This window comes from Callithrix jacchus, chromosome 7, assembly GCF_049354715.1.
Source record: "Callithrix jacchus isolate 240 chromosome 7, calJac240_pri, whole genome shotgun sequence".
NCBI classification, from domain to species: Eukaryota; Metazoa; Chordata; class Mammalia; order Primates; family Cebidae; genus Callithrix; species Callithrix jacchus.
The window spans coordinates 56,887,463-57,007,523 of record NC_133508.1 but is presented as its reverse complement, the minus strand read 5'-3'; the positions used below and the strand labels follow the sequence as shown (position 1 = coordinate 57,007,523).

At 45.3% G+C, this 120,061-nt stretch overlaps 2 protein-coding genes across 19 annotated transcripts; one reads left to right on the top strand and one right to left on the bottom strand.

The window, feature by feature from the left end:
- The first annotated feature begins 15,646 nt into the window (after window positions 1-15,646).
- Window positions 15,647-23,263, top strand: PLA2G2D (phospholipase A2 group IID). Its single transcript, XM_009000549.5, has 4 exons — window positions 15,647-15,726; window positions 19,445-19,589; window positions 20,279-20,385; window positions 21,644-23,263. Exons 1-4 carry the CDS (start codon window positions 15,687-15,689, stop codon window positions 21,787-21,789), a joined length of 438 nt encoding a protein of 145 aa, XP_008998797.2. The 5' UTR covers window positions 15,647-15,686; the 3' UTR covers window positions 21,790-23,263.
- A 24,558-nt stretch (window positions 23,264-47,821) lies between these two features.
- Window positions 47,822-111,168, bottom strand: PLA2G5 (phospholipase A2 group V). 18 transcript variants are annotated; one of them, XM_078332984.1, is made up of 10 exons: window positions 110,250-111,168; window positions 78,181-78,241; window positions 72,084-72,417; window positions 70,302-71,247; window positions 54,430-54,535; window positions 54,107-54,156; window positions 52,754-52,898; window positions 49,437-49,603; window positions 49,228-49,334; window positions 47,822-48,416 (listed from the first exon to the last, which is right to left on the bottom strand). In XM_078332984.1, exons 5-10 carry the CDS (start codon window positions 54,495-54,497, stop codon window positions 48,210-48,212), a joined length of 744 nt encoding a protein of 247 aa, XP_078189110.1. In that variant the 5' UTR covers window positions 54,498-54,535; window positions 70,302-71,247; window positions 72,084-72,417; window positions 78,181-78,241; window positions 110,250-111,168; the 3' UTR covers window positions 47,822-48,209. The 18 variants fall into 18 exon arrangements, with proteins under 18 accessions (XP_078189110.1, XP_078189121.1, XP_078189117.1 ...); XM_078332995.1 differs by lacking the exon at window positions 49,437-49,603; XM_078332991.1 differs by lacking the exon at window positions 54,430-54,535.
- Between the last annotated feature and the right edge of the window lie 8,893 nt (window positions 111,169-120,061).

The window sequence follows — 120,061 nt, the reverse complement described above, 5'->3', positions numbered from 1 at the left end:
ACACTCCAAAGAAGGAAGTATCGAGAAGTAAGGCCCAGTACGTTCAAATTCTGAAGATACAGCCTCCAACCTGCAGATAACTAGAGCCGCTTCGACAGAGGTTGAGGAGGCCAAGGCTAGGGCCGGGGACCCCTGAGAGCCTTTGAACAGTGTCATTGCTATTTTCTCAACTGGAAGTGCCACTGGACACGCTGGTCGGGCTGGTCCTCAGAGAGGCTCCGATCCTTGAGGGGGAGGACGAGCTCTTCCCTCTCCCTCCCCCTTCCCCCTACCAAGCTCAGGGTGCTCAATAGCAAGTCAATATAAACTGGTTGGCCCAGTCATTCCACTTCTGGGACTGCAAACCAAGACGCCAACTTGAGTTGCTCGTAGAGACAGAAGAGCAACACCGAAGGGATGTTTTCTTGATGCTCCCCCCACCTCATTGGAAGCAACTTAAATTAGGGGATTAGTTAAGCAAATTATTAGCCATCCATCCATAATCATGTTTTCAAATAATATTTGCTGATACAAAAATAAACACCCTGTACTGCAAGGTACGAGCATTTTAAAAAGGAGTTGGTATATGCATGCATCCAATTATCTAGAAGGATACATTGTAAAAGCATTAGCAGCGGACGGATGTCTTCAGACAGTGGAATAACTGGTGGCTTTTATTTTTTTATTTGTAATTTTTGGTATTAAAATGAATGTAAGAATACATAATGAAATGGTCAATTTCCTTGAAAGACACAAAGTCACTCAACTGGAAATAGCGGTGTATCTCTGCAAGCCACTGAATGTGTGGTTTAAAACCTTCCCATAAACAAACTCCTGCTCCAGATGGCTTCACTGGTGAATTTGACCAAATACTTAAGGAAGAAGTAACACCAAGTGTATGTGTTTGCTAGGGCTGCCATAACAAAATACCACAAATTGAGGCGCTTCGTACAGAAATTGGGAGTCTGGAAGTCCAAGATTAAGATGCTGGCAGGGCTGATTTCATTCTGAGGCCCCTCTCTGTGGCTTGAAGATGCCACCTTCGTGCCATGTGTTCACGTGGCCTTTCCTCTGCGCTTGTGCATCCTCATGTCTCTTTCTGTGTCTAAATTTACTCATCCTATAAGGCACCAGTCATATTGCGTTAGGGTCCGCCCTTGATCCCACTTAATCACCTCTTTAAAGGCGCCGTCTCCCAATACAGTCATGTTCTGAGGTACCAGAGTTAGAGCGTCAACTTACAAATCTGGGTGAGGGGAAAACAATGGACCCCATAACACCAATTACACACAGATTCTTCCAGAAAATTTAGGCAAAGGAAATGCTTCCCAATTCATTCTACTAAGCCAACATTGTTCTAATACCAAAACCAGATAAAGACATTACAAGAAATAAAAACTACGAGCTATGATTCTTCATCAACATAGATTTTAAAAAATTCTTAACAAAATATTGGCAAACAGGCAAATGCTGTCAAACAGGCAAATATATCATGACCTAGTGGGGTTTATCCTAGGAATAAAAGATTGGTTTTTGCATGAAAAATCAGTCAATGTAATATTCCATACTAACAGACTAAAGAAGAAAAGCCATAGGATCATCTCAACAAATCCAAGAAAACAAAACAAACGCCATTGGACAAAATCCAACATCCATTCCTGATTTTAAAAACTGTCTGCAGACTGAGACAGAATAGAGCTTCCTCAACTTGAAAAGGGGTATCTATGGCTGAGTGCTGTGGCTCACACCTGTAATCCCAGCACTTTGGAAGGCCAAGGCAGGTGGATCACCTGTGGTCAGGAGTTCAAGACCAGCCTGGCCAACATGGTGAAACCCCGTCTCTACTAAAAATACAAAAATTAGCCAGGTGTGGTGACACATGCCTGTAATCCCAGCTACTCAGGAGGCTGAAGCAGGAGAATCACTTGAACCCAGGAGGCAGAGGTTGCAGTGAGCCAAGATCACGCCACTGCACTCCAGCCTGGGTGACAGAGCCAGACTCCGTCTCAAAAATAAATGACATTTACAAGAAATATATGGCTAAATCAGGCTTAATGATGCCAGACTGAATGCCTTTCTCCTGAAGATTAGGAAGACTGCCCATTCTCACCACTTCTACTTTTTACATTGTACTGGTGATTTCAGACAATGCAACAGGCAAGAAAATAAATGAAAGGCCTTCAGACTGGAAAGGAAGAAGAGAGCTGATCTCCATTGGCATCAACATAATAGTCTATATAAAATATCCTACAGAGGTTACCAAAAAGCTACTGAAACTGACAACTGAATTTTGCAAGGTTGCAGGATATAAGATGAAGACACAAAGTGGTCATAATAATTGTACTTCCACATACTAGCAATGAATAACTGGATATTGAAATTTTTAAAAATACACCTACAATAATATCCAAAAATATTGGATAAAATTGACCAAAAAATGGATACCTGTACATTAAATCTGTAAAATGATGCCCAGAGAAATCAAGGAAGACCAAAGCAAACCAGGGATACGTCATGCTTGTGAGTCAGAAGGCCGAGTATTGCCACAACGTCAATTCTCATTTGCTTTATAGTCAACGCGCTCTCAGTCAAAATCCTAACAGACTGTCCTTGTAAACATTGACAAGCTCACTCTGAAATTCATATGGAAATTCAAGGGATCTAGAATAGCCAAATCAACTATAAAAAGATGAATAATATTGCGGGACTTACATTACCTGATTTTAAGATTTATAAAGTGGGCCAGGCACAGCAGCTCACACCCATAATCCTAGCACTTTGGGAGGGTGAGGTGGGAGAATTGCTTGAGCCTGGGAGTTCGAGACCAACCTAGACAACATAGCAAGACCCTGTCTCCACAAACAAACAAACAAAAAATGAGCATGGCTTTGTGGCACACACCTGTAGTCCCAGCTACCTGGGGGGCTGAGGTAGGAGGACTGCTTGAGCCTGGGAGGTCAAGGCTGCAGTGAGCTGTGATTGTGTCCTGCATTCCAACCTGGATGACAGAGTGAGACTCTGTCTTAAAAAAAAAAAAAAGTCGCTGTAATCAAGATAGTATGGTATTGATATAAAGATAAACAAATAGGTCAGTGGAACAGAATAGATGATTGAGAATCAGACCTACATGTGTGGAAAATTTATTTCTGATAAGGATGCAAAGGGATGTTCATGGAGAAAGAACAGCATTTTCAACCATGTTGCTAGGTCAACTAACAACAGAAAAAGAAAGAAAGGGAGAGAGAAAAAGAGGGGGGTGAGAGAGAAAAGAGAGAAAGAGGGAGAGAGAAAAAGAAGCAGAGGGAGAGAAAGAAGAGAGAGAGGATGAGAAAGAGAGAGGGAAACAGAACAGGGAATGGGGAGGAAGGAAGGGAGAGAAATGGCAAAGAAGTAAGAATTTCAGTTCATACCTCTAACCATATTCAAAAATCAATCAAAACTCAGCTCATCATAGTTCAAGGGTGCTAAGACAATTTAATAAGGAAAAAATGGTCTTTTCAACAAACATTATTTAGATAACTGGATACCCATATGCAAAAGCATGAAGTTGAACCCCTTCCTTACACCATCCACAAAAGTTAACTCAAAATGGATCAGAGACCTAAATGTAAGCTATAAATCTTTTACCAGCCTGAGCTACATAGTGAGATCTCATCTCTGCCACACACAAAAAATAAAGAATGAAAGAATGAGCTGGGCGTGGTGGCACATGCCTGTAGTCCCAGCTATTCAGGAGGCTGAGGTGAAAGGATTGTTTGAACCCAGGAAGTCAAAGCTGCTGTGAGCTGTGATGGCGCCACTGCACTCCAGCCTGGGTGGAAGACAGAGATTCTGTTTCAAAGAAAAACAATAAACTTAGGCTGGGTGTAGTGGCTCACACCTGTAATTCCAGCTCTTTGGGAGGCCCAGGCCGGCCAATCACTAGAGGTCAGGAGTGTGAGATCAGCCTGGTCAACATGGAGAAACTCCATCTCTACTAAAAATACAAAAAATTAGCTGGGCATGGTGGCAGGCACCTGTAATCCCAGCTACTTGGGAGGCGGAGGCAGGAGGATCACTTGAACCTGGGAGGCAGAGGTTGCAGTGAGCTGAGATCATGCCACTGCACTCCAGCCTGAGAGACAGAGCAAGACCCTGTCAAACAACAACAACAAAACACACACACACACACCCAAAAAATTAACTTTACATATGAGTAGGTCTTTGTGACGCTGAGTTAGCAATGGTTTCTTAGATAGTAAGATGTGCTTAGAAAGCACAAGTGACACAAAAAAGATAATTTGAACTTTATCAAAATTAAAAATATATGTGCTACAAACTGTATCATCAAGAAAATAAAAAGACAGAATGAGAGAAAATATTTGCAAACCATATGTCTGATAAGGAACTTGTATCCAAAATATCTAAAGAGCTCTTATAATTCAGCAGTAAAAAGATGACAATGTAATCTTTAAAATAGGCAAAAAATTTAAAGACATTTCTCCAAAGAAGATAAACTTATGACCAACAAGTGTGGGAAATGATGCTCAGTATCATTAGTCATTAGGGAAATCCAAACAAAAATCATAATGTGATCCCACTTCACACACAGCTAGGATGGCTGTGATCAAAAGGACAGATGATACAAAGAGTTAGTGAGGAGGTGGAGAAACTGGAACCCTTGTACATTGCTGATGGGAATGTAAAATGGTGAAACCACTGTGGAAAACAGCTTAGCAGTTCTTTAAAGTACTAAACACAGAGTTACCCCAAAACCCAGCAATTCCACTCCTAGGTATATAACTGATATGGTTTGGCTCTGTGTCCCCACCCAAATATCATCTTGTGGCTCCCATAATTCCCATGCGTTGTGGGAGACACTAAGTGGGAGATGATGAATCAGTGAGGCAGCTCTTTCCCGTGTTGTTCTCGTGATAGTGAATAAGTCTCACGAGATCTGATGGCTGTAAATAAATGGGAGTCTGCCTGCACCAGCTCTTTCTTTGCCCACTGTCATCCACGTAGGAGGTGACTTGGTCCTCTTTGCCTTCCACCATATTGTGAGGCCTCCCCAGCCAGGTGGAACTCTTAAGTCCAATAAACCTTCTTCCTGTAAAAATTACCCAGGCTTGGGAATGCTTTTATCACCAGTGTGAAAACAGACTAATGCAATATAACAAAGAGAAAGGTCTCCATTTTAGCACTTTGCACTTTTAACATTTTTGCATCCACACACAAAAACTGCAGCAATGTCCATAACAGCATTATTTATTATAACCAAAAAGTAGAAAAAACCAAATGTCCATTAGTTGATGAATAGGGTATATTTATACAAGAAAATGTTCTTCACTCATTAAAAGGAATAGAGTAGTGACACATTATAACATGGCCAAACCTTGAAAACACTGCTAAAGAAAAGATACCAGTCACAAAAGGCCACATATCACATGATTTTTTCTGTGAAATGTCCAGAGTAGGCAACGCTGCAGAAACAGGAAGTAGCTGATGGTTTCCAGGGGTTGAGGAAAGGGAGTGTGTGGTGACAAGGGTTGGGTAGAGTTTCTTTTTGTGGTGTCAGAAGTATTCTAAAAGTAGATTGTGCTGATGGTGGCAAAACTATGGATACATTCACACAAAAAACTCATTGAATTATACACTTGAATGAATGGTATGGTATGTGAATATATGTTGCCTAGACTGGTCTCTAACTTCTGGCTCAAGCAATCCTCCTGCTCAGCTCCCAAAGTGCTGGGATTACAGGTGTGAGCCACCATGCCCAGCCAGTAAAGCTGTTTTAAAAAGTGGAATATATTATTCAACCTTAAAAAGGAAGGAAACTCTGACATACAGATGAATTTTGAGGACATTGTGCTAAGTGAAATAAACTGGTTGGGAAGGACAAATACTCTATGATTTTATTTATATGAGGTACTTAGTCAAATTCACAGAGACATGACGTAGAATGGTGATCGCCAGGGGCTGAGGGAAGGGGAGAATGGGGGTCAGAGTTTAAAGGGTATGGAGTTTCAGTTTTGCCAGATTACAAGAGTGCTATGGATAGATGGTGGGGATGGTTGCACAACAGTGTGGATGTACTTTACACCACTAAACCGTACACTAAAAAATGGGCAAGATGGTAAATTTTATGTTGTGTGTATTTACCACCATTTAAAAAATAAATATTTTAAAAATGGATCATTAAACTAGATATAAAACCTAAGCTTATAAAATTTCTAGAAGAAAATGAGGGAGAAAATTGTTGTGACCTTGGATTAGGCAGATTTCTTAATACAATGCCAAAAGCACAGTACGTAAGAGAAAAAAAATCAATAAAAAGGACTTCATGAAAATTTAACTTCTGCTCTTTCAAATATCCTGTTAAGATAATGGAGGCTGGGCGCAGTGGCTCATGCCTGTTTGGGATACCAAAGCAGGTGGATCACTTGAGACCAGCCTGGTCAACAAGGTGAAAACCTGTCTCAACTGAAAATACAAAAAATTTCGGGAGTCTGAGGCAGGAGAATCACTTGAACCCGGGAGGTGGAGGTTGCAGTGAGCCGAGATTGTGCCACTGCACTCCAGCCTGGTTGACAGAGTGAGACTCTGTCTCAAAAAAAAAAAAAAAAAATTATCCAGGCACAGTGGCATGCACCTATAGTTCCAGCTTCTTAGGAGGATGAGGCACTACAGAATTACTTGAACCCGGGAGGTGGAGGTTGCAGTGAGCCGAGATCACACCAGTGAACTCCAGCCTGGATGACAGAGTGAGACTCTGTTTCCAATAATAATAATAATAAATAATAATAATATAATAATAATGGAAAGACAAATCACAGAGTGGAAAAAAATTTGCAAAGCACATATCCAATAAAGATTTTGTATCCAAGATATAGAAAGGACTCTCAATATTCATTAATAAGAAAATAAACAACTAAATAAAAAAATGAAAAAAATATTTGAACTGACATGTTACCAAAGAAGGTATACATATTGGCAAATTAGCACATAGAACAGCTACTCAGCATCATTAGTCACCAAATAAATAAAAATTAAAAACATAAGATTCTACTGACTACCTCTTAGAATGGCTGCAATTTAAACAGACTGACCATATTAAATTTTAGTGAGGGCATAAAGCAACTGAAACTCACCTACACTGTGGTGGGAATGCAAAATGGTGCAACCACTTTGGAAAACAGTTGGGCAATTTCTTATTAAGTTAAACATGCACTTATCATATAACACCCAATCATTTTACTTGTTGGTATTTATCCAAAAGGGAAAAAAAAAGTATGCATTCATACAAAGACTTATTCACAAGTGTTTATGACAGCCTCATATTCACAGTAGCCCAGAACTACAAACAACCAGAGTCCATCACCCGAAGAAAGGATAAACAGACTGTTACATCCCTCCAACAAAATACCACTCAACCATAAAATTCCTGCACTGCTGATGCATGCAGCAACACGGATGAACGTCAAAAGCATCAGGCTGAGTCTAAGAAGCCAGATACAAAATCCTTCAAATTGTGTCATTCCATCTATCTGAGGTTCTGGAGAGGGCAAAACTCACCTACAGTGACTGAAATGGACCAGTAGTTGTCACTGGTCCACTTCTGTTACTATCATACAAATGCTTGACAAATGTCGTACACTTGTAAAAATTCACGAAACTTCAAGTGGATATATTTTATTTTACATAAATTGTAGCTCAATAAAGAGTGAGACCCTGTCTCAAAAAAAAAAAAAAATTCCAAAATTAGATTGTGGTGATGGTTGCCAAACTGTGAATCTACAAAATAATCATAATTTTTATAAGAAATAATTTCTACCTTTATAACAAAAATATTTAGATAATGACCATTTCACCAAATATTTCCTAATCATTGAGCTGTTAACTCTGGAGAGGGAAGCATCAAATGTCATTATTCCCATTTTATGGAGGTGGAAACTGAGGCAGCAAGCTGGGAAGCCATGTGTCTCAGCCCCATGAACCAGGGGAGACCCGACTACAGGTGGCTCCCCGAGGACCGGGCCAGTCCCTCTGTCCCGCAGGGATTGAGCAGGTCTCTGTCTCCCAGAGATCCTATGTGTATACCTGGGGGACAGTGGAAAGGGAACAGGCAGAAAAAAGAAAGCAATGACCTACCAACTGCTCACCTCCTCCAAGAAGCCTACCATGTATTCATTATTTTCTCTGACCTCTCTTAACACCTGTATTAGTTTTCCAGTGCCACCATAACAAAGTCCCACACACTGGGTAGCTTACACAACAGAAATTGATTTTCTCACAGTTCTGGAGGCTGGACTTCCGAGAGGAAGGTGCCGGCAGGGCGGGTTCCTACTGAGGCCTCTCTCCAAGCTTGTTGATGGCCACCTTCTCCCTGTGTCTTCACGTGATCTTTTCTGTGTTCCTGTCTGTGTCCCGATCTCTTCTTCTCATAAGTACACCAGTCATTTTGGATTAGGGCCCGTGCTAGTAACTTCATTTTAACTCAGTCACCTCTTCAAAGGCCCTGTCTTCAAACACAGTTTCTTTCTGAAGTATTGGGGGTTAGGACCTGAACATATCAATTTGGGGTGGGGTACACATGGGCTGCGGTGCTGCCCATAACATCACCATATGGCTCCTGACTGTGGGCCTCTGGGGGGATAAATTAGACTTAAGGTGAGAATAATGGGTTCTGGTCAGTCCTTGGCTGGAGACCCTTCTTTTTGGGATATCAGAAATGTTCTAGGCCTGGTGTTGTGACTCACACCTGTAATCCCAACGTTTCAGGAGGTGAAGATGGGTGGGTTGCTTAAGCCCAGGAGTTCAAGACTGGCCTGAACAATATGGCAAAACCCCATCTCTACAAAAAATACAAAAATTAGCTGGGTATGGTGGTGCATCCCTGTAGTCCCAGCTACTTGGGAAGCTGAGATGGGAGGATTTCTTGAGCCTGGGAGGATGAGCCTGCAGTGACCCGAGATTGTACCACTGCACTGCAGACTGGGTGACAGAGTGAGACCCTGTAGCAAAAAAGAAAAAGAAAAAGAAAAAAAAGTTATAAAATTAGATTGTGGTGATGGTTGCAAAACTGTGAATCTACAAAAAAAAACTGAATTATACACTTGAGTGAATGGTATGGTATGTGAATATCTCGATAAAGCTATTTTTAAAAATAGATTACATGATTCAGCCTGAAAAAAAAGGAAATTCTGACATATGCTACAACACAGATGAACTTTGGGAATATAGTGCTAAATGAAAGAAGTCAGGTAGAAAAGGAAAAACGCTCTATGATTTCACTTATGTGAGGTACTTAATCAAATTCATAGAGACAGGAAGTAGGCCTTTTGGAGCCCCTCCAGCTTCATCTGCACGTGGAAAAAATCCTGCCCCAAATATAAAATGTGCTTCAAGGAGCAAGCGAGTTGGAAGACTCTGTGTGTGCCCACATGCTATTACCTCCTGTGGAGTGGATGGTGAACCCTCCAGGCCAACCCTTCTGCCAGGTCTCTGGAGGTTGTGAGTGCTTATGGAATCATATTAACAGGAGGAAATGCCTCCATCCCACCCTCATAAGTCAGTTCCCACCCCTTCCAAAATAAAGCCTTCCCTTCTGAGCATCTTCAGAAGCATCTTGGGAGCCCCAGCCACTCATATCCCTCTGCTCTGCTCCCCTGCCCCGAGGTTGACATCCACTCATAGCCCCTCATGGAAGTCTTGGCACCCACAGAGATTGGGCCTACCCCAGGGTGCTGCCCTTAGATTCCCCCAAAGCTACAGACTCTCCGGGTGCCAGGAAAGTCTCCTTGCCTCCCAGCCTCAGAGCCATACATACCACGCTCTGCAGGGAAGAGGTGTGTGCCCCCAGTCCCATCTCACGCCACAGTGACACCCTTTATCACCTGTGCCTTGCAGAGTTCCTCTCGGTGACCAGAGGGGTGCCAGAAGATTCTACAGGGTTCTCTCTGCAGGGCTCAAGTCAAGCCCACCAGATAATTATCTTTGTGTCCACAGTCGGCCCCCATTCCAATTCCTCAGGCAGGGCAACCCACCTCTATGCAAATCAGTGTGAGCCTCTCACCAGCACCCACCAGACAGGCAACCAACTGTCTGCACTGCCCAGGTCCCAACCAGCTGGAAAAGTGTCTGGTCTCTCTGAGGACACTGGAAGTTCCGGTGGACAGGGCCTTGTCTTGCTCCGTTGTCTCTGCACCCTGCAGACTCAGTGTGCTGAGTACGGTGTAGGTGCTTGGGAATGTCCTTGGAATGGAATCATGTGCTGAGCTCCTGTGGGACTTCCTGGAAGTGTGCTCTTTTCCTCCCATGAGCTAATACTAGTAACAGCACCACCAACTATCATTACTGAGTGTTTATTTTGCACAAAGCCCATTGTCAAGCGCCATGCATGCCACACATCCAGGAATCCTCATAACAATCCCACTAGCTGGGTATTATCAGTTTCCTCCGCCCCATGTAACAGATGAGAAAACAGAGGGGGAGTCAGGATCCACAGAAGGTCTGTCTGAACCCCAGGCCTCCTTCTGAACGCCCAGGCTCTGTGACCTCCCACCAGATGTGGCCTTTATGAAACAACAGAGGGCTGGGCTGGATCTAAACACAGGAAAGAACCTTCCAGCAATGACCATCTGGAAGCTGCTGAGCATGGGGATTTCGAGTGATTTTGAAAGTGCCTTCTTGTGACCACTGGCCCAAGAATCCCTCCACTGCATGTGACAAGCTCTGTGTCATGTCGAAACAAGACTCTCTGGGCTTGGGGTACAGAAAGAGGGCAGTCTGCCCAGCCCCTTGCCTGAGTTAGAACCCTAGACTTTTCCTCCTATGACTGACCACTTACCATGTGCCAGTCGTGCTACCTGTAATCATGACAACAAGCCTAAAGAAGTTGCATCACTGGCGCCATTTTCCAGATGGGAAACTGACGCTCAGAGAGATGAAGCAACCCGATCAAGGTAATACAGTTATTAAGCTAGAAGCCAAAGACCGAAGCTTCTGATATCAAAGCTGGGGCTTTCCTTCTACTACACGACCTCGGTTATTCATAATTTGGAAGGATACCTAATAATCTGGAAGGATATCCGAAGGACTTCCTGCTGAAGTTTGAACTCATGGCAATGGAGTCTTGTTCCTACTCTATGCTCTTTGGTGTCTGGCCTCATATTTCATTCTACGCTTGTGGGATTCATCCATGTCCTTGTGTGTCATTGTGGTTCGTTGACATGGTGTTCTTGTCGGGTGACTATATTGCCACAGGTCTGTCCATTCTCCTGTTGACAGGCGTTTGGAGGGTTCCAGTTGTTTAACCATTTCCTTTGGTTCAGATGGAGAAAAGTGGGTCACTCTCCCACACAAGCTGATCTCTCGCGCCTCCCTCTTCCTCGCCCTGGGGAAAGCCTTCTCCTTTGGATTCCCTCCGATCCTGCGAACCTGTGGGAATTCGGAGCTTCATTTCAGATACTCCCTGGCAGGCTTTCATGGTGGATGGAATCCAGGCAATGGGACTATTCTGGTCAATAGGGCTTTTCAGGGGAGGTCTCATGCCATGGGCTGAAAGGATATGTTGTCACCTCATGGGGGTATTCTCAGGAGGTGAAAAAGAGGGTCCACTCTCTTCTGGTCTGTATTGAGGGTGGGGGCAGCCAATTTCCAGGTTCTGCCAACTCTTCTGACTTCCACGTCTGTCTATGCTGGGCAGGTAAGAGAATTTGTATGGCAGAGCTCCAAGACACAGTGACTCATCCGTGGAATGGAGATTATGACAGTACCTACTTATATATTTATTATGTGTGGAGTTCTTAGGGCAGTAACTCCCACACAGTAAGGCAGGCTCCAGCAGAGCCGTGGTCTAACCCAAACTCTGCCTGTACCTGCTGTGTGACCCTGGTTAAGTTTCTAACCTCTCTGAGCTCCAGCTTCCTCACCTGTAATATGGGAATCATAGTGTCTTCTTCGTGGTGTGGCTGTGAAAATCAAATGAGATAAGAACTCAGGGCCCGACAGGAGGTAGAAACTCAGTCAGCAGTAGCTCTTTTTAACAGATTTTCCCCTCTCAGCATCTGATAGCCTTCCTGCTCCCTTCCACCATCCACCTGGAGAGCTGGCCGGGTTGTGGCCTGACAGTATCGTCAATGTTCTTCTGACTGTTGCCAGGGAAGTGAAAACACACAGACTTGCTGATACATCCCAAGAAACAACCAGGCCCAACAGATACTAAAACCTGCTGATGGGCAGAAGCAGAGGGATTTCAAATTCATACAGACTTTCAGAGACAGGAAAAGGCATGAAAATCTTCATATCTTCATCCTCATTGTTAATTATTCAAATGTAAATTATATAATGTTTTTTTTTTCTTGAGATAGGATATCACTCTGTCTCCCAGGCTGAATGAAGTGCAGTGGCTGGATCATGGCTCACTACAGCCTCAAACTCCTGGGATCAAGCAATCCATCCACCTCAGCTTTCTGAGTAGCCGAGACTACAAGCCCACAGCCCACATCACCATGTGCAGTGAAATTTACTTCTGTACGTCATGTATAAAAGGTCAAGCCCTGTCTTTGGTGCTCAGTTTTCAGATGTGAATCCACTAAGCTGGTGCACCTAAATAAAGTCCTCCTGTTTCACCCATTGGTCTCTCCGGTCTCCTGAACTTCCACAACAATAATAAAAGTTATGGGTCTCTTTTTGTCTTTCTCAAAGTATCTCAGTGTCTTGTATAGTACAGGTTACTGAAACCGTGGAAAGCGAAACTGCCAGGAAACTGATAAGGGGGAACTACTGTAGCTTCTATATGTCTAAGAAGATAAAAGAAGCCAGGCGCGGTGGCTCATACCTGTAATCCCAGCACTTTGGGAGGCTGAGGTGGGTTTTACCTGAGGTCAGGGGTTCAAGACAAGCCTGGCCAATGTAGTAAAACCCCATCTCGACTAAAAATACAAAAATTAGCCAGGCATGGTGGCACACGCCTATAGTCCTAGCTACTCAGGAGGCTGAGGCAGAATTGCTTGAACCTGGGAGGTGGAGGTTGCAGTGAGCTGAGATCACACCATTGCACTCCAGCCTGGTGACAGAGTGAGACTCCATCTCAAAATAAATAAATAAATAAAAATATAAAGATTGAACATGTTAAATAGGAGCATGGAAGATACTTAAAAGACCCAGATCAGATTTATAGAGAGGACCAAATGCACTGAGATGAAAAAAAAAAAAAAAAAAAAAAAAAAACCAATGGATAGGATTGACAGCAGATCAGAGCATGCAAAAGGAAAGGTTATTTAGTTTACTTATTATAAGCAGTGATGATGATAAGGAGAAGGATGAGAGTCACTGCAACTGACACTTACTGGTCTCTAGCTGTGGACCAAGCCCTGTTCACGTATCATCTTTTCACCCTCACAGTAACCCTATGAAGCAGGTACTGTCCTCACCCCTGTCTTACACAGGAGCAAGAAGAAGACATGGAGCTAATAATCAGCTTGCTCCAAGGTAAGCAGCCAGAATGTCAGGGAGGCCAGGCTGTTTACCCAGGCAATCTGGGTTTGAATCCCATCTCCCCAGTCCTCTTTTTTTTTCACATTTTTTTTAAGAGAGAAAGAAAGAAAAAGGAATGAAGAAGAGGAAAAAAGAGGAAGAGGAGGAGGGAGAGAGAACAGGAGTGTTGCTTAATTGCCCAGGCTAGAATGCAGTCTAAAAATGGGTATTGAAAATCCCCAGTCCTCTTAACCTCCAGGCGTGTTGTGGCCACTGTAATGGCATTCCCTGAATGGGTGAGGCTTGGTGCTATGTGTTTTATGATGTTGTCCCTAAATCTCACAGCCATCAGGAAAGGGAGGGTCTGCTGACCCTATTTTGCAGATGAAGAAACTAAGGCTCCTGGAGGTGAAATAATTATTCCAGGGTTCCACCGTTGGTAAGAGAAGGAGCCAGGATTTGAACCAGATCTGTCTGATCCCACACTTTGCCTCCTGGATGTGCCCTGGAGTTTCTGGAGGTGTCTGAGATAACACTGAAGATGAGGCTTATGAGGATGCTTTGCAGCATCAAAGCTGTTCTCTTCCATTAGGTAAAAGCCTTCTAGAATCAACAAAGGGCTTGTAGCTACTTTTACTCCCATCTCTCCATACCAGATGGAGGGTGGCATGGGTTCTGAGAAGTAGCCACGTGGCCCACCAAGAGCACCGGTCTAGGATTGTCTACAGGGTAAGACATCACACTGGTAAGTGCACAAGGGAATGAATATTGAGCCTATGTGGACAGGGGTGCATCAAAAAATGTGCCAGAGGCATCTCTTTTGCTTGTTGTTGAGTTACTTTGCATGTAGATTGTTGGCACAAATGTGAGGTGGTCAGTTGGTTGACTGAATCAAGGAACAAAGGCAATAATCAGATTTAAAAGGGAGAGAAGAGAAAAGAGAAAGGAGAGAGAGATGCTCCTAGCAGTGACTGTTGCTGGCATACTCTTTTGGATAAGCTGGTTTGCTGGCAGCAGAGGTCAGCCTGGGCATTCTGTCCTTAGACAGCTTTCTAACAGCTATTAAAGAAGCAGTTTCTGCTGTGGGGGGACAAGGTTCTTGGGGGAGCCCCAGTGGCTACCATCTCTGTGCTGTGGCCATGTGTGTCCTCCCGTCAGCTCCTCCACCCAAGTTGGGCTGGCTCCACCCCATTAGCCTCATTAGGATTCTCACATGTAAACTGGGGCAGACCTCTGCAGGGGAAGCTGTCAACACACATCAATTGCCTTCAAATTGTGTGTGTGCTTTGGCTCAGCAAGTCCATGTTAGGAGTAGATACTATGGAAGCAATTCTGGACATGAACTGAAATTTGGCCTTCTTTCACTGTACAGTCTAGATTAATTAAAAAAAATCAGAAGCAACCCCATATATCCATCAATGGAGCTTCATTAGATAAATGATGTAGCAGTACAATAATGTAAATAGCAGTACAATGAAATAGGACCCTGCCTCGTTACGTCAGCAGATGAAAAACTAGGCTATGAAGCACTGCATAGATAACATTTTCCTACTTTGGTTAGGGCAAAGTATGGAGAGAGGGAGAGACAGAAAGAGAGGCAGGCAGGAAGAGGGCCACAGAAAGACGTACATCAAAATGCCAATGGTGCTTAATAGATTTACAGGTGATTTTAAGTTTACTGTTTAGGTTTTCCAAATATTCTACACAGAATGTGTGTTTCTTTTATCAAAAAGGGCGTGGCAGGGAAGCCAAGGCCTGGTGCTCACACCTGTAATCCCACACTTGGAAGGATTGTCTGAGGCCAGGAGTTTGGAAGCAGCCTGGACAACATAGTGCTGTTTAAAAAAACAGAAAAATTAGCCAGGCGTAGTGGCACCTGCCTGTGGTCTCAGCTACTTGGAAAGCTGAGGAAGGAGGATTGCCTGAGTCCAGGAGGTCAAGGCTGCCGTGAGCTAGTGAGCTATGACTATGCCACTGCACTTCAGCCTAAGTGACAGAGTGAAAACCTATCTCAAAATATACATATATATGAATATAAATAAATAAGTGGGAAACAAAACCCATATGTTGAAAAAAAAACCTCCCCAGTGCCAGAAAAGTGGAAGCGAAAGAAGCATGTGTTGCCTCCATGAGAGTGGGGATGGCAAGGAGGGCTGGGCAAGGCTGAGTGTGGTGCATCTGATATAAGGAGGGCCGCCCTCGTGGAAAGGGACTTCCAGCAGCTGCCTCCACTGCCCTGAGCTGCGATCATGGAACTTGCCCTGCTGTGTGGGCTGATGGTGATGGCTGGTGAGTTGGGGACCGGATCCAGACTGGGAAGCGAAGGAGGGAGGCCAGTGCTAGATTGGGGGCTGTTGCTCTGATCCCTAGGACCCTGGTCCCCACTTCCCAATCCTTCTGTCCCTCTGCAAAGAGCCTTCAGTGGCCACTAGTCTCCTAGCACGGTAGCTTCAGCCAGAGAGCGCTGGGTGGCCAAGTTGTGACAGTAAGAAACTAGAAGTCCAGAACCGGGGCCTGCTGATCCATGATGATGATGCTTTGGACACAGATCACTTCACCCCTGCCTCTCCCACTGAATAATAACAACATCGTCAGCTGGGTGTGCTGGCTCACACCTGCAATCCCAGCATTTTGGGAGTCCGAGGCAGGCGGATCATGAGGTCAAGAGATGGAGACCATCCTGGCCAACATGGTGAAAGCCCACCTCCACTAAAAATACAAAAATTAGCCAGGCACAGTGGCTCACACCTAGTCCCAGCTACTTGGGAGCTGAGGCAGGAGAATTGCTTGAACCCAGGAGGCGGAGGTTGCAATGAGCCAAGATTGCGCCACTGCACTCCAGCCTGGCAACAGAGCAAGACTCCATCTCAAAAAAAGAAAGAAAGAAAGAAAGAAAGAAAGAAAGAAAGAAAGAAAGAAAGAAAGAAAGAAAGAAAGAAAGAAAGAAAGAAAGAAAGAAACAACCATTATGAATGCATAGCACTCCATATTTTTAGAGTTGTTTCATGTTTGTGATCTTCCTATAAGCTGGGAAGAGGGTTCCCTTGACCTTCGATGAGGGGTGGAGCAGTTTCCATTTGATCTTAAGCAGACCAAATGCAAAATGCACTTGCTAGGAAATTGGCCTTTTTTTTCCTCAATCCATCTCAAAATTGTGATTGAGAAAGGACTTGCATGTTTAAATATAGTTTTATGGTATCTTGGGACTCTGAAATTCTCTAGAGGAACATGTCTCCAGGATGACGGCAAAAACCGTTAGGAAATTTGCAATCAAGCTGCAAAAATGTATCTCTCAGATGTAAAGAGGGAAGAGACTGCAGAGATCAAATACACAGATGAACCTTCAGTCAAATGCAGGTCCTGCCATCTCCTGACAGTGTGACTTTAGCCAGATTGCCCAACCTTTCGATATCCTCATCTGTAAAATGGGCACAACCCCCTTCATAGGACTCTATGAGAGAAGGAAGGACTCTAATGAGAAAACAGTTACTAAGTGTTGAGTATGCATAAATAATAGCTTTTACACATGGCACATGCATGAAAGATGGCAGTGGCACCTCCTCCCACCCACTGTGCTCATCCCTTGGGAGAAGGAGCTTCATCCCCATCAGTGGCAGCCAAGGGTGGGGAAAGCTACCCAGCAAGAACTGCTGACAAGCTGAGTTAGTTGACCATCATCTCCCCAGCCACAGCTACAGCTCCACTTCTCAGGCTGGGTCCTCCTCATCTTAAAATTATGACAAATAAGCTGAGCACGGTGGCTCAGGCCCGTAATTCCAGCACTTTGGTAGGCTAAGGCGGATGGATCAAGAGGTCAGTAGTTCGAGACCAGCCTGGCCAACATGGTGAAACCCTGTCTCTACTAAAGATACAAAAAATAGTCAGGCGTGGTGGTGAGCACCTATAATCCCAGATACTGGGGAGGCTGAGGCAGGAGAATCACTTGAACCTGGGAGGTGGAGGATTGCAGTGAGATGATATCACACCATTGCACTCCAGCCTGAATGACAGGGTGAGCCTCCATCTCAAAAAAATATATATATGATCAATAAGACCACCCAAAAGCATTCTGAATCAAAGCTGAATATATTTCTCGCATGGCAAGGGAGAGCTGCATCATTCAGGTGTGAGTTCAGTTTCTGTATTTCTGAGCCCAGATTGAAAGAGCTAGATTTAGAAAAAAGAGGACAGAGGTACCCTAAGAAAGGCAAGATTCTGAACGCGGGGCTCTGGTCGGTCTGCAAGGTGGACTCTCCATTTGCAGTTGGGTTCCTTATGGAATCCAGGAATCTCTGATGGATTGTGTATGATTCCAGAGGCCCCAGGCTCCTTCACCAGGGCAGCCAAAGGTTAGGAAGGCTTCTCTTTTACATGTCTTAACAGCTAGGGTCACCATGTCAAACAGGCATGGCAACATGGACTCCCACACATCAAGGGAACACACTGGGGACATGAAGGCCCAGTCACTTTTGGTTGCAACCCAAGGCCACCCACCTGTGGTCTCACTCTTTGTCCACTGCATGAGTTCCTCCTAACCTTCCTTCCCACCCCAACGGGCCCCAATGTGGGGCCCTAAGAAGACAGAGGTTAGGGTACTCCACATTGGAGCCCGTTGGGGTGGGAAGGGAGGTTGTACTATTGACTTCATTTGCCTGAGGTTGGGTGCGGGTTCCATAACTAGGCTTACTTGAAGCAGGGCTGCCCAGCCCGTCTCTCTGAGACTCTGGGCTCCATCTGGATGTGTGCTGCCTGCATTCTCGAATCATCTCCTGGGGTCGCACACATGTGCACTTCTGTTCCCTTTTGTCTCATCTGTTTCTCCCAACCTCCCACCTGAATTCATGGACTTACTATATTTTATTTCTTCTAACTCAACATAATGCATTTCTCTCTTCCAGTAAAATAAATTCCCCTTGCCATCAATTCTAACCTGCAGTTATTATGAATGGAATAAAATTAGCTGTGAAAAGCATCAATTTCTAAATCACTCTGTCTCCCAGGAGACCCACACACTGTCTTTATTAGAGACTCAGATTTCTCTAGGGGCTGGGGAAAGAAGGGCAAGTTGGGATTATTCTTCCCACTGTGGAGTGGGAAATCAATGCCCAGAGACAGAGAATGAAACCAGACCATCTTAAGTGATGAATTCTGGCTCCATTTACCAGAGACAGAGAATGAAACCAGACCATCTTAAGTGATGAATTCTGGCTCCATTTACCAGCCACCAAGACTCCGAGCAAGTTACTGACCCTCAAACTGCTCATCTGTAAGATGGGGATTAAAAATAATATTCATTGTACCAATGTTGGTTTTAACAAATGAATCACAAGACAGAGGATAACACTGGAGGAAACTGGCTGAGGAACCTTCTATCTTCGCAACTGTTCTTTACATCTAGAATTACTCCAAAATAAACAGTTTATTTATTTAATGTAACAGTAATTATCTAGCCAAATGGAGTCAAGAAATCAATACACAAGAAGACCTATAGTAAGCACTCAATAACTTGTCATTTTTTTCCTGTTGCCCAGGCTGGAGTGCAGTGGCACGATCTGTGCTCACTGCAGCCTCCATCTCCCAGGGTGAAGGTGATCCTCCCACCTCAGCCTCCCAAGTAGCTGGGAGGACTGGAGTGCACCACCACACCCAGTTAAATTTTGTATTGTTTGTAGAGACAGGGTGTCGCCATGTTTCCCAAGCTAGTCTCGAACTCCTGGGTTCAAGCAATCTGCCCACTCTGGCCTCCCAAAGCCAAGATCATGCCGCTGCACTCCAGCCTGGGCAACAGAGTGAGACTTTGTCTCCCAAAGTGCTGGGATTACAGGTGTGAGCCACTGTGCCTAGCCTGTCATTTTTTTTTAATAGCAGCAATAGATATCATTTTATTTTTATCATCATTTGAGGTCACCCATTTGGTCTAGGCAGAGCAGAGGTGCCATCCTGTGCCCACTGGTGCTGCCCTGAAATTTACCTTCTCTCTTCTCCTGGTTGCTGGGCTGCTTGGCAGGTGTGATTCCAATCCAGGGCGGGATCCTGAACCTGAACAAGATGGTCAAGCAAGTGACTGGGAAAACACCCTTCCTCTCCTACTGGCCCTACGGCTGTCACTGCGGACTAGGTGGCAGAGGCCAGCCCAAAGATGCCTCCGACTGGTAACTCCTTTCCCAGGGATGGCAATCCTATTCTGCCCCTGACTCCAGGACTTGTTTTTCCTCTCCACTGACCTATTCATTTAGTTGAGTTGAATCAATTTTGTCACACATCTACCGACACCATCCCAGCCCTCCTGGAGCTTCCCTTACAGAAGGTTCCCCAGAGTCCCTGAGGGCCAGACACTCCCTTGCACTCCCATCCCCTAGTCTAGTTACGATGACCACATTCACTCCCCACTGCAATGGACATTGTTTTTTTAAAGCCCCCACCCTCCTTTTGTCATTATTTCATTTGATCTTCCTAACAACCCTGGGAGTCAGCTGGAGGAGCGGTGAGAGGCAGCCAGGCCTGGAGGCACTGCCCCATCTGCCACTTACAGGCTGTGTGATCTTGGGCAAGTGGCTTGACCTCCCCAAGTCTCAGTTTCTTCATCTCTGAAAAGGGGATAATATGAGCACCTCCCATCCCATTGTGGTCTAAAGGATTAAGACAGAATACGTAGGTAAGCAGGCATCTGGCACATAGGAATCGCTCAGAAAATGTTAGTTACCATGATCCTAAGGAAGACTGGAGCCCTGCAGGCCTTGACTCTTTCCAGGTGGGGACATGGGTTCTTCTCTGGGGCGAGAGCAGCCAGAGACCCCAGTAGGCCGGGGACCCGTGCAGCTATGCACCCTGTCTGCTCCAGGTGCTGCCGGACCCATGACTGCTGTTACGCCCACCTGAAGACCCACGGGTGCCACTTCCACACGGACCATTACAGATACAACTTTTCCCAGGGGGAAATCTACTGCTGTGAGTACCCAGACCTCAGGGTTGGAGCTGGAGACCCAGGAAGGGCGTTCTGGCTCCACTGCCTTCACAGCACAGCTACTAGACCTCTCTTTTTTTGCACGGGCCCACTGGCTGCAGTTGGACTGTGAAGAGGCAAGAATGGGTATGGGGGTATGGAGAAGGCCCATGGGAGGACTGACCCCTTTAACATCCGGAATTCAGGCCCACGACTGACCAGCTTGGTGACCACATTGCTTAACCTCTCCGAACCTCAGTACCCTCATCTGTAATCTACCCCATTCAGTTATAGTAAGAACTAAAATGAAACAGACAGAATGGGCCTCACAGGATGCCTGCCACAATAAATTACACAGGGCTACCGATAGGCTGTAATTCTCGTCATCACTGATGCTCATGGCAGCCTGTCGAGGATCAGCAAAACCCTGATTATCTCCGTTGTACAGACCAGGAAACCAAAACTGGAGTGGGGAAGTGTTTGCCTCCAATTGACAGAGCCTGGGCTAGAACCCAGGGCACCTGGCCCCTGCATCCTTTCCAGCATCACAAGTATAGAAATGTTAGCAGGTCTCCAAGGCTCATCGAGAGGGCTCATCAAGGCAGCTGCTGTTAATTGAGGACCTCATAGTAACAGTAACAATAACATCCAACATTTATTGAGCACGTACCGTCGGCTAAGTGCCTTGTCTTCTTTACCAACTCTCATAACAGCCCCCTAGGCAGCTCTTACCATTATCCCCACTTCATAGATAATGAAACCATGGTCCCTCCTGCCCAGAGTCTTTGCACTGCATAGTCTGTTGCCATCCCCGACTCCCCAACCCCAGCTTTCTCCAGGAAGAGCAGACCCTTCAGCTCTCACCTTAAAAGGCTCTTCCACTCTGTTTCCTTCTCTCCTAGCCCTGCGTGGTTTCTTACTTCCACTTTGCATGGCTGTTTATTCCTCCCTGCGGTGCTCTAATACTTGCCTCTCTCCCATGCCTCTATCGTTCAGTCCTCTCCGGCCTTGACACGGTAGGTGCTCGATAATTGTTTAATGAATGGGTGAATAAATAAGTGAAGATGCAGTGGCACACAGGGAGGTTACGGTATGTGGCCAAGGTCATGCAGCTAGACTCGAGGTCGCTGGGATGGATACCCCCAGATTCTTACCCTGGGTTCGATTGAGCAGGAACTGCACTGCCTTCAGAGGCTGCTAGACCCATACCTGGCTCTGTCTCGGGAAAGGACAGACACAGAGCTCCCTATCCTCCACCCACAGCTGACAAGGGAAGCTGGTGTGAGCAGCAACTGTGTGCCTGTGACAAGGACGTGGCCTTCTGCTTGAAGCGCAACCTGGACACCTACCAGAAGAAACTGCGTTTCTACTGGCGGCCCCACTGCCAGGGGCAGACCCCTGGGTGCTAGGAGAAGCCCACACCCTCTACCCTGTTCCTCAGCGTGAAGCTCCAGCGTCCCCACCCCAGTATCTAACATGAACCAGCCTGGCTTTTCAAACACTCCTGGGGGAGGTAGTCCCAGCCTCCCCCGGAACTCCCTACCAGTGCCTGCTGACCTTCTGAAGCTTTCCAGATCCTCCCAGTCGAGGCCGCAGCTGTGTCCTCTGAGGGTGGATGGGAATCTTGGGAGAAGCCCAAGCCAAGGAGCCCTTAGGGATGGTGTTTGGACCAAAGCATCGGGGTGGGGGGAGGGGCCTGTGGCTGTCCCCCACCTGCTGGCCCCTCACCCGTCCTTTCTCACCCCTCCAATATAATCTGAGATCTGCAAGTGGAACAGCCCCTCTAAAGGGCAATATTGATCTTTCTGTCCATGTGGCTGTCTCTCTTAAAACCTCAAGGCCTTCCACTGTCCTAAGACAAAGCCTCTCATAGGTGTTGGGGACCCCGCACAGTTGACCGTGTGACCCTCTCCCCAGGCAGGCTCTGAAGTCCCTGCAGGTGGAGACCATACCTGTCTTAAACTCAGTTGCTTCCCTGGTGCCAAAAGCAACACTCAGAACCAAGAGGAGCTCTGGAAATCCCTCTTGGGTGAAGCACTAGACAAGCTCTGTGGCTCCAGGCACCAGAGCCTTGAGTACTTTGTCTGGCCTACAGGCACTGGCTCAGGGTGAATTACCAGGGGCTACTGAATGGCTATTACTTTCATCACGACTGATCCCCACCTCCTTGGGGTCAAAGGGCTACTTTCCGGAAGTCTCCCTGGGCTGACTCCTCCTCCCTGGCTGCAAGGGTTCACTCCCTCCTCCAAGCTCCCACAGCTTGGCTTCATGGCTCTGCCATTACCAAGCTTGGCCTAGGGTGGCAAATGGAACTTCTCTGATCTCCCCAACTAGACTGGAGCCTCTGGAGGATGGAGACCTGGTCTGTGCCATCTCTGTTTCCCCTGTTTTCCCACAAACAAGGTGCTCAATTCATGCCTGTGGTTGGGGTGAGCCCACAGTGGATACACAGAGGTCACAGCAGATGGTGTAGATAACCCACCCAGATCCCCTCCAGGCCCAAGGCCCATCTCCCAGAGTGAGGCCAGGTGTTGGCAGCCAAGTGTTCCAATCTGCTTCCTTCTCCTGAGCATTGCCCTGGTCTAGTGAGAGCTGCCGAGCCCCTGCCCCACCTCTCCCATCAAGAGGCCACCTGTCACCCATGGCCAGGAGAGACTGACACCGTGGAGGGTACAATTGCCACCCCCCCCCCCCCCCGCCGCCTCTGTGTAGGATCCTCTGGATGGAACAACACCCTCGAGTTCCTCCTGGGATCAGGCTGAGGCCAGGCCTCTCCTGGAACCAGCTCTCTGCTTGGTCTCACCCCATAGCCTATCCAGTTTTCCTGGTTCCCACTCAGGTTTCTCCAGAAAGTACTTTCTCAGTAAAGTGTTTGCACGAGCATCCTTGTCTCAGTCTCTGCTTCTAAGGAAAGACACCTTTTTCCTATGAGGACTCCCAGTCTTCCATTTGTGTGTAGTTAGCTGTTTCCAGGCACCTGCAGTCACCCATGCTCTGGGCCTGTGGCACCAACCGTGGCTTGGCTGCCTGAGCAGTTCTGAGATGCAGTGGCTCATGTGAGGCAGTGTCACAGGAATGAAGGCCCGTGGGCGCTGGGTTCAAATTCCAGTCCTATGCACCACTCTGGATGGGATACTCATGGGGGTGCGTCTGTGCCTGTGTGGGGGCACAGAGTAGGGAAATCTCTGCACCTTCTCAATTTTGCTGTGAACCTAAAACTGCCATATAAAAATAAAGTCTAGGCCAGGGGTAGTGGCTCACGCGTGTAATGTCAACACTTAGGGAGGCCAAGGCAGGCGGATCATCCAAAGTCAGGAGTTCAAGACTAGCTTGGCCAACATAGCAAAACCCCGACTCTACTAAAAATATAAAAATTAGCCAGGCATCGTGGTGGGTGTCTGTAATCCCAGCTACTCAGGAGACTGAGGTAGGAGAATCTCTTGAACCCAGGAGGCGGAGGTTGCAGTGAGCTGAGATCGTGACACTGTACTCGAGCCTGAGCCACAGAGCAAGACTCTGTCTCAAAAAATAAAATAAAATAAAAAATAAACTCTAGTTTTTAAAAATATCCATTTATATCACTGACTAGGAGGAAATAGTCTCTATGTTTAAAGTATAAATGAAAATAAGAAGAGACCAGTCTGGGCAACATAGATCTCATTTCTACAAAAAATAAGAATTTATTTTTTGAGATAGGGTCTTGCTCTGTTGCCCAGGCTAGAATGCAGCAGCGTGATCATGGCTCACTGCAGCCTCCACCTCCACGGCTCGAGTGATCCTCCTGCCCCAGGCTCCTGAGTGGTCAGGCACCAGAATGCCTGGGGAATTTCCGTATTTTTTTGGAGAGATGCCTTCTCACTATGTGGTCTAGGCTGGTCTCAAATTCCTGGGCTCGAGTGATCCTCCTGCCTTGGCCTCCCAGTGTGTTGGGATTGCAGTCATGAGCCATTGCACCGGACTGAAAATTTTTCACAAAGAAGAAAACAGGAAGGTGCTGATGTTTGCATTAAGTAAGATTCGCGTAGGTGAAGTTCTCAGCGCGGCAGGCACCTGGCGCGGCGTGATAACGTTAACTGTTAACTGCATGGTCACTGTTGTTATGTAGCGACCAGATCCTAAAGTCACCCCCAAGAGAAACCAGGAGGAGAAAGTGTCCTCCTCCTTCCCCTCCATACATAATATCCATTTATTCAAGAGACACCGTTCACCAAATTCATCCCAACAGCTCCCTGCGGCTTTGCGGGAACATCTCTCTTAATATCAGCATGGCCGACTTACGCATCACAATCCCCATTTTAGAATTGAGGACCCTCCTGAGATCCCACAACCCAAGGAAGGCAGAACCAGAGCTCTGCCCCAGCCTCTTCTGGCTCTGCTCCCTTGCCGTATCCTGTTTGTATTAGTTAAGAAGCTTCCAGCTAAAAACTGTGACTCAGTGGGCTGAAGCAATGCGGGCATTTATGATCCCACATGATGAAACGTCCAGAGAGGAGGTGGTTCCAAGTCTGGCTCTTCGGTGCTTGATGTCACCAGGGCCTGGTTTCCTTCCTGCTCCTGGCAAGCCACCTTCTGTGTGTTGGCGTTGCCCTCTGGATGACTCCCCTCACAGCTCCAAGCTGGCAATCATGATGCCAGCCGGTAGGCCAGGACCTGACAGCATCCAGCCAGGAAGACACTGTGTCTTCCTCTCTTCCTGTGTCTTTTTAATAAGTCCCCAAGCACCAGCCAGCAGACTTCCCCACAGGACAGGCCACCCTAACCCAGAGGTTGCCCAAGACAATGGGTTGAGCCTGGTTGGTTTAAATTCCTTAGGATTTATTTACCCACAAGAGGGAACAGGATCAATGTCCCTGAGGGGTGGGTAGCTGATGGAATTTGTGTCAGGTGAGCAAGCCCAGAGCCAAGGACTGCAACCCGCTCTCACTTTTGGGTGGCCGGGAGCAGGGCTGTGCCTGGGGTGCTCCCATCTGTGACCACCTTATCACGAGGGCAGGCTTGATATGTCGTAGGGGATTGATAGGGATGTGTTAAACAAATAAATGAAAGATGGATGAATGAATAAATCTCAGATCGGTAAAGACATGTGACTTTAGGAGGCTAGACACACAGATGGAGCCTCAGGCAGCCAGGACTTGGAACCTCCCACCCTGCAAGTTTTTATCCGGGACTAGTGTCCAGTGATTGAAACCGGACAAGAGGCAGCAAGGAAGGAGAGATTCCCAGGGGAGCTTCAGTTTTCCACCCACCCCTCCCAGTGCCTCTCGTTGGCAAAGGCAGCCACTGTGCTCCCTGTTCCCACTGGGGTTAGGCTCTGCCCAGCGTGGGACGTGGAGTGGACATTGAACACCTGTGGCGCTCACTCACCCCTCCTCTCAATCACCTTGAGGCGCTGGTACTGTTACTGTATTTTACAGCTGTAGCAACTGAAACTCCAAGCGTGAGTCACTGGCTGATAAGTGGCAGGGTTGGGATTCGAACCCAGGTTTTTCTGGCTCCAGGGCTGTAACCCACCCTACCTCCCACACTCTTGACTGAGACAGTCCCTGACTCAGCCCTGGGTGCTCCTAGGGGGGACTAGCCACGCCCAGGGACTACCAGGTGCAGCTGAGGTGTGTCAAAGGCAGAAACCTACCCATTGGCAGATACAAGCCTCAGGCCATCTGGGATGCAGGATTCCACCTCCAGGGGGCCCAACCCAGGGGCAAAGGGACAGGGACGACTTTTCCAAGGCCCTGCCTGTCTTTCCAGCTGAATCCTGCTTCCAAATGCCCCTGCTCTTTCCCCACATCCTCGACTTGCTGTGATGTACAGGAGGGGCTGGGATCCTGCCACTGCGTCACCCTCTCTCGGTTTCCCCTTGAGAAGGACTGGGAACATTCACACTTGCGGTTCCTGACTGAGGTCAGCCAGAGGGCCATCCTGACCTCAGGGCACCAGCCTGCATAGCCCGTCTCTCCCACTGGGTGACCTGGGTTGTTCTCTAGAGCTCAGAGTCCTCTATTTTATTGTTTTAATTTAAAATAAGGAAGAGATTTTAAAGCAGTTTGCAAAAGCTCAAGGCAAGGTCAGTGAAGTCAGGCTGAGGATTCATTCCTCTCTTGTCTCTTTCAGGTTTTACTTCCTGGCCGAGCCCTGTCCACTTTGGGGCCTCTGCTGGGGGAAGCCTCCCCTGGCTCTTGGCAAGACAGGCTCCTTCTCCAGCCAGAGCTCAGCTGAACTGCTTCTCCCTCCAAGAAACTATCCCTGCCCTCCCGACCGAAAGCAACCACCTCCCACCCATAGTTACTCCCAATCTTCCTGCCCTGTTTTAATTCTCCGCTTTACACTTTCTGATGGTTTTTTAATCAGCATTCAGCAACTCACTTCTCTCACCCCAGCAATCAACTAGAATACGAATGCCTTGGACAGAGGAAGAATCACAACATTCCCAGCATCCAGAACAAGGCTGGGGGCATAGGACATTTCTGTTGAATGAATGAATGAATGAATGAATGAATGAATGAATGAACGAACGAATGGATGGATAGATGGATGAATGAATGAATGAGTAGGGATTGATAAGAAAGCTCCTCCTTTTTCTTTCAAATGGGCTACTTCCCAGCTGTGTGAGCTTGGGCTTGTGGTTTTCTTACAAGAAAGGAGTCCAGATCCAGACCCCAAAAGAGGGTTCTTGGGTCTCACGCAAGAAGGAATTCAGGGTGAGTCCAGAGAGTAAAGTGGACGCAAGTTTATTAAAAATATAAATAAATAAAAGAATTGTTACTCCATAGGCAGAGAAGCCCCCTGAGGGCTGCTGGTTGCCCATTTCTATGGTTATTTCTTAATGATATGCTAAACAAGTGTGGATTATTCATGTCTCCCCTTTTTAGACCCTATAGGGTAACTTTCTGACATTGCCATCACTTTCGTAAACTGTCATGGCGCTAATGGAAGTGCAGCACTAAGGACAACCTGATGCTGCTCTTGTGGCCGTTTTAGTTGTCATGGGTTTTAGTCAGCCTCTTTACTGCATCCTGTTTTATCAGCAAGGCCCTTATATGACTTGTATCTTGTGCTGACCTTCTGTCTCATCCTGTGATTCAGAGTGCCTTAACTTCTGGGAATGCAGCCCAGTAGGTTTCAGCCTTATTTTCCCCAATTTCTATTCAAGATGGCGTTGCTCTGGTTCACACGCCTCTGACAGTTGTACTTCTCTGATTCTCAATTTATGATTAATAAAATTAACCAATAATGCCCACCTTTGAAAGGGAATTTTTGACCAAATGCTCATCTGTTTCCTACTGAGAACTTCCCACCAGTGAGAAGGCTGGGACAGAGTAGAAGGGGTTGGGGGGCAGGTTGGAAAGGTGGGGACGTCCTACCACCTTTCTCGAAGGACAATCAGAAATTAGCCCTTTACCCTCTGCCAGGAAGATGCCTCCTACGTTTAGGAGGCCACTGAAGGGGGGTCACAGTGCATTCTGCTGGTGGGCTGCCTCTGCTGGAGTCCCTTCCAGGGGCCAGGGCTAGGCTGGGGTGAGAGGAAGCTGAGGCTGTCCCTGTTCCCTCCTCAAGGATTCAGCCCTGACATGAAGCAGCAGCTGGCCCTGGCTCTGTGGTCTGCATCCTTCCTGCCCCAAACCCAGTCCAGGAATTGCAGAGCAGATGGAAAAGAGGAAAATTCAGCCATAGCGGCTTCTGGCTTCCTGAGAGGGAATGAGAAAATGCCAATTTCTGGGATCTCCTTTGCTAAGAATCTTATATACATTTTCTCATTTACACTCACACTTCATTCTGCATGATCAGCAAAGTGGATATGATTTTTTAAAAAAACTAAGGTGGGTATGAATGGCCCCACAGTACAGATGAGGACACAGGTTCTGATGAGTTAAACTTCTCACCTGAGGTAACTCACTCATGGAGAAGTGGTGGAGGCCACTTTGGGAGGCCAAGGTGGGTGGATCACTTGAGGACAGGAGTTCGAGACCAGCCTGGCCAATTTGGTGAAACCTCATCTCTACTAAAAATACAAAAATTAGCCAGGTGGGTGGGGCGTGCCTGTAATCCCAGCTACTTGGGAGGCTGAGGCAGGAGAATTGCTTGAACCAGGGAGGCAGAGGTTGCAGTGAGCCAAGATTGTGCCACTGCACTCCAGCCTGGGTGACAGAACAAGACTTGGTGCCTCCCTGAACCCCTACCCCCCAAAAGAAGCAGTGGAGACTGGGCAAAAGTGAGCAAAAGCCATGTTAAACCCTGGATCCTGGTGCGACCCTCACCATCCCAGGTAGTGATTCTGTGGTTTTGTTACAAGAGAGAGGTCCAGATCCAGACCCCGAAAAATGATTCTTGGATCTCATGCAAGAAGGAATTCAGGGTGAGTCCACAGATTAAAGTGAAAGCAAGCTTATTAAGAAAGCGAAGGAATAAAGAATAGCGACTCCACAGGCAGAGCAGCCCCGACGGCTGCTGGTTGCCCATTTTTATGGTTACTTCTTGATGATATGCTAAACAAGGGGTGGATTATTCATGCCTCCCCTTTTTAGACCCTATAGGGTAACTTCCTGAGGTTGCCATGGCATTGGTAAACTGTCAGTTTGCAGCAACATGGAGATTGGCCTATGCTGGAACTGTAATAGGTCTGTTGCCCGGTGCACACAGCAAGTCAATCCGCTGAGACACCAGGTTGCGGAAGAGGAGGTTCAAACATAGAGTCACCAAACAAGGAGAGCAGAGAGAACCTCAGATCCCTCTCCCTGAAGAGTTTGGGGCTAGGGTTTTTAAGGATTTTGGAGTGGGACAACATGTGGAGATCATTGAATGGTGGAAGAGTGCAGGGTGGAAGAGACCTCACGGGACAGGGAGAGGGAGAACATGCATTCTCATGCTGATCCTGTTCCTCTGTGAGAGGCTTCAAACTAGTGGCTGGAAATGGGGGTTTGAAAAACACCCTAAGCAATCCTTAAACAAATCGGTCTTGTGATTCTGATGCCAGCGATCCTATCTGTAGGAACAGTGGAGGTAAAAATCAATTTTAGTATCAGGAATCTTATCCATAGTAAAATGGGACGCAAATGGGTCAGTATCTACTGCTGTGACTTTCAGTAACATGGAAGTGGGCTAACGTGCAGCCTGATTAATGCTTCTTTATAACCATATTTCTGTCCAGAATTATTGAGGATGGCTTCAAAAGCAGCAGGTCTGAAACTTCATGGTGGAAAAAAATCACCCAGGGGAGCAAGCTTAAAATGCAGGTTCTCAGGCCCCCAAGCCTGAAGAGTATGATTCTGTAGGTCTAGGGTGGAGCCCAGGAGCCTGCATTTTGTAAACCGACAATAAAATTCTAAGGTCCCCCAACCAACTGAATGGACCCCCCTCCTCTCAGCCAAGTGCATTCCAAAGTTAGTTTCAGGCTATGATGGGGAGGAGACGCCAGACATGCCTCCTTAAACCCTCCTCCTCCCTTTTGGAATTACTCATAGAACAGACTCCTTTAAGTTTGATAAGAAACATTTACAATCTATTAACTCTGATGCCTGCTATCTGGAGACTTCATCTGCATGAGGAAAGCTTGGTCTCTACAACCCCTTATCATAACCCAGACTTTCCTTTTTATCGACAATAACTCTTTCAACCCATTGTTAATCAGAAAATCTTTGAATCTGCCTATGACTTGGAAGCCTCCATTACAGGAAAGAGGTCCGGATCCAGACCCCAAGAGAGGGTTCTTGGATCTTACACAAGAAAGAATTCAGGGTGAGTCCATGGACTATAGTAAAAGCAAGTTTATTAAGGAAGTAAAGAAATAAAAGAATGGCTACTCCATAGACAGAGCAGGTCCGAGGGCTGCTGGTTGCCCATTTTTATGGTTATTTCTTGATGATATGCTAAACAAGGGGTGGATTATTCATGCCTCCCCTTTTTAGACCATATAGGGTAACTTCTGGACATTGCCATGGCATTTGCACACTGTCATGGTGCTGAAAAGAGTGTAGCACTGAGGACAACCAGAGGTCACTTTTGTAGCCATCTTGGTTCTGGTGGGTTTTAGCCGGCTTCTTTACTGCAAACTGTTTTATCAGCAAGGTCTCTGTGACTTGTATCTTGTGCCAATCTCCTACCTCATCCTGTGACTTAGAATGCCTTAACTGTTTAGGAATTCAGCCCAGTATGTCTCAGCCTCATTTTACTCAGCCCTTGTTCAAGATGGAGATGCTCTTGTTCTAAGGCTTCTGAAACCTCTACTTCCAGTTGTCCCACCTTTCCAGAACGAACCAATATACTCTTACATGTATTGACTGATGTCTCAAGTCTCCCTAAAATGTATAAAACCAAGCTGTGTCCCAATCACCTTGGGCACATGTTCTCAGGATCTCCTGGGAAACTGTGTCATGGGCCATCAGTCATTCATGTTGGGCTCAGGATACAACCTTCAAAGATTTTGCAGAGTTTGACTCTTTTGGTTGACGGTTTTTAACAAGTGCTTCCCAAGATTCTGATGCACCTGGCCAGGGGTTACATGCTGAAAAGCATATAGGCCCCCTCTCCTCTATCACCCCCACTACCCCCACTTCCCCTGCTCGCAGCACCTGGAGCAGACAGAGACCTGTCTCCATGGCTAACCCAGAGACGGAGTAGCTGTTCACAGCAAGGTTTGTTCATCCTGTGCAGGCGTGGCTCCCTCCCTGGGCTGCCAAACTGGAGACCACATTCCAGTTCATCTGCACCCAAGGCTTCATCTGTCAAGTAGAAGATGGGGGAGGAATACGCTCAGACCTCAGCTTGTCACAGGTCACCTTCCTGAGGTCTGGTGGAATATTTGCTTTTTTTTTTTAACTCAATCTAAATTTATTTATTTATTTATTTTTATTTTATTTTGAGACAGAGTCTGGCTCTATAGCCCAGCCTGGAGTGCAATGGTGCCACCTTGGCTTACTGCAATTTCTACCTCCTGGGTGATTCTCCTGCCTCAGCCTCCCGAGTAGCTGGGATTACAGGCACCTGTCATTGGGCCTAGATTTTAGTAGAGACAAGGTTTCACCATGTTGGCCAGGCTAGTCTCAAACTTCTGACCTTAGGTGATCCACCTGCCTCGGCTTCCCAAAGTGCTGGGATTACAGGCGTGTGCCACCGGGGGCCCAGCCTTAATTTATTTAAGAAGGAAATTTCTGTCCCTCTGGCATAGGGAAAACAAGTATCACTTGTCATAAACAGAAGGTAGCCATAAAAATAAGTACAATTTTCATCTGAGAAAGGTGCCCCCGCTCTGCTTGCACCAAGGAGAGAAGAGTGATTTGCATAAAGTGACCTTGCAATATTAGCCCTTATCTCCCATTGGTTTCCCATATCTTTCCTAGTCACTTCCCCACCATTTATTGTACCTTGAAGCCCAAACCCACTTTCCTTTGTTAAAAGGGTATATAAGCCCTGTGACTAACCATTTTGAGTTTTAGTTATTTTATGTGAACTCTCATGTGTATAAATGTCAATAGAAATTGAGTGTCTTTTCTTTTGCTACTATGTCTTTCATTAGTTTCATTCACAATGCCCCAGTGAAGTACAATAAGAGAATAGAGGCCAATTGTGGTGGTCCACACCTGTAGTCCCTGCTACTCGGGAGGCTGAGGCAGGAGGATTGCTTGAATCAGGGAGGTTGAGGCTGCAGTGAGCCATGATTGTTCCACTGCACTCCAGCCTGGGCAACTGAGTGAGACCTCATCACTTAAAAAAAAAAAACAAAAAAAAAACGGCCGGGCGCAGTGGCTCACGCCTGTAATCCCAACACTTTGGGAGGCCGAGGCGGGTGAATCACGAGGTCAACAGATCGAGATCATCCTGGTCAACATGGTGAAACCCCGTCTCTACTAAAAATACAAAAAATTAGCTGGGCACGTGGCGCGTGCCTGTAATCCCAGCTACTCGGGAGGCTGAGGCAGGAGAATTGCCTGAACCCAGAAGGCGGAGGTTGCAGTGAGCCGAGATCGCGCCATTGCACTCCAGCCTCGGTAACAAGAGCGAAACTCCGTCTCAAAAAAAAAAAAAAAGTAGCGGAAATCTTTCTGCCTGACACTGGCCTGCAATTCCCCCATCAACACCAAAGTGACCAAAGTGAAAAGCTCAGGTTAAATGGAAAAATACGCAAATACAACCTGAGGCACAGCAGTCTGTCCATCTTGACTCTCCAGGGAAAATGTACAATGGGAAAGTGGCAGGAGAAATACTCCAGTGTAGCAGTCAAGAGGATGGGTTCAGGGTCCCACACACCAGGGTTGCCAGCTCTGCAGTCTCCCCACTCCCAGCTGTGAGATCTTAGGTACAAGTCACTGAAACTCGCTGAGCCTCAGTTTCTCTACCTATAAAATGGGGATTCTAGCACTGTCTTCCCAAGGTATTGTGAGGGACGAATGACAGGACGAGAGCATTGGGCACGGGGCCCGGCTGTCGCCATTGTCATGGTGGTTGTGAACGGTACCATTGGCAGGAGCAGTAGCATTCACTGACATTTCCTTCTTTCCCCACAGGGCTTGTCCTCACCCAGGGCAGCTTTTTAGAGCTCTGTGGTGACCTGATAAGCCACGGGCAAGTGGCCTCTCCTCAGCTACCTTACCTGTGGCTGTCACTGCGGCTTGGGGGACCGGGGCAGCCCATGGTGTCACCAAATGGTAACTCTCCCCTCCTGAGACTGCAGCCAGTCTGGCTGAGCTTTGAACAGAAGCCTTGACTGGGCAGCTTTTTGAGCAGGGGGAACCATGCTGGTTCAACACACATTGCCTTGGACAAAGGATCTGGGGTCCAACGCTTTGTGTACAGCGTCCCAGCAATGGCTCTGGGGCAAGCTCCTTAACCTCTCTGTGCCCAGGCCTCTTCATGCCTAGGATGGGGTGTTTGCAGGACCTCCCTCATCGAGTAAATGTCACAATTCAAGGGTCACAGGAATAGGTCACTGCCAGGGTATCGTGAAGGGCCCTTGGGACACTGTCCACATGGAGATCTGCTCAATGGTGTCCAGCACCAGGAAAGCCCCGGGGTGCACAGGGGAGTCACAGTCCTCGTCCCACGAGGAGCTCTGTACCACGGCCATGGGGCACCAGCTCAGGCTGGAAGGACCGCCCCAAATGCCAGAATCTGAGAACCTGGTTCATGTCCTGGCTTCATTATTAACTTGGGGGCAGCCTTCAGTGAGACACTTTTCTCTTTATCTCTTGGTTTTCCACTCTGTAAAATGAGATGGTGTGAGGTACAAATTGGGTTATGGATTCTAAAGCACTCTGAAAAGCACACAATGTGAAGAGGTCTGTGTAGAAGGGAAGTGTGTAAACCGACTCTAGAGCTTCCACTAGATGTTCAATAAGACAGTATAGCTGTCTCTAGATAGAGTTTCTTAGAGAAGATAATAACAGACGTAACCATGGTGTCTAGGTCTGTACAAAAGGTGTAACAATAACTTGCTTGCAACCCACAAATTTATTTGAAACCTGAGTAATCTCAGCGTCCAGCACCTGGTTCACTTTGATTTATAGGAAACCAGTTTTGCAACATTCTAAATTTGCTGGATCAACAGTTTAGAACTGATGACTCAAAGAGACGTGGTAACTAGAGAACTGTCAGGTTCTCTGAATCAGGCTTGCCCCGGTTTGATGAATGAGTTGTTCACTGATTCTCAGAATCGACCATTTTGGAATTGATGCATAGGTTACCTTGAGTCGCAACTTGTCTTTCTGTAAGGCTTCTCTCACTATCCCTCCAGCTCGTTGCTGGACCAGGAATCGGTCACTGCCAAGGCATGCACACAATGTCCCCAAATTATTTAGAAAAGGGTAACCAAGTGATAGGAGTTATATTCAGTTGAAAAAGTCAAAGAGGTGGCTAACACATTTAAAGAAAATGTTCTATCAAAAGATGAAAAACGTTTTAAATAGATTTTATTATTTTATTTTATATGTGTCAAGATCTTGATCTGTTTCCCAGACTGGAGAGCAATGGTGCAATCATGGCTCACTGTGACCTTGATCTCCTGGGCTCAAGCAATCATCCCACCTCAGCCTCTGAATTAGCTGGGACTACCGGTGCACACCACTGTACCTGGCTAATTTTTATTTTTGTAGAGAGGAGGTCTCACTGTGTTGGCCAGGCTGGTCTTGAACTCCTGAACTTAAGTGATTCTTCTCACTTGGCCTCTCAAAGTGTTGGGGTTGTAGGTGTGAGCCACTGTGCCCAGCTTAAATACATTTTTAAAGGAGAAAGCTATAAAATGTCCACATTAGGGGGATGATGCTGGTGACGTATTGTTCTGTATTCATTAGGAAGATGCAGCTCCTACCCATCTACCCCTGAGTGGTGCACAGCCCCAAATTTAGAAACCTGGAAAAGGAGTACCAGGACCAAAGTTTGCCTCAGCCTCTGGGGATGTCTTCAGGGTATACCTGTGGGATGTGTGAATAGATCAAGTAAGCTTTGCTCATCTTTTGGCACAGAGTAACAAAATAGCATGTGTGAGTGACCCATACGGCCCCCGCAGGCCTTGTCCCTCTTCCCAGTGTACCACACCTGACCACCGGAGAGCTGATTGACAGATACAGATGTCCAGCCCCTAGACTAGCCATTCTGATTCCTCTTGGAGCTCTGATCATTCTGAAGCAACTCTTTACTCGTCTATCCCTGGGGCACATCAGAATCCACCAGGTCCCAGCCGTACAGAGCTTTCTCCTCTCCCCTACACCTAGATTCCCTCTGTCCCAGTGGAGGCTGTGCCATGCCACTGGGAAGAGGTGCTCAGTGAACAGGAGTCACGAGGTCCCCTGTGTGGGAGAAGGGGGCAGAGTGACTGTAAATCAGACCCTTTATACACAGAGCGTGCTAATCTCTGCTGGCTTTAGTGGAGATGGAGCCGAGGGATTCGTGGCAAACTGCCACCTTCCCGCTTAGACACAGCCTCTTTTGTTTTTGTTTTTGAGACAGGGTCTCGCTCTGTCACCCAGGCTGGAGTGCAGTGGCGTGATTACGGCTCACTGCAGGCTCACCCTCCCAGGTTCAAGCTATCCTCCTACCTCCCAGCTTCCTGAATAGCTGGGATTACAGGTGTCCACCACCATGCCCAGCTATTTTTTAAATATTTCATAGAGGGCAAATCTCACTGTGTTGCCCAGGCTGGTCTCAAACTCCTGGGCTCAAGCGATCTGCCCGCTTTGGCCTCCCAAAGTGGTGGAATTACAGGTGTGAGCCACCATGCCCGGCAGGCACAGCCTCTTGGTTCAACTCAAAATGCGTTCAGCGGTCTCCTGTTCTCATCACAGCGTGGAGTTCTTGCTTGTTGTATGTCAGTCCCTGAGAGACTAACAGGTGGTGGGGGTGGGGGCGGATGGGGTGGCCTCGTGCCTAGCCCAGGCCTGGCACAATAAATGTTTGCTGAAGCACTAACCGCAGGTGTTTGAGCGGATGAGTAACAGAACGGTGTGGGAGCCAGAAGAGGAAGGAGGACCTCTGCTGGGAAAGCTGGGGAAGTGCACCAGGCAGCCTCCACGGAGGGAGGGATTTTGCCGGTGGGGTACGGGGACAGTCGTTTTAGGCAGAGGGCACCACCCAGGCAAAGGCTGACTGTGTGGTGATGCAGTGCTTTGGGACCAGCTGCAGGGCTGTGTGCCCCGGACCCAGCTTGGGTCTCCCCACAGGTGCCGTCTCACCCATGATTGCTGCTACTCCCTCTTGACAGCTCACCAGTGCTCCCCTAAGTGGGACCAAGGCAATTCCAGCAACACCAGCGGCCACATCCAATGTAGTGAATGCTTCATGGGGCAGCCTGGGAAGACGAGAAGAGGGGCCACCTTCTTCCCCAGACACATGCCTTGGCCCCTGGGACTTGGGTTTTGGGCTGATGGTTGGAGTCAAAACTCTTGGGCTTGGGTTTGGTGGTTCTCCTCCATGACAGGTGCCATTGATTGAGCACCTACTGTATATAGGGCCCTGCAGTGGACGCTTCAGGTGCATCATCTCGTCGAATATTCCCAACAACCTGGTGAGGAAAGGTTCATTAGCCCACTTACAGCAGAGACAATGGAGACTTAGAGGATCAGAATCACTGTCTGAGGTCACAGTGAGGAAACACACAGGGCCAGGAGATGAGCCCTGATCTGATGTTAAGGCCCTTACAGCACAAGCTCTGCAGGATTTAAACTCAGTGGCTTGGATGTTTGTCCCACAGAGGAGCCAAATACCCGTGCTTGTGTGTCTAGTTCCTGCGCTGGGTGGTTAGTGAACGCCTCGGGACTGATACCGTCAGAGGCTTGAAGATCCCAGGCCAGAAGCCCAGTTCCTTTTGTTTGTTTGGGGTTTTTTTGTTGTTTGTTTGTTTGTTTTTGACAGAGTCTTGCTCTGTTGCCCAGGCTGTAGTGCAGAGGCATGATCTTGGCTCACTGCAACCTCCGCCTCCTGGGTTCAAGCAATTCTCCTGCCTCAGCCTTCTGAGTAGCTGGGACTACAGGCACCCATCACCACGCCCAGCTAATTTTTGTATTTTTGATAGAGACCAGGTTTCACCATATTGGCCACTCTGGTCTCGAACTCTTGACCTCAGGTGATCCACCTGCCTCAGCCTCCCAAAGTACTGGGATTTTAGACATGAGCAGCCATGCTCAGCCTCAGAAGCCAGTTCTGATGTAATGTTTGAAGAGAAAAGAGATGTCCAGAGACATTGAGCCCCAGGAGAGCCTTTGGGGGTTTGTTTAATTAAGGCTAAGACACTAAAGCCACTCAGACACCTGCAACTTCAGAGCCAGAAGGGCCCTGAGAGGTCACGGGAATGAGTGCTTCTCAAATCCTTTTGAAGGCAACCCACAGAATGTAATAAAATTGACACCTGGACCCAGTCAACCCACACACACACAACCAGCATAGACACGCAATGTGCTGAATCAGCACTTTACTACGCGTGATGTATTAACACACACACGTGCACACATACTGGACGCAACCCTCTAAACCGAGTTCATGACCCACTAACGGACGGGGACTGCAGTTTTTAAAACAGTATCTATCAATTCTTCTGTAAAGATGAAAAGCCGAGGCCCATGAAGGGTAGGGAGACTGCCCAAGGTCAGTACTTGTGCAAAGTCATGACTACATCCTGGCGTTTAGTTTCTAATACTTCTAGTTACCCAAAACTGTGGTTAAGAGAATGTTGGCCCACCTGAGTGTATATGAAGTACTTGGAAGATTTGGGTACAAGACACTGGACTGGACCTCACAGCTAGAGAGGGTCTAATTCTGTCCTTCTGAGGGAGTTCAGAAATGCTTGAAATGCCTATGGCTAGTAGGAGCCCCAGTGGGAGTCCTAGGGGCCAGGCTTCCCCCAAACCAGATTTTTTGCATTAAGTTATTATTCTGACTTCTGCCTCTCACGTTCTAAAATATGACTTCTGAGTGTGGTTCCCCAGAAGACACAGCTGTGACCCCTACCCTCTGGGCACCACTGATGGCAATCATGATGTTGTAAATACATGCTCAGTGCCCCAAAGAAAAACTAGCACTGAAACAAAGGATCTTTGAGCAATGCAATTTTTACTTCCTGGATTATAGGAAGGGTGCTCTCACTAGCCATGTTGCAACGAGAGTACAATGAACAAAGGAAAACACATACATTTATCCCTTACGCATTTGGGGTCGTCCTTACTGCTGTATCTTATCTCTATTGGTTGGAACCGGACCTCACAATCTAGACCAAAACCTGATTGTCTGATAACGTAAAACTTTTCTAAACAGGTAAAAGCAATGGAGAGCTGGGACATGGCTGTGAGCACATCCAGCACAGATATCTTGGTTAAAGAGCAAGGACCTAGAAGGTACTATGTGCCTGTAAGCATGGCACGTCTAACAGCTACATAGGATAGGGCTTAACAAAGTTACTAGCACACTTATTCTTTAACAAGAAAGGAACTTTAAAAAGGAACTTTTCTACTTCCCACACATGATGTAGAGGCATGCATGGGGTTTAACTTGTGGACATTTGCTGGGCGCTCCCTCTGTGCCAGGCCCTGTGCCAAGCACAGCGGGGAGTGGTGAGAGCAGTAATGCCTTGGCCCTGTGCCAGCAGGCCCAGCCTTGGGCCCAGGTTCCACATTTCATCCCAGTGCTTGGCCAGGCCCAAGAACCCCCTGCTGGGAGTGGAGGCTCTATCTCTGACCTGCCCCTCTTTACTGAGACAGCCCCAACCTCTGCTCCTTGAGACCCTCTCCTAGGGCCACTACCTGTTCTGCCCCACTCCCCACATTCCCACCTCTAATAATCAAAGTTGTTTTTTTTTCTATTTTTTTTTAGGTTAACAACAGAAGTTTATTTTCTTACAGTTCTGGAGGCTAAAAGACCAAAATCAAAGCATCAGTTGGATTGGTTCGTTCTGAAGGCCATGGGGGTGGATCTCTTTTTCCAAGTCTCTCACCTTGGCCTCTAGATGGCCATATTCTCCCTCTGTCTTCACATCATCTTCCTTTTGTTCAGGTCTGTGTCTAAACTTCTCTTCCCAAAAGGGACCCAGGCTTAAATCCCCACTCTGCCCTTCTCTGGTTGCATGGCCTAGGGCACACGTTCAGCCTCAAGGTGAAAGTTACCCCCCCATTAAGTGGGATGATTACATATAGTTGTTGGCTGTTGGAAAAATTCAATGAGATAACCTGTAGGAAAAACCCTGGCACCAGGTAGACAATCAGTCAAGCTGTAGCTCTTATTATTGTTGTTGATTTTTAAAATGCAATTAGTAGCCAGAGATAGGGGATGAACATTCTGGAAGGGGAAGAAACAGCAAGAGAAAGGGCAGAGGGGTGGGAGAGCCAGGGCAAGAGCAGAGGAGTGGAGGTTTAGGAGGTGGGGAATAACTGGGAATTCAAACTGGAAAGGCAATGCAGCCACAGCGAAGAACCTTAAATGTCAGGCCGAGGAACTTGGCAATGGGGAGCCATTGAAGGCCTTAGAGGAAGGGGGTGATGCAACGGGAGTTTATGAAAGAGAAGGTGACTAGCAGATCCTTGACTGGTAATAACAAATCTCTGTCAGGGAAGATACTGTATAGTTGTGGCTTTCTAAGTTCAGCAGGAAACAGGACCCTGGCGCCATTCTGGGAAGGTCTTGACACCTGGGTCTAGGTAGATGTAGGATGGTCTGTGTGTCTGGCCGGAAGTGAGAACTGCAGATTTCTCCTCTGGCTGGTCCAGGTCCTGGGAGCAAGTGCCAGCAGCAGGCCTGCAAGTGTACCCTGAAGTTGGCCTCGTGTCCGCAGCAGCACCTGGATAATACATACAACAGTTGGAACCTCATTTTCAGCAGCATGTGGGAAAGCCACTCTTCCCTATGGGCCACTGGGGGGCTGAGTTATTGACTCCCAGCCCCCTGAGGACACCATCTAGCATGCCAGTCCTAATGCAATGCCCATCCTCTTGAAGCAGAAGTGGCAGGGAACAAACCTCTTGAACACCAAACTGAGGAAGGAAGCGGCTTTTTATTTGGCTGGGAGCTGTGGGTGGGGGCGGGGGCGGCTACAGGCTCATTCACCGAGCTCCCCGAGCTGCAGTTTCTCTCCCCTTTTATAGGCTTACAACACTAACGGGGAAACTGAGGCGGAACTATGTCATTGTCCATTTGCTGGACGTCCAACCTTACAATCTGTTGACTTTATTGATCTGCTAATTCATATGCAGCATGAGTGGTGACTAACAGGGGAGGGGCTTCCAGAGACAAGACAAAAGCAACAAGCTGTTTGTTGGCAGAGGTGTTTCCAGGAGGGAGCCTGGTCGTGGAGACGTGGGGGCATGAACCAGTGCCGGGCACCAGCCTGCAAGGTAACACTCATTTGCAGCTCTTTCAAGGTTAACAGATAGCAGAGATGCTGGGAACCGAAAAGGGAGTCATTTTCCCCACTCTTTGGTATTTTATTTCATTTTTTTTTCTTCTTCACCCTCCTTCCCATCTGGAAGAGGGGGAGGGAGGAGGTGAAATTGAAGGAAGTGAGGGGGTCTCCCCTCTCACCCTAACCCAGCCAACCCCAGCCCAGGGAGACCTCAGTGACAGGGAGGTCACCAGTGAGCCCAGCTCTCATCCAGACCGCCCACTGCAGATGTCAAAATCCCACAATCACTGTATTATTTGCAACTCATCAGTTCTCTCTGTTCCCACACTGGTATGTGAGTTCCCTGAGAATAGGAGCTGCATCTCAGTCATTTACTTATTCATTCAATCATTCATTCATTTATTCATTCAACAAACATTTTCCAAGCACCTGCTCTGTGCCAAGCATGCTGGCATGTTGATAAAGGCACTGGGAAGCCTGTACCAACCAGAATTTGATATAAGCAACAGAACTGCTAGGAGATACTTATATATAAAATAAGGGATGCATTACAGGGATTTCGCTTACTGTGATGGTGGGAGCCAATAAAACAGTGTGGGTGGGGCTGTTTCTGTTTGTGCTGGTGCTGCAGCCTGCAGTCCCATGCCCCAAGCGGCAAGGCAGAGTGGACTACAAAGATGAGTAGAGCCCCGTGAGGACAGACAAGGACACCCTTCAGCCTCTCGCCACCCCAAGTCTTCCATGTTGACAATGCAGTGTCTTCCAAGGGAGCCCAGAGCCCTTCATCATGGAACCAGGTATGCTCCTGGCTCCGAAGTAGGAGGAGCTGAAGATGCACTGCCAGGACCTAGAGCTGCTGCAGCTCTGAGTGCTTCCCCGCACCAACACAGTGAGCCAGCACGTAAGGACCAGTCTGCACTGGCAGCAACAGCATTTCATGTCCTGCTCCGACTAGGAGACTGTAAAAACTCAGCGACTCCATGGCAGCTTCCAAATCTTATTCAAGACATCTCTTGAGACCCATGCTAACCTGGAACTCTGCAGGGAAGGGAATTCTAGAAAATGAATTCCCTTCAGCTTAGTTAAGTGAAATAATGCAAACCGCCGAGAGTCCACCCCTTGTTGACTTGGCACCCATACCCACCTCTTCCAAATAAAGGCAAGGTCATCTTTCTGCTTAGCATGATGCAATTGTCCCTGTCTGTAATCTAAATCAGCTAGCCTCTCCCCAAAGCGGACAGAGAATACAAATGCTTTCATCCGTCTTTAGACAATGTTCATTTCTATTCTAGTTGAGTGACAATTCCTTTTGCTATTCTCTGACTTGAATATTGCGATATAAGGTTTACAACACGAGTATGCCTTATGTGAACAGCAGCACCCCGGGTGGGGCCGCAATGCTGCCGCTGCCATCCACTGTTAGGGAATGGTACCTTATGTGGAGAACCATCTGTAAAACAGGCCTGGGTCTTTTGCTTCTCCCGCAACTGGTCATAGGGAACGCACCATGAACTCATAGATGAAGGTGAAGGAGGAGGCAGTGGCAGGCACTGGGGCCATGGGCATGCTTACGCAACTTACTTGGGCCTTCAGAAGCTATTGAAGCCCAGTTTCATGCAGACCATTTCCATTTGTCTATGCAGTTGTTGCTATGCATGTCAAACATTGTCTTGGTGGGCCTGTTAACACCCAGCTCTGCAGGGTCCAGCCCCGCAGGGTCTAGTGGGTGTTCTTTTGTGAGCGGAGAGATAGATCGCAGGAAAGAAAGACACAAGGCACAGAGATAAGAGAAGAATTCAGCTGGGCCCGGGGCACCACTGCTACCAAGGCACAGAGTCCATTAGTGGCCCAGAATGCCTGGATGCACTGATATTTATTGTGTACAAGGCAGGGAGGTAGGGTAAGGAGAGTGAATCATCTGACATGATTGATAGGGTCAAGCAAATCACGTGCTTACAGAACAGGGGGCCCTTCGCTTTCAGGTAGCTGCTGCAAGGGAGAGAGGCAAATATGTCAGCATTTTTCTACACACTTCTCAGAAAGATCAAAGGATTTTGGGATTCCCCTACTGCTACTTCTCACAACTTCTAAGAACCTAAAAGGAGAGCCAGGTGGAAAAGAGGAATGAAAGTGGACAAGGATGGTGACCATCGGAGCACAGCACCACAGAGAGGCATTTAAGCCCCTGGATGTCTGCGGGCCCGCCTGGCTAATGTCAGGCCTTCCTCAAGAGCTGGGCAGAGCAGAGTGTTCTCTGAACTCCCCCAGTGAAAGGGAAACTCCCCTTCACGGCCTGCTAAGTAGCAGGAGTCTTCCCAGGCACTGATGCTACCACAAGGCCTGGCCGCTGAGTAACCAGGTGTCTTCCCAGGTGCTGGCGCTACCACAAGGCTCTCACTCTTGTCTCCTGATCCCTTCCCACAATGTCCCTTCAGTTCCGGATTATATTTCACCTGGTTGTTTCTATACTATAAGACTAAAATGTTTTTATGCTATAATACTAAAGCAAAGATTAATAATAAAGAATAATGATTTACTAAGACTGATTATATAATTGATTATGTGATTGTTTCCAACTATATTTGGTATCATTGCTAAAAGTAAGTAATCAGTTATTTATTGTATCAGGAAAGATTGTGCCTTCAGACTCTTGCCTTGGCACCTGGGCAATTTTCTTCCCACAAGTTCATGATCGGCAACCTGGGTCTCATGATAACTTGGTAACCCAAGGTCAAGCATTCAGTGTCTACCAAGACCTGTTAGCAAGCCAGATGCTGTTTCTCCAAAGGAGAATAGTCCTCTGCAGCATGGCTTCACTCCAAAACCCTTAAAGTCTGCCCCATACTTTACCCACAGAGGCCCCTCTGAGCTTCCATGAAGCATCTCTGTGTGCATATACACATCAAGCACTGTTGGGTCTGCTGGGTCACACCACCCAAGTGGCAGAGCCACTGGCATGGCGGCCTGGACCGGTTGCATAACCTTTTCTTCTGGACCCCACTCAAAATAGGCAACTGTTCAGGTCGATTGCTAAGTGGGTTTAAGTGGTACTTCATTGATACCACTGGTAAATGGTACTTCCGTGGTACCTTGACCTGAAACGTGAGCTACGTCGCTAAAATTTCAAGTGCCCACGAGGCACTGTGCTTCCTTCTCAATAGACAGGAGGGCCAGATGCTGTTACTTGTCCTACCTTCTGTAAGGGATATCTCAACATGCCCCAGACTAAAGGACCCCTGAAAAATGCTGCTGGAGTGGCAGGCCCCTAAGGTGTGTACAGGTCTTCCATGTCATCACCCATGCTGATGTCCTGTGGGGTGCAAAGATAATCCAGGTCCCTCTGGACTAGATAATGGCATAGAGCTGGAGAGCTGATGGAGCCCTGCAGTTGGAAATTGTAAGTGTATTGCTGTCCCTGCAAGCTGAGAGCAAATGCTTCTCACAGTTTTACTAGTAGGTATAAGGAAAAAGTCATTCTGCAGTGGAATAATTATAAAACAGGTGCCAGGGATGTGCTGATTTGCTCGAGCAACAATATCCACAGCAGCTGTGATTGGAGGTGTTGCTTGATTAAGTTCACATCACTCTACTGTCTTTCTCTAACAGGCATCTGTCTTCCATACCGGCAGGCAAAGAAGCATTCATGTCCTGTATGCAGATCTTTTTAAATTTTTATTTTGTAGAGACAGGGTCTCACTATGTTGTACAGGCTAGTCTCAAACTCCTGAGCTCAATCAATCCTCCCACCATGGCCTCCCAAAGCACCTGGATTATAAATGTGATCCCTCCTGCCTGGCCCTGTCTGTGAATCTTGAGTGAGATTTTAAAGCCCTGAGCCCATCACTATCTCTTTCCAAGTTCTCCAACCCCTAATAATTTTGTTTCCATTAAAATGCTCTGTGCCATCAACTACTGGTCACTCTTGAACAGGTGTGTACACAGGTGATCATTTAAGTAGCTGTTTTTTTTTTTTTTTTTTTTTTTGAGACAGAGTTTCGCTCTTGTTACCCAGGCTGGAGTGCAATGGCGAGATCTCGGCTCACCGCAAGCTCCGCCTCCTGGGTTCAGGCAATTCTCCTGCCTCAGCCTCCTGAGTAGCTGGGATTACAGGCATTCACCACCATGCCCAGCTAATTTTTTGTATTTTTAGTAGAGACGGGGTTTCACCATGTTGACCAGGATGGTCTTGATCGCTTGACCTCGTGATCCACCCGCCTCGGCCTCCCAAAGTGCTGGGATTACAGGCTTGAGCCACCGTGCCCGGCCTTAAGTAGCTGTTTTAGCTTTTCAGGCTGTGGTCAATCAATGCCCCCCTTGCCAATAAAAGCCAGCCATGTGTGCCTTTAAATATAGTCAAATAAGAAAACCAATTCCAGATGAGCCAGACGCAATTCAAAGAGCCCATCCTTTAGGCTCTGTTCCTCAGAACCTGCGTCTAGTACCAAATTCTACAGAGGTCAGGGAGTTCAGGCAGAAAGGCAGAAGTACTCTTATATAACAATCCTTTTTATTTTTTTTTGAGATGGAGTCTCACTCTATTGCCCAGGCTAGAGTGCAGTGGTGTGATCTCAGCTCACTGCAACCTCCACCTCCTAGGTTCAAACAATTCTGCCTTAGCCTCCCAAGCAGCTGGAACTACAGGCACATGCCACCACACCTGACTATTTTTTTTTGTATTTTTAGTAGAGATGGGGGTTTCACCATATTGGCCAGGTTGGTTTCAATCTCCTGACCTTGTGATCCATCCGCCTGCCTCGGCCTCCCTAAGTGCTGAGATTACAGGCATGAGCCACTGCATCCAGCCTAACAATACTTTTTTGGTAGAGATTTGACCTGGTACGGATGGGATTGTTGGCTTAGTCCTTCATAGGAGGCTGCTTTTCCTGTGTCTGATGCTATAGCCTGAAGTTAGCAGGGCAGACAGTCTGAAACGGAAGATGACTGTGAAGGGGCGGGGGAGAGCAAGGACAAATTGGAACCTGGGAGAATGCATGGAACCCAAAAGAACGAACAAGAGCCTCACCTCTACAAAAAATTAAATTAGCAAGGCGTGGTGGTGCATGTCTGTAGTCTTAGCAGCTCTGGAGGCTGAGGTGGGAGGATCCCTTCAGCCCAGGGGTCTGAGGCTATAGCGAGTTACATTCATGTCACTGCATGCCAGCTTAAGTGACAGAGTGAGACTGTCTCTGAAAACAAAAGAGACCACAGAACATAGCTTTGGGATCAGACAGCCTGCTTCCTTCCCACCTCTCTTCCTTATTACTTGTGTGGCCTTAAGCAAAACACTTTACTTACCAGGTCCCACCCCTCACATAGGGATGAAAACAGCAGCCTCACTGGGCAGTTAATAATGTCTATATGGAGACTAGGCACGTGACTCACGCCTGTAATCCCAGCACTTTGGGAAGCAGAGGCGGTGGATCACCTGAGGTCGGGAGTTCGAGACCAGCCTGACCAACATGGAGAAACCCTGTCTCTACTAAAAAAACACAAAATTAGTCGAGTGTGGTGGCACATACCTGTAATCCCAGCTACTCAGGAGGCTGAGGCAGAAGAATCACTTGAACCTGAGGCTGAGGTTGCAATAAGCCGAGACTGTGCCATTGCACTCAGCTTGCCTTAGTGACAAGAGCAAAACTCCATCTCAAAAAGAAAGAAAGAAAGAAAAAACCCCATATACCTCCAACTTCATCAGCCCACCTTAGCCCTGTCCTCCTCCCTTCCATCCTGACCAGTGGGCTTTACCTTTGATGCCTTTTCAGTTTGGTAACAACTACAAGGGAGCTCCCCGCTGCCCAAGCCCTCTGTGCATATGCTTATAGACAACATTTTACTTACATTTGGAGGCTTGCATTTGTATCTGAAACCCAATTCAGGTGACAGGAAAGGATCTGTATGTGTAGGGCAATCTATCCATTAAGTTTGTATGAAGATCTAGCTAGGAAGGCATTTGCAATCTGGTCTGTATGTTTCACTAGCTCTCTTAAAATAGGATGACCGCCCTCGTGGTTCTCCTGCCAACCAAGGGATCTGGAAATGCAACAGTCGAGAAGAAACCTCTCCACAAGTTTTGGGGCTCCCTTAGCTCTCCTCATTCCCCCAGAGCTGTTCACAGCCACCAAGGTGGAAGACAGCAATGGGATCTGCTCCACTGAGGATGAAGCCCAGAGTCCCAGACAGACTGACCCCCGCAGGGACAGCCTCCAGAATCCAAAGATGCAGTTAGAGCAGAGGTGACATGGAGCTGGCCCTCAGCTGGAATCCAGGGGCTCCCCCCACAAATCCCAAATGTGGGTGAGTCCCCTAACTGCTCCTTTTGTGGACCAGGGTTGAAGGGAATGTAGAATAGTGGCCAGAGCCCAGGGTTTAAAGCTAGGATCTGAGGTCAAATCCTTCTTCTGCTGTTGATGTGCTGTGTGACTTTGGGACAGTCTCCTAACCTTTCTGGGCCTCAATTTCCTGGTAGAAAAATGAAGGTTCTCCATGGTTCCTTACAGCTCAAACACACGCCAGCCAGTGGTGTTGCCTTCATAACCTCATAGCATCCCTCTCCTGGGTGGATGCTGGGACTCTGAGCTGGAATGTGCCAATGAGAAGGGCCTGCCCACAGCCCCCCCTCCTGCAGAACTTACCAGCAAAGCACTGCCCTGCCTGCCACCTGACCCTCATGGGCAAAGGGAGAAGCGTGGACTGGGTTCTCTATTCTAGCATCACAATATCACGATCGAAGGAAAATGGCATTAGAGTGAAGCCTTCAGTTTCCCCCACATACCCATTCAAAATTGGATCAGGGAAATGGCTTTGATTTTAAATATTTCATGAGCAAATTCGGCATTGAAGCCCCTCCCTGTGCGGCATTGTCAAATAGAGACACGGAGTCTAAATCAAACTTTTCGAAAACAGTGGTGCATTCAGGGTAATCTCACAAAATTAAATTTTATTTTGAAAACATTCAACGCTAGAGCTTTTTAAACATAGACCCTGTTTATCATGTGGTTATTCTGGGGTACGTCGGAATAAAGAAGCCATAGGTCCTTTCCTGGAAGGATGCTCCTTTCTTCCTGCAGGCTTGGTAGCAAAACACCCTTTCTTTTATGAATTGATAGATGAGTTTTTTTTTAATGTCCTTACTTTGTCAAAAAAATAAATAAATAGACCCTATAACCGACAGCTATTTTTTAAAAATTCCTGCTGTGTGAAATCCCAGAACCTCAGCATCCCCCATAACAGCATCAAGGTGAGCTTTAGAAGCCTCCTTTTACATTGCAAGGAAGAAGACAGTTTCTTTCTCAAAGAGACTGAATGTCAGAGAGGTTCAGTAATGGGCCCAAGACCACACAAGCTGGAGAAGCCAGCGCTGGGACTTGAATGCCACCCTCTCTGACCTGAAAGCTGAAGATATCATAGTTACCAGTTATCTTTCCCCCACCCCATCAAGGAAGAGTGAGACCCAATACTGGGCTGGAGAGGCCCCCAAGGTTTAAGGAAATGAGCCCAAGAAAAAGCCTGAAACTCAACCCAGAAAACCCTGCATTTACTAATCTTCCCTTCTGTCTCTAAGACAATGTGGATAACTTTAGGTTTATTGCCCCAGTGGCAGAGAAAGAGGCACCAGTCATCCCCCACAGCAGAGGAAAATGCCAATGTGGTTTTTATTAGCCTTAAAAAGGAATTTTATTTAATATCCATGCACCAGATTTAGAGAGTCAATTTGGCTCTTCTTGTGTAGAAATTCTCTGGAGGGTGGTGGTGATAATCTGCTCACAGAAGCTGAGAAGTAAGTGCATCTCAGGGAAGTGTTCCAGCTGGAGCCAGGATGCTGTCTTCAGAGAAGAGAGACAAGCCAACCCTGAGTTGGGGGAGAGCTCTTGGTACCAGAGGGGCTGCCCTCAGAAGTGGAGGTCCTGGGGCTCTACCAAGTCCTGTGACTAGAGTCACTCTCCTAGGACTCGCTGGAGGGCGTGGCCCTGGGGGTCCTCGAAGCTTCAGGAAGGATTGAGGTCTGCAACGCAGGAGCCTCTCTCAGGATCCCAGCAGAATAGGAACTCTGCGTTGCAGAAGAACAGAGCAAATGCTTGGTCTGGAAGGAGCTCGCTGGGGATGCCTAGAAGCAGAGGATGTTGGGAAAGTACTGGTACCGCGGGTTGTAGCTCCATAGGTTTCTCTTGAGGCAGTAGACGAGCTTCCGGTCACAGGCACAGAGCTGCACACGACAGAAGGACCCCGGCTCTGCAACAGAACACCAGGAGCAGAATGACAGTGGGAAGAGCGTGCTTGACTGACTGATCACTTCCATCTCAGCAGAGACCCCATGGACCTCCTGCTCCGAGGAGCTCTCAGCCTGATGAAGGAGGCACGGCTCCTAAACCGGGAGAATGGATAATCTGATGGAAGGGGCACAGCTGCTGCTCAGGGTGATGTTTCAGTCCAGGAGACAGCTCCTGCCCTCAGCTATGATAAGCAATCTAGAAATGATTTAAATCACAGCCAGCGCAGTGGCTCATGCCTATAATCTCAGCATTTTGGGAGGCCGAGGCAGGCAGATTGCTAAAGTCCAGGAGTTTGAGAGCAGCCTGGGCAACATGGGAGTTCCCAGTCGGATTGAGGAAGCACATTCCTTCCTCTGGGGGACTCCCAGACTGATGGTGGAGGCAGCCACTGCTCTGGAGGAACTCTCATTCTCACAGAGCAGAAACCATCCCCAGGCCCTGAGCTTGAATCCTGCTATGTGCACTGGCAGGCCTTCAAGCTTCCATTTCCTCATATCTAAAATGAAGGAGACTAAACCTACTCTACAGGTATTTGGGGATCAAGAATCGAGAAAAAGGAAGCATGTCAAGCCCTTGCACGGGGTGGATGCTAAGATGTTTCAGCCCTACCCCGGGGGTCTGATACAGCTGCAATAATCCTGCCCCTCTCGTCCCAGTTCTGCACCCAACCCCACTTTCCCCAACAAGATACAGGCTCACTGTCCTCTAGGGCAACTGAACTTAAAGTCAGGTGCTCTTCCAATGGCCCAAACATGAAGCCCCAGCCTTACCACAGGTGACCAGGCCCCACGCGAATCTGTATTTGTAGGACTGTGTCCAAATGTTGCAGCCCTTCTCCTCCAGCCGCCCATAGCAGTGGTCATGCACCCAACAGCACCTGTCCATGCAAGAGACTTAGATCCTGAGTGGGAGGGGTGCCCTCCTGACCCCATCCCTAATAGGAGCAAAAATTCAACCATGTCACTTTAGCAGAGGCCACCTTGGTGGAAGCAATGTGGCAGAGAAGATCTGGTAGTGTGACTGAGTAATTTCCTGCTCCTCATTTCCAGCCAGCAGGTCATGGATCCTTGTTTTCCTCCTGGTCTCATGATTAGACTACATTTCCCAGCCTCCCTTGCAGGTAGGTATGGCCACATGACTTGATTCCTGCCAGGGGAGGTGGGTGGAATTGATGCACTCTACCTCCAGACCTGCCCAGACAAACCTCCCACACTTTCCTCCACTGTCCCTCTGCCTCCATCCTTCAGCTGGATGGAGATGACCCAGCAAAGGATTCTGAGGCCACAGGGGATGGCAGAACCACAAGATAGGAGGAGCCAATGTGTGATTCATACTGAACTATTGTGTGAACCAAAAATAAACTTCTCATATCATAGGTCCCACAGCTGTAGATCAACCAATATGGATGGAAAATGTACCTAGGCCTATTTTCTTGTGTCTGTATTAAACACGTACAGACTTTTTTCTTGTCATGAATTCTCAAACACTACAACACCTACTTCCATAGCATTTACATTGTATCAGCTATGATAAGCAATCTAGAAGTGATTTAAAGTATAACATCACAGCCAGCAGCAGTGGCTCATGCCTATAATCTCAGCATTTTGGGAGGCTGAGGCAGGCAGATTGCTAAAGTCCAGGAGTTTGAGAGCAGCCTGGGCAATATGGCAAAATCCTGTCTCTACTAAAAATAAATACATAAAAATAAATTAGCCAGGCATGGTGGCACATGCCTGTAGTCCCAGCTACTCAGGAGGCTGAGGTGGGAGAATCACCTGAGCCCAGGAGGTCGAGGATGCAGTGAGCTGAGATCACACCATTGCACTCCAGCCTGGGCAACCAGAGTGAGACCCTGTCTCAAAGAAAAAAAAAGGGTTGGGGGGAGGATACAATCACATAGGTTATATGCAAATACTATGTCATTTTATATCAGGGACTAGAGCATCTGCAGATTTTGGTGTCCACAGGGGTCCTGGAACCAGTCCAGGGGACGACTGTATGTTAGGTGTAGCAGATTGCACATAAACGGCTTTCTTGGTTTACAGAAAAACTGAGATCTTACAGAGGAAACACCTAATTTCTCCTATGACTAACATCTTACATTAGTATGATACCCTTGTTAGAATTAACGAACCAATATTGATATATTATTAACAGTAATTATTCACTAAATAATCCATCATTACTATCTCACTGATTATAAAAAAGTCATAATTGATTCAGCATTCCCTCATTTTTACCAATGTCCTTTTTCTATCCCAGGATCCCATGTTACATTTCATTGTCTTGTCTCTCTTTTTTTTTTTTTGAGATGAAGTTTTGCTCTTGTTGCCCAGGCTGGAGTGCAACGGAGCGATCTCGGCTCACCGCAACCTCCACTTCCCGAGTTCAAGGGATTCTCCTGCCTCAGCCTTCTTAGTAGCTGGAATTACAGGCATGTGCCACCACGCCTGGCTAATTTTGTATTTTTAGTAGAGATGGGGTTTCTCTATGTTGGTCAGGCTGGTCTTGAACTCCTGACCTCAGATGATCAGCCCATCTCCGCCTCCCAAAGTGCTGGGATTACAGGCGTGAGCCACCCACCGCGCCTGGCCCATTGTTTTGTCTCTTTAGACTCCTCTTGTCTGTGGCAGTTCCTCACACTTTCCTCGTTCTTGGCTGTTTTGAGGCATACTAGTTAGATATTTTATAAAATGCCCCACTATTGGGATTCGTCTGATTTTCTTTTTTCTCATCATGAGACTGGAGTTTGGGGTTATTTTGTTGCTAATTGTTCCAGTCTTGGCTCCTGAGGGCTCTTTCAGTCAGCACATGTACCTCTTGTCACACTGCCATCAATGTGGGCTTTCGTTTTGTTTTTGTTTGAGCACTTCCTTACTTTTTGTCACTAAAAGAAGTTCCAGGCTCATCTTGCATGTTTCCTGCCTTGGTCCTAGAATTGGCCATTTCTTCAAGGAACCCTGGTTTTATGTGTGTGTGTTTGGGGGTCTTGGAAGGGTTCTTTTATTGAAGAATAACATTGGAAACCAGATGTAGACATTAAGTGTGCTTGTTGCTACTGGGGTGTCATTTCTTTTAGGCCTTCGCCACTGACAGCAAAAGAATGTTTCTTTTTCCCATGTCTATAAAAAAAAGGTATATGATCACACAGGTTATATGCAAATACTATGCCATTTTATATCGGGGACTAGAGCAACTGCAGATTTCGGTATTTACAGGGGTCCTGGAACCAGTCCAAGGGACGACTGTATGTTAGGTGTAGCAGATTGCACATAGAAAGTATTGTGGGTTTACAGAAAAACAGAGAAGATCTTACAGAGGAAACACCCATTTTCTCCTATTACTCACGTCTTATATTCGTATGATACTCACATATCCGTGACATCTATGCATACTGGTATCTGTGCACACTTCTACACATAAACATCTGCCTCCATAATAAGCTAAACTGGAGTCCATGGTGAGGTCTCTAACTCACATGGATCATTCTGGCTTCCTGCCCTGGCTTATCCCACTCCAACAGTGAGAAACTTGGCCCCAACCATCTGTCCTTTCTTCGCTTCATCATCCCTTTCCTTTATATATGTCTAGCAGTATCAGAATTGTTAACCCAGTTGGGTATGTTTTCCAAGGAACAGAATCTCCCATTTCACACATTCTTCTAGAACTCTAGCACTTCCTGATCAAGAGGTGGAATCTAGGTCCCCTCCCTCTTAAAGGCTTTGAGACTGCCCTGACCAAGAGTACAGTGTAAGTGACACAGTGGGATTTCTGAGGCCGGCCATAAAACACCATACCCTTTAGTCTTGCAGTTTCGGGATACTCACTGTTGCAACCGGAGAGTCACCATGGTGGGAGGAATCCCAAACATCCTGGGAGAGACCTAAGTGACAGGAATTGAGGCCTCTGGCCCACTCCTAGGCCAGGAGATGCTGACAACTTGCCAGCCGTAGGAGTGGGTCATCAGGGAGGTGGATTGTTCAGCCCCAGTTGTCCAAGCTGAAGCTGAGACAAGCCACTCCCACAAACCCTACCCAAATGGAGGATTCACAGGCAAAGTAAACGATCAGTCCTGTTGAAGCTACTACATGTGGGACCACTTGCTATGCTGCAGTAGACCAGCTGACACCTTAGGCCACTGAGCTCTTGGGATTGCCAGCTAAATTCTTTGAGACTTCGTTTTCTTATTTATAAGATGGCACTTTAACACTCATCTTCCAGAACTGATATGGAATTGAATGAGAAAACGTGGGTGCAGACACTGGAGCCCAAGGGCAGTTACAGCAATCAGCTCACCAATCAGTGCCATCCTTGGGGGTCCCATGGCCGCCCCAGCCACAGTAACAGCCGTAGAAACCATAGTTCTTCAGGGCGTTCTTCCCTGTCACCTTTTCGATCATGGATTTTAGGTCCAGCAAGCCCCCTTGCACAGCAGGCACACCTGGAAGACAGCCCAGGTTCCCAGGTGACACCCGGGCAGCCCAGCCCTGCCTTAGGCCCACTGCCCAGCACCTCCTACCCTTTCTCCCACCCGGGGCTTGGAGGGACCTGCGTGTCTCTTTTTAATTCTCTCAATCAGTGGGAGGGGACATGCAAGCAGTATTGAGAATTGGTTAGGAATTTGGAATTGAAACATGAGCAGACTTGGGTTCAAATCCTGACTCTGCCACTAATTCAAAGTATGGTATCGAATGGAATCAGAGCCTCAGTTTCATCATCTGGTAAATGGGGACCCAAAATTAGCAGCTAAATCTTGCAGTTGTCATGAGGGTTAAAATAACATCAAGTATGTTAGTTTTGAGCATGATGACGGGCACACAGTAAGTGACCATGACATATAAGGTGTAATTCATAAGGTATTTTCATGAAGCAGGCAGACAGGAGCTTCCTGTCTCTCTTGGCAATACGTTCCTCTTCCCCACCACTCCCCTCCCCTCACACTTTTTAGAACATAAGGCAGAGAATCTAAAAGCAGGATGGGACTCTTAGAAATTGCTGAAGGCAGTTCCCTCATCTTACAAATGGGAAACTGAGGTTTGGAGGGAAAAGTGCCCTGTCCAGGCTTTCACAGTGAGCACAAGGCCCCCTGCTCTCTCCTTGCCCCAGGCCTCCAGCTCCTCCTGGGGTCTCCAGGCACCTGGCAAGACATTAAAGAGCAGGACAGTCTGTCAGGGGGTTGTATATATGGTCACGGGGCTGCAGGGTCATCTGAACAGCCACCTCCCAGCTGGACAAGCCAGAGCTGAGAATGACCCAGGAATCGTAGGTTGGAATATTTAAATATGAGCTTTGATTTTAATTTTGATTGATTTGGGCATTTTTTTAACCTTATTTTATTTGCATATGAGGAAAAACATCTGCCTCCTACATTTGCCAGCCACATAACCTCCGTGTCCACCACCTTTACAGAGCTGAGGTATGATATCTCCTAGGACCCTGCCACAGCCCCACCCATGGACTGCATTAGCCCATGTTAGATGAGGAAGCAGAGGCTTGGAGGGATAAAGGCTCTTGCTGACATCTATGCAGTCAGTGCAGAGCCAAGATTCAAACCCAAGTCTCTACCACCTCAACGGCAGTGTCCTTTTCACCACCCTATTACTCTCATGGGGTAGAAGTTAATTCAGAGGTTGTGGGGACACCACTTACTACAAGCCAGGAACCAAGCCAGTGGGAGGAGGCCCTTCATCTCTGGGGTTCTGGAAGAGAAAACACATCCCACAACAGGTCTATCAGGCAATGCCCCCACGGCCCATTCAGATCCCACCCTGGCTCCCCACCAGGGCCCCCCTATTCCACTCTCTGTCCTGGTGGGCAATAAACAAAGTGAGTCTAGCCAGGAAAGATGAGGCAAAAAACTACAGGTCCCCTGAGGTCTCTGGAGGCAGAGGGGCAATAATGGAAGCATTTGCTGGGAGACTGTCCCAACCACCAGTGCGCTTTTAGCCACAAACCCCCCCAGACATACTCACCCGGTTGGCAAAATGGCTAAAAGGGACCAGAGAATAGCCAGGATTCTTGAATGGAGATTTGGTGGCATACGTGGAGAAGCAGGACTTGATGTAAACTAGACATGGCCTTTAATAAAAGATGTAAGAAACTTTCAGGAAGAAAAAATTCCTAGACAGAGAGCACTTGGTGCCCACAGCAGGAGGGCAGAGGAAAGTCGATGATTCTACGTCTCATACTCTTTAGCTCACAGTGCCCTAGTTGCTTGTTTGCAAGGATGTCTACCCTAGTGGTTCTTTGTAGGCAGACAGTGGGCTCTGCACCCCTCTATTCTAACACTGAGAATAGTGCTTGGCCCAGAGTAGGTGCTCAGCAGTGAACCCTGAGCACCCACAATATGCCAGTGGCTTTCAGGGCCTGGTCATGGATCTTATGGGTCCCAAGCACTTTTGCCTTTGTAGGCGCCTTTCTGCTATATATTTATATTTATAACTGTATCCACACAGTTATTTTGACAACTATGTTGGTATAAAGAAAAATATAATCCAAGCTGAATTTATTATTACATATTATTTTCTTTCCTCTTGATTTTAAAGGAATTTATAAAATTAAGACACTCTCCTGGGCCCCAGGTTCTGTGTCTACCTAAAGAATAAGTCAACCCTGGGGGCTCACTGGAGTGCTTCAGGGTAAGTATCACGGTCCCCATTTTGCCACTGGGAAAGTTGAGGCTCAGAGAACTTGGCCTTGCCAGAGGTCACACAGCCACTGAGAAGTGGAGGCCAGATTCAAGCTCCGTCCTTCTGCGCCCCTCACTGCACGGCACAGCCTCCCTTCCCAGCATGAATTCTTTGAGGGGGCTTGTTTGTTCCTTCTCATGCTCTACCTCTCAGGCAGAAGCCCTTGGCTTCACTCCTTAGAATCTGTCTTTGGTAAAAACAGCCATTGCTAGCCTAGAGTCCAGGAAATTCCATGTGTCTCAGGCCAGCACCTGATTCTAATTTGGCTTCTCAGAGGCTCCTTGCCAGCAGCTGCTTGATTTCCTTCCTCCCAGGATTCAAAGTCCTTGTTTATCCACAGCTGGACAAGCCCAGGCTTTCCCCTTCAGTGCCCTGTTGTCTCGAGTCCCTGAGTTGAATGGTCACTTGTGCCAGTGCTCTGCCGGAAACCCTGGCACCTCCCAAGGCCTGGCCTCCAAATACACCTCAGACTCCTTGGGGCTCCCAGCTACTGAGCTGGCATCCATGCCAACCCTTGTCCAGCAGCAACTCTGAGTTCCAAGAACATTCCTGAGGGTTCCATTCACCCACAGCCTCTGCTTCAAGGGCTGCAAACAGCCAAGGAAATGGCCCTAGACGCCACCCTTCCACACCAATCTTTCTCTGCTGCTCCCTGGAGCTGAGGCCCAAGGACGCCAACTGCCACTCACTAGGCACCTCTCGTGTGCCAGGCACTATCCACTATCTCTCTAAACCCACCAATGACCTTGGCAGGCCCAGCATCTGTCCTTCTAAACAGTTACTCGTTGAAAGAGTGACTAATAGTTGTCAATTTTACAGATAAGGAAACTGTGGCTCAGACAAGTGCCGTGAGTTGCCCAGGGGTTTAGCCCAGGACTGTGAATCTATTTCCTTGACTGACTCTACCCCACTGCCTCTCAGCATCCCTGGGCACTTAAGCATACTTTTTATTTTCTATAGTTTATGTCACTTTGACATCTTGGAGGCCTTGTTCGCCTGCTCCTTCCAGGGCTGGTTAATTCCTAGAGACCTCAAATGGCTCCTCTGTGAGCATGCCTTTCATATGCAGACGAACTGTGACAGTAGTGAGCAGGCGACCAACAACAGGCGATAGGCAGGCAGTTGGTAACTGTGTCTCTCTAAATAACTGGTCGCAGCCAGCACCAGGGAAAGGCAGTCTCCCCATAAACAGGAACACCTGAAGCTGGTAATGGGCAGCTTCCGGATAAGATTTCAGGAGCTGGGCAAGTGAGCTCACACATGCGCACTAAGAGGCAAAATGGCGGAGTTTAACTGACGTACGATCTGCCAGGGACATTGAGCTGGTAAAGGAAGACCGCCTCAAGGGAGCATGCGTCCAACTCAGTGAACACACTGCGCATGCTCCCTCCCGAGTGCCGGCAGGTCACTGTGCATGCGCACGGCCCACCCAAGGGAAGAATCAGGGGATAAGAAACACAACACCGTGGAAATATGCCAGTGTATAAAACCCCGAGTCAGGCCGGGCATGGTGGCTCACGCCTGTAATTCCAGCACTTTGAGAGACCGAGGCGGGTGGATCACCTGAGATCGGGAGTTTGAGACCAGTCTGACCAGTGAGAGACCAGCCTGACCAACATGGAGACACCCAGGCTGTACTAAAAATACAAAATTAGCCTGGTGTGGTGGCACATGCCTGTAATCCCAGCTACTTGGGAGACTGAGGCAGGAGAATCGCTTGAACCGGGAGGCAGAGGTTGCGGTGAGCCAAGTTTGCGACATTGCACTGCAGCCTGGGAAACAAGAGTGAAACTCCGTCTCAAAAAAAAGACACACAAAACCCAAGTCAAAGGTCAAACAGCACGCCTGACTCACGTCGCCTGCCTGACTCTCAAGTCTCCTGCTTGCTCGGCCCTCTTCGAAGTATACTTTCCTTCCTTTCATTCCTGCTCTAAAGCTTTTAATAACTTTCTACTTCTGCTGTGAAACTTGCCTCAGTCTCATTCATCCTCTGCCTTATGCCCCTCAGTGGAACTCTTTCTTCTGAGGAGGCAGGAACTGAGGATGCTACAGATCGATTTGGATACGTCCTACTGCTGACAGTGCCAGTCCCCTGGCACACCCCTCCCACCTTTCCCTCACTCTCACCCTCCAAGCCTCGGTTTCTCCTGTCCCAAATGACCACCCCAGGCCCAAACACTGGACAACTAGGGAAGCCTGGAGTCCCGCTGACATGATTCAAACTGGCTGGTCCTAAATCGTATCCCCTGCCCTGCCACCCTTTCCCTCGGAGGTCACAGCAAAGGCCCTGGGTGATGCTTCCCTGTGGCTCCTCCTGATGACCTGGCACTTCCAGCATGGCCCTGGGTGGGAAGCACGCCCTCTTCTCCTGGGGTCTGAAAATAGCAAGCCATCTTTTAAAAGGCAATCATTCCCTGATCTGTTGGGCTCCCTATACCTGAAGAAAACCAACTTCCCAGGTGCATTTGAGAACATCCTGGAAAGAGTAAGAAAGCAGTTTCATGGTGGAGGTCGCAGAGGCATGGAGGGCTGCCCTGAAGAGTGGCCACTCAGTGGATCCCAAAGTGGGCCCCAGGAGGAGGATGTGGGCTCAGCTATTTTAATCAAACGACCACAGAGAGGAAGCGCATAGCCACAAGAGAATTTCGGAGGAGGGCAGCGGTTGCAGTAATGACAGGGAGGGAATGGAGACGATGGACCAAAGGAAGATGTGGAGGCCGGGACGTGGCCAGGTCGCCGAAGGACGGGTACCCCACGTCCACATACAGCAGCTCCAGGACTTCCCAGTTCATGCCTCCTGGCTGGAAAGAAAGCATAGTGCAGAGCTCCGCTGCACAGAAGGCGCTGCCCAGCCCTCCTGCTGTCTGTGAGGGAGGTGATGGGAGTGTGCCCCTCTCCAGGCCCTGCGCCCCTGACCAAGGGGGCCCGGTGTATCCTCTCCTAGCCCCTTCCTTGGCCCTGCTCCCCACACCTCCCTCAGGCAAAGCAGCCCAAAGATGCGATTCCTCACCAGTGAGACCTTTTCTCCATCCTCAGGCTCGCAGAAGACGCCAGGGAGGGGCCTGCCTGGTTTTAAGGACCTCTCTGTCACCTCCCACACTCCTGAGTGGGCCAGCTCCAAGATTCCTGGTAACTCACATAGGAAACCCTGCTTCCCCTCACCCTGGCATGACCCCTGGGGATTTTTTTCCACTGTGTATGCAGAAGCAGTTTTTTAATTTTTTTCTTTGAGAAGAAGTCTCACTCTGTTGCCCAGACTGGAGGGCAGTGACCCCGTCTCAACTCACTGCAGCCTCCACCTTCCTGATTCAACCAATTGTCCTGCCTTAGCCTCCTAGGTATCTGGGATTACAGGCGCACACCACCACACCTGGCTAATTTTTTTTGTATTTTTAGTAGAGAAGGGGCTTTACCATGTTGGTCAGACTGGTCTCGAACTCCTTCCTGACCTCAAGTATTCCACCCGCCTCAGCCTCCCAAAGTGCTGGGAGTACCAGGCAGAAGCAGCTGTTTTCTGTAGCAGGTCACAGTGCCCAGGTGGCTTTCGGGAGAGACAGTGATCAGAGTCAGGCTTGGGCCACCCACGATCCAGGGCTCTTCCCTACCAGGAACAGAAACCCTGGAATCCCCCTCCCGGCACAGCCTCCCTCCCACCCACCACACTGGGTCTTTGTCAAGTCCCCCAGCCCTGGGATTCTGCTCAGATTTCATCTTGTCTTGCTCAGCCTCAACCCAAGGACAGCCAGGGAAGACAGGCGGCCCCGCTCCTGGACTTGAAGCTTTGCCCTGTCCTCTTCCTAACTTGCCAATTCCCAACTTCTTCTGTCCCGTTCCTGAGCTGGGGTGACTCGGGAGGTGCCTGCAGAAACACAACTCTGAGTTACCTACAGAACGTTGCTCCCCCACATCCAAGTGGTAGCCCTTTGTCAGTGCCTGACTCCCTGCTAACTCCTACAGTTCTTCTTTCGGGGAAGGGGAAAGTGCCAGGTTTGCAGTTAGAGAGATGCTCCAAGCTGGAGTCCCAGCTTAGGCACTTCAGTAGCTGTGCGACCCTGGGCAAGCCACTACCTTTCTTTGTTCTTCATGTGAAACATGAGAATTATGAGCCCCTCCAGCCCCAGAGGCTCCTGGTGAGGAACGTACCATGTAAAAGAAGGTACGTGGGTCAGGCACAGTGACTTACCCTGGGAGGCTCAGGTGGGAAGATGGCTTGAGCCCAGGAGGTCAAGGTTACAGTGATCTGTGATCGCACCCAGGAATTTGACTGCCTGGGCAACAGAGCAAGCCCCTGTCTCTATTAATAAGTAAATACATACATAAAAATAAAAATAAGGCATGTAAACTAATGTCAGTTGGGGAAGTGTGTGGCCCAGCGGGTAACATCACAGGTTCTCTTTCAGCCTCAGGTCCTGGGTTCAAATCCTGGCTTCTCCACCGCTCACCATGTCACCTCGGGGCTGACCGAAGCTCACCTGCCTCAGAGAGCTGTTGTTAGGATTAAATGAATTTATACATTTATAACTTAGAGCCACAGCAAATGCAGAGAAGTGCTAATAAATCAAGGACAGCTTACCTTCTAGAGTGTTCTTACAGGACATAGGTAACTACTAGTATTCTCTTCTCCATTTTCCATTTCTGTTAATTCCACCTCTTACCCCACCACCCCCCACACACTTTTTTGAGAAGACTTGAATTTTTTTTTTTGTTTTATTTTTTTTGAGACAGGGTCTGTCTCTGTCCCCCATGCTGGAGTGCAGAGGCACAATCACAGTTCACTGCAGCCTCCACCTGGGCTCAAGCCATCCTCCTGCCTCAGCCTCCCAAGTAGCTAAGACTACAGCGGGCGCCAGCATGCCCGGCTAATTTCTTTGTGCATTTTTTATAGAGTCTCAACATGTTGCCCAGGTTTAGTCTCAAATCCCTGGGCTCAAGTGATCCTCTCATCCGGGCTTCCCAAAGTGCTGGATGACAGGTATGAGCCACTGTGCCCCGTCGAAGACTTGGATTTCTGGCTCCTGCCCCTCCTTGCTGTTGACTTCCTTTTCTCTCCCTCCCTCTTGTCATCAGAGAGAAGCCCCTCCTTAAGGCCCCCTGGACCCTTCTTTTCCTAGGACTAACCACTGAGCTCCTGGAAGAACCCTGTGAATTCAATACCAAAAATATTTATGAAGCGTCTACTATGTGCCGGGCACTGGGTTTCATGATGAATAACAGAACCTGTGCCTTCACAGAGCTGCCCTTGTGGCCAGTGGGAAACAGAGTGAAGACAGAAGTAAACAGAGACGTTGCCTGGCAGTTGTCAGAACCCTGGGGAGGAGTCCTCTCCCCGCCCTGTATTTGCAATTCTCCTTCTCAACCAGTTTCCTCCCCAACCTACAAACACACACTTGCCCTGCCATTCTAAACCAAACAAAGCCAAGCCACAAAAAGAAAAAAAGAATTGGCCAGTGCGAGGGCTCACACCTATTATGCCAGGATTTGGGGACACCAAGGCAGGCGGATCACGAGGTCAAGAAATCAAGACCATCCTGGCAAACATGGTGAAACCCCATCTTTACTAAAAATACAGAAAATTAGCTGGGCATGGTGGCACCCAGCTGCTCGGGAGGCTGAGGCAGGAGAATCACTTGCACCCGGGAGGTGGAGGTTGCAGTGAGCCAAGATCACACCACTGCACTCCAGCCTGACAACAGACCGAGACCCTGCCTCAGGAAAAAAAAAAATCCCTTGCCTCTAGTGACAATTCTATTTCTCTTTTCCTCTAAAAGCCAAATTTCTAGACAGAGAAGCCTGCCCTTTCCCACTCTGAACTGTTCGCTGGCTGGCATCTGCTGCATCCTTGAGCCTGCTTTCAGGGACCCCCAAAGCCTGGCATAGCCCAAGCTTGGGGGTCACCCACTCAGTCCCTCAGGACACTCATCTTGAAGTCCACCTCCTCCTTCTCAAAACTCTCTCTCCCTCTGGGCTTCACAAGGCTGCACTGGGCCGGCTGCCCTCCTGTGGCTCATCCCCCCTCAATCTCTCTCGGCCCCCCAGATGCAGGTGTGTTTCTGGGACCTGTGGCTCACCCCCCTCCCATCTCTCTCAGACCTCCAGATGCAGGAGTGTTTCTGGGACCTGCCCTCTGGAGTTCCCTTTTCTATCTTCACCACTCTCTGGCTGAGTTCATCTAAGTTCAGGGATTTAGCTCTTATTTCTGTGCAGGCATCCAGGGGTGTCCCGGACAGAGCAGTTTGTCCCTAGCTTTGACTGAACAAACAATGCTTAATGAAGGAAGGACTGAATGCAGGAAGCAGGAGAAGGCACAATGTCAGATCCAAGATCCAGCATAGGAGAGACGTGTATTCAAATCTGCATCTTAGCTCTGACCACCTGTGTCACTGAGTCAGCTGTTTTACCTCTTTGGGTCTCCATTTTATCTGTGTTAAATAGGATAATCATAGAACCAGCCTCACTTAGTAATGCTGATAATTCAATGAGACAAGGCAGGCAGAGGGACCCAGGACAGTGCCTGGCACCCAGTAGGTGCTCAGTAAGTCATAACTACCACAAATATTATTGCGATTATGTCTTTCCAATAAACTGAGTGCTCCATGAGGGCAGGTTCTGTGTCTGCTTCCCCTCTGTAACCCAGCACTTGGCACATAGTAGGTGCTCAGTAAGAGTTTGCTGAGTGAACATAGAACTCCTCTGGCTTCAGCTCCATTCTCACCCCGCTGCCCAGTCCACATGTCAAATATGATTACATAGAGATGGATGGATAGAAAGAAAGAATGAAGAAAGAAAGAGAGAGAAAGAAAAGGAAGGAAGGAAGAAGAAAGAGAAGATAGAGTCTGACATTCTATCCCAATGACCCTAGCAAACTTCGGAACTAAACTCACTGTCCCTTCAAAACCCAGTCGTCCCCAGTTCCCCTTTCTTGGTAAGGGATTCAGCCATTCACACTTCAGTGATGAAAGACACCCCAGCCACTTCCACCTCTAATTGAATGGAGGCCTCTTGAGGGCAAAATTCTTCTCTGATCCATTTCCAATCCCAGAACCTAGAACAATGTCTGACCAATTATAAGTCCTCAAGAAGTGTATGTAGGACAAATTAAACATCACTTAAACATACTCGTTCTCTGTCATTTGCTGGGTCTATCTTGCCCAGAACTAAAGCCCTGCCAAGGGCAGCCATGGAAACCTGGACAATCCCTCACCCTGAGAACCTGAGCTGCTGACATATCCCTGGCCTTATCAAATAGTTTGCTGGCACATGGAACATGATTACCCAGGGCTCTCTGGCAGAAAGTCTACATCAAGTCCTCCTCCTCCAAGAAGTCTTCCACGATCCCTCCTTCCACAGGGAGCTTACTTGTCTCTGGAATGCTATAGAACTCATCTGGCCGGGTGCGGTGGCTCACGCCTATAATCCCAGCACTTTGGGAGGCTGAGGAGGGTGGATCACGAGGTCAAGAGATCGAGACCATCCTGGTCAACATGGTGAAACCCCATCTCTACTAAAAATATAAAAAATTAGCTGGGCACAGTGGCACGTGCCTGTAATTCCAGCTACTCAGGAGGCTGAGGCAGGAGAATTGCCTGATCCCAGGAAGCGGAGGTTGCGGTGAGCCGAGATTGCGCCATTGCACTCCAGCCTGGGTAACAAGAGCGAAACTCTGTCTCAAAAAAAAAAAAAAAAAAAGAACTCATCTGATATGCTGTCCACTCTGGCACTTTCTGTTGAAGGGGATTACAAGGCTGATGGCTCATAAAGGGATGAGAGAAGAACTCGATCTTTAATGAACATTTGCTATGCCCCAAATGCAAGGCAAGCTCAGCATTCAGTCTTCCTTAACCCTCACAAAATCTCATGGGCATTATAATCACAATGAATAAGCAAGTAAACAGAGGGGCAGATGTTAGCTAGCTCACCCAAGGTCACACAGCTAGTAAAAGGAGGACCCAGAATCGTACACCTGACCCATCTGTCTGTCAAATCCATGTTCTTTACAAAAAAGGGTTGTGACCCCATTGGGACATAATGATTGGGATTTTCACAAGACAGCTAATGAGAGTGTCATGTGGTTTCCTTATAAACCAGGTAGAAAAGTGAGAACTGAGGTACAGTTGGTTCAATGGGTTCAGAGTCCCAGTCATAGCTGATGAGTGGAACTGGATTTTTCGTTATAAACTTTCAGCCCAGGGCTTCATAGAGTCCTAGGAAATGCTTTGCTTGGTCTACACAGTGCTTTTTTTTAAAAAAGAAAAAGATGGTATTAACTGCCAATGTTATAAATGCTAAAAGATCTTAGAAATCCACATTTCCAGGCTGGGGACAGTGGCTCATGCCTATAATCTCAGCACTTTGGGAGGCTGAGGCAGGCCTGAATTGAGGTCAGGAGTTCGAGACCAGCCTGGCCAATGTAGTGAATAATGTACACAAATCAGCCAGGTGTGGTAGTGAGTGCCTGTAATCCAAGCTACCTGGGAGGCTGGGGCAGGAGAACCACTTGAACCCAGGAGGCAGAGGTTGCTATGAGCTGAGATCATGCCACTGCACATCAACCTAGGGGACAGAGTGAGACTTTGTCTAAATAAAAAAAAAGAGAAAGAAATCCACATTTCCATTCCCAGCTTCTCTTTAAAAGATCTAGCAATCCTGGGTCTAGACTCCAGCATGGCAACAACTGGCCATTGCCGAGAAGTAGCTGCCCCATGGTGGGGTATGTGTTTCACTCTGCTCTCGTCCTCAAGCAGTCCTTATAGTCTTAGGTCCAATCTGCCTCACAATGGCTCTCTGCCTGGACGAGTCTCTGGTCAGCCCTCATAAGCTAATACAAGTTGCACACCATGGACTACAGCTGGATGCATGGTGTCCATGCCCTGGAACCACCACTTCTTAGCTGTGTGACCTCTGGCAAGTTTCTTAACTTCTCTTTGCCTTAGTTTACCATCAGAAATAACAGGGTAAATAATTTTACCCGTCTCATCTCTATGTTCTGAGTTGATACACAGCAGGTATTTAGGCACACAGTAAGGTATCAGGAAATGTTGGTTATTTTTAATAGGATGGTGGACATGCCCCCAAAATGACCACTGAGAAACTTTCTTCAAGTGTTTAGGAGAAATTCAGGAATGCTGGGAAGGACTGGCCAAAGAGATGCAGCAGGGTAGGTCACCCACAGCCTGGGTGTCAGGCTAAGGAGGTTGGATCTTGGTCTTGTCCTGATCTTGATCAAGAGCAAGATAACCTGAGTTCAATAAGAAGAGAATGAACAGGTCCTGTCCAAAGACCCTCAAAGCTGAAATGCACAAGGACGGGGTGGGTAACACAGTTCAACAATCACATGTGTGACCCCCAAGCCCAGTCCTGGTCACATCACAGAAGCAGTGATCATCTTTGGTGGTGATGGCAAGAGTGTGGTGCCCAGAACAAGGGCTCTTAACAGACCATACCCAGAGGGATGTGCCTGTCCCTGAGCCCCAATCTGAGTAGGTTTAGGAGGTGTCTGGATCACAGGAGACAGAAGGGAGGGAATTAGGGCTGACTTGAGTTTAAAAGGTGGCTGGGGGTACCCAGTCTGTCTCCAAATCTCTGAAAGGCTGTCGGGAGTAGGAGGAATCAGAACTGTCCCATGTGGCTCCAGATTGCAGAGCCAACACCCACCCAGCACGGACACACTAAGCAGTCAGATTTTGGCTCGATCCAAGAACGTTTTTCTAACAGCTCATGTGTCCTGGGAATTGAATGAGCTGTCTTGGGAGTGGTAAGTTTCCTCTCCCCGGAAGGCACTTTTTATTTGCCACTTTTTAGGAAAGGAAATGTCGCATGGGAGGTGGGCACTAAGTGGGTGGGATATGCCCCCGCTTGACTTCTCGGGAAAAGGAACTTAATCTTTAAGTGTTGGAAACACTTAAAATGCAGATGAGATCTGTCAAAGCTCATTAAATCAGCTTTGTCAGTTATGAGGCCTAGGTTCTGTCCTGTAAAAAAAAAAGTTGTTAAAATTACATTTTGCCAAGGTTCAAAAACAAGGGAAACTCATGAGTCGTTCAGTTGCTCCATAACATGGAGAGAGCTGTCAAATATTTCATGCTCTCTGCCTAGTAGGGCCACCTCTCCACAACATTCTATGCAGCCAGAGGCATGTTGAGATATGTTGCAAGAGCAATGACTAGCATGAGAGAAGTGGACGAGCTCCAGGATGCCCGCAAGGTCTGACATTCTGTGCTCTCGAATCGACTTGCTCATGAATCCTCTGAGCTTTTCCAACGCAGCTTCTGCACTTCCTGCTCTCCCTGCCTAGAATACTTAGTCCTTGCTTCTTCATCCTCCAAGTCTCACCTTAAATGCCACCTTCTCCAGGAGGCCTCCCCTGACCACTTACCCAAGGTCACCCTGTTTGTTCCCTTCATAGCACTGACCATCATCCTTAACTCTCTTTAACTTACTTGTTTATGGCTCATGTGCCTTATGCCTTCCCCCAGAATATAAGCATCTGAGGGCAGAAAACATGTTTGTCTTCATCTTGTTTTTTGTTATATTATCAGCCTATCAGCAGGTAGTAGAGAACCTAATGCATATTTTGTGTGTGTGTGTGTGTTTTTTTTTGAGGTGGAGTCTCCCTCTGTCACCCAAGCTGGCATGCAATGGTGTGATCTCAGCTCACTGCAACCTCCGCCTCCTGGGTTCAGGTGATTCTCCTGCATCAGCCTCCTGAGTAGCTGAGATTACAGACGTGGGCCACCATGCTGGGCTAATTTTTGTATTTTTGATAGAGTCAGGGTTTCACCATCTTGGCCAAGCTGGTCTCGAGCTCCTGACCTTAGGTGATCCGCCCACCTCATCCTCCCAAAATGCTGGGATTACAGGTGTGAGCCATTGCACCCGGCCCCTAATGCATATCTGGTGGCCAGTAATTATCTGTGGAATAAAAGAATGATGGGATGGATGAACCAATTAAATCTGGACATAAAAGCAGCCCCCTGTGGGTTTCAGCCAGGCTGTAAATTAGCAGCTTCCCTTAAAGATACACACAGCTAGTTCTATCTTGGTGTCAGCCCAGGATGCATGTGTAGTTTGTACATGTTACAGCTATTGGTTAATAACAGGCTCAAGTTCAACTTTCACCATAACTTTGGCTAAGGAGGTAATCGGCACATCAACTCCATAGCAAATACATGTTTTATCTTTGAAAAATGTAATCCATTCAACTGTTCACCCTTAAGAAATCTATCATGAACTAACCTTCTTTTCTGCCTTTGTTTCTGTTGTTTTTCCTCTGCTTAAAATGCTCTCTACTCTCCTTTTCTGTAGAAAGTAGAAAAGTTCCTCTTCAAAGTTTTCTTTCTTGTTAAAGAATAAATCGTAAGTGTTAGAAATAGTAGGTTTGTTTGTTTGTTTGTTTGTGTTTTGAGATGGAGTTTCACTCTTGTTACCCAGGCTGGAGTGCGCGATCTCAGCTCACCGCAACCTCCGCCTCCTGGGTTCAGGCAATTCTCCTGCCTCAGCCTCCTGAGTAGCTGGGATTACAGGCGCGCACCACCATGCCCAGCTAATTTTTTGCATTTTTAGTAAAGATAGGGTTTCACCATGTTGACCAGGATAGTCTCGATCTCTTAACCTCATGATCCACCCGCCTCGGCCTCCCAAAGTGCTGGGATTACAGGCGTGAGCCACCACGCCCAGCCTAGTTTGTTTTAAAGACTTTCTTCAAAACCTTCTTGCTTTTTGCTAATAACTCTTTGTTAAGCCCTATCCTAGGTAGCTGTTAGACACGCTCACAGGCACAATGGAGATTCTATGTCCTTGTACTTTCACCAAGATATTTATGCTATTACTTTTCTTTTCTTTTTGAGATGAAAGTTTCGCTTTTGTTACCCTGGCTGGAGTGCAATGGCGCGATCTTGGCTCACAGCAACCTCCACCTCCTGGGTTCAGGCAATTCTCCTGCCTCAGCCTCCTGAGTAGCTGGGATTACAGGCACGCGCCACTATGCCCAGCTAATTTTTTGTATATTTAGTAGAGACGGGGTTTCACCATGTTGACCAGGATGGTCTCGATCTCTTGACCTCGTGATCCACCCGCCTCGGCCTCCCAAAGTGCTGGGATTACAGGCTTGAGCCACTGTGCCCGGCCTATACTATTACTTTTCTAAGTCCTTTCACAAGCAACTTTCTGTCCCTTCCTAATTTGGACTTCCTCTTTTCCTTTTGTTCTCCGTTGCCTTTACCTATTCAAGGAAGTTTTAAGTTATTAGCCAATCAGGTTCAGTTTTAGATTGTGCAGTCTAGCTCCAACCAATGGAGATCAGTCACAGCAGTGAAGATGACCCCAAATGCATAAATGATAAACATGTCTACTTTTCCCTTGTTCGTTGTACTCTGGTGGCAAGATAGCTAGCAGGGGCATCCTTTCTGCAGAAAGTAAAATTATCTTGCTGAGAGATTCTTTGTCTCAGTGCTGATTTTTCTCAGTGGCACCAAGCATCTGTTTCTGACATTTTCTAACTGGTATAAGCCTACTTGTTTTCCTACATGGAAATGTCCCTTCTTTTTTGGAGGAGGGAGAAACCCAAGGAAAGGCTGTCCCTCTGCCTAGCAAGATCACAGATGGCGCCCAAGGTTCTAGGCTCATGAGCCTGAAACACCTACAATTCAAGGCCACTCCACTTGTCTCAATCCCAATCCAACCAAGCAAATGTTTCTTGAGCAATTCTGTAGGCAGAGGTCCCGTTAGGCACTACAAAGACCAAACGCAAAGTGAAATCCACTAGGGCAAGTACCGAAAAGTTTCTAACCCAGTGTCTGTCTGTTAGGATGGGGGGTGTGAGAACAGGCCTTCAGAATGCCCTTCACGCCTAGAATAACATTGGAACTCTTTCCCTGGGCCTAAGAGAAGGTGCCCCCTCTTTTGAGATGCCTTCCCTGATTCCTCCCAGAAGAGTTCATGGCTTCCTCCGTTTTTCCTGGGTCAATCTTTCTAACCTCTGTAACAGCACATAACACCATCCACCCAAGTCAGAGGCACCTGTCTCCCCTCACAGGACATGGCCCCGCATGACTGGCCCCCCACCTACTCCAGTCTTGCCTCATATCACCCCAAAGCGTTCCTGGGAAGAAGCCAGATGTGAAGGCTGTCAGTTCCTTAAACCTACTAATTTCAATCTCTCTCTCTCTCTCTTTCTCTTTCCCTCCCTCCCCCTCTTCCCTTTTCATCTGTTATTTCCTCCCTTTCTTCTCTTACTCAACTCCTACTCATCTTTGTAAACTTCACGTACTTATTTAGCGAGCACCTATTATGTGACAGGTGCTGCTCTAAATACTGAGGATACAGCAAAAAGCAAAACAGCTGGGAACCCTGCCCTCATGGCAGAGCTTGCATTCCGGAGGGAGAAGACAGAAGTAGACAAGCAAATAAGTAAAATGTATAGTTTGTCAAGTGGTGATCGAAGCAATGGAGAAAAACAAAGCAGAGAGCAGGGTGGGAACAGGGATGGTTGATGGTGGGAGTGGCCACTTTATTTATTTATTTGCTTATTGAGACAGAGTTGTGCTCTGTTGTCCAGGCTGGAGTGCTGTGGTGTGATCTCAGTTCACTGCAACCTCTACCACCCGGATTCAAGAGATTCTCCTACCTCAGCCTCATGAGTAGGTGGGACCACAGCCGTGCACCATCATACCCGGCTAATTTTTGTATTTTTAGTAGAGACGGGGTTTCATCATGTTGACCAGGCTGGTCTCGAACTCCTGGCCTCAAGTGATCCGCTTGCCTTGGCCTCCCAAAGTGCTGAGATTACAGGCATGAGCCACCACCCTGGGCTGGAGTGGCCACTTTAAACAGGGTGGCTGAGAAAGGTCTTGCTGGTGAGGTGACACTTGAGTAAAGCCATGAAGGAGGTGAAGGAACAAGCTATGGGGACATCCTAGGGGAAGAGAGCTCCAGGCAGAGGGAAGAGCAAGCACAAAGGCCCCAGGGTAGGAGCGCACCTGTGAGCTGGGAAACACGGAAGCTGGGTCTGCCTTTGCCAAAATGTCTTGTGAATCCATTGCCCTGCCTCAAACTGGATCAATCCACTGCCCTGAGCTCTCCCAGTACCCTGTGCCTCCTCTCTTCACAGTGCCAATCACACTGTGTTGCCATGTCTCTCCCACCAGGCGGTGAGCAACCTGCGGACAGGGACAGTGTCTTTTTCTAATACTTTGACACCTCCAGTGCTCGGCATAAGGCATGACACATATTTATTGATGAAATCAATTAATGAATGAACAAGCTAGACTGTGAATCCTTGACGGTGTCTCATTTACTCCTCCCTGGCAGACCCTAGTACTCTGCATGGCACAGATTGGGTCCTAGGAAAAAATGTTTGCTTAATGACTAATAAAAATAGCTGATGCCTTATTGAGCACAGATACCATGCTAAGTTCTTTATGGGGCTTCTCTCATTTTATCCCTAAGGTGATCCTATGAGGCAGATACTACTATCATATGCACTTTGCAGATTGGGATGGGACACTGAGGCTTGAAGAAAAAGAAATGGCTCATACACGTGGTCAAGCCGGTCAAAGCTCGGAGCTGTCCTGATCCGTTTGACTCCCAGGGCCAAATATACTTAGCCCAAAGCTAAACTGGCTTCCAGAGAGGGGAGCTAGAAAGAGAGAGAGAGATGGAAGAAGGCAGGAGGAAGAGCTCCCTTTAAGGGTATGTTACTCGTCTCTGGGTCTCTTTCTGTGTGTACTGAAGTGTCTGGCACGCAGTGGACACTCTCAACAGTTAAGGGATGTTAAATAGATGTTGGTGATCTCTTTCCCTAAAGGGGAATATTTGCCTGTGGTTTAGGCTAAAAAGAAATCCAAGCAAAGCCTCAGATTAATGTAAACACAAGTCCTAACTCCACCTACTCATAACTCTTCCTAGTTTTGCTCGTAATTTTAGGTATGATCTTCCCGTAACCTCCCTTGAGGTGTGGCCTGGCCTCCTTAAGAGCCAGCTTTCCAGGCCTGACGATGACAGGTGAAGGACCCCAGCAGCCCTAGAGAGGCTCGGTCAACAGAGGCTGTGCCTGCTTACCTCCCTCTTGGACTCTCCACAACCCCCCTTCTCCAGTCTCTCCCTCCCAGCTGGCATCCCTCCACAACCCCCAATTTGTGCAGCCCCCATCAGTTACTAACCTCTTTGGCCTGGCCTTAAATCCCGCTCCAGAGGTCTGCCGCCATGAGCAACCTCCTTGGGTAGACCCTGAAGCCCTAGGTCTCACTGGCTCCCCGTCTCCAGTCAGAAGATGGGGGTCCACAGACCATGGATCCCAGGGGAGTCAATTCTTGGCCTCCAGAATCTTAAGCTGAGAATAGGAGTGAGCGATGATGAGGACAATCCTGGAGGTGGGGAGGGAAAACTTCTGCCTGGACCCAGCCGGCTGGAACCATGCTCAGCCCCTGACTGCCTTTGCAGAGGCAGGAAGTCCTGCACAGTCGGGCCCTGTGGCTGGCTGGCCTGCCAAGGGACTGGGCAGTCACCCAGAGAATTCCAATGCGGGTGGATTTGAGTCCTGAATTATCCAGGTCACGCCTTTAGCCACTTCACAAGCCTTTGCTAATCCCCTCAGCCCAAAGTAACCCCTACCTCAGTCCTGGGCTGAGAACTTTCTTAAGGTTCTGACAGCCTGCTAAATATCTTAACTATCTGATTCCCTGGGGGCTCATCAGCCTTGGCTGGGACAGGAACATGAACACAATACTGTATCTAGTATACGTCAAACTAGCTAATGTGTACATTTCCCCTATTGCCCCAATAATGGATTTTATATCCAATTCATTGGTTTTTTCCGATCCAGAATCCAAACAAGCAGCAGGCATTGTATTTAGTTGTTGTGGCTCTTTGGTGTCCTTTAATCTAGAAAGTTATTTCATCTACTTGCTCTCTCTCTTTCTTTCTTTCTTTTCTTTCTTTCTTAAAATAAAGAGAGAGCCCAAGAGGATGCCCAAGGGGAGGTGAGCAGGCACAGCCTCTGTTGACGGAGCCTCTCTAGGGCTGCTGGGGTCCTTCATCTGTCGTCGTCAGGCCTGGAGAGCTGGCTGTTTAGGAGGCAGGCCATACCTCAAGGGAAGATGGAGGTTACTGGAAGATCATAACAAAAAAATTATTTTTAATTTTTTTTTCTATTTTATTTTATTTTTGAGATGAGGTCTTACTCTGTCACCCAGGCTAGAGTGCAGTGGTGCAATCTCAGCTCACAGCAGCCTTGACTTCCTAGGCTTAAGCGATCCTCCCACCTCAGCCTCCTGAGTTGCTGGGACCGCAGGCACATGCCACCATGCCTGGATAATTTTTTGAATTTTTTGTAGAAATGGGGTTTCACCATGTTGTTGCCCAGTCTGGTCTCAAACTCCTGAGTTCAAATGATCCACCTGCCTCAGTCTTCCAAAGTGCTAGGATTACAGGTGTGAGCCACCACGCCCAGATTTAATCTGGTTTCTATTCTAAAATGACATTGATATTCCTGAAACCAGACCAGTTGTCTTGCAGAATACCCACCAATCTGAATTTGCTTATTGCTTCCTCATGATTATCAGGTTAGACATTTTTTGTAAGAATACTACATAGGGCCAGGCACAGTGGCTCACGCCTGTAATCCCAGCACTTTGGGAGGCCGAGGCTGTCAGATCACCTGAGGTCAGGAATCTGAGACCAGTCTGACTAACATAGAGAAACCCCATCTCTACTAAAAACACAAAAAAGTTATCCAGGTGTGGTGGTCCATGCCTGTAATCCCAGCTACTCGGGAGGCTGAGGCAGGATAATCACTTGAATCCAGGAGGTGGAGGTTGCGGTGTGCCAAGATCACACCATTGCCCTCCAGCCTGCACAACAAGAGCAAAACTCTGTCTCAAAAGAAAAAAAAAAAACTCTACACCGGTCAGATGAGGGGCATGCACATTTTCAACTTTACTCACCATTCCCAAAACACTCTCTTCAGTGAATGTATCAGTTTACACTCCTAGCAGCACCATAACCAGCACTTGATAACATCACATTTGTCAATTCTTCCCAATCTGGAGTATAAAATTGTGTATCATTGTTTTAACTTGCTTCCCTGGCTGCTGGTGCAACTGAGCATTTTCGCATATGCTTTATGGCCATTTGGATTTCCTCTTCAATGAATGGTCTGTTGGTCACTGTGAGAATTCTGGACCTCTTCATCCTAATTTCCATCTGAGCCCTTTCTGGCTCTGCTCTGTTGGAGGAGGAGGTCAGGGAGCGTGTTCCCTCAGGCTTCTGTATCAGTGGCTTCCAGGGGGCAGGAAATTAGAAGATAAGACAATAAGTGTTTGCTATATATGTTGCAAATATATTCTGTAAGCATGCCTGTTGTCTTTTATTTATGGCTTTTTTTTTTTTGAGATGGAGTCTTGCTCTGTCACCAGGCTGGAGTGCAGTGGAGAGATCTCAGCTCACTGCAACTTCCACCTCCCAGGTTCAAGTGATTCTCTTGCATCAGCCTCCCAAGTAGCTGGGATTACAGGTGCCCCCCCCGACCCCGCCACCAAGCCTGGCTAATTTATTTTTGTATTTTTCGTAGAGACGGGGTTTCACCATGCTGGCCAGGATGGTTTCAATCTCTTGACCTTGTGATCCGCCCACCTCGGCCTCCCAGAGTGCTGATTACAGGCATGAGCCACTGCACCCAGCCAGCATTTTTATAATATAAAAACTTTTACCTTTTATGCTATATGAGTTATCTGTCTGTAATGTTTAGTACCTTGTTTGCAGAGTCCTACATAACTCTGTGATCATGAGTGTAACAATATTTTTCTGAATATCTTTCTTCCATTGGTTCTAAATCTGGGCGTTTGACACTTGGGGCTCTAATCCTTTACTCCATTTGGAGTTTATTTGTGTGTATAGTATGAAGCTTCAATTTAGTTTTTTTATTTCCCCATAAGGAAAGTCAATGATTCCAACACCTTTTGTTGAACAGACCAATATTTCCCCACTGATTTTAATGTTTTCTTGATCACATAAGTTTCTACCTATGCTTAGATCTATTTCTGGGCTTCCTTTATGTTGCTTTGATCTATTTTTCTAAACTTGCCCTAACATCTATCACTCTGCTTTATTACTATATATATATATATATATTTTTTTTTTTTTTTCTTTTTGAGACAGAGTCTCAGTCTGTCACCCAGACTGGAGTGCAATGGTGCGATGTTGGTTCATTGCAACCTCTACCTCCCAGGTTCAAGCAATCCTCCTGATTCAGCCTCCTGTGTATCTGGGACTACAGGCACACACCACCATGCCTGGCTAATTTTTTGTATATTTGTAGAGACGGTGTTTTACAGTGTTGCCCAGGCTGGTCTCGAACTCCTGAGCTCAGGCAATCCACCTGCCTCAGCCTCCCAAAGTGCTAGGATTATAGGCATGAGCCACCGCACCTGGCCTAATTACTATAATTTTTTTAAGTCTTCATATATACTAAGGAAAATCCCTCTTCTCTCTTCTTTAGACATGTTTTGGTTATTCTTTTTTGCAAAGAGATAGGGTTTTGCTGGATGAGGTGGCTCACACCTGTAATCCCAGCACTTTGGGAGGCTGAGGTGGGATCACTTGAGCCCAGGATTTCGAGACTAGCCTGGGCAACATAGGGAGACTCCATCTCTACCAAAAATTCAAAAATTAGCTGGGCATGTTGGCATGTACCTGTAGTCCCAGCTCCTTGGGAGGCTGAGGCAGGAGGATCACTTGAGCCTCACAGGTAGAGGCTGCAATGAGCCGTGATCCTGCTACTGCACTCCAGCCTGGGTGACAGAGTGTGACCTTGTTACAGAGAAAAAAAAAAGACAAGGTGTCACTCTGTGACTCAGGCTGGGATGCAGTGGTGTGATAATGGCTCGCTGCAGTCTCGAACTACTGGGCTCAAGAGATCCTCCCACCCCAGCTTCCCAAGTAGCTGGGACTACAGGCACATGCCATCACAGCTGACTAATTTTTTTGGTGTGTGGAGATTAGGTCTTGCTATGCTGCTCCAGCTGCTCTGGAACTCCTGGCCTCAAGCACTCCTCCTGCATCTGTCTCCCAAAGTGCTGGAATTATAGGCATGAGCTACCATGCCTTTCCAAGAGCAATTACATCAAGAAAAATAAAATACCAATATCTTATACATGTACACAAAACAAAAAAAAAACCTCTGGTACATAAAAAAAGTTATGACTAAAGTAATAGACTAATTGGAATGATTCAATAGAAAGTAGGAGGCAGTCATGTGCTATACAATGATTTAGCAACCAACTCTTGTAAGGAAGGAGGCACTCCCTGATTTCTAGAGTGTGCCAATTTTTTTAGTGTAAATACCCCCAATATGGCTGATTCCAAGCTACCAACATGATAACACTGAATATGGAGTTGGGAAAAGAAATGTTAAGTTGGGCTTTATTAAAATATAAAACTTCAGGCCTGACGCAGTGGCTCATGCCTGTAATCCCAGCACTTGGGAAGCCAAAGCGGGTGGATCACAAGGTCAGGAGATCAAGACCATCCTGGTCAACATGGTGAAACCCCATCTCTACTAAAAATACAAAAATTAGCTGGGCATGGTGGCATGTGCCTGCCAGCTGCTCTGCCAAGGAAGCTGAGGCAGGAAAATTGCTTGAACCTGGGAGGCAGAGGTTGCAGTGAGCTAAGACGGGGCCACTGCACTCCAGCCTGGCAACAGAGCAAGACTTTGTCTCAAAAAAAAAGAAACTTCTGCTGTGAAGAATACAAAAATCAGACTAAGAGAAGTGTTTCCAAAACACATATTTGATAAAGGACCTGTGTCCAAAATATACAGTGAACTCCTAAAACTCAAAAATAAGAAAACAAGTAACTCAATTAAAAAATGAGCAAAAGATCTGAACAGACACTTCGCCAAAGGGACATACAGATGACAGATATGCATATGAAAACACACTCAACACCATGTGTCATTAGAAATTGCAAATCAAAATAACCATTACAGACCTATTAGAAATGGCTAAAATCCAAAACGTTAACACCACAAATGCTGCCAAGGACGTGTAACAGGGACTCCTTCAAAGCCAGTGGACATTCAAAATGGCACGGCCACTTTGGAAGACAGTTTGGTAGCTTCTTTGTTGGTGTGTGCAGTGGCTACTCACAAGTGTGATCAGAGCAGGCTCCAGTCTCAAACTCCTAGGCTCAAGAAATCCCTCCTGCCTCAGCCTCCTGTATAGCTGGGACTACAGGTGCTTGCCACCACACCCTGCTCCCATTTGACGGTTTCTTACAAAGCTAAATATAGTGTTACCATTCCATCCAGCAATTGTACTCCTAAGTATTTACCCAATAGAGCGGAAAACTTATGTTCACTCAAAAACCTGCACACAAATGTTTATAGCAGTCTTATTCACCATTGCCCCAAACTGGAAGCAACTGAAAGATTCCTCAATAGGTGAAAGTATAAACAAACTGTGATACAGACATACAATGGGATACTGTTTAGCAATAGTATAAGAAATAAGCCACCAAATCACAAAAAGACACAGAGAAACATAAAAGCATAAATGAAGTCAATCTGAAAAGGCTACAGACTGTATAATTCCAGCTATATGACATTCTAGAATAAGCAAAATTATGACGACAGTAGAAAGATCAGTAGTTGCCAGGAGTTTGGGAGGACAGAAGGATGAACAGGCAGAGCACAGAGGATTTTCAGGGCAGTGAAACTGTTCTGTAGGATATGGATATGCATTTCTCAAAACCCATAGAACTTTACATCACAAAGGGTGAACCTGAATGTATACTATGGGCTTTAATAATAATATATTAATATCGAGTCATTAATTGTAACAAGTGTGGCACACTGATTCGTGATGTTAATGAGAGGACTATCTGTACGTGTTGGGATAAGAGGGCAGTATATGGGAACGCTATACAATTCTTCTGTAAATCTAAAGCTCTTCTAAAAAGAAGAATCTATTAATTTAAAAGGAATTCCTGACTGGGCGTGGTGGCTCACACCTGTAATCTCAGCACTTTAGGAGGCTGAGGCGGGCAGATCTCCTGAGGTCAGGAGTTTGAGACCAGTCTGGCCAACATGGTGAAACCCCATGACTACTAAAAATACAAATAATTAGCCAGGTGTGGTGGCACAGGCCTGTAATCCCCACGATTTGGAAGGCTGAGGCAGGAGAATTGCTTGAACCTGGGAGGCAGAGGTTGCAGTGAGCTGAGATTGTACCACTGCACTTCAGCCTGGGCAACAGAGCAAGACTCTGTCTCAAAAAAAAAAAAAAAAAAGAATTCCTATTGCAGTAAATGCCCTTAAGTTATTGCATGAATTCTCATTACAATGCAAGCATGGCAAATACTTCATTTTCTTCCTTTGTTTGAGGTCTATTTTGTGTTTGACATGATTTGGTGCTCTCTGGCAGTATGTCTCACATTTTCCTGTGCCTACAAGTCAACTGAGCAATCTTGCTAAGATACAGATTGTGATCTACCAGGTAGGTCTGGGGGAAAGCCTGAGACGTTTACATTTCTAACACGCTCCCTTATGATTCCCATGGGGCTGGTACAGGGTCTACACTTGGAATAGCAGGACCTGCAAACAGACAAACAAACAAAACCGGAGACCCAGACGCTACCCTTTCTACTCTGTTTTCTTTTATGGTAGAGACAGGGTCTTACTATGTTGCCCAAGCTGGCCTCGAACTTCTGGCCTCAGGCAGTCCTCTCACCTCGGCTTCCCGAAGTACTGGGATTGCAGGTATGAGTTACCATGCCTGACCTTGTATTCTGTTTTCTTTTTTTTTTTTGAAATGGAGTCTCACTACAATACCCCTTCCAGGTTCAAGTGATCCTCCCACCTCAGCCTCCGATGTAGCTGGGACTGCAGGTATGCACCACCATTCCTGGCTAATTTTTTTGTATTTTTGGTAGAGATGGGGTATCACCATGTTGGTCAGGCTAGTCTCGAACTCCCTACCTCAAATGATCTGCCCGCCTCAGCCTCCCAAAGTGCTGGGATTACAGGTGTGAGCCACCATGCCTGGCCTCTATTTCATGTTCTAAATAAGGAGGAAGAACTATCTAATTTTATGACGATGCTAACTAGTAGTTATACTTTTAAAATTGATCTTGAAAGGTCTGTTTCCACTGATGTTTCATCCTGAATCATATCCATTTTCTATTTCCAAAGGCATTGGAATTCCCTGCTACAACTAAATGAGTCAGTTAAGATCAGAAGTTCATATGTCCCAGAGAAACTCAACGAAAGGGCCATAATGCTCCCCAGCCACCAAGTGTTTGTATATGTACAAGTCAAGTGCGTTTCGCATTCTAGAGGCTATCGAGGTCACTGCCAGAGTCGCCCAGACAATGGCTACGTTGTGGTCAGTAAGGACATGCTGTTTACTTGAAGGAGAGTCTTAAGCAGGTGGCAAACATGAGGAGAGAAGGTGGTGGCATTGGACAGATTTCATGTTCCCTGATAGCTATGGCACAGGGCAAAGACTCACTGAGGATCGGAGCTCCGTTTCTGCCATGAACTCGCTGAGCCTGTTTCTCCATCAATACACTGAGATGACTAAGCTCCATCCTTGTTAAAAGCTCCTCTAACTCTGCATAATTATTTTCATTTTAAGAATATTCTTCCCAAATCAGGGCCTGGCTCTTCATTTTCCAGGCAAGGGTTTCATGTTTTGAACTGCACCCTCTGCACTCACCATGCTTATCCTGCCTTTGATCCGTAGAACAGTGGTCAGATGAGGCATCTGTCCTTCCAGCTGCCTGACTGCATGTCTTAAGACTCCCGGAGTCACATCCCAGAACTGATCTGTCAAGGAAATGGCTGCTTCTACCACAACAAGGAGCTGCTCATCAATCACGCAGCTGTCGTTACCATCCCCAGAGTTACACCTACGTTATGACAACCTATACCAGCAAATCGATGCTTCACATCCTGCCTCTTTTCCCATTCACTCAATTCTGATTTTAGTTCCCAAGCAGATGTATCTGATAGGCAGAATCTTAAAATGGATGAAAGCTTACCTGCAAGGAAGTCTTAGCCTTTGTTTTCAGCTTTCCAGTCTCTGCAGAGTAGAAAGGTGGACTAGAAGGAGATGAAATAGATGTTGGGCAAACCAGTTCATAGATAACCTCCACTGTTAGTAATCCCTTCATTTATCTGACTGACATGCAAAACTCTCGTCCCATATTTGTACTTCAATTCCAACTAAGTGGTCCTCCTTTGAGCCTCTTGTCCAGTAGCATGAAGACCCTAAAATGGCCATAGGGCCATACAGTCTTTCTCTTTTTGTTTAGACAAGGCCTCACTCTGTCACCCAGGCTGAAGTGAGGCAATCAGGGCTCACTGCAGCCATGACTTTCTAGGCTCAAGCTTCCCATGTAGCTGGCACTACAGGCATGCACCATCACATCTGGCTGATTTTTCTAGTAGAGACAAGGTCTTGCTATGTTGACCAGGCTTGTCTCGAACTCCTGAGCTCAAGCAATCCTTCTGTCTTGACTTCTCAAAATGCTGGGATTATAGGCATGAGCCACCACACTTGACCATGTGATCACCTTTTTTTTTTTTAATTGAAATAGAGTCTAGCTTTATCACCCAATCTGGGTGATTCTCTCACCTCAGCCTCCTCAATAGCTGGGATTACAGGCATATACCACCATGCCTGGCTAATTTTTGTATTTTGGGTAGAGATGGGGTTTCACCATGTTGGCCAGGCTGTTCTTGAACTCCTGTCTTCAGATGATCCTCCCACCTCAACCTCCCAAAGTCCTGGTATTATAGGCATGAGCCATTGCACCTGGCCCATGTGATCGTCTTTAATGCTTAGTTTAGTTGAACCAATTTTGTGTACCCTGAAGATATTCTTCATGAGTGGGCTGCAGAGGAAACTGTTGGCCCTGACACAATCCAGAAACCAACTTGTTAAATCGAGAATCTGCTGCTGGAGCTGCAGCTCCAGACTCTCACACCCCTCCTACACACTGTACTGGCAAAAACTTCCTCCAGCATTGACTCACTTGGCCATTAAATCAGTTCTGAATTCAAGGCTCATATGAGTATAACTTATTTACAAATCCTGAATCTCATTCAGAAACCTAGCTGCAAAAGAGACCAGGCATGTTGTCTACAAGAAGTCCACTTTAATATAAAGACATATATAGGTTAAAAGTAAAGGGAAGGAGAAAGCTATACCATGCTAACACTAATCAAAAGAAAGCTGGAGTCACTACACTAATTTCTGCAAAGCAGATTTCAGAGTAAGGAAGATTATCAGGAATAAAGAGGGACATTTACACAATGATAAAGGGGTCAATTCTTCGAGAAGACATAACAGTTGTTAATGTGTATGCCCCTAACATCAGAGTGTCAAAATACATGAGGCAAAAACTGAGAGGACTGTCGGAGAAATAGACAAAGCCACTATTATAGACAGAGCCAGCCGGCAGAAAGTCAGTAAGGACATAGTTGTACTGAACAGCACCATCTATCAAATGGATCTAAATGACATTTATAGAATACTTCTCCCAAACAGCAGTAGAATACACACTCTTCTCAAGCTCATGTGGAACACTCACCAAAACAGACCACATTCTGGGCCATAAAACATACCTTAACACATGTAAAAGAATAGAAATCATACAATGTATGCTTTTAGACCACAATGGAATTAAGCAAGAAATCAATAACATAAGATAGCTAGAAAATCTCAGAATAATTGGAGATTAAACAACACACTTCTAAATAACACACAGGTCAAAAGAGAAATCTCAGGAGAAATTTTAAAATATTTTGAATTAAGTGAAAATGCAAATATAACATCAAAATGTGTGGGATGCAGTCGGGCACAGTGGTTCACGCCTGTAATCCCAGCACTTTGGGAGGCCAAGGTGGATGAATCACCTGAGGTCAGGAGTTCAAGACCAGCCTGGCCAACATGGTGAAGCCCTGGCTCCACTAAAAATACAAAAATTAGCTGGATTTGGTGCACATGCCTGTAGTCCCAGCTACTAGGGAGACTGAGGGAATCGCTTGAACCAGGGAGGTGGAGGTAGCAGTGAGCTGAGATCATGCCACTACACTCCAACCCAGGTAACAGAGCAAGACTCCATCTCCCCCTACCAAAAAAAAAAAAAATTATTGGATGCAGTGAAAACAGTGTTTAAAGGATAATATAGCATTAAACACACACATTAGGAAAAAAAAAAAGACCTAAAAGTAGTAATCTACTCTTTAACCTTAGGAAACAAACCAAAAAAAAAAAAAAAAAAAGAGAGAGAGAAAGAGAGAGAGCAAATTAAGTTCAAAGTAAGTAGAAGAAAAAGAACAAAAATTAGAGTAGAAATCAATGAAATTGAAAATAGGACATCAATAGAGAAAAGCTGATTCTTTGAAAGGATCAACAAAGTTAATAAATCTCTAGCCAGGCAACTAAAAAAAAAGACGAAATACAGAAAAACTAATATTATAAATTAATGAGGGGCCATCACCACTGATTGCATGGACATTAAAGGAACATTATAAACAACTTCATGCTTAGAAATTTGATACCCTAGATGAAATGGACTGATTCCTCGAAAGACACAGGTAGCCAAAACTCACATAAGAAGAAATAGATCATTTGAATAGGCCAACATCTATTAAACAAATTGAATCAATAACTTTCTAAAATAGAAACCACTGGTAACATTCCACCAACATTTAAGAAAAAAATCATCTCCTTCAGAAGGTAGAAGCAGAAGGAATATTCCCTAACTCATTCTATGAGGCCAGTATTATTCTAACACCAAAACTGGACAAAGACATTATAAGAAAGGAAAATTACACACAACCATATCTTATAAACATAAATGCAAAAATCCTCAACAAAATATTAGCAAACTGAATCCGATAATGCATAAAAAGAATTACACACCACAACCAAGTGGGGTTTATTCCACATATACAAGGCTGATACAACATTTTAAAATCAATTAATGCATCCTGTTGCAACAACAGCCTAAAGAAACAAAACAACACAATCATAACAATAGATACAGAAAACGCATTTGACAAAGTCCAACATTTATTCATGATTAAAAACTCCAGCAAACTAGGAAGAAAAAGGAACTTTTATTGAGTTCCAAAGACTGAGCGTAGGATGGAGGCAAGATGGCGGACGAGATGCAGCCAGGAGGAACACCTGCCACTGAGGGAGTGGAACATTGGAAAGTCTGGCACATGTTGAGTAGATCTTTAGAGGGAAGGCATTGAGAGGTACTGCACTGGGACAGGATACTGATGATGCAAGAGGATGTGTATTTTGGGCTGAAGAGGTATATGGAAACCCTTTGTACTCTCAGCCCAATTTTGCTTTGAACCTCACAGCTCTAAAAAGTAAAATCTTTTAAAGGGAGGGAAAAGAGAGAAAAGAAAATGCAGTGTTTAGCCTTTTAGCCTCTGGAATTCAGGGAGAGATACCAGGAGGTTAGAATAAATGTTGACTGAGCCAAGATACAGAAAATGCTTACCCAGATAACTCCTACACTCCCTGCAGACCTCGGGTAAAATATTGTCTCCCTAGAGAAACTTCCCTGACCCCAATACTACATGTATTGGCCAAGGTTCAGTGAGGGAAGCAGAAACATTATGGCATAAAGAATAAGAGATTCTTTATGGGAAATAGGCCTCCTGTAATTTTTGCTAGGGAAGCAAAAGTCTAAAAGAGAGAGTGAGACAACCAAAGAAGCATCACTGCTAGTCCCAAAGTACTGGGTAGGTGGACAAACTGGATCTGCAGGGAAATCTGAGAAACTATCTCCAACTTCCCGGGTTAGATGGGCAAATGAGCACTTCTGGAAAAGTCTACTGTAAGGCCGGTTGCCTTGCCGGGAGTCAAACAGACACATTAATCACTCTCCATGCCTGATAACTGCGTCATCACCCGAGCTCATTATCTGGCTTCCCCACAAAGCTTCCCCGCACCCACCTCTGCATGCCATGCCCAAGCCCACACTCAGTACTAAATTATGCATCCAACCTCCAGCCCGCTGTTGAAAAACCCTGCAGTTAAATTTTTTTTAAAGAAGCCCCACCATTCCCTGCCCAGCAACACCCTGCCCTGTACGCCCCTGGCAGGCCCGTGTACCCAAGATCCTGCCCGCCTACCAATGGCAGCTAGTTTCATGTACTTCCTACTTTAACTCCATGTACTTCCTGCTCCTCAACAGCCAATAGAAATGCCTTCTCTTTGTTTCCCCAGTAGTCAATCAAGGCCCACTTACCCAAGGTCCTGCCTACCAATGGCAGCTAGTCTCATGTACTTCCTACTTTAACTCCATGTACTTTCTGCTCCTCAACAGCCAGTAGAAATGCCTTCCCTTTGTTTCCCCAGTAGTCAATCAAGGCCCACTTACCCAAAGTCCCGCCCACCTACCAATGGCAGCTAGTTTCATGTACTTCCTACTTTAACTCCATGTACTTCCTACTCCTCAACAGCCAATAGAAATGCCTTCTCAGGGGACCGACTCAAGATGGCACGGTGAGAACAACCCAGGATTGAAGCTCTCGGTGAACGTGTGGAGGGTGAGTCAGGGCCGCATTTCCAGACAGATCTTTGTTGCCCACAGAACGGGGAAATTCCCAGGTATAGGAGAGACGTGGGATGCCAGCACAGCAGTTTTGGCTGGTGCAGCTGGGGCAGCCGGCGCCACAGCGCAGCAGCACTCCACAGCGCTCCGCACAAAGCACACTGGTCCAGGTGCCCTGTTGAACCGGCAATCTGAGACTTGGGAGGGCAGATTGGCATATCCATCTGATTGAACGGGACTTGGACAGTGAGCCAGGCCAGGAGATTCCAGGGAAATGGCGTTTGGGCCAGCGCAGTGGGACAAACAAAACAGCGATTCCAAACGCTCCGGGTGGAGAGTTTCACTGCGGGCACAGCTGAACCCAGGACGGTGCAGCTCAGTGGGGGAGGGGCATCCGCCATTACCGAGGCAATCTGCCCCTACTGAGGTACACTCCCATGGCTGACACAGCCTGCCGTTGCCGAGGCAACCTGCCAAAACAGAGAGACTCCGCCGCAGGGCGTAGCCCATGGCAGCAGAGCAGAGACCACAGCAGCAGGGCAGGGCCTGCAGCAACAGGGCGAACCTCACACCAGCAGGGTGGAGCCTCGGCAGACAAATAGTGACTAGACTGCCTCCTAGCTGGGCAGGACAGTGCAACGGACACTCATAAAGAAAGCCCCAACCCCCCAAGACAGAGCATCTGAGAAAAAAAGGGTTTTTTTAAATGAGTTCTGCTGCAGCAGAATTAAACGTAACAGCCTAACAGCCCTGAATGAACAACAGAGCTCACAGCTCAGCACTTGAGCTCCTATAAAGTACAGACTGTCTCCTCAAGCAGCTCCCTGACCCCTGTATATCCAAAAGACTAACATTTTGTGGGCATCATTCTGGGACAAAGATAGCAGAAAAAGAAACTGGTAGCATCCCTCACTGTTCCGCAGCTGCTATAGGTGCACCCCAGACAAGCAGGGCCTGGAGTGGACCTCAGCAGTCATACAGTGGAGGGGCTAGACTGGTAGAAGGAAAACCAAGTAACAGAAATACTTCATCATCAACAATCTGGGCGTCCACTCAGAGACCCAATTGAAAAGTCAGCAACTACTCAGACGACAGGTGGATAAATCCACAAAGATGGGAAGAAACCAGCGCAAAAAGGAGGAAAACACCCGAAACCAGAACGCCTCACCTCCTACAAAGGATCAAAACTCCTCACCAGCAAGGGAACAAAGCTGGACAGAGAATGACTGTGACGAAATGACAGAATTAGACTTCAGAAGGTGGGTAATGAGAAACGTTTGTGAGCTAAAAGAACATGTTTTAAATCAATGCAAAGAAACTAACAACCTTGAAAAAAGATTCGAGGAAATGATAACAAGAATGGACAACTTAGAGAGGAATATGAATGAATTGAAGGAGCTGAAAAACACAACACGAGAACTTCGCAAAGCATGCACAAGTTTCAACAGCCGAATTGACCAAGCAGAAGAAAGAATATCAGAAGTCAAAGATCAACTCAATGAAATAAAACAAGAAACCAAGATTAGAGAAAAAAGCACAAAAAGGAATAAACAAAGTCTCCAAGAAATGTGGGACTATGTGAAAAGACCTAACCTACATTTGATAGGTGTACCAGAATGTGACGAAGAGAGTGAATCCAAACTGGAAAATACTCTTCAGGATATTATCCAGGAAAATTTCCCCCACCTAGCAAGGCAGGCCAACACTCAAATGCAGGAAATACAGAGAACACCACAAAGATATTCCACAAGAAGAGCAACCCCAAGGCACATAATCGTCAGATTCACCAGGGTTGAAATAAAGGAGAAAATACTAAGGGCAGCCAGAGAGAAAGGTCGGGTCACCCACAAAGGGAAGCCCATCAGACTCACAGCAGATCTCTCGGCAGAAACTCTACAAGCCAGAAGAGAGTGGCGGCCAATATTCAACATCCTTAAAGAAAAGAAATTTCAACCCAGAATTTCATATCCAGCCAAACACCTTCATAAGTGAAGGAAAAATAAAATCCTTTGCAAACAAGCAAGTACTCAGAGATTTTGTCACCACCAGGCCTGCTTTACAAGACCTCCTGAAAGAGGCACTACACATAGAAAGGAACAACCAGTAGCAGCCATTCCAAAATCACACTAAATGCTAAAGAGCATCAACATAATGAAGAATCTACATCAACTAACGGGCGAAACAGCCAGCCAGCATCAAAATGGCAGTATCAAATTCACACATAACAATATTAACCCTAAATGTAAATGGACTAAATGCACCAATCAAAAGACACAGACTGGCAAATTGGATAAAAATCCAAAACCCATCAGTGTGCTGTATCCAGGAAACCCATCTCACATGCAAAGATACACAAAGGCTCAAAATAAAGGGATGGAGGAAGATTTACCAAGCAAATGGAGAGCAAAAAAAGCAGGAGTTGCAATTCTCATCTCTGATAAAAGAGACTTTAAAGCAACAAAGATCAAAAGAGACAAAGAAGGTCATTACATAATGGTAAAAGGATTGATACAACAAGAAGAGCTAACGATCCTAAACATATATGGACCCAATACAGGAGCACCCAGATATATAAGGCAAGTTCTTAATGACTTACAAAGAGACTTAGACTCCCACACAATAATAATGGGAGACTTTAACACTCCACTGTCAATATTAGACAGATCAACCAGACAGAAAATCAACAAGGATATCCAGGGCTTGAACTCAGACCTGGAACAAGCAAACCTGATAGACATTTACAGAACTCTCTACCCCAAATCCACAGAATATACATTCTTCTCAGCACCACATCACACCTACTCTAAAATTGACCACATAATTGGAAGTAAGGCACTCCTCAGCAAATGCAAAACAACTGAAATCATAACAAACAGTCTCTCAGACCATAATGCAATCAAGTTAGAACTCAGAATTCAGAAACAAACCCAGAACCACACAGCTTCATGGAAACTGAACAACTGGCTCTTGAATGTTGACCGGATAAACAATGAAATGAAGGCAGAAATAAAGAAGTTCTTCGAAACCAATGAGAACGAAGACATAACATGCCAGAATATCTGGGACACATTTAAAGCAGTCTCTAGAGGAAAACATATAGCAATAAGTGCCCATATGAGGAGAATGGAGAGATCCAAAATTGACACCCTATTGTCAAAATTGAAAGAGCTAGAGGAGCAAGACCAAAAAAACTCAAAACCTAGCAGAATACAAGAAATAACTAAGATCAGAGCTGAACTGAAGGAGATAGAGACACGAAAAACACTTCAAAAAAATCAATAAATCCAAGAGCTGGTTTTTTGAAAAGATCAACAAAATAGACAGACAACTAGCCAGATTGATTAAAAAGAAAAGAGAGAACAACCAAATAGATGCAATAAAAAATGATAAAGGGGAAAATCACCACAGATTTCACAGAAATACAAACCATCATCAGAGAATATTACAAACAACTCTATGCACATAAACTAGTAAACCTGGAAAAATGGATAAATTCCTGGACTCCTGTGTCCTCCCAAGCCTAAACCAGGAGGAAGCTGAAACTATGAATAGACCAATAACAAGGTCAGAAGTCGAGGCAGCAATTAAGAGCCTACCACACAAAAAAAGCCCAGGTCCAGATGGGTTCACAGCCGAATTCTACCAGACACACAAAGAGGAGCTGGTACCATTCCTTCTGAAACTATTCCAAATAATCCAAAAAGAGGGAATCCTTCCCAAATCATTTTATGAGACCAACATCATCCTGATACCAAAACCCGGCAGAGACCCAACAAGAAAAGAGAACTTCAGGCCAATATCCATGATGAACATAGATGCAAAAATCTTCAATAAAATATTGGCAAGCCGATTGCAACAGCAAATCAAAAAACTTATCCATTATGATCAAGTAGGATTCATCCCGGGGATGCAAGGCTGGTTCAACATACACAAGTCTATAAATGTAATTCACCACATAAACAGAACCAAAAACAAAAACCACATGATTATCTCAATTGACGCAGAGAAGGCATTTGACAAAATTCAACAGCCCTTTATGCTAAAAACCCTCAATAAACTTGGTATCGATGGAACGTATCTCAAAGTAATAAAAGCTATTTACGACAAACCAACAGCCAATATCATACTGAATGGGCAAAAACTGGAAGCATTCCCTTTGAAATCTGGCACTAGACAAGGATGCCCTCTTTCACCACTCCTATTCAATATAGTACTGGAAGTTCTAGCCAGATCAATCAGGCAAGAAAAAGAAATAAAGGGTATTCAAATAGGAAAGGTGGAAGCCAAATTGTCTCTATTTGCAGACTACATGATAATATACCTAGAAGACCCCATCGCCTCAGCCCAAAAGCTCCTGAAACTGATAAGCAACTTCAGCAAAGTCTCAGGATATAAAATCAATGTGCAAAAATCACAAGCATTCCTATACACCACTAACAGACTTAAAGAAAGCCAAATCAAGAACAAACTGCCATTCACAATTGCTACAAAAAGAATAAAATACTTAGGAATACAACTCACAAGGAATGTAAGGGACCTCTTCAAGGAATACTACAAACCACTGCTCAACGAAATAAGAGAGGACACAAACAGATGGAGAAACATTCCATGTTCATGGTTAGGAAGAATTAATATCGTGAAAATGGCTATACTGCCCAAAGTAATTTACAGAATCAATGCTATCCCCATCAAGCTACCACTGACTTTCTTCACAGAATTGGAAAAAAACACCATGAACTTCATATGGAACCAAAAGAGAGCCCGTATAGCCAAGTCAATTCTAAGCAAACAGAACACAGCGGGGGGCATCACACTACCGGATTTCAAACTATACTACAAGGCTACAGTAATCAAAACAGCATGGTACTGGTACCAAAACAGACATATAGACCAATGGAACAAAACAGAGGCATCGGAGGCAACACAACATATCTACAACCATACAATCTTTGATAAACCTGACAAAAACAAGCAATGGGGAAAGGATTCCCTGTTTAATAAGTGGTGTTGGGAAAACTGGCTAGCCATGTGCAGAAAGCAGAAACTGGACCCCTTCCTGACACCTTACACTGAAATTAACTCCAGATGGATTAAAGACTTAAACATAAGACCTGGCACCATAAAAACCCTAGAAGAAAATCTAGGCAAAACCATCCAGGACATAGGAGTAGGCAAGGACTTCATGAACAAAACAACAAAAGCATTGGCAACAAAAGCCAAAATAGACAAATGGGACCTAATCAAACTCCACAGCTTCTGCATGGCAAAAGAAATAGTCACTAGAGTGAATCGGCAACCAACAGAAGGGGAAAAAATTTTTGCAGTTTACCCATCTGACAAAGGGCTGATATCCAGAATTTACAAAGAACTCAAACAGATTTACAGGAAAAAAACAAACAAGCCCATTCAAAAATGGGCAAAGGATATGAACAGACACTTTACAAAAGAAGACATATATGAGGCCAACAAACATATGAGAAAATGCTCATCATCACTGGTCATTAGAGAGATGCAAATCAAAACCACATTGAGATACCATCTCACGCCAGTTAGAATGGTGATCATTAAAAAATCTGGAGACAACAGATGCTGGAGAGGATATGGAGAAAAAGGAACACTTTTACACTGTTGGTGGGAGTGTAAATTAGTTCAACCATTGTGGAAGACAGTGTGGCGATTCCTCAAGGCCTTAGAAATAGAAATTCCATTTGACCCAGCAATCCCATTACTGGGTATATATCCAAAGGACTATAAATCGTTCTACTATAAGGACACATGCACACGAATGTTCATTCCAGCACTGTTTACAATAGCAAAGACCTGGAACCAACCCAAATGCCCATCGATGATAGACTGGATTGGGGAAATGTGGCACATATACACCGTGGAATATTATGCAGCAATCAGAAATGATGAGTTCGTGTTGTTTGTAGGGACATGGATGAATCTGGAGAACATCATTCACAGCAAACTGACACAAGAACAGAAAATGAAATACCGCATATTCTCACTCATAGGTGGGTGATGAAAAATGAGAACACATGGACACAGGGAGGGGAGTAGTAAACACTGGGGTCTATTGGGGGGAAAAGGGGAGGGCCGGCGGGGGGGGTGAGCTGGGGAGGGATAGCCTGGGGAGAAATGTCAAATGTGGGTGAAGGGGAGAAAGGAAGCAAAACACACTGCCATGTGTGTACCTATGCAACTATCTTGCATGTTCTGCACATGTACCCCAAAACCTAAAATGCAATAAAAAATTTTTTAAAAAGAACTTCTTCATTAAGCCATTTTTGCACATTAAAAAAAGGAAAGAAATGCCTTCTCTTTGTTTCCCCAGTAACCAATCAATTGCCTGCACTCCTCATAAAACCCCACACCCTGAACAGCCGGGTGCCACTACTCTGGCCCCCTCTTGGACCACTGAAGGTTGCCCAGGAGCTGAATAAATTGGCTTCTCACTTTTTTATACCTGCCTCAGTTTCCTCATTTTACCTTGCCAATAAATCTTACATCTACTAGAAGCGGTTATCCCAGTGAAGCTACCAGCTCTATGGTACTGCAGCAAACATCAGGTGGTGGCCGGAGCTGCAGTCAGTCATCAATACCAGCAGACAGTAACCCCTATTCTAAATTTTGATGCCTTATAGTATTTGACAGGGATATGTATAAAATTTCTTGATTAATATTTACAAACAAAAAATACATGCTGGAAATTCTTAAGATATTTCTAATATTATACTTTACCAATAATTTTAAAGCTAGCTTATTTATTAAAGATATTTACTGGCCGGTGTGGTGTAATCCCACACTTTAGGAGGCCAAGGCGGGCTAATCACAAGGTCAAGAGATTGAGACCATCCTGGCCAACATGGTGAAACCTCGTCTCTACTAAAAATACAAAAGTTAGCTGGGCGTGACAGTGTGTGCCTGTGGTCCCAACTACTTGGGAGGCTGAGGCAGGAGACTTGCTTGAACCAGGGAGGCAGAGGTTGCAGTGAGCTGAGATCATACCACTGCACTCCAGCCTGGTGATAGAACGAGACTCCTTCTCAAAAAAAAAAAAAGATTTTACTTAAGTTACGTAAACTTGAAAAAGCATTTGACTACTCTTTTCTTTTTTCCTGATAAAGTATTTAATTCAAGAGCTTTTATTTTCTTAAGCCAGTTAATTAGAGCTCTTTTATATATTTTCAGTAGTGAAACATTGTACACAACACATAAATACCTAGATGTATTAGGTATGTCAATAGAAGTATATCTTTTAGATTCATAAAACTTCTGTTTTCCTCTCTTAGACTTTAAAATTCTTGAAAAACTATTTCAATAGGTAATCTGTATCAATGATTGATAACCCTAGGCAGTTATCAGCTAAGTAGCCTTAAATTTACATATTAAAAACAACTCAGGTGAAAATAAAATAGCAAAATTTACATCATAAGGTATAGAGAGAAAAAGTCTGGTGTACTAGAAGGAAATTAAAATTGATTGAATTGCCAATTAAACATAAAATTATAGAAATTATAAAGGCCTTTTAAATATATACATATGCACACACACACACAGATCCTACACACACACACAAACAGATCCTACACACACACACAGATCCTACACACACACACACACACAGATCCTACACACACACGCAGATCCTACACACACACATCCTACACACACACACACACAGATCCTACACACACACACATATCCTACACACACACACACAGATCCTACACACACACACAGATCCTACACACACACAGATCCTACACACACACACACACATATCCTACACACACACACATATCCTACACACACACACACAGATCCTACACACACACACAGATCCTACACACACACAGATCCTACACACACACACACACAGATCCTACACACACACAGATCCTACACACACACAGATCCTACACACACACACACACAGATCCTACACACACACACACAGATCCTACACACACACACACACAGATCCTACACACACACACACACAGATCCTATACACACACACAGATCCTACACACACACACACACACACAGATCCTACACACACACACACACAGATCCTACACACACACACACACACACCAAGTCAGGTAGAGTTGGTCAAATCTGGCTGGTGAAAGACCAGAACAAACAACAACAAAAAGCCAACAATATGATCACTGAGAACTCTAATGGTGAAAAGAAATTAAGACCAGCTGGTTGTTATTCTTTAGTCAAGACAAAACCCAAATTCAGCTACTTAGCTAGGGATGGGTCTCAGACTGAAGACTGTCCTCTACCATCCTAGAAGCAAGAAGAAAACTCAAACTCATCTTCCCTGCTGGGAGTGAGTTCAAACTCCATAAAGGAGTTACCTGTCTTCCAACATCATGGAAACAGGAAATCTTGCTTTCCTTATTGGAAGCAAGTAACACCCAAAAAATGGGGATTGGGGGATGAGTTGCACAGCAAAATAAATTTTAGATCTCGACCAAATTTTGGGAGATCAGGGACTCTCTGGAGGGGGTGCTCCCAGACCTCAGCAAACTGTCCTATTGGTTTGAGCCACAAAGTTAGCTTATGCTGGTACCAAGTACCTGTAGGAGGTTTGTCAAAGGTCAGAGGTACCTCCATTCAGAATCCCTTTGTGGTTGTCAAAATGTGAATGCTGAATATCTGAGACAGGTCTCAGTTGATTTAGAAAGTTTATTTTGCCAGGGTTGAGGACACATACTGATTACCCAGCCTCATGAGGTACTGATGATATGTGTCCAAGGCAGTCAGAGCACAGTTTGTTTTTATACATTTTAGGGAGACATGAGACATCAATCAAAATATGTAAGATGAACATTGGTTTGGTCCAAAACCAATGACAACTTGAAGTGGGGAGGGAGTTTCCAGATCCTGGGTAGATAAGAGACAAATAGTCACATTCCTTTGAGTTTCTGATTAGCCCCTCCAAAGGATGAATCAGATATGTATTTATCTCAGTGATCAGAGGGGTGACTTTGAATGGGAGACATGTTTGCCTTGAGCAGTTCCCAGCTTAACTTTTCCCTTTAGCTTAGTGATTTGGGGTCCCTAAGATTTATTTTCTTTTTACAGAATAATTGTTGATGTCTTTGATTGGAATTGGAGGTAACAGTATGAATTTATCATGCAAGTAAATGAGTGAATGTGTGAGTGTGTGTGTATGTGTGTATTTGCCAGCTTTGAAGAAGTGATATCCCACTAACAATGAGCACTCTAGTTCCCAGATATTTGTTTCTAAGTGCCATTCTGAAAAAAAGAAAAAGAAAAGAACCATGATATCTCAGAAAAAAAAAATGGCTAATTCCAGGACTTTGGAAGACACATGATAAGTTTGGAGCATTTTGTGGTGTCAGAAAGTAGAATATGCTAAAACAAAACAAAAACAAAATGATGGGGAGATGCACATAAGTAAGACGGCTGAATAAGACTCTCCATTGCTTATGCCTTTGCAGAAACAGCATCTGAACAACTATCCATGTACAAAAATACCTTCACAAAAGTTAAGGAAACCAGGTGAACGATTACAGCACCTGGATATAGCAAAGGACATATAGTATAGCTTTATTATAGAATATACTATGGCTATACTATAGCAAAGGGTATAGTAAAGCAAAACAAACTTTCTAAATAACAAAGGACACATTGATGAGAGTAGGAAGGACAGTTTTTTGTTTGTGTGTTTGTTAGTTTGTTTCTTTGTTTAATGATGTTGTTGTCTATTTTGAACAAAATCATTAAGGGTGGAAAATTTTGAACACAAGAGTAGAAAAAAGACTCAGGATTCCACCAAGATGGCCAAATAGGAACAGCTCTGGAGCATAGCTCCCAATGAGAGAGATACAGAAGGGGAGTGATCCCCACACTTCCATCCAAGGTATCAGGTTCATGTCAATGGGACTGGTTGGACAGTGGGTGTAGCCCAACGAGGGAAAACTGTGGCAGGGCAGGGCACTGCCTCACCCAGGAAGTGCAACTGACCAGAGGATTGGGGACTTCCCCCACAGCACTCTGGTTGAGATACTGTACTTCTCCATGCCCTCTGTAATCCACAGACCAGGAGATCCCTGCCAGGCTGAAAAGAGCTGCAAGTTACCAACACAGATCTGAGTGGGAGCTCTGGCAGATGCCATGGGTTGTTAGCACAGATCTAGGTGAACATTTTTTTTTATTGCATTTTAGGTTTTGGGGTACATGTGCAGAACATGAAAGATAGTTGCATAGGTACACACATGGCAGTGTGTTTTGCTGCCTTCCTCCCCTTCACCCACATTTGGCATTTCTCCCCAGGCTATCCCTCCCCAGCTCCCCACCCCACTGTCCCTTCCCTATTCCCCCCAATAGACCCCAGTGTGTAGTAGTACTACCTTCCCTGTGTCCATGTGTCCTCATTTTTCATCACCTGCCTATGAGTGAGAATATGCGGTATTTCATTTTCTGTTCTTGTGTCAGTTTGCTGAGAATGATGTTCTCCAGATTCATCCATGTCCCTACAAATGACACGAACTCATCATTTTTTATTGCTGCATAATATTCCACGCTGTATATGTGCCACATTTTCCCAATCCAGTCTATCATCGATGGGCATTTGGGTTGGTTCCAGGTCTTTGCTATTGTAAACAGTGCTGCAATGAACATTTGTGTGCATGTGTCCTTATAGTAGAACGATTTATAGTCCTTTGGACATATACCCAGTAATGGGATTGCTGGGTCAAATGGAATTTCTATTTCTAAGGCCTTGAGGAATCGCCACATTTTCTTCCATAATGGAAGAATTAATATCGTGAAAATGGCTATACTGCCCAAAGTAATTTACAGAATCAACACTATCCCCATCAAGCTACCATTGACTTTCTTCACAGAACTAGGTGAACATTTTGACTAGCACCGAGAGCGCCTGTGGGATGAAGCTACCCACTCCACAGAAAGAGGGGGAGCTGAAAGCAGGGAGACAAGTGATACAGTGGGGTGGGTCCCACCCCCAAAGAGACCAGCAAACTGAAGCCCTCTCACTTGAGAGTTTTGCAGCCAACACATCAGTTTGAGCTCAACCTAGGATAATCAAACTTGGTGTGGGGAAGGGCGTCTGTCATTGCTGACATGGGTCTAAACCTAACTGTGTAAACAAAAGCCAGAGGAATCTTACAGAGCAGCTGGACTGAGTCCATGACAGCCCAGCAGCACCTCTGCAGGCAGACAAGGGACAGACTGCCTCCTCACATGGCTCCCTGACTCCTGTATAACCAAAAAGACGTCTCATACAGGAGAGCTCTGGCTGTCACCTGGGAGGTACCTTTCTGGGACAAAGCTACCACAGGAAATATCAGGCAGCAATACTTCCTTATCTGCAACTCCCACGGGTGATTCCCAGGCAAGCAATGTCTAGGGTGGACCTCCAGCAGAGGGACTTGACTGTTAGAAGGAAAACTAAAAAAAAAAAAAAATAGCTTCAACATCAACAGCAAGGACATCCACTCAGAGACCCCATCCAGAATCACCAACTTCAAAGATCAAAGGTAGATAAATCCACAAACATGGGAAGAAACCAGCACAAAAAAGATGAGATAATCAAAGATCAGAATACCTCTCTTCCTCCAAGGGATCACAACTCCTCACCAGCAAGGGAACAAAACAGGATGGAAAATGAGTTTGACAAATTGACAGAAGCAGACTTCAGAAGGTGGGTAATAACAAACTTCTCTGAACTAAAGGAACATTTTCTAACCCAATGCAAAGAAACTAAAACCCTTGAAAAAAGGTTAGATGAAATGCTAACTAGAATAACCAGCTTAGAGAAGAACATAAACAACTTGATGGAGCTGAAAAACACAGCACAAGAACTTCGAGAGGCATACACAAGTTTCAATAGCCGAATCAATCAACCAGAAGAAAGGATATCAGAGATTGAAGATCAATTCAATGAAATAAAACAAGAAGGCAAGATTAGAGAAAAAAGAGTAAAAAGAAATGAACAAAGCCTCCAAGAAATATGGGATCATGTGAAAACACCTAATCTACAGTTGATCAGTGTACCTGAATGTGATGGGGAGAATGAATCCAAGCTGGAAAACATCTTCAGGATATTATCCAGAACTTCCCCAACCTAGCAAGGCAGGCCAACATTCAAATCCAGGAAACACTGAGATTACCACAGAGGTAGTCCTCAAGAAGAGCAAACCCAAGGCACATAATCATCAGATTCACCAGGGTTCAAATGAAGGAAAAAATGCTAAGGGCAGCCAGAGAGAAAGGTCAGGTCACCCTCAAAGGGAAGCCTATCAGACTCACAGCGGATCTCTCAGCAGAAATCCTATAAGCTGGAAGATAATGGGGCCAATATTCAACATCCTTAAAGATCTTTCAACCGAGAATTTCATATCCAACCAAACTAAGCTTCATAAGTGAAAGAGAAATAAAATCCTTTACAGACAAACAATTGCTGAGAGATCTCATCACCCCCAGACCTGCCTTACTAGAGCTTCTGAAGGAAACACTAAATGAGGAAAGGGACAACCAGTACCAGCCACTGCAAAAACATACCAAATGGTAAAGACCAACGATGCAATGAAGAAACTGTGTCAACTAACACACAAAACAAGCCAGTAACAAAATGGCAGGATCATATTCACATATAACAATATTAACATTAAATGTAAACAGCCTAAATGCCCCAATCAAAAGACACAGATTGACAATTTGGATAAAAAGTCAAGACCCATCAGTGAGCTGTATTCAGAAGACCCATCTCACGTACAAAGACATACATAGACTCAAAATAAAGGGGTGGAAGAAGATTTACCAAGCAAATGGAGAGCAAAAAAAAAAAAAAAACAGAGGTTGCAATACTACTCTCTGATAAAATGGACATTAAACCAACAAAGATCAAAGGAGACAAAGAAGGGCATTACATAATGGTAAAAGGATCTATGCAACAAGAAAAGCTAACTATCCTAAATATATATGTACCTAATACAGGAGCACCCAGATACATAAAGTGACTCTTTAATGACCTACAAAGAGACATAGACTCCCACACAATAATAGTGGGAGACATTAACACTCCACTGTCAATATTAGACAGATCAATGAACTAGAAAATCAACAAGGATATCCAGGACTTAAATGCAGAGCTGGACCAAGTGGACCTAATAGAAATCTACAGAACTCTCCACCCCAAATCCACAGAATATACAATCTTCTTAGCATCACATCGCACATACTCTAAAACTGACTACATAATTGGAAGTAAATCACTCCTCAGCAAATGCAAAAGAACAGAGATCATAATAACAGTCTCTCAGACAACAGTGGAATCAAACTAGAATTCAGGATTAAGAAACTCACCCACAACTGCTCAACTACATGGAAACTGAACAACTTCTTCTGAATGATGACTGGATAAACAATAAAATGAAGGCAGAAATAAAGATGTTTTTCAAAACCAACGAGAATGAAGACACAACATATCAGAATCTCTGCGACACATTTAAAGCAGTGTCTAGAGGGAAATTTAGGGCAATAAATGCCCACATGAGAAGCAAGGAAAGATCTAAAATTGACACTCTATTGTCAAAACTGAAAAAGCTAGAGAAGCAAGATCAAAAAAATTCAAAAGTTACCAGAAGACAAGAAATAACTAAGATCAGAGCAGAACTGAAGGAGATAGAGACACAAAAATAAGAATTGAAAAGATGCAATAAAAAATGATAAAGGGGATATCACCACTGATCCCACAAAAAAACAAAGATTACTACAAACAACTCTATGCACATAACCGGCAACCAATACAATGGGAAAAAAATTTGCTATCTAGGCATCTGACAAAGGGTTAATATCCAGAAACTACAAAGAACTAAAGCAGATTTACAATCCCATTCAAAAGTGGGTGAAAGATACAAAAATCAATAAATCCAGGAGCTCAATTTTTGAAAAGATCAACAAAATAGACTGTCAGCCAGACTAATAAAAAATAAAAGAGAGAAGAATTGAAAAGATGTAATAAAAAATGATAAAGGGGATATCACCACCGATCCCACAAAAATACAAACTACCACCAGAGATTACTACAAACAACTCTATGCACATAAACCAGTAAGCCTGGAAGAAATGGATAAATTCCTGGAAACTTACACTCTCCCAATACTAAACCAGGAAGAAGTTGAATCCCTGAACAGACCAATAACAAAGTCTGAAGTTGAGGCAGCAATTAACAGCCTACCAACCTAAAAAATATTCCAGGTCCAGATAGGTTTACAACCGATTCTACCAGACATACAAAGGGGAGCTGGTACCATTCTTTCTGAAACTATTCCAAACAATGCAAAAAGAGGGAGTCCTCCCTAACTCATTTTATGAGACCAACATCATCCTGATACCAAAACCTGGCAGAGACACAACTAAAAAAGAAAACTTCAGGCCAATATCCATGATGAACACTGACGCAAAAATCTTCAACAGAATACTGGCAAATGAGTGCAACAGCACATCAAAAAGCTTATCCATCATGATCAAGTATGCTTCATCCTGGGGATGCAAGGCTGGTTCAACATACACAAATCTATAAACGTGATCCATCACATAAACAGAATCAAAGACAAAAACCACATGATCATCTCAATAGATGCAGAGAAGGCCTCTGACAAAATTCAGCAGCTCTTTATGCTAAAAACTCCCAATAAACTAGGTATCTATCGATGGAACATATCTCAAAATAATAAAAGCTATTTATGACAAACCCACAGCCAATATCATACTGAATGGGCAAAAACTGGAAGCATTCCCTTTGAAAACTGGCACTAGACAAGGATGCCCTCTCTCACCATTCCTATTCAATATAGTATTGGTAGTTCTAGCCAGAACAATCAGGCAAGAAAAAGAAAGAAAGGGTATTCAATTAGGAAAAGAGAAAGTCAAATTGTCTCTCTTTGCAGACAACATGATTGTATATTTAGAAGACCCCATTGTCTCAGCCCAAAATTTCCTTAAGCAGATAAGCAACTTTGGCAAAGTCTCAGGATACAAAATCAGTGTGTGGAAATCACAAGTATTCCTATACACCAATAACAGTCTAAAAGAGAGCCAAATCATGTGTGAACTCCCATTCACAATCGCTACAAAGAGAATAAAATACCTAGGAATACAACTAACAAAGGACGTGAAGGACCTCTTCAAGGAGAACTACAAACCATTGCTCAAGGAAATAAGAGAAGACACAAACAGATGGGAAAACATTCCATGCTCCTGGTTAGGAATAATTGATATCATGAAAATGGTCATACTGCCCAAAGTAATTTATAGATTCAATGCGATCTCCGTCAAGCTACCATTGACCTTCTTCACGGAACTGGAAAAAAACACTTTAAACTTCATATGGAACCAAAAGAGAGCCCGCATAGCCAAGACAATTCTAAGCAAAAAGAACAAAGCTGGAGGCATCACACTACCTGACTTCAAACTATACTACAAGGCTATAGTAATCAAAACAGTATGGCACTGGTACCAAAACAGAGATATAGACCAATGGATTAGAACAGAAGTCTTAGAGGCAACGCCACACATCTCCAACCATCTGATCTTTGACAAACCTGACAAAAACAAGCAATAGGGAAAGGATTCCCTGTTTAATAAATGGTGTTGGGAGAACTGGCAGGCCATGGGCAAAAAGCTGAAACTGGACCCCTTCCTTACGCTTTACACTAAAATTAACTCCAAATGGACTAAAGATTTAAACATAAGACCTAACACCATAAAGATTTAAACATAAGACCTAACACAAAAGAAAACCTAGGCAAAACCATTCAGGACATAGGCATAGGCATAGGCATAGGCATAGGCATAGGCAAGGACTTCATGGCTAAAACACCAAAAGCAATGACAACAAAAGCCAAAATAGACAAATGGGATCTAATTAAACTTAAGAGTTTCTGCACAGCAAAAGAAACAATCATCAGAGTGAACCGGCAACCAATACAATAGGAAAAAATATTTGCTATCTAGGCATCTAACAAAGGGCTCATATCCAGAGTCTACAAAAAACTAAAGCAGATTTACCAACCCATTCAAAAGTGAGTGCAAGATACAAACAGACAACTTTTAAAAGAGGACAATTATGAGGCCAACAAACATATGAAAAAATGCTCATCATCATTGGTTATTAGAGAAATGCTAATCAAAACCACATTGAGATACTATCTCATGCCAGTTAGAAGGGCAATCATTAAAAAATCTGGTGATAACAGATGCTGGAGAGGATGTGGAGAAATACGAACACTTTTACACTGTGGGTAGGAGTGCAAATTAGTTCAACCACTGTGGAAGACAGTGTGGTGATTCCTCAAGGATCTAGAAATAGAAATTCCATTTGACCCAGCAATGCCATTAGTGGATATATACTCAAAGGATTATAAATCAATCTATTATAAAGACACATGCACACGTATGTCCGTTGTGGCACTGTTTACGATAGCAAAGACCTGGAACCAACCCAAATGCCCATCGATGATAGACTGGACAAAGAAAATGTGGCACATATCCACCATGGAATACTATGCAGCCATAAAAAAAGATGAGTTCATGTTCTTTGGAGAGGCATGGTTGAATCTGGAAACCATTCTCAGCAAACTGACTCAAGAACAGGAAACCAAACACCGCATGTTCTCACTCAATGGTAGGTGTTGAACAATGAGAACACATGGGCACAGGGAGGGGAATATCACACACTGGGGTCTGTTGCAGGGTGGGAGGCTAGGGGAGGGACAGTGTGGGGTGGGGAGGTTGGAGAGAGATAACATTGGGAGAAATGCCTGATGTAGGTGACGGGAGGATGGAGACAGCAAACCACCGTGGTATGTGTGTACCTACGCAACAATCCTGCAAGATTTGCATATGTACCCCAGAACTTGAAGTGCAATTAAAAAAAAACAAGAAAAAGAAAGAAAGAAAGAAAAAAGACTCAAAACAAAACCCATTCCAGTCCATTGTGGTTCTTTGTGAGCAGAGTATGATAGTGAGAATGCCGTCCACAATATCTAATTTATAAATTTTATGTTATGGCCCACAAGGTTAAATGAGAGAGATATTACAGATGGTTATATTATATACCTAAGTTTAAGAAACCTGGCCAAGCTAATACTTAAGGTCTATCTTTTTTGTGACCTGATTAAAAGCCTGCAAATCTTGAATTACCTAAAAACTATACAGAATGGAATATACACAGTGAGTATGTAAAGTTTTTATAACACATGGAACAAATGAATGGCTTCTCTCTCTCTCCCCCTTCCCCCAACTTTCTCAAAGGATATTTCCTTTTGTTTACAACAAAAGCAGAGCTTGCGGGATCAGACTAAGTACATTGCAATAAGGAGATTTGGTGTGACTTCCAATAATTCTTTGCAACAATGTAGAGCTGAATCGTAGAACTAGTTCTCCAAGTGTAATTCTTGTCTGTTTGGTCCTTGTTTTGTCCTCTTTGAACATTACTGTGCCAGATATAACATTGCTTGAAGGAACCCTGGGGAAACAAGTTTACTGACACCTTATATTGCCCAGAGGCCAGAATCAATGATACTGCCCTCCAAAAGACATTAGTGTCCCTGCTTTGGCCATAATTGACCTTCACGATATGATAAACAATTTCATTGAGGAATTTCTCAGAGAAGCCCTTTCCTCTGGAGCAAAATCACAGCTACAGCTCAGCCCCCCGGTCACAAGATGCTAGGGGATGCCACAGTCACAGATTCCTGCTTGATGGGCAGCTTACATCCACAGACAGTAAACCTGTAACTCAAGACTCAGGTGCCACAATAGGTTCACAAGACCCTACCTGAGCTTAGGAACCTAGTCCCACAGGCTCGCCAAGCACCTACACCTGGAACCCAGCACCACTGCAGCTGGGTGTAGACAATGTCAGATCTGATGCCAAGAGGAATACCCTTGGCCGGGCGTGGTGGCTCAAGCCTGTAATCCCAGCACTTTGGGAGGCCGAGCCAGGTGGATCACGAGGTCAAGAGATCGAGACCATCCTGATCAACATGGTGAAACCCCATGTCTACTAAAAATACAAAAAATTAGCTGAGCATGGTAGTGCACACCTGTAATCCCAGCTACTCAGGAGGCTGAGGCAGGAGAATTGCTTGAACCCAAGAGGCGGAGGTAGCGGCGAGCCGAGATCGCGCCATTGCACTCCAGCCTGGGTAACAAGAGCAAAACTCTGTCTCAAAAAAAAAAAAAGAGGAATACCCTCAGCTGTTTCCCCATTGTGAGGAAAATGAAAATAGGAGGACCCAAAAGCCCTTGACACTGAGGACATCAATGACTACACGGCTGCTGTTACTGCCAAAGCTTCCACAGCCTAGGACACTTAGTTGACCACTATTATTACTGATATATATATATATATATATATATATATATATATATATATATATATATTTTTTTTTGAGACAGGGTCTCACTCTGTAACCCATGCCAGGGTGCAGTGTCCAATCATAGTACTGCAACTTCAAACTCCTGGGCACAAGTGATCCTCCTCCCTCAGCCTCCTGAATATCAGGGACTATAAGCATTTACCACCATGCCCAGTTAATCTATTTCTTGTAGAGATGGGGTCTTGTTATGTTGTTGTCTCAAACTCCTGGGCTCAAGCAATCCTCCTGCCTTGCCCTCTCAAAGTGCTGGGATTACAGAAGGATTTAACCTTACCTAGAGCTGAAACAAATTTAGAGAGCAGGGCAAAATATAAAAGTAGGAGAAGCAGCAGGAAGAGTCCTGTGGACACTCCTGGTCCCCAGGAAAGTCATTTCTGACTTTGTCTCACAGGGGTCCTTGGGGAGGGCTGCCAGTGTTATTGGGGAAAGACCACAAGGAGAAGGAAACTTCCAGTTAAACTTTGTAATAATTTTGACTGGCTGTGAACTTTTCTGGCAAGAATGGTTTCTTGGGGGGTGCGGTGGGGGGAGCAGAGAACAGGAATTGCAGGTATGAGCACAGCATACACAGCAAGCAAGAAGGGGCAAGGCCTAAAAGCCCTGCTTGCTCTCTCAGCGGGGAGGCTTGTAGCCTGGGGCAAGATCTCAGCCCTGCTCACCAGCTTCCTGGATATAAACTCAGTGCTGGTGGTGGAGCACAGTGGGAATGAGACCAGCCTTGCTGGCTGCATGGGAACTGGGTGAAGCCTATCACTACCAGCTTTCCCCTGCTTCCCTGGTGACCTGTATGACACAGCAGAGGCAGCCATAATCCCCCTAGGAACATAAAGCCATTGGCCTGAGAACCACAGGCCTATCCCCCACAGCAAGCCCCACCCAAAAAGAGTCTGAGCTCAGACATGCCTAACTCTGCCCCCACCTGATGGTCCATCTCTACCAGCCCTGGTGGCCAAAGACAAAGAACGTAATCTCTTGGGAGCTCTACGACCCTGCCCATTGCCTGAAAAACCTGAATACTTACCTAGGCAAGCTTGTATTCCCCCATACTACCACAGTTGATGGTCTCTTGAAACCACCAGCCCCTGGCTGGAGGTCAGCCAATGCAAGCCATTACAGCAACTCATAACAGAACAACGCTGCTCCAAGAAAAGGGGAAACAACGGCTAATTCCACCGCCTGTAACATCCCAGTCAACCAGAGGTCCTGAGTCTGCCCTTGTAACAGTTTCACTGCTAGCACAACCAGATTCAAGAAAACCGGCACACCAAACAAAACTACAGCCAAGGACCCTCACAGAGTCCACTTCACTTCCCTGCTGCCTCCACTGGAGCAAATGCTGGTATCCAAGAGACCTGAAGACGGATCACATCACAGAACTCTTTGAGGCATTCCCCAGTACCAGCCCAGAGCCCAGTAGCTCTGCTGGGTGTCTAGACCCAGAACAGTAATGATCACTGCAGTCCAGCTCTCAGAAAGCCCCATCCCTAAAGGTAGGGGGAGAGTACCACATCAAGGGGTCACCCCATGGGACAAAAGAATCTGAACAGCAGCACTTGAATCCAAGATCTTTCCTCTGACATAGTCTACTCAAATGAGAAGGAACCAGAAAAACAATTCTAGTAATATGACAGAACAAGTTTCTTAAACACCCCCATAAGATCACACTAGCTCACCAGCAATGGATCCTAACCAAGAAGAAATCTCTGAATTGCCAGAAAAAGAATTCAGGTCAATTATTAAGCTACTCAAGGAGGCACCAGAGAAAGGTGAAATTCTAAAAATAATACAGGATATGGACAAGAAAATCTTTAGAGCAATGGATAAATTTTTTAAATTGCAATTTCAGGAAATGGAAGACACATGGAAATGCAAAATACACTGGAAAGTTTCAACAATAGAAGAAAACAAGTCGAAGAAATAATTTCAGAGCTTGAACACAAGGCAAGGCTTTTTAATTAACCCAATCTGACAAAGAAAAAAAGATTTTTAAAAAATAAACACAGCCTCCAATAAGTTTGAGATCATGTTAAATGATGAAATCTAAGAATGAATAATTGGCGTTCCCAAAGAAGAAATCTAAAATCTTGGAAAACTTATTTGAGGGAAGAATTGAGGAAAATTCCTCTAGCTTTGCTAGAGATCTAGACATCCAAATACAAGAAGCTCAAAGAACACCCAGGAAATTCATCACAAAAAGATAATTACCTAGACACACAGTTATCAGGTTATCTAAAGTCAAGACAAAGGAAAAAATCTTAAGAGCTGTGAAGCAAAGGTATCAGGTAACCTATAAAGGAAAACCTACCAGAATAACCGTAGATTTCTCAGCAGAAACCCTATAAACTAGAAGGGATTAATTATCTTTGGTCTCCTTAAACAAAACAATTATCAGCCAAGAATCTTGTATCCAGCAAAACTAAGATTCAGAAATGAAAGATAAAGTCTTTTTCATACAAACGCTGAGAGAATTCGCCACTACCAAGCAACCACTACAAGAAATGCTAAAAAGGAGCTCTTAATTTTCAAACAAAACCTTGAAATACACCAAAAAAAAACCTCCTTAAAGCATAAATCCCACAAAACCTATAAAACAATTACACAATGAAATAAAAAAAACAACAATGAGGTATTCAGGCAACAATTAGCACAATAAACTGAATAATACCTCACATCTCAATACTCACGTTGAATGTTTAAATGACCTATAAGCTCCACTTAAAAAAATAAAGAATGGAGAATAGATAAGAATACACCAACCAAGTATCTGCTGTCTTCAAGAAACTCATCTAACACATAAAGACTCACATAAACTTAAGGTAACGGGGTGGTAAAAGATATTCCACGCAAATGGACATCAAAAGCAAACAGGAGTAGCTATTCTTAAATCAGACTTAGTCCAAACTGCACCATTTCATAAGACGCCCACTATTTCACAAACCTTGGTCAAAATGAAACATTCCACAGAGGTTCAGGCTGTGAGAAATAGCCTGTCTGTTATCATACTCTTCTGGGAGAATATGCAAGGAACACCACATTGCACTGGAAAAGGGCCAGAACTGCCTCATCTTGGGAACACATTATCAGCATCTTCTAAGGCAGCATACCATGTCCTCCACACCCTTGCCCCAGTCTGTAAGCAGCAGTGAGAACTGGCATTAAGCTGGTCTCCCAGCTCTGTAGATCTTTTGCTGGACACAAAGCCTGCATTTGCTGTTAAGCTGCTTGCTCTTGCTCTCTCGTGCTCTCGTGCTCTCTCTCTCTCTCTCTCTCTCTCTCTCTCTTTCTTTCTTTAACCCTCGCCTTCCCTTCAAAACATAACATTTTTGGTGCCAAAATCTGGGACAGGGATTGGGTTCTAAATGGGTAAGTCTTCTCTTGCAATCTGAAAACCAGCAAGCAGCAAAAACTAGATCTGGGCCTGCTTCCAGATCCTGAGTAGATTCCCTGTTCCCAGGTCCGTTTTCCTCATTCTCTTTTCTTCTCCAGCCCTGGGTTGACCTCCAGATCCTGATCAAACCCCCCTTCCTCTTTTCCTTCCTTCCTCTTTCCAGGTGGCTCTGGCAGTGACCACCCTCATTGCTGGACATCACATCCAACACCTGTCTCCAATTAGTAGGTGAATCTCTCTTTTCCTCCTTTCCAGATTTCTCTCTATTTCTGCCAATTTGCCAGAAAATCCCAGCAGTGGGTGAGAGGTCTTCCCAGTCACCAGGAGACCATGGCTTGCCTTCTCAGGGGACACCCTCAGAATACTTGCCACTCTATCTGCTCCTCATTATCCACCTTGTTACTTTCTGTTAATCCTGATGTTTGAAATGTTTCTAAACCCACAATAACCAAACATCACATCCCAGTCAAAATAACCCTCTAAAACCTCTCCATTTTCCTTCATCAGTCTCAATGTCCCCTTAACCCAGCTGGCCCCAGGGGCCTCAAACCTATTAACTGTAAACATTTACAAGCTCAAGTTCTCAAGCCTGTTAACTCTCCCCATAACACCCCAATCCTGGCTGTCAAGAAAATACAGACAGGTCTTACCACTTGGTCCCTGATATCTGGGTTAATAACCAGGTGGTGGCTCCAATCCATCCCCAACCTATACACTCTACTCTCCCATATTCCCCGCTCTACCACACACTTCTCTGTATTGGATCCAAAGAACACCTTTTTCACTATTCCCTTGGATCTGGCTTCCCAACGTCTTTTTACTTGGTCAGAACCTGATACTCACACATCTGCCCAACTTATATAGACTTCTATAGGGGTTGTGAAATAGCCCCCACCTACTCAAACAGGCCCTCACCAAGGACCTGAACTTTCCCTTGCTCCTAACACCCTCCTCCAATACATCATCTTAGCTCCTCCCTTAACTTGTCCATCCAACACCACTCAGCTTTTAAACTTCCTCCATAGTTGAATATATCAGGTCTCACCCAAAAGGCTCAGGTAGCCCAAAACCAGGTCACTTATCTTGGGATTGTTCTAACCTGACAGAAGAAAATTTTCAGTGCCACAAAAGAAATAGCACTTGAATATAAATTTTCTCAGCAAGGCAATTTTACTTCCATAGAAGGGTGGGTCTTGTGGATGGAGCAATGGTGAGAGAATACCTGAACAGGGCAGGGGAAGGGGCTCTTATCCCTGATGCTGGTAGCCCCTACTGTTATTCCCCTATTGCTTAGAGTTTGACTGCACAGTCTAAGCTAATTCCAATTGGTCATTTTAAAGACAGCAGGAGTATGAGCATGAGTGGTGGGGTGAGCAGTTTCACCAAGAAAAATGGTTATGGAACACATGACTATAGGTGATTCAGATCAGAGCAGGTGACCAGGGGTGACTCAGAATAGAGCAGGAAACCAAGGAAACAGATGGGAACTGCTGATTAAAGCTGGTGAGAAAGTTGTTTACTGAAACTAGGGGAAAGGAGATAAAGAGAACAAGGAAGTTATACTTTAAAAATGGAGAGAACAAAGAACACAGGAACTGAACATACTGGCACACTGATTCTTTGAAGATAAATTTGGAGCTCACTGTATTTAACAGCCCTAATTATTTGGCCACCCCAACCCAACAAAAGGAGCTAATTAGGGACATGCCCCTTCCCCACACAAAGAAGGGCCTCTTCTTCTTCTTGAGCCTTGTGGGATACTTACAGCTATGAATTTCCAACTTCAGCTTGCTGGCCAAGCCACTCTACATGAATTCACAGATAGAAATAGCTCACAACGCTCATCCCAGAGCCCCTGAACCCAGCCTGCTCCATCAACTACCACTTTAAAACTTTTAAAAATGCCCTTTTAATGACCCCAGCACTGGGCTGCCCAACCCCACCAAGCCCTTTACTGTACGTACATTCTAACCAAGGCCTTGCTCTTAGACTACTCTGCCAAACATACGGCAACATCCCACAAACCACTGCCTACTTCTCAAAACAATTGGACTGTCATCCAAGGCTGGCAACTCTGCCTGAAAATCTTGGGTGTGGGCCAGGCACGGTGGTTCACACCTGTAATCCCAGCACTTTGGGAGGCTGAGGCAGGTGGATCATAAGGTCAGGAGTTCAAGACCAGCCTGGCCAACATGGTGAAACCCCATCTCTAATAAAAATACAAAAATTAGCTGGGTGTCGTAGCATGTGCCTATAATCCCAGCTACTCAGGAGGCTGAGACAGGAGAATAGCTTGAACCAAAAGGAATAGCTTGAACCAGGGAGTTTGAGGTTGCAGTGAGCCAAGATCGCACCACTGCACTCCAGCCTGGTGACAGAGTAAGCCTCCATCTCAAAAAAAAAATAAAATAAAATCACATTGCTGGGCTCAGAGGCACAGAAACTCTCTACCAACACATGGCTATGTTATGGCATCTTCCCCTAGTCTACAGGACCTCATGAGCCATCAATCCCTTCTTTTTTTTTTTGAGACGCAGTTTCACTCTTGTTACCCAGGCTGGAGTGCAATGGCGCGATCTCGGCTCACTACAACCTCCGCCTCCTGGGTTCAGGCAATTTTCCTGCCTCAGCCTCCTGAGTAGCTGGGATTACAGGCATGCGCCGCCATGCCCAGCTAATTTTTTGTATTTTTAGTAGAGACGGGGTTTCACCATGTTGACCAGGATGGTCTCGATTTCTTGACCTCGTGATCCACCCGCCTCGGCCTCCCAAAGTTACCATTCTGCTTACAGCAGGTATATGTCTTATTCACAAGTAACCCTCTAGTCAACTTCCAGAGATTAAAGCTCTCAACCTGGCCACCCTCTTTGTAAACACCTGAGCTCTCTCACTCCTGTCTGGACCTCTTAGACTCCCTCTCCTCCCACTTCCAGCACATTTTGGAAGCCCCTTTGTGGGGAACACCTACGTGGTTCATTAATGGAAGCTCTCTTAGGGAGCCATGTCCTGCAGCTGGCTACACCATCATTGCCAAAAACAAACTTGTAGAATCCAGTGCTTTCCCACCCCATACTACTTCTCAACAGGCAGGACTAGTTGTCCCCCCTAGCAAAGGGGAAAAGGAAAGAGTTCACATTTACACCAATTCCAAATATGCATGCCATGTCCTACACTCTCACACCGTAATCTGGCAGAAAAGGGGTTTTCTAACTACAAAGGGAATCCCCATAGGAAATGGCAAACTCCTACGCAAACTGCTGGAGGTAGCTAAACTACCACTATCGGCCACCATTATCTATTGCAAGGAACACCCAAAGGCTATGAGTGTCATAACCAAGGAAAACTTCTTAGCAAATTCAGCAGCCTGGCAGGCAGCTCTTAAAACCCCATCATCACTGCCCATTTTTCCCAGCATACACCCTGTATGTACCCAGGAAGAACAAACTTCACTCGTCCAGGAAGGAGGACGGTTTTACCTTAATAATAAAACTGTCTTGCCCAAGCCCCAGGAACCTTCTGTACTTTCATATGTACACAACCATTTCCATACTGTTACCGCCACCTCCTCCAACTCTTACACACATTTTCCCACCATGACTGCCGATCTCAAAGATATTACTAAGGCATGTTCTCTTTGCACTCAAACTTCTCCTCAGGGAGCTATCAAACCACCTCCTTTCCCCACGCACCAGGCCTGAGGACACCTGCCAGGGCAAGACTGGCAAATCAACTTCACCCACATGACCCCCCCATAAAATGAGTTCGGTACTTTATGACAATAATAGATACAGTCTCTAGATGGATAGAAACTCTTCCTACCACACACACACGTCACTTCTTTTTTCCTTACTCACGTCATCCTCCCATTTGGACTCCCCTCTTCTAACCAGTCAGACAATAGGCCAGCCTTTGTTTCACAAGTTCACCAACAGCTGGCGAAGACTCTAAATATTAAATGGGCAGTCCATATTCCTTATCGCCCCCAATCATCTGGTCAAATTAAACAGGCCAATGCCCTTTTAAAACAACTAACCAAACAGTCCCTAGAAGTTAAGATGGCCCGAAGTTCACTTCTCCCATTGGCCCTCAGGGGTCTATGAGCCATGCTAAAAGCCCCTCAGCCTGAGCCCATTTAAACTCATGTACAATGCCCCTGTATCCTCCAGGATCTCCCTGTACCTCCTCCCACTTCTATATGGGATACTTGGCCTGCATTACACCTCACTCAACATCTAATAAGACAGTTCACAAACACTTACTTGCCCCAGCCTAAAAGTCCATTCTCAAAACACTCCTCCCTGTCCCTACAATCAGCAGAATGATCTGGATCACAGACTTCCCCTCCTCCCCTCTCCAACCTAAGTAAATGGGTGCTCACCAGGTTACCCTAACTACTCCCACAACGGGAAAGCTAGCATCCTTTCCACATTGGATACACCCTTCCAAACTAAAAAGAGCACCAAGTGCACCTCCAGAATACTCCGCCCCACAAAAAAATTCTTCCTCCCTCACAGGACTATCCTGGCTGCGCTTAACAAAAATTCCAGAAGTTGCCAATCCAGAAGGCCCTGGTCCGTAACACTCTCCGCCTCCAATTTCAAATCTCTTCGCTCATACATCGTTTCAGATCTTTCCTGGTCCCCCTTCCCTGGATAGTCCACTCCAATTTCCTGCACTAATCCAGGAGCTATGGCTAAAGGGCATCTTCCAAAATTTCACTCTTACTGAAATCTCCTTTTGTCTTCTTTGTGAGATACTCTAAGTCCCCACCCCCAGCCTCTGGCAGTAGGGTCCCCTTTGTCAACCTCACACATTACCTCTTAAATCAGTCATACTCCCCTCTTTCTTCCAACTGTTAAATGTATTTGTCCACACAAATCCAGCCGTTCACAGCCCTTCCTGTTAATCTAACCACATAAACCCGGTCCAAAATAAACCTACATCTCATCTACTTAGCCAATCCATTCTCTTAACTGCAACCTATACCCTTCAACCCTATCAGGACCACAGTGGCTATTAATTACAAAAGCCTATTTCTCTCTCTCTCTCTGTCTCTCTCTCTCTCTCTCCAAAACCAAACAGGCTTCCTTTCCTCCCTGACCCACATTCCCTATCAAGCCTTCCCAGGGGCTACCCTTACTAACAACCATTCAACGTGGAAAAACAAAAGGTCTAAACAAAAAGTTTATCCAGGATTCAACCCCCACCTTCTCATGGCTTGCCACCACAACCTACAACTTTTATCTGTCCGCCCCGATTGTCTTCCTTCTGTGTAGCACAAACCCATCTTTGCCTGCCAGCAAATTGGTCAGGAATATATACCTTGGTGTTTCAATCTCCAGATGTTAACATTTTGCCAACAACCAAACTATTCAGCTTCCTTTAGTCAACTCTATTTCCTCCCTCTCCACACACACCAGACTAACTATACACATGATTCCCCTGTTAGCAGGTCTGAAGTGCTAGAAAGGGAAGAGTGTGGTCCCTTTAAATGATACAGAAGGGGGAAAGGGAAGTGCTGGGTAGAGGAGGGCATGGTCCCTGGCTAGGTCTCCACTCCTACAAACCTAGGTGAGGACAGGCATTTGCTACCCAAATGTTGGATTTCCCAAGACCACCCTGGCCTGCCATGCCCCCATCCTGTGCCCATAAAAACCCAACACTCTAGTGGGCAGACTCACAAGTGGCTGGACGTCATGAGGAGCCGATCAGCGGAAGAACACAGGCAGCTGGACGTCGAGAGGAGCATGTCAGCGGAGGAACACATGTGCGGCTGGAATTCGAGAGGAATGCACCAACAGGCACTGGCATGCTGGCAGGCCACCAACCTGCAGAAAGATGTGGAATTTGGCAGGGGCAGTTAGAGGAGAGCCTGGGCCACCGAGCGGCCGGATTCCAGGGGAAAACCATCTCCCTTCTGGCTCTGAGAGCTACTTCCATTCAATAAAACCTTGCACTCATTCTCCAAGCCCATGTATAATCCAATTCTGCTGGTACGCCAAAACAAGAACCCAGGATACAGGAAGCCCTCTGTCCTTGTGACCAGGTAGAGGATCTAATTGAGCTGGTTAACACAAGCGGCCTACAGATGGCTAAACTAAAAGAGCACATTCTAACACACACCCACTAGGGCCTCAGCTGTAAACACTCACCCCTAGACACTGCCGTGGGGTCACAGCCCCACAGCCTGCCCCTCTGTATACTCCCCTAGAGGTCTGAGCAGCAGGGTACTGAAGAAGTGAGTCACACTCCCATTGCACACCCGGTGAGGGGGACAAGGGAACCTTTACCATTTCAGGACTGAACATCTCTGCTGCACTCAAAACCACGATAGCAGATTATCCCTTTCTCAGGGCCCCCAGTCTTCCTCCTCTTCACTAACAATTGGCCCATATATACTCACCTTCATATCATCCCACTCAACCTCCCAAATGCTGAACTCCCTTGTTCAGGCAGTCATCCAGAAACACATTGATACCGTCCTTTTCCTCCACCAAGTCCAGTATCAGCACCTCCAGAAAAACAACTCTCAAGTCAAACACCCACTACTTCAAAACCCCAAACCTGATTACGGTGCCCCTAATTCAACAGGAAACAGCCAGATAATCAACAGTGCCCTTCGTCCTTTTATGCTAAAGTAGAAGGCAACAAAGTTCAAACTGCTCTGTTTTATAACCCCCCATCATCCCTGCCATTTTGCAGACCTTGCTCAACGTGAAACATTCCATAGGGATTTGGTCATTGAGAAATAACCTTCCTCTTATCATAGTCTGCTGGGAAAAAGTGCAAGGAACACCACATGCCACAGCAACAGGGGCCAGAACTACCTCGTTCTGGGAATGTTATCAACACTTTCCCAGAAAGCAGGCCATGTCTCCCCAAATCCCTCCTGCCTAGGCCTATAAATGGCCCCACCCTGTAAACAGTCATGGGCACTGACGTTAAGCTGGTCTCCCACCTCTATAGGTCTTATGCTGGACATTAAAGCCTGTACTTGCTGTTAAGCTGCCCTTTCTCTGTGTGTGTGTCTTTCTTTAACCCTCATCTTCCCTTCAAAACCTAACACAGACAAAACAGGCTTTAAAGCATCAACAGTTTAAAAAGAAAAAGAAGAATATTATATAATGATAAAAGGACTAATCCAACAGGAAAATATCACAGTCTTAAATATATGTGCACCTGACACTGGAACTCCCACATTTATAAAACAATGACTACTAGATCTAAGAAATGAGATAGATGGCAACACAATAATAGTGGGAGACTTCAATACTCCACTGACAGCACTAGACAAGTCATCAAGACATAAAGTCAACAAAGAAACAATTGACTTAAACTATAACCTAGAACAAACGGGCTGACAGATATTTACAGAACATTCTACTCAACAGCTGCGGAATATGCATTCTATTCATCAGCATATGGAATATTCTCTAAGATGGACCATCTGATAGGTCACAAAACAAGTCTCAACAAATTTAAGAAAATCAAAATTATATCAAGTACTCTCTCAGACAGCAGTGGAATAAAACTGGAAATCAATTCCCAAAGAAACCCTCAAAACCATGCAAATATATGAATATTAAATAATCTGCTACTGAATGATCAGTGAGTCAACAATGAAATCAAGATGAAAATTTAAAAATTCCTTGAATTGAATGATAATAGCAACAAAACTTATCAAAATTCTGGGATACAGCAAAAGCAGTGCTAAGAGGAGAGTTCTAAAGGAGCACAAATTGACCTAAGGTCGCATCTCAAGGAAATAGAGAAACAAGAACAAACCAACAGTAGAAAAGAAATAGCAAAAGATAGAGTAGAATTAAATAAAATTGAAACAAAAAATACAAAAGATGCCGGGCGTGGTGGCTCACGCCTATAAGTCCAGCATTTTGGGAGGCTGAGGTGGGCGGATCACAAGGTCAAGAGATCAAGACGATCCTGGCCAACATGGTGAAACCCCGTCTCTAAAAATACAAAATTAGCTGGGTGTCATGGTGCGCGCCTGTTGTCCCAGGTCCTGGGGAGGCTGAGGCAGGAGAATTGCTCGAACCTGGGAGGCAGAGGTTGCAGTGAGCCGAGATCGCGCCACCGCACACCATCCTAGTGCCTGGCAATGGAGTGAGACTCTGTCTGAAAACAAAAAAATACAAAAGATAAGTAAAACAAAAAGTTTGTTCTTTGAAAAGATGAACAATACTGATAGACCAAGAAAAGAGAGAGAAGATCCAAATAAGCTCAATTAGAAACAAAACGGAAGATACAACCAATACCACAGACAAACAAAAGATTACTCAAGGCTGCTATGAATACCTTTGTGTGCACAAACTAGAAAATTTAGAGGAGATGGAAAAATTTCTGGACATATACAACCCTCCTAGATTAAACCAGGAAGAAATAGAAACTCTGAACAGACCAATAACAAGCAGCAAGATTGAAATGGTGATTTTTTTTTAAAACCCAGAAATAAACCCAAATACTCACACTCAATTGATCTTTGACAAAGCAAACAAAAACATAAAGTGGGGAAAGGACACCCTTATGTGAGTGTCTACATTTATATTTTCATGTTTGGAACTTTACATTTAACTTCTTTATTTGCCATTTTTCTAAATGAAGTAACCAGGAATGGAAAACCAAACATCATATGATCGTATGTTCTCATTTATAAGTGAGAGCTAAGCTATGAGGACACGAAGGCATAAGAATGATGTATATTTTACATGAATAAAGGAAGTTATTTTTTCCCTGATGTTAACAAGCAAAATCAACATTATTAAATAGTTCTACCTTCAAAATAATACTAGCAAACTTAATTCAGCCGCACATTAAGAAGATCACTCACTGTGGTCAAGTGAGACTTATTCCAGGACTGCAATAATGGTTCAACATATATAAATAAATAAATGTAAAACATATCAAGAGAACAAAGGACAAAAACTATATGACCATTTCAATAGAAACAGAAAAAACATTTGATAAAATTGAACATCTTTTCATGATTTAAAAAACCCTCTCAACAAGTTAGGCATACAGAAGGAATGTATCTCAGCACAATAAAATACAAACCCACAGCCTAAAGCAAACTGAACAGTGAAAAGTAGCCACTTTTTGCTTTAAGTTCTGAAACAAGACAAGGATGCCCATTTTTGCCACTTTTATTCAACATAGTACTGGGAGTCCTAGCCAGAGCATTTATGCAACAAAATGAAATGAAGGGCATCCAAATTGGAAAGGAGGAAGTCAAATTTTCCCTGTTTGCAAATGACATAGTCTTATATATAGAAAAACCTAAAAGCTTCACAGAAAAGAAACTTAGATATGACAAACAAGTCAGTAAAGTCACAAGACAAAATTAAATGCAAAAATTAGTACTATTTCTATATATCAACAACTAACTAGTGGGAAAACATCAAGAAACCAATTCCATTTATAATAGCTTTATAAAAAAACCCTAGGAATAAATTTTTAAAAAGAGATGAAAGATGTCTCCAAGGAAAACTATAAGACATTGATAAAAGAAATTAAAGAGGACATACACAAAAATAAAAAGACATCCCATGTTCATGGATTGGAAAAATTGATATTGTGAAAATAACCACACTACCAAAAATAATCTACAGATTCAATGAAGCTCATATCAAAATACCAATTGTGTTCTTCACAAAAATAGAAAAAAATACTAAAGATTTTATGTAACCACAAAAGACTCTGAATAGTCAAATCAATCCTTGCTAAAAGAATGTAGCTAAAGGCATCACACTACCAAATGTCAAAATATACTACAAACCTTTATTAACTGAAACAGGATGGTGGCTAGGTACAGTGGTTTATGCCTGTAATTCCAGCACTTTAAGTGGCTGAGATAGGAGAATTGCTTAAGGCCAGGAGTTCAAGACTAGCCCAGACAACAAAGAGAGATGCCATCTCTACCAAAAATAAAAATAAATTTAAAAATAAAACAAGATGGTATTGGCATGAAAACAGACAAATAGACCATTGAAACAGAATAGATAATCCAGAAATAAATTCATGTATTTATAGCCTAGTCATTTTTGACATAGCCAAGAAGACCATACATGGAGGAAGTAACAGTCTCTCCAACAAATGGGGCTGGGAAAACTGGATATCCATATGCAGAAAAAATATATAGACCACTATCTCTCACTGTATTAAAAAGTCAACTCTAGACTGAGGACTGAACACGGTGGCTCACGCCTATAATCCTAGCACTTTGGGAGGCTGAGGCAGAAAGATTGCTTGAGTCCAGGAGATCAAGACCAGCTATAGACAACATGGCAAAACCCCACCTCTACAAAAAACACAAAAATTAGCTGGGCATGACGGTGCACATCTGTAGTCCCAGGTATTTGGGGAACTGAGGTGGGAGGATTACTTGAACCTGGGAGGTCGAGGCAACAGTGAACTGAGATCATGCCACTGCACTCCAGCCAGGGGACCAGAGTGAGACTCTGTCAAATAAATAAATGAACTCTAAATGGATTAAAGATTTAAACATAAGATTCCAAACTATGAAAGTATAAGAAAAAAATATAATAGGAGAAACACTTTAGGACACTGATCTGAACAAAGGTATTATGGAGAACATCTCAAAGCACAGACACGAAAACAAACATAGACAAACGGTGTTAGTTAAACTCAAAGCCTTCTGTGTAGCAAAGGAAACAAACAGAATGAAGAGACAACCTGAAGAATGGGAGAAAATATTTGCAAACTATTCATTTGACAGGGGTTTAATACTAGAATATACAAGGAACTGAAACAACTCAAATAACCCAATTTAAAAACAGGCAAACAACTGAATCAATATCTCTCAAAAGAAGACAGGCAGATGCCCAAGTATGTGAAAAAATGCTCAACATCACTAATCATCAGGGAAATGCAAATCAAAACCACAATGAGATATTATCTCACCCCAGTTAAAATAACTATTAAAAAAGACAAGAATGTGACAAGTGTTGGTAAGGAAGTAGAGAAAGGGAAACTGTTACACACTGTTGGTGGGAATGTAAATTAGTATAGCCATTGTAGAAAATAATAAGGAAGTTTCTCAAAAAACTGAAACTACCAATGATCTAGCAATCCTACTACTGAGTATATATATCCAAAGGAAAGGAAATCAGTATGACAAAGAGATATCTGTGCTCCCATATTTATTGCAGTACTATTCCCAATGGCTAAGATATGAAATCAACCTAAGTCTCTATAAACACATGAATGAAGAAAATGTGGTATGTATACCTAATGGAATGCTATTTACCCATTAAAAAATAAAATTCTGTAATTCACAGTAATATGGATGAGCTTAGAGGACATTATGTTAAATGAAAAATTCAGGTGCAGAAAGACAAATACTGTATGTTTTTACTAACATATGAAAACTTAAAAAGTTGATCTCACAGATGTGGAGAGTAGAATGGTGGTACTAGAGGCAGAGAAGGGAAGGGAAGAGAAGACACTCTCAAATGTTGGTTAATGGATACAAAAGTACAGCCATATAGGAAGAATATGTCCCAGTGTTCTGTAGTACTATGGTGTGACTATAATTAACAACAAATAATTATATGCTTTCAAATAGCTAGAAGAGTAGATTTTAAATGTTCTCACTACAAATAAATGATAAATGTTTGAGGTGATGGATACGCCCATTACCCTGATTTGATCATTACACATTGCATACCTGTATCAAAATATCACACTGAACCCTACAAATAAGTACAATTGTTATATGTCAATTTTAAAAAGTTATAATAAAAACAAATTATGGAACTAAAAACTACAATGAAGGAAATGAAAAAGGTAATACATAGTATTAACAGTAGAAACAAGCAGAAAAAATATGTAAACCTGAAGTCAGATTATTTAGAAATGCACAGTCAGAAGAGAAAAAGAAATTAAAAACTAAAGAAAGTTTATAGGACTTATGAGCAGCATCAAAAAAGCAAATGTTTATGTTAGAGGAGAGCAACACAAAGGGACAGAAAACTTATTTCGAGAAGTAACAGCAGACATTCCAAATTTGAAAAAGAAAGACATAAATATCCAGGTATAGAAAGGTCAAAAGTCTCCAATCACTCAGTTCAAACATGACTATACCAAGACATAAAATCGAACTGTCAAAAATCAAGGACAAGGAAAAGGTCTTGAAAGCAGCAAGAAGAAGCAAATAACATGTAACAATGTTCTAAGAAGGATAGCAGCAGACTTCTCAGCAGAAACCTTACAGGCCGAAAGAGAGTGGGATGATATATTCAAAGTTGCTAAAGGAAAAAAAAAAAATCTGTCAATCAAAAATATAATACCCAGGCCAGGCACAGTGGTTCATGTCTGTAATCTCAGCACTTCGGGAGGCCAAGACCAGTGGATCACTTAAAACCAGCCTGGCCAACATGATGAAACCCCATCTCTACTAAAAATACAAAAATTAACTGAATGTGGTGGCTGGTGCCTGTTATCCCAGCTACTCGGGAGGCTGAGGTACGAGAATCACTTGAACCTGCGAGGCAGAGTTTGCAGTGAGCCAAGTTCACACCACTGCACTCTAGCCTGGGTGACAGGGTGAGACTCCATCTCAAAAAAAAAAAAAAAAAAAACTCATCCAGCAAAGCTATTCTTCATAAATGAAAGAAAGACTTTGCAGATAAATGGAAGCTGAGGGAGTTCATCACCACCTGATTCGTTTTACAAGAAATGCTAAAAGAAGCTCTTTAAGCTGAAAGAAAAGGATGCTAATTAGTAACAGGAACACATAAGACTCACTGGCAAAGTAAGCACCCAGTCAAATTCAAAATACTCTAATACTACACTGGTGGTGTATAAGTCACTTATACCTTTAGTATGAAGGTTAAAAGATAAAACTATGAAAAATAATAATGGGGCCGGGCACGGTGGCTCACGCCTGTAATCCCAGCACTTTGGGAGGCTGAGGCGGGTGGATCCCGAGGTCAAGACATCAAGACCATCCTGGTCAACATGGTGAAACCCCGTCTCTACTAAAAATACAAAAAAATTAGCTGGGCATGGTGGCATGTGCCTGTAATCCCAGCTACTCAGGAGGCTGAGGCAGGAGAATTGCCTGAACCCAGGAGGCGGAGGTTGCGGTGAGCCGAGATCGCGCCATTGCACTCCAGCCTGGGTAACAAGAGTGAAACTCTGTCTCAAAATATAATAATAATAATGGCTACAATAATTTCTAAGGGATACACAATACAAAAATTTTTTAAATTTTGTGACACCAAAAATTTTAAATGTGGAAGGGAAGAATAAAAGTGCAGACTTTATTTTAATGCAATCAAAATTAAGTTATCAACTTAAAACATGTTATACGCATACAATGTTTTTCATAAGCCTCATGGCAGCCACAAAGCAAAAATCTATATATTTGACTCATGAACACAGCAGCTAGGGGAACCAACTTTCCCACCTCCCCATGCAGTTGAAAATCCACATATAATTTTGACTCCCCCAAAACTTACCTACTAATAGCCTATTGTTGACTGGAAGCCTTACTGATAACATAAACAGTTGATTAACACGTTTCGCATATTATCTGTATTATGTACCATATTATTACAATAAAGGAGCTAGGGAGAAGAAAATGTTATTAAGAAAATGAAAGGAAAGAAAAAAATCTATTTCCTATTCATTAAATAGAAGTGGATCATCATAAATTCTTTATCCTGGTCATCTTCAGGTTGGGTAGGCTGAGGAGTAGGAAGAGAAGATTTTGTCTCAGGAGCGGCAGAGGTGGGAGAAAATCTGTGTATAAGTGGACCCACAAAGTTCAAGCTTGAGATATTCGAGGGTCAACTGTAGCGGATACACAAAAAATTAAAACTAAGGCAAAAAAGTATGCAACTAAAGAAAATCACTTTATCAGAAAGGAAGACAACAAGAAAGGAAAAAAGGAACAATTGATCTACAAAACCACCAGAAAGCAATTAATAAAATGGCAGTAGCCAATCCTTACCTATCAATAATTACCTTAAATGTAAATAGATTAAATTCTCCAATCAATGACTGAATGGAAAAAAAAATAAGGCCAGCCAGACACAAGTGGCTTATACCTGCAATCCCAGCACTTTGGGAGTCCAAGGTAGGAGGATCACTCAAGCCCAAGAGTTTGAGATCAGCCTGGGCAACAAAGTGAGACCCTGTCTCTAAAAAACATAAAAAAGTAGCCAGGTATGGTGGCATGCACTTATAGTCCCAGCTACTCAGGAGGCTGAGGGGGCATCACTTGGGCCCAGGAGGTCAAGACTGCGGTGAGTTGTGATCACACCACTGCACTCCAGCCTGGGCAACAGAGTGAGACCTTGTCTCAATATAGTAATAATAATGAGACCCAACTATGTGCTGCCTACAAGAGACTGACTTCACCTTTAAGAATATACATAGACTGGCCCGGTGCGGTGGCTTATGCCTGTAATCCCAGCACTTTGGGAGGCTGAGGCAGGCAAATCATGAGGTCAGAAATTCAAGATTGCCTGCCCAACATGGTGAAACCCCATCTCTACTGAAAATACAAAAATTAGCTGGGCATTATGGCACACATCTATAATCCCAGCTACTCAGGAGGCTGAGGCAGGAGAATCACTTGAACCTAAGAGGTGGAAGTTGCAGTGAGCCAAAATTGTGCCACTGCACTCCAGCCTGGGTGACAAAGCAAGACTCCATCTCAAAAAATAAATAAATAAATCACATAGACTAAAAATGAAGGGATGGAAAAGATATTTCATGCAAATGGAAGCTGAAAGAGAGTATCAATAACTACACTTATATGAGATAAAATAGGCTTTAAGGCAAAAACTGTAAAGTGAGGCAATGAATGTGATTATATATATAATGATAAAGGAGTCAACTAATCAGGAGGATAGGATTGTAAGTACGCAGCTAACATCAGAACACCGGAATATATAAAGAAAATATTAATAGATCTGAAGGGGGAAATTTTAAAAGATTTAAATTGTATCTTCCAACCACAATGGTATGAAAGGAAATCAATAACAGGATAAGTTTTGGAAAATTCACATATACATGGAAATGAACAATATGCTCCTGAACAATCAGTGGGTTAATAAAGAAATTAAAAGGGAAACATAAAAATAACTTGAGACAAACAATAGGAACACAACACACCAAAACTTACGATATATGGCAAAAGCAGTTCTAAGGAGGAAGTTTATAACAGTAAATGCCTACATCAAAAAATGAAGAAAGATCTTAAATAACCTAACATTACAATTCAAAGAATTAGAAAACAAAACCAACTAATCTCAAAGTTAAGAGAAGAAAGAAAAAATAAAGTCCAGAGCAGAAATAAGTAAAATAGAAACTAGAAAAACAATAGAAAAGATTAACAAAAGTAAGAGTTGGTTTTTTTGGCCAGGCGTGGTGGCTCAAGCCTGTAATCCCAGCACTTTGGGAGGCCGAGGCGAGTGGATCACAAGGTCAAGAGATCGAGACAATCCTG

Excerpts from the sequence above, each read along its gene's own strand:
- PLA2G5 (XM_078332980.1), bottom strand. The coding sequence starts at position 110,335 with ATGTGTTCCTCCGCTGACATGCTCCTCTCGACGTCCAGCTGCCTGTGT. Across the intron at positions 52,899-54,106 it reads GGCTTGGTTCCTGGCTTGTA|GTGTGCCTGCTGTGCAAGGG; the intron begins GTAAGTGGTGTC and ends GCTGTCTTCCAG. Across the intron at positions 49,335-49,436 it reads GCCACATTGCTTCCACCAAG|GTGCTGTTGGGTGCATGACC; the intron begins GTGGCCTCTGCT and ends TTGCATGGACAG.
- PLA2G2D (XM_009000549.5), top strand. The coding sequence starts at position 15,687 with ATGGAACTTGCCCTGCTGTGTGGGCTGATGGTGATGGCTG. Across the intron at positions 15,727-19,444 it reads TGGGCTGATGGTGATGGCTG|GTGTGATTCCAATCCAGGGC; the intron begins GTGAGTTGGGGA and ends GCTGCTTGGCAG. Across the intron at positions 19,590-20,278 it reads CCCAAAGATGCCTCCGACTG|GTGCTGCCGGACCCATGACT; the intron begins GTAACTCCTTTC and ends TGTCTGCTCCAG.